This window comes from Staurois parvus, unplaced genomic scaffold (genome assembly GCF_062004578.1).
Source record: "Staurois parvus isolate SC_StPar_1 unplaced genomic scaffold, SC_StPar_1.0 ptg000199l, whole genome shotgun sequence".
Taxonomy (NCBI): domain Eukaryota; kingdom Metazoa; phylum Chordata; class Amphibia; order Anura; family Ranidae; genus Staurois; species Staurois parvus.
Genome location: NW_028317995.1, coordinates 6,433,237 through 6,577,415, shown reverse-complemented (window position 1 = coordinate 6,577,415; position 144,179 = coordinate 6,433,237). Strand labels below are relative to the sequence as shown.

At 41.4% G+C, this 144,179-nt stretch overlaps 3 protein-coding genes, 2 long non-coding RNA genes and 3 other non-coding genes across 9 annotated transcripts; 7 read left to right on the top strand and 1 right to left on the bottom strand.

The window, feature by feature from the left end:
• The first annotated feature begins 3,115 nt into the window (after positions 1 to 3,115).
• On the top strand, positions 3,116 to 3,187 carry TRNAP-UGG (transfer RNA proline (anticodon UGG)). The gene has a single exon. It is a non-coding gene; the product is annotated as a tRNA-Pro (tRNA).
• A 20,679-nt stretch (positions 3,188 to 23,866) lies between these two features.
• On the top strand, positions 23,867 to 44,249 carry LOC149461549 (mast cell protease 1A-like). The gene is made up of 5 exons (XM_089678224.1): positions 23,867 to 23,939; positions 33,547 to 33,697; positions 38,097 to 38,226; positions 40,151 to 40,411; positions 43,845 to 44,249. The coding sequence occupies exons 1-5, from the start codon at positions 23,885 to 23,887 to the stop codon at positions 43,998 to 44,000; spliced, it is 753 nt and encodes a 250-aa protein (XP_089534350.1). The 5' UTR covers positions 23,867 to 23,884; the 3' UTR covers positions 44,001 to 44,249.
• An 8,930-nt stretch (positions 44,250 to 53,179) lies between these two features.
• On the top strand, positions 53,180 to 70,175 carry CCNB1IP1 (cyclin B1 interacting protein 1). The gene is made up of 4 exons (XM_089678223.1): positions 53,180 to 53,285; positions 57,007 to 57,316; positions 63,009 to 63,330; positions 69,909 to 70,175. The coding sequence occupies exons 2-4, from the start codon at positions 57,020 to 57,022 to the stop codon at positions 70,091 to 70,093; spliced, it is 804 nt and encodes a 267-aa protein (XP_089534349.1). The 5' UTR covers positions 53,180 to 53,285; positions 57,007 to 57,019; the 3' UTR covers positions 70,094 to 70,175.
• Positions 69,812 to 76,399, bottom strand: LOC149461547 (uncharacterized). Its single transcript, XR_016312843.1, has 2 exons — positions 76,229 to 76,399; positions 69,812 to 70,028 (listed from the first exon to the last, which is right to left on the bottom strand). It is a non-coding gene; the product is annotated as an uncharacterized LOC149461547 (long non-coding RNA).
• Positions 76,400 to 79,201: 2,802 nt separating this feature from the next.
• On the top strand, positions 79,202 to 94,036 carry LOC149461544 (uncharacterized). Of its 2 annotated transcripts, XR_016312837.1 has the most exons (9): positions 79,202 to 79,323; positions 82,361 to 82,388; positions 87,636 to 87,686; positions 89,420 to 89,440; positions 89,846 to 89,871; positions 90,047 to 90,118; positions 92,017 to 92,056; positions 92,749 to 92,773; positions 93,835 to 94,036. It is a non-coding gene; the product is annotated as an uncharacterized LOC149461544 (long non-coding RNA). The 2 variants fall into 2 exon arrangements; XR_016312838.1 differs by lacking the exon at positions 90,047 to 90,118.
• Positions 84,652 to 84,798, top strand: LOC149461546 (small nucleolar RNA SNORA79). The gene has a single exon (XR_016312845.1). It is a non-coding gene; the product is annotated as a small nucleolar RNA SNORA79 (small nucleolar RNA).
• On the top strand, positions 90,936 to 91,080 carry LOC149461545 (small nucleolar RNA SNORA79). The gene has a single exon (XR_016312844.1). It is a non-coding gene; the product is annotated as a small nucleolar RNA SNORA79 (small nucleolar RNA).
• Positions 94,037 to 110,701: 16,665 nt separating the features above from the next.
• On the top strand, positions 110,702 to 140,432 carry TTC5 (tetratricopeptide repeat domain 5). Its single transcript, XM_089678218.1, has 10 exons — positions 110,702 to 110,849; positions 114,764 to 114,896; positions 114,991 to 115,202; positions 115,461 to 115,611; positions 123,640 to 123,731; positions 129,235 to 129,291; positions 131,986 to 132,132; positions 132,267 to 132,445; positions 137,892 to 138,036; positions 139,861 to 140,432. The coding sequence occupies exons 1-10, from the start codon at positions 110,796 to 110,798 to the stop codon at positions 139,978 to 139,980; spliced, it is 1,290 nt and encodes a 429-aa protein (XP_089534344.1). The 5' UTR covers positions 110,702 to 110,795; the 3' UTR covers positions 139,981 to 140,432.
• Positions 140,433 to 144,179: the final 3,747 nt, after the last annotated feature.

Genomic DNA, 144,179 nt, shown 5'->3' with positions numbered 1-144,179 from the left:
ATTTTTTCTTTAAAAATTTGTGTTTGAAAAATCGCTGCGCAAATACTGTGTAATATAAAAAATTTATACACCCACCATTTTATTCTCTAGTCCTTTTACTTTAAAGAAATATATAATGGTTGGGGGTTCAAAGTAATTTTTAGCAAAAAAAAAAGTTTTTCCATGTAAACAAAAAGTGTCAGAAAAGGCTTGGTCTTCAAGTGGTTAGAAGAGTGGGTGATGTGTGGCAGAAGCTTCTAATGTTGGCCCTGAAATGCCAGGATAATAGAAGCACCCCCCCCCCCCCTTCCCCAAATGAGCTGCTAAGGGGCATGTTAAGTATTCTGCAAATCACAAGTTTTTGGAAAATGAAGAAAGAAAGCAAAAATGTATTTTTTCTTTTCTTTTTTTCCTTTTTCAAAAACCTACGACAAAAATTATATCTACAAATTACTCACCATGCATCTTATCAAATTACTTGGTGTGTCTACTTTCCAAAAAGGGGTCATATGGGGGGGTGCTCCTACTATCCTGACATTTCAGAGCCTCCAAAGCTGTGATAGGTAGTGAGGAATTGACATAAGGAAATATGTCCTTTGAAAGCCTGAGGGTGGTGCAATTGGGAGATTCCGCCAGAGATCTGCTTCCTCGCCACTGGGGCACAGAGCCAAGGTATTATACAGTGCCTTGAAAGAGTATTCATATCCCTTGACATTTTCCACATTTTATCAGGTTACAAGCAAAAACATAAATGTATTTTATTGGGATTGTATGTGTTAGACCAACACAAAGTGGCAAATAATTGTGAAGTGGAAGGAAAATGATAAATGGTTTTTAAAATTTTTTACAAATAAATATGTGAAAAGTGTGGTGTGCATTTGTATTCAGCCCCCTTTACTCTGATACCCCTAACTAAAATCTAGTGGAACCAATTGCCTTCAGAAGTCACCTAATTAGTAAACAGAGTGTGTAATTTAACCTCAGTATAAATACAGCTGTTCTGTGAAGCAGAACATTAGTGAACAAACAGCATCATGAAGGCCAAGGATTACCCCAGACAGGTCAGGGGTAAAGTTTTGGAGTAGTTTAAAGCAGGGTTAGGTTATAAAAAAATATCCCAAGCTTTGAACATCTCATGGAGCCCTGTTCAATCCATCATCTGAAAATGGAAAGAGTATGGCACAACTGCAAACCTACCAAGACGTGGCGTCCACCTAAACTGACAGGCCGGGAATCTGTATTGTCTTTACTCAGAGAATTAATCCAAGCCTTTCTCTCAGCGTTCATCAGGTTGTTGTCCATCATAATACAATGATCTGCTCTCTCCAAGGTCCATAATCAGCGGGTAGAAGGCTAGCCCCTAATCCCCTCCAAAAGCCCCTATCCTGATTGGGTCTGTCACAGCTTGGATTTTGGAAGCCTGTATGTGGCTAGGCTGCCAAAAAAGTCTCTCACATGTGGTATCCCCATACTCTCGAAAAGTAGCAGAATGTATTTTGGGGTGTGAATCCACATATTCACATGGCTTGTGCTAGCAATATATCATTTAAGTGACAAATTCGTGTAAAAAAAAAAAAATTGTCATTTTCCAAAAATGTGTGGCAAAAAATAAAATCTTCCATGGATTTAACATGCCCTGGCATTTTAGCACCTCATGAAATGTGTCATAAAGTAAAAGCTACATAAATTCCATTATCTATACCATAGTTTGTAGACGCTATAACTTTCACACAAACCAATTAATATACACAGAATTTTTTTTTACCAAAGACATATAGCAGAATACATTTTGGCCTAAATTTATGACTAAATTTTATTAGTTATGAGTTCATTGGATATTTTCATATTAGAAAATATCGGGGTTTTTAAATTTTTATATTTTATAAAAAAAATAAAGAACCCAGTGGAAAGCTCTATTTCTTTGATAAAAATGACATAAATTCCGTTTGGGTACAGCATTGCATAATCACGCAATTACCAGCTGAAATAGCGCAGCACCAAAATAGCAAAAAATGGCCTGGTCAGAAAGGGGGGGGGGGGTTTAACCTTCTGAGGCTGAATTGGTTAATATCACTTAAAGGCTTCATGTACATGCGCAGCTCTAAACTCGAGTTTAGGAGCTTTTGGCATTTTTTTGCCAAAGCTCCTAAACTCAACTCCATTAACCACTTGCCCTCCTGAGGATTTACCCCCTTTTGCATTAGCTTGTAGCAGCATTTGGCTGCAATTAGCGGCAATTTCCTGTTTTTTTACAGTGTTTTCTAGAGGTTTTTTGACCAAAAAAAAAGGTTTTTTTTTGGTCAAAAAAAGTCCAAAAACGCCAGTTTGCGGTGTTTTACCACATTCCAAAAATGCCAGTTTGCTGTGTTTTTCAGAGTTACAGCGTTTTTACAGCTAAAAAACTCCTCTAGAAGCCCACTAGTCCTGGGTTTTTTTCCAGCCAAAAAACATTGATTACAGTCTAGGTGTGCATGGACACATAGGATAACACGCTGGGGGGTTTACTAGCTGTAGAAAAAAACATCAAAAGCCAAAAACAGCCGCTGTAAAAACATCCAGTGTGCATGACAGCTCAACCTCCCTCTCCTGAACGAGGAAGAATCATGTAGGAACGTTTTGACCTCTGGCCAATACCGCGGAAACTGCAGTGCTAAGTTTTTGCAGCGATTTGCGTTTTCTCGTGGTAGGCGGCCAGAGTAGGCTTGTGTACATGAAGCCTAATTCTTCCTATTGTTGAATATATATATATATATATATATATATATATATATATATATACACATATATACATCTGTATTTCCTATGGATCTACTTTGTATGTACCCATTGAAATTGCTCACATTGATTGGCTGTTAATAAAACCTTTGTAAAAGAACAAATATGTGAATTTGTTAAGTATATGGCCGACTAACATAGCATATATTTGTATACTTTAGTAGCTCTGCAACCGTCCCTTCATCACAGTACTTCATAATCATAAAAGTAAAAAAGCCAATCTTTCCGTTACATACACTTGCTTGCTATATGTGTGATGTCACTGATTTGATTCAAGCATTGTTTAACATTTCCAGTCTTCTCAGTTTTCTGCTGGAAGCTCTATTTGTAAATGATTGCAAATAATCCCATATATCAGCTAGGCTCGTTGGTCTAGGGGTATGATTCTCGCTTTGGGTGCGAGAGGTCCCGGGTTCAAATCCCGGACGAGCCCTGTTTTTTTTTTTTCTTGTACCCTATTTATTCTATTTTAACATTTAAAACCTGCACTGTCCGAAGCTGTATTTTGTTTACATACACTTTATAGGTGTAATACCTCAGCACTCCATCTCTATGAAAATATAGTTCTCATGTGTGGAGAGCCTGCAGTCGCATGGCTCAGAATAGCAGTGGTTTGGTTTTCTTCAGAACAGCTCAGTAGCGGGTAGTGTGTGCAGACTGATTAGTCATGGTTGAGAAGTGTGACGGTCGTAGCGCGGCCTCTTCCTGTAGTCAAGACGAGCTGTCCAGGTTTATCTTCTGCTGTGGCAGTGTGTTCATTTCCCGCCACAACGCTTCGCTTCTCTCTCTTCAGAAACCCACACAGTAAACAAAGCCCCTTCATGTGTCTCCAGTCACAGCAGACCACAATGACTGTACATAACTCACAGGAGGAAACTATCTGCTGAGAACAGAGCTGTGTGCTGCTTTCATGGCACCCCACAGAGAGGACATCAAAGTACAGCTCTAGGCCAACGCTGGAAATCGGTATTCAACACCAACCTATCTCACCACTTACTCTGCAGGAGGTTTTACCCCCTTCCTGAACAAGCACATTTTTGCTATGCTATACCGCACTGCGCTGCTTTAACTGACAATTGCACGGTCATGCAACACTGTACCCAAATGAAATTGATATAATTTTTTTTACACAAATACAGATTTCTTTTGGTGGTATTTAACCACCCCTGGGGTTTTTTTTTCTTATTATATAAATGAAAAAAGACCGAACGCTTTGAAAAACAAAAAATATTTTTTACTTTCTTCGATAAAACACATGCAATAAAACTATTTTACAAAATCAAATTTCTTTATAAATTTAGGCCAAAACGTATTCTGTGACATATTTTTGGTAAATAAATAAGTAAATAAGTGTACATCAATTGGTTTACATGAATGTTATAGCATCTACAAATGTTGGTATTTATAATTGAATTTTCTTTTTCTAATACTAGTAATGGTGGCAATCAGCAACTTATAGCGGGACTGTGACAGTACGGCGGGCAATCTGACACTAACCGACACTTTGTGGGAGCTGACTTACTAACACTGACATCACCAGCAGGGGCATATGCACCGCAAGGCAAACAAGGTGTTTGCCTAGGGCGGCATTTTTCAGGGGGGCGGTGCCTCTCCATGGAGTCTGGGGAGATCACAGCCAGGGAGGACTACAAGACTACTCTGTCTATGGAGTCACAGATCTGTAATTGTACTACACACTTATTACATCTACAGCTGTTATAAAGAGCAGATCTATACAGCCTGGAGCACTACAAGTACCAGCTGCACTGGGGATCCTATCTGATCAGCCTAGTCGTTCTCTCTTTACCTCTCTCCCTCCCTCTTTGTCTTTATCTCTCTCTCCCTCTCTCTTTATCTCTCTCTCCCTCTTTCTTTCTTTCTTTCTTTCTTTCTCTCTCTTTCTCCCTCTCTTTATTTCTCTCTATATATCTCTCTCCCTCCCTCTTTATCTCTCTTTCTCTACCTCTTTCTTTCTCTCTCTCCCTCGTTATATCTTTTTATCTCTTTCTCTTGATCTCCTTTTCTCCCTTTTTATCTATATCTCCCCCCTTCTCTCTCTCTTTATCTTTCTCTCCCTCTTTTTCTCTCTTTATATCTCTCTCCATCTCTCTCCCCCCCCCCCTCTCTCTTTCTATTTCTCTCCCTCTATATTTATATATATATATATATATATATATATATATATATATATATATATATATATATATCACTTTCTCTCCCTCCCTCTTTATCACTCACTCTTTATCTTTCTCTATCTTTCTCTCTCTGTTTATATACCTCCTTCTCTCCCTCCCTCTTTAGCTCTCTCCCTCTTTCTATATCTCTCCCTCTATCTTTTTATTTCTCTCTCTTGATCTCTTTCTCTCCCTCCCTCTTTATCACTTTATTTCTCTCCCTCTTTATCTTTCTTTCTCTCCTATCTCTCTTTTGCTCCATCCCTCATTATCTTTCTCTCTTTATCTCTCTTCTTCCCTCTTATCTTTCTCTATTTCTATCTCTCTCTTTCTTTATTCTTTATCTTTCAATCCCTCTTTATCTCTCTCCTTCTTTCTTACTCTTTATACCTCTCTCCCTCTATCTTTCTATCTCTCTCTCTCTTGATCTCTTTACCTCTCTCTCTTTCTCCCCCTCCCTCTTTCTCTCTTTATCGTTCTCTCTCTCTCTCTCTCTCTCTCTCTCTCTCTCTCTCTCTCCCCCTCCCTCCCTCTTTATCTCTTTCACTCTCTTTATATCCCCCCCTCTCTCTTTCTCTCTCTATTTCTTTCTCTTACTCTCTCTTTTTATATCTCTCTTTTCTCTATCCCTCTTTATTTTTCTCTCTTCATCTCTCTCCCTCCCTCTTTAACTTTTGCTCTCTATTTATATCTATTTTTCTCTCTATATTTATCTTTCTCTCCCTCTTTATCTCACTCTCTGTCTCTCTTTCTCTCCCTCCCTCTTTCTCTCTTCATCTCTCTCTTTATATCTCTTTCTCTCCCTCCTTCTTTATCTCTTTCCCTCTCTTTATATCTATCTCCCTCTATCTTTCTATATCTCTCTCTTGATCTCTCTTTCTCTCCCTCCCTCTTTATCACTCACTCTTTACCTCTCTCTTTATCTTTCTCTCCCTCTTTATCTTTCTTTTTCTCCCTCTCTTTTTATATCTCTCTTTTTCTCCTTCCCTCTTTATCTTTCTCACTTTATCTTTTTCCCTCCCTCTTTATCTTTTGCTCTCTTCTATTTCTATCTCTCTCTCTTTCTCTCCCTCTCCCTCTCTCTCTGTTTATCTTTCTCTCCCTATGTATCTCTCTCCATCTTTCTATCTCTCTCTCTCGATCTCTTTCTCTCCCTCTTTCTCTTTATCTCTCTCTATGGCGTCCATTTATGACACAGAGAATAGTTACGATTCAGAGGATTGCAGATATTCTCTGGTCATTCACAGTTTATGACACTCAGGAGATCAGCGGAGAACATGTTCAGCCCTTCACTGGAGATCTGTGTTCTCCCTCCAGATTCTCCAGCCCAGAGCTGGAGAATCGGAGGGACCGCAAACCAAGCAGCGATAATTTACCTCTGCTTAGTAAACTGATCTTTTACTGTAATCCCGTGAGATTATAGTATAATCAGCAATTTTCCAGCGTTTGTAGACCGTTCTCCCTTCGTTCGGAGAACTGATCTACACCGCTTCATAAAAGGCATTCACAGGGGAACTGTGTTCTCCGAGAATGCTGGAGAACTGAGCAGCGATCATTTACCGATGGTTCATAAATGGACACCTATATCTCTCTTGATCTCTCTTTATCTCCCTCCCTCTTTTTCACTCGTTCTTTCTCTCTTTATCTTTCTCTCCCTCTTCATCTTTGTTTCTCTCCCTCTCTCTTTTTATATCTCTCGTTTTCTCCCTCCCTCTTTATCATTCTCTCTTTATCTCCCTCCCTCCCTCTTTATCTTTTGCTCTCTTCTATTTCTATCTCTCTCTCTCTTTCTCTCCCTCTCTCTCTTTACCTTTCTCTCCCTCTTTATCTCTCTCCTTTTTTCTCTCTCCATCTATCTTTCTATCTCTCTCTCTTGATCTCTTTCTCTCCCTCTTTCTCTCTCTATCTCTCTTTCTGTCCCTCCCTGTACTGAGAGAGTGGGCTGGAAGAAGGGCTTGTACTGCGGGAAGGGGGTCTGTATTGAGGGGTGGATTTAGGGCTGTGTGGTTAAATTAAATTTTAGTGGTATTCTATACCCTGCATTACACACTCCTGAGCCCTGCACTTTTTGCATTACACACTCCTGAACTCTGCACTGTCTTGCGTATTTCAGGCCTGTGCTTTCTCTATGATACTCATTCCTGACCCCTGCACTCAGGCCTGTGCTTTCTCTATGATACTCACTCCTGACCCCTGCACTCAGGCCTGTGCTTTCTCTATGATACTCACTCCTGACCCCTGCACTCAGGCCTGTGCACTCTATAATGATACCTGCCACTGACTCCTGCACTCTCTGTGTTATACACTTCAGAGTCCTGTCCTGTAGACTCTGTGTTGTATATTTCATTCTCCTGACCACTGCACTCTGTACACTGGGCTTAATATGATATACTTCTGGCCGCAGCAAAAAAACATATGTAATGGAGGAGTTCCATTTTTTTTAATGGATTGTGCTGAGGTCTGTACATGTCTGTTAGACCCTTATGCAGGCCATACATGGGTTGAATTCCGAACAAATTTTCTTTAGAAAATCAGAAAGTTTGTGCGTTTTGTAATGCGATGGTGCCACCATTGATTCAATCAACTAAGCCTTCAATTTCTCCTCATGTTGCAAAAGAAAAGAATTTTTATGGTCAAGAATATTCTTTTCTTTCCAGATTACAGCTTTATATTTCTTGCATGATTCTCCCATCACTCATTCGAAATTCCTTAGTTTTTTAAAAAATTTCCAACATGCCTGATCACTCAAATTTGATGGTCACACGAAAATCGGCCATTTCTGTGACCCACTAATGGTGTGAAATTTGAATGAAAATTCTTGAATTTGCGAAAGAAAATTATTTCTGAATTCAACCCATGTATTGGTAGGCTTTACTTGTGGTATTGTATTTAAAGCGTATTTTGTGGGTAAAAGGACTGTGGCATATATGTACTGTGTATTATGTGAGTATGCTTTGTAGGTTTTTTTTAACCATGACCCTTTAAAGCGGAGCTCCAGTCTTCTGTGGAAAAATAAAAAGTCACCAGCTACAAAAACTGTAGCTGCTGACTTTCTATAAACAGCCACTCGCCTGTCCCATGATCCAGTGCAGTGCTCACCGCAGCCATTTCCACCTCTTGTCTTCTGTCCCCGACATCTTAACTGTGGGCACCAGGCAGTGATGGCTTGCGGATTCACTGGCTGCCCACTGGACATGCATGAGCCACACTGCACATTGTAAACGGTCCCGCAATCTTCTGGGACCTGTGAAGTATCCCAGAAGAGTACAGGGAGAGGGGGGGGGGGGGAAGAGAACTGTCAAAATTAGATACCCTCCCCACTTCTCCCCAAAAGTGCCATTTCACAAACAGGAGTGGGGGAGGAGGCCTTAAATTAGAACTTCCCCTTTTGGGTGGAGCTCCGCTTTAAGGCCTGTACACCTTTCAGTCTGGTGTACTATATGTGTGGGCGGGGCTTACTGCACCAAAGTAAGGACCCAGAGAGAGTGCCCCCCAAAACTGCCAGCTGAGGCTGCCGTTTAACACAAGGTTGAATGAAGTTTCATCCATTTAATTCTTTTTTTTTTAAAAGCACCCCCTTGAGAGTGGCAGCTTATGCCATGCAATTTGAGATCAACTGCACTTGTATTCCTTTGTGTTCCTTTTATAAAAACATTTCTTACTGCACCCTCATATTCTGAAAGCTTTCATCTTGAGTGTGGGCACCTGAGGCCCGCTCAGACATTCTTCCAGGAAATTCTGCAGCTGGCTGCCCAGCATGCACTTCCCAATCTTGCGAACAAAAGCAAACAAGGGCGAACTCTCATCGCGCATTACCGTGGTGCACCCCGAATTTAATTAGAGAACATATAGATGTATACTCACAAACCAAAGAGAATAAAAACAGAGCAGATAAATCCGTAATGTCAGTCCAATGGAATATTAGACCCTTATAGGGATAGGCTAACGCGTTTTGGGAGACAGACTCCCTTCTTCAGAGCTCATCTACAGTATATGTTTTCTAATTAAATTTGTGGTGCACCACGGTAATGCATGATGAGAGTGCGCCCTTATTTGTTTTTGTTCACCAGTATCAAGATTTCCCAATCTTTGAAGGGCTGCACCTCAACGTTTGACATTCAATATTTGTCACGTACCTGATAGGAGACTGAATTGACGAGGTCGGCCTCACTTGTGTCACTAGCCCTGACCCCGCTGAGGTTGGAACAGACGGAGTCTAGGGACCAGGGGGACAAGAGCACCAGTGTTGTTGCTTGCGGCTCTTGCAGATGATGGCCTGGATAGGCAGTGTATTCTCTGATTAGAATACTGTAGTAGCAGACAGAGCAGGTTCTGGGTAATGCCTGATGTGCAGCAGAGCAAGTAGGTAGCCAGGACACAGAACAGGAGCAGGGTCAAAGGAAGCCAAGGTCATCAACAGTCGGGCAGCGAGGTACAGAATCAGTAGGAGAAGCCAAGGTCAGGAGCAGAGCCGAAGTCAGGAACCAGGAGCAGGAGAGTAATTAGTGTCGGGTCAGGAACAAGCTGGGTCAGCACCAAAGGAATCGCACAGGAAACAAGCAGGACACTGGGGGAAGCTGAAGACCAGTCAGCACTGAATGAGCACCGAGATGCTCTTTAAATAGCCCGCCCAGCGCCGACAGGCTTGCCTGGGTCCTAGTGCCTGCCCGTTCCGTCATTGATAACAGGCGCGCCTGGGTCCTAGTGCCTGCCTGCCTGTATGCCTTGTCGGGATCCTGCGCATGCGCAGATTCATGCGCTGTGGCGATCTTCTTGTTCCCTGACAATATTACTCCTAGTCTGCATGAAGATTTGAGCGCTGGTTTTGTTTGTACTTTTGGTTTATTTCCCAATCTTGTGCCTGCGCAGTGTGACGAAGGCGTGGCGCTTTCCCTGTATTGATGGTTGCCATGGCAATGGCAGCGCCGCTGGAAGTTCCCGCCCCATTGCCGTGACAACATCAATCAATGCAACTTACATCCACAGTGCTGGCGGTGTCCTGAAGAGAGTATGCGCTTCCTCCCAGAACACCTGGGAGGGCCCTTTTTAGGTGTTAGCCCCAGCAGAGGGCGGTACTTCCCCCAAAAAGCCCAGGAAAACCTGAGCAGCACTGTTAACCCTTACCTCCCAGGGAGCACCACTTAAGCAGGGCAAACAAAACTAAACGGTGCAATATTCTAACACAGAAATCTAACCATAAACATCAAGTGAAAACAATAGAACCTTTTAATAAAATGTAACATGTAACATCCACCTGCTTATATGTGCACCACTTCATTACTGAACATGATTTCCTTTGTAATGGGGGGGGGGGGTAAATAATTATTGCTCTGGGTGCCAGACATGCTAAGTAAGACACTGGGTCAACAAATAAAAATAGGTCCCCTTGCTTGATTTATGAAGAGACTTACGCTGGCCATACATTATACAATTTTCTTGTAGATTTACCTACTATGAGGTGCAAGGGCCTGTCTGATTGCATACAAATGGAAAGTGTTTAGGTTTGACCTCATATTATATGGTTTTGGTGAATCTAAATGAAAATGTTATAAGAATATTGTATAATGTACAGGGGCAGACTGACCATTTGGAAACTCGGGCACTACCCGAGGGCCCGGGGTCAGTAGGGGGCCCCATGAGATGCCCCTGGTACCTTTTTCATAGGCTTTTTTGAGTTTGGGCAAGGACACAGGGGCCCCATGATCCCCTATTGCCCAGGGGCCCCATGAGTGTTCAGTCCGCTCCTGATAATGTAAAGTATGATCAGCCTAAACCTGCCAGAGCAGTGCGTGAATGACAAGCCTTGTTATGGATACAATGGAAAGTTTGTCTAAATATAATATATTTATAAATTTATATTTATTATAAATGAATAAATATATATTTTTATTCATAATATAAAAAAAAAAATCACATAAAAGATGTTCAATCGGTTTCTGCATTTTCAGAGAACTTTCCCGTTCACATGCAAATGGAACTCATTAACTACAATTATATAAGCTTATGCTAAAACAGAATTATTAGAATAAATGTATGTTACATACTTTGTTCATACTATTAAGCCTGGGTTCACACTGATCACATTTGATTCACACAGGAATCGCACCGCATTCCTATGCAAATCACATGCAAATTCTGTGTGGTGCAATTTGAATCATACATTTTGTATGGCTCAAATCACACTGCATCCACATCCCTTTTTTGGTCCGCACTAGAATCTGATTGCATGGGTATTTACACCCATGCAATCCGATTCTGCACATCACACCACGTTTTGCAAACCTATTTCGGTTTGTTAATTTAACATACACACCCACAACAGTTCGCATGAATGGGTTGCGATTGTGATGCGGTACAGAATTCACATAGAAACCAGAGCGAATTCCGCACTGCATCAGTGTGAACCCAGGCTTAAGGGTTGATTTACTAAAGCTGGAAAGTGCAAAATCTGGTGCAGCTGTGCATGGTAGCCAATCAGCTTCTAACATCAACTTGTTCAATTAAGCTCTGACAATAAAATCTTGAAGTTGAGTGGTTTCTATGCAGAGCTGCACCAGATTTTGCACTCTCCAGATTAATGCAGGCCATGGACGGGTCGAAAATCAGCCGATTTTTCGTCCGAAAAAAAAATCGGCCGATTTTCACACCATTAGTGGGTTAATTGGTCAGCAGTTTTTTGTGGTTTTGGCACATTTTTTTTATTGGTAAAGTTGGAAAAAAATCGGCCGATTTTGCCGATCGTCCGATGTTCCCGGCAATGATGGACAAATCGGCCGATCTTTTAACCAATAAAAAATCTGCACATGAGCTGTGACCTGCAAGAAGAAGAAGAAGAAAAAGAAGAAGAAGAAGAAAGAATTCCAGTCCGCTATTATATTTGACATGAAAAAGTATTGCGGTTACAACAATATATCTATTTGTATCCGAATAAAAACAGATGTATCCGAAATGGATACAAATAGATACATTGTTGCAACTGCAATACTTTTTCATGTCAAATATAATAGCAGAGCTCTCTGCAAGGGACAGAAGTAATTAAATGCCGGCCATAGACAGGACAAAATCGGCCGATTTTTTTTACTGTTGGTGGTAACGTCGTCCTATTGAACGACCGATTTTTCATTTTTTGTTTTGTTTTTTTTTAAACGGCTGGTTTTCGACCCGTCTATGGCCTGCATTAGACTCTGTTCACACCAATGAGTTTTTTAGTGCTTTTTGCAGAAACCCACTATTGTCCATTTAACTTGGTTTCCTATGGAACATGTTCACATCTATGCTTTTTTCAGCTGCTGCATTTTTGGAAAGGGTCAGGGACTTTTTTAAAAAGCAAAAAACAGCGTTTTGGCTACAATAGGGTTCAATGGAGAATCTGCTGAAATGCATGGTAGTGTGTTTTTGCCGCAGTTTTGGCTTATTTTGCGTTTTGCGTTTTTCTTCTGCTCAGCAAAAACAATTCCACTTTAAAAGAAAAAAAAAGAGCTGAAAAAAATGCAACTCACGGCAAAAACGCATGTAGAAAAACACAAAACTGCGAAAAACACTGCAAAGCAGACAAAAAGCAAACTGCATAGGTGTGAACAGAGCCTTAGTAAATTAACCCCATAGTGTGTATGTGACACTCTGGTTGTATTCAGACAGGGTGTCACATGCATGCTATATGTAAGTCACCTTCACTGTAATAATCACGGGAAGTGTTGAGGATTGAAGATTACACACAGAGAACAGTTCCTCTGTGTTTTTAGCTAAGCTCCTTTTAACAGACATATGGGGGGATTATTTACTAAAACTGGATAGTGCAAAATCTGGTGCAACACTGCATAGAAACCAATCAGCTTCCAGGTTTTATTGCCAAAGTTTAAAGTGTTACTAAACCCACAGCAGTAAAATCAGCCTATATATGCAGTAAAGCATGCTTGTTATACTCACTGTGGAACCTAAGGGGTTAATCCTTTGCATTGTGTAAAAACGTTGTTTGATCCTGATTTCTCTGATCCTCTCCCTTTTTAAAGTGACCACCACTTATCCCCAGACTGAATTGTAGGTATGCGCATGCTCAGTTTGGTGTGTATTGCTAGAGAGGTGTTTTTTCTCTTGGGAGAGTGCATGTGAACAGCACAGGGCCAATCAGCACTGTCCAGACAGAGGTCAGTGGATTTCCATCCTCCTAGAGCAGAAAGAAAACTCCTCCTACAAGCTTTTGCTAGTGCTGGGCTGGACACTGATAGAAGTCACAAGGCTGCTCTAACTGCTGATGAGAAAAGGTATTTAGCAGTTTATAGTTACTAAAATAATTGCATTTCCATTTTCTGTTTACTGTGGGAGACCAGATTTAGGTGTCCTTTTATCATGCAGTGGTAAATGACTGCTGCTCAGTTCTCCAGCATTCTCGGAGAAGACAGTTCTCTTCTGCATGTCTTTTTATGAAGCGGTGTAGATCAGTTCTCCGAATGAAGGGAGAAGCGATCTACAAATGCTTTCAACACTGGAAAATGGCTGCTTTTACTATAATCTCGTGAGATTACAGTAAGAGATCAGTCAAACACTGTTTACTAAGCAGTGGTAAATTATCGCGGCTTCGTTTGCGGTTCCCCCAATTCTTCAGCTCTGAGCTGGAGAATCTGGAGGGAGAACACAGATTGCCAGTGAAGGGCTGAGATCGCTCCTTATACTGGCCATCTATGTGCTGACATGGGTGTCCGTTTATGAACCAGCATTAATAGATCGCTGCTCAGTTCTCCGGCATTCTCGGAGAACACAGTTCTCCTGTGAATGCCGTTTATGAAGCATATGTAGATCAGTTCTCCAAACGAAGGGAGAACGGTCTACAAACGCTGGAAAACGGCTGATTTTACTATAATCTCGTGAGATTACAGTAAGAGATCAGTTTACTAAACAGAGGTAAATTATCTCTGCTTAGTTTGCGGTCCCTCCGATTCTCCAGCTCTGGGCTGGAGAATCTGGAGGGAGAACACAGATCTCCAGTGAAGGGCTGAATATGTTCTGAGTGTTATAAACTGTGAATGACCAGAGAATAGCTGCGATCCTCTGAATCACAGCTATTCTCTGTGTCATAAAAGGACATCAGCAGAGAACATGTTCTCCACTGATCTTCTGTTTCCTAAACCACTAATGATCGGAGATCAGCAACGATCCTCAGGATCGCCGCTGATCTCTGTTTCATAAAAGGACACCATAGTAGATACAGGGTCACGGGTTTAGTAAGCTAAAGTTAGAAGTTGATTGGCTATCATGCACAGCTGTACCAGATTTTACACTCTCCAGTTTCAGCAAATCAACTCATCTCCGTGTTCAGTTTATCAGGAATATAGAGCCTGTGATACAGAACAGGCAGCTGTCACACTGACAGCACAGCATTGCCCTGTATACTCTGGATGACCGGGCTGTCAATTTGACAGCACAGTGCAAAAGATAGCCCCAGCTGGTACCCCAGTACAGCCCTGAGGTTGGTGCCTCTGCCTTCTCCCTACTGAGTTTTAGGATTTTCACTTTCTCAGCACTGGAAGCGCTATGCAATAACTATTTGCCAAGCAGCCAAATACTGATGCACCACTTACAGAGAATGATGACTGATTTTTGTTGAAATTGGCAACGTAAAAAGCCAAGTCAGAGAGCATATTCTGAGTAATTTGTGGGATGTTAGAACTAAGTGACTTGGAACTACTTATGTGGCCATCTATAATGTATATGACTAAGGAGGGAGGCTCTATTTCTGTCAAGAGATATATCCAGCCTCCACAGTGGTAACATTGGAGTTTTGCTTGTAATCAAATGCACAAAAGGATCTTCTTGCAAAAAATGCTGTATACCAGTGTCCATCTGAAACTGTCTTTAGGTTGCATTGTTACCATATGGCAGCTGCACAATAATCACACAGCATACGTGAAACATCTTATTTAGACATCTGTTTTAATTTCCTTTCTAGTTTCATGTTTCTGGTAAGAGAAAGCATATATCCTGAATATATGTCAACATAATATCCCTATCCTGACCATTGTAAGCATCCTGCCCATTTAGCCCTGGTTCACACTGATGCAGTGTGGAATTCGCATCGGTTTCTGTGTGAATTCTGCACCACATCAGAATCGCACCTCGTTCCTGCGAACCGCTGCGGGTGTGTATGTTAAGTTAACAACACCCAGAAAGCAGTCTGCAAAATGCGGTGCGATGTGCAGAATCGGTTCACATAGGTGTGAATACCTATGCGATCCAATTCTAGTGGGGACCAAAAAAAGGGTCCTGCACGTTTTTGGTGCGGGTGTGGTGCGATTAGAGCCATACAAAATGTATGGCTCAAATTGCACCGCACACAAATCGCATGTGGCTTGCACAGGAATGTGGTGTGATTCACTGGCGATATACCGCACCTCATATATGTGAACCCAGGCTTAAAATTAACCACTTCCCGACCTGCCGTTGCATATAAATGGCTGGACGGTGGCAGTGCAGGGTCGGGTGGCCGTTTATAAACGGCCTCCCCGCACCCTGCTTGTGCGCGCTCCCTGGGAGCGTGCAGCACCGCGGTCCGGTGCCAGCTGTGTCCTCCGGACACAGTGAACCCCCGATCGTCGGACGGGACCTCTGTACGAGGTCCCAATCATGTGATCACTGATTGGCCAATCAGTGATCACATGCAAAGTAGTAAGCAAGATGTCACTTGTGACATCATTGCTTACTACGTGTGAAATCTGTGAATGATCACAGAGGTCACATGGTACAAGGCTATTCACAACAGCCTTGTACCATGTGACAAGCTGTGACCAATCACAGCTCACTCAGTACTTCTCAATGAGTGCAAGAATGCAGACAGAGAGAAGGAGAAATGATTTTACATCTTATATGGGTGTAAAAGCAATCAGTGTAAAAAAAAAATAAAAAATCTTCATCACCCCCCACAAGTAGTACAGTGTCATCATGGTGACACTGTACTGCTAGGGTGACAGTATGTAAAAAAAATAAAAAATAAATAAAAAATAATAGTATAAAAAATAAAAATAAAAATGTAAAAAAAAATGTTTAAAAATTATAATTTTTGGTTATAAACTAATTTGGATTTTTTTTTTTACTAAAAAGATAACAGAATAAATTTTGGCAAAGATTTATGATGAAATATTATTTATTTGCAAAATTTTATATAAAAAACACTTTTTTTTCAACATTTTTGGACATTTTCATTTACATAGCAAAAAAAATAAAAATCCCAGCGGTGAATAAATACCACCAAAATAAAGCTTTATCTGTGTAAAAAAAATGGTAAAAAATTCATTTGGGTACAGTGTTGCATGACCGCGCAATTGTCATTTAAAGTGTGATAGCGCTGAAAGCTGAAAATTGCCCTGGTCAGGAAAGAGGTAAAAGTGTCCGGTTTGGAAGTGGTTAAACAAAAAAAAAACAAGTAATAGTTAACTGCCCTATAGAAAACAATGATACCATGCCTTCCATGTGACATCATAGTTACATAGTTCGAGTGTATTGTGTTCACTAAGAAACACATCTGATACCACGGTACCACTAAAGCTGTCCATACACCAAAAGACCAGTTTAGTTTCAGGAACATTCATTTGATTTTCAAATCATTAGTGGAGTCAAATTGACGTTCATTTCTGACTGCAGTGACCAGAAAATTCAAAGGAATAGAATGGAAAGTCATTCTGAAAGGAACAAATTTCTAACAGTAAATTTGTTTTTCATGCAGGAAATTACATTAACTCCAAAATCGAACGTTTAATGCAAACAAAAGTTTAAAGTATTTTGAACAATATTATTCAAGTCATTGAATGTACTGTTGAGAATTTTCATACGAATGTTCATTCAAACATTTATTCATATATCTACTAGTGTATGGCCAGCTGAATTGTGGAAGGGAGTTTCATATCTTTGCCGCTCTAAGGCTCAGTTCACACTAGCTTTGTCAGCAGGCATCAGACAGGAGTTTAGGAAGCGTTTTTAACTCTTCTCAAACGCCTATGAAAATTCTGCACATGGCAGCACACAGTGCTGTTCACACTGAAGCGTTAGCGTCGCGTCCAGTCAAAACTGACACCTCATGTGGAGTCAGGAGGAGTTGAAGCCTCCCATTCAAGTCTATGGTGACGCTCCTGAAACGCCTGGCAGGCGTTTCCGAGGAGGTTGCAAGGCATTTACGGAGCGTTAATACTATTAAACTTCATTATAGGTGTTAGTGGTGCAGTTTTAACGCTCAGCAAATGCCTATCAAATGCCTCAAAAATGCACATAGGGCGTTTGGGGAGTGTTTGGGGAGTGTTAAAAACGCTTCCCAAACTCCTGTCTAACACCTTTCAAACTTTACAGGGGTGTTTGGCAAGAGTTAGAAATAAGTCAAGTGTGAACGAGCTGTTACAGTAAAGAACCCCTTACACTGTGTCCAGCTTCATTGTGTGCCATGTGTCTTTTAGAGACCTACGTTTAAACACCATTGAATGATTTGTATATTGTGATCATACCGCCTCTTAAAGTATAACGAAAGACAAAACTTTTTTATAAGTTTTAAATAGAGTGGAGAGGGATAAGAACACCAGTCATTTTTTATTTTTTTTGCTGCCTGTGCCCCTGCTAAGGAGATTCAACCTCTCGATTTGTCCTGTTTACCATTATCAGTGAAAGTAAAAGAAAATCCCAAATTTTGGGTTGTCCCCAGAAAAGTAATAGAGGGGAAATTTTCCAATGGGGACACTAGTTCTAATGACCTGGGGGTCCCCAAGGAATTCCCTTAATTTGCAGGGATTTCCTCTCACTTCCTGTTTGGCTATGAGACAGAAAGTGAAGGGGAATCTCTGCAATGCAACACAGATGGGAAAAAAATCTGATGGGTTATAATCCTCCCTCATTCTATTCAAAATAAAAAATGTTTTGTCTAGACTTTTACTTTAAGTGCCTCTTCTCCAGGGGAATATGCTTTTTCTCTTACCTCTAAAGGGAATTATCAGAGGTCAAACCAACCAGTTCTGCTTGAATGTCAACTTGGCAAGGTCCCTCCAGCTGAGATCACATGACCAGCGCTGCTGATTACAACTCGGGAGTATATATTAATGTGGAACTGCACTGTATTTGAGTACCAAAATACAAAAATACTATTTCATTTAATTTTCAAAGTAAACTCATCCATCCATCCATGTCTCCGTGCTTTATTTTGTTGAGACAAACACCCTCCTAGCATTTCTGGCTGTGACCATCATGAGTAAGGGCAGATGATTCATGCAGAATTTACTTCCTGGAATCCATCTGTCCTTAGACCAGGTATGCAGGCAGGAGGCTGTGCTTAGCTGAGAAAACCCATTCTCCCCTCCTAAAGACTTCTGGGATGTATGACATTATTTACCTAGGAAACCAGGAAGTTCCTGAAGATATGTAAGAAAAAAAAAGGTTAAAACAAGTAAATATAGATACATACATTTATATATTTACATATGTAGCACCTTGTAGTGTAGATTATGTAGTTATTAAATGTAGCTAAAGGGTTGCTAGAAGCCTGGGTGTGATTCGGAAGGTTTATTTCAGGTCAGGCTTGAGGGGTCTACAGGGCAGTCCCCTGGTACTTCTCCCTGCTCTAGAAGGCTGGAGGGGTCTACAGGGCAGTCCCCTAGTAGTTCTCACTGCTCTAGAAGGCTGGAGGGGTCTACAGGGTAGTCCCCTGGTTAGTCTCCCTGCTCTAGAAGCCTGGAGGGGTCTACAGGCCAGTTCCCTGGTTCTTCTCCCTGCTCTAGAAGGCTGGAGGAGTCTACAGGGCAGTCCCCTGGTATTTCTCCCTGCTCTAGAAGCTTGGAGAAGCATCTAGCTGTCAGTAGAAGGAGGTGAGGAGGAACTGACCTGCATATTTATGAGAGTCTGACCAATCCCAGGCAGGAGACCTGACAGTGTGGCAGACCGGCCCATAAATATGACAGAGCCTGGCCAGCAAGGGGAGTCTGCTGGAAGATGGAGGATGTGCTGATGGCTTCAAAACTGTATGGCATCACAAAGGTGAGGAGTACAAAGAAAAGTACATGGTGCCTACAGTGAAACATGGTGGTGGCAGTGTCCTTCTGTGGGGCTGCATGAGTGCTGCTGGTGTCAGGGAGCTGCATTTCATTGATGGTATCATGAATTCACAGATGTACTGCTCTGTATTGAAAGAGAAGATGCTACCATCACTTCGTGCCCTTGGTTGTTCTGCACTTTTCCAACATGACAATGATCCTAAACACACATCTAAGGCCACTGGTGCATTTCTAAAGAACAGGGTGAAAGTGAGTCAGTGGCCAAGTATGTCTCCTGATCTGAACCCAATTGAACACCTATGGGGAATTCTGAAGAGACAAACTGATCACTCTCCATCCAGCATCCAGGCTCTAAAGGAGGTCGTTCTTGAAGAATGGAAAAAGATAGATGTTGCAATATGTCGCCAACCTGTTCATTCCATGCCTAAAAGACTTGGTGCTATCCTTACAAATCATGGAGGTCATACAAAATACTAGATGTAGTAGTTTTTGTTGTGGGGTGTATTCCTTTTTGCATCAACTAATTTGAGTAAAACTGAAGATTTTGTATTCTAAGTTATATTTTTAACCTTTCTTGTAATGAGCTAAACAAATGTCAAAATGTTTGAAATTGTTCTTGTGTTCATTGAGATATTGATTAAAATCTTACTTTTCAATAGGGGTGTACTCATTTATGCTGAGCACTGTATATATATATATATATATATATAATATATATATATATACTGTATATATACACAATATCTCACAGAAGTGAGTACACCTCTCACATTTTTTTAAATATTTTATTCTATCTTTTCATGTGACAACACTGAAGAAATGATACTTTGCTACAATGTAAAGTAGTGAGTGTACAGCTTGTATAACAGTGTAAATTTGCTGCCCCCTTAAAATAACTCAACACACAGCCATTAATATCTAAACCGCTGGCAACAAAAGTGAGTACATCCCTAAGTGAAAATGTCCAAACTGGGCCCAAAGTGTCAATATTTTGTGTGGCCACCATTATTTTCCAGGTGGGTTATCTTAGGCATGGAGTTCACCAGAGCTTCACAGGTTGCCACTGGAGTCCTCTTCCACTCCTCCATGACGACATCACGTAGCTGGTGGATGTTAGAGACCTTGTACTCCTCCACCTTCTATTTGAGGATGCCCCACAGATGCTCAATAGGGTTTAGGTCTGGAACCATGCTTGGCCAGTCCATCACATTTACCCTCAGTTTCTTTAGCAAGGCAGTGGTCATCTTGGAGGTGTGTTTAAGGAGGTGTGACTGCGGTTCAGTCTCCAAAGGGAGGGTATCATGCTCTGCTTCAGTATGTCACAGTAAATGCTGGCATTCACGGTTCCCTCAATGAACTGTAGCTCTCCAGTGCTGGCAGCACTCATGCAGCCCCAGACCATGACACTCCCACCACCATGCTTGACTGTAGGCAAGACACACTTGTCTTTGTACTCCTCACCTGGTTGCCACCACACACGCTTGACACCATCTGAACCAAAATAAGATAAATAAATAATTATCTTGGTCTCATCAGACCACAGGACATGGTTCTAGTAATCCATGTCCTTAGTCTGCTTGTCTTCAGCAAACTCCTTTGTGGGCTTTCTTGTGCATCATCTTTAGAAGAGGCTTCCTTCTTGGACGACAGCCATGCAGATCAATTTGATGCAGTGTGCAGAGTATGGTCTTGAGCACTGACAGGCTGATCCCCCACCCCTTTAACCTCTGCAGAAATTCTGGCAGTACTCATACGTCTATTTCCCAAAGACAACCTCTGAATATGATGCTGAGCACGTGCACTCAACTTCTTTGATCGACCATGGCGAGGCCTGTTCTGAGTGCAACCTGTCCTGTTAAACTGCTGTATGGCCTTGGGCACCGTGTTGCAGCTCAGTTTCAGGGTCTTGGCAATCTTCTTATAGCCTAGGCCAGGGCTTAAAATTTCAAGTCCTGAGCTACTAGCCCGGCCTTAGAGTTACTCGCCACCAACAAACACACACAAACAGAGACACCTGTACACACACACAGACATGTACATACACACACACACACATACATACACAGAAACATGTACACACACGCATAGAGACCCATGTACACACACACACACATACAGACACATGTATACACACACAGACACATGTACAGATACACACAGACACACACAAACACACACACATGTACACATACACACGTACACACACACACGCAACACCCCCCCATTAAAAGTTGCAGTACTTCGTTGTTCACTCACAGATCCGGGTACTGCACTCTAGGGGGAGGCAGAGAGCACAGCACACACGCCTTGCTTTGCTTTCACTGCGCTCAGCTATTGAGCAATCTGACAGCTCCCAGTGCCAATGACAGATCCGGCCTGAGCTCCGAGCCTGCTCAGCAAGACGGCCCTGGGGGACACACTCGCCCCCACCATAATTTCCACTCGCCATTGGCGAGCAGGCGAGTGGAAATTTCAAGCCCTGGCCTAGGCCATCTTTATGTAGAGCAACAATTCTTTTTTTCAGATCCTCAGAGAGTTCTTTGCCATGAGGTGCCATGTTTAATTTCCAGTGACCAGTATGATAGAGTGAGAGTGATAACACCAAACGTAGCACACCTGCTCCCCATTCACACCTGAGACCTTGTAACACTAACGAGTCACATGACACCAGAGAGGGAAAATGGCTAATTGGGCCCAATTTGGACATTTTCACTAAGGGGTGTATTCACTTTTGTTGCCAGTGGTTTAGACATTAATGGCTGTGTGTTAAGTTATTTTGAAGGGACAGCAAATTTACACTGTTATACAAGTTGTACACTCACTACTTTACATTGTAGCAAAGTGTCATTTATTCAGTGTTGTCACATGAAAAGATAGAATAAAATATTTACAAAAATGTGAGGGGTGTACTCATTTCTGTGAGATACTGTATATATATATATATATATTATTTATTTATTTATTTTAATTTTGTCTGAGTATGGATCTATGTTTGTCCCAAGCATGTCTTGGAGATGGGGAGTGTGAATTTAGGTACAGTGGGGCAAAAAAGTATTTAGTCAGCCACCAATTGTGCAAGTTCTCCCACTTAAAAAGATGAGAGAGGCCTGTAATTGGCATCATAGGTAGACCTCAACTATGAGAGACAAAATGAGAAAACAAATCCAGACAATCACATTGGCTGATTTGGAAAAAATTTATTTGCAAATTATGGTGGAAAATAAGTATTTGGTCACCTACAAACAAGCAAGATTTCTGGCTCTCACAGACCTGTACCTTCTTCTTTAAGAGGCTCCTCTGTCCTGCACTCATTACCTGTATCAATGGAACCTGTTTGAACTTGTTATCAGTATAAAAGACACCTGTCCACAACCTCAAACAGTCACACTCCAAACTCCACTATGGTGAAGACCAAAGAGCTGTCGAAGGACACCAGAAACAAAATTGTAGACCTGCACCAGGCTGGGAAGACTGAATCTGCAATTGGCAAGCAGCTTGGTGTGAACAAATCAACTGTGGGAGCAATAATTAGAAAATGGAAGACATAAAAGACCACTGATAATCTCCCTCGATCTGGGGCTCCACACAAGATCTCACCCCGTGATCACAAGAACGGTGAGCAAAAATCCCAGGACCACACGGGGGGACCTAGTGAAAGACCTGCAGAGAGCTGGGACCAACGTAACAAAGGCTACCATCAGTAACACACTATGCCACCAGGGACTCAGATCCTGCAGTGCCAGACATGTCCCCCTGCTTAAGCCAGTACATTTCCGGGCCCGTCTGAAGTTTGCTAGAGAGCATTTGGATGATCCAGAAAAGGATTGGGAGAATGTCATATGGTCAGATGAAACCAAAATAGAACTGTTTGGTAGAAACACAACTCGTCGTGTTTGGAGGAGAGAGAATGCTGAGTTGCATCCAAAGAACACCATACCTACTGTGAAGCATGGGGGTGGCAACATCATGCTTTGGGGCTGTTTCTCCGCAAAGGGACCAGGACTACTGATCCATGTACAGGACAGAATGAATGGGGCCATGTATTGTGAGATTTTGAGTGCAAACCTCCTTCCATCAACAAGGGCATTGAAGATGAAACGTGGCTGGGTCTTCCAACATGACAATGATCCCAAACATACCGCCCGGGCAATGAAGGAGTGGCTTCGTAAGAAGCATTTCAAGGTCCTGGAGTGGCCTAGCCAGTCTCCAGATCTCAACCCCATAGAAAACCTTTGGATGGAGTTGAAAGTCCGTGTTGCCCAGTGACAGCCCCAGAACATCACTGCTCTAGAGGAGATCTGCATGGAGGAATGGGCCAACATACCAGCAACAGTGTGTGCCAACCTTGTGAAGACTTACAGGAAACGTTTGACCTCTGTCATTGCCAACAAAGGATATATAACAAAGTATTGAGATGAACTTTTGATATTGACCAAATACTTATTTTCCACCATAATTTGCAAATAAATTATTTCCAAATCAGCCAATGTGATTGTCTGGATTTTTTTTCTCATTTTGTCTCTCATAGTTGAGGTCTACCTATGATGCCAATTACAGGCCTCTCTCATCTTTTTAAGTGGGAGAACTTGCACAATTGGTGGCTGATTAAATACTTTTTTGCCCCACTGTATAGGTTATAAATTAAGTTCAATCAGATAAATCATGAAAAATAAATATTGAATGTACCTGTGACATTTTAAAATATAGAAACTGATCTAATCTGCCTCAAGTCAATGAGAACTTTGGAGGTACAATAGCACTAGTTCAGAATTTACTAATTTTGCTCTGGCCACAATATGCTTTCTGCTTATTAATAAGCCACAGGCCTGCCCACACCACACGCTTCTTGGAAATGTTCACATTCAGACTGTCACCCCTTCCATATGTAGTATATATAAATACAGTAGAGACCTGTGTGCATTGTCTTGTCTATTTGCTGCAATGGGTTTGCTCATTTTCTTTCTTGTGGCTTGTTTTATTCTCAGCATCTCAGCAGGTAGGTAACCTCATCTCTTATATATGCAAAATATGTAGACACAGTCCCATTGTAGTGTAGAGGATACTTTCCAAGAACTGATATTTTAATTTTTCATCATATCTAATTTTTCTTTTTTTTCACTGGAATCTTCTGCTTTTACCTATAACAATTTTACATTAATTTCATATACACTGGTGATTAGTGAGAAAGTAAAAGATCTATGTTCTTGAAGATTTACTAGTGATGTGATAAACAGAAGTCCTAATTGGTCTCCTTTATGCAATCCAGTGATATACTGTATAGTGTTCAGTTGCCACTAATTCATGGATCCAAATTGCTTCATGGATTAGATAAAACAGATGAGTTTCATGCATTTTTATAACAAACTATAAACTGCACGGTATCCTATAAATCCATTTATGGAATTGCAGCCCATTCCTATTAAAAAGGTGCATTGCAATGCTCTTTGAAAATAAAAAATATCCTGCACAAGGTAGCTTCAGCTGCCTTCAGCTGTAGTTTCCCATTGAAGTTAATTGTATGAAGACATGTACAAAGCATATCAGTGGCCATTGCAAGCATGTCATTGGTTAAATTGCACACAATACTGCATTGTTGTTATCACATCTGGAGTGAATGAGCCCTAATATGAAAATGTGTCAAGGGCATGCATAGCTGATCCTATGTGCAAGGCAGCATCTAATGTGCACTTCTGTTATTTTGTATTGATGCTTGTAAATTCTGGGAAAGCAAAAATCTTTTTGTAACAGTGATTTTGCGTAACCATGTCATGGTAACAATTCAGTGGCAGGAAAAAGAGTTCTATACAGGTGTACCTTGGTTTATGAATTTAATGCGTTCTGCGGGACTTTTCGTATTGCAAAAAATTCATAAACTGAAACGCAGTTTCCCATAGGAATGCATTGAAAACCAATTAATCCGTTCAGGAGCTCAGAAAAAAGTAAAAAAAAAAGTATTTTATCTGTTCAAAACTCTTTATAAAGTGCACTTTCAAGACATAAATACTGTACAGGGACATGATTAAAAATTAATTTGTAAATGCATTGAAAACCAATTAATCTGTTCCGGTGGTCAGAAAAAAGTAAAAAAAAGTCTTATCTGTTCAAAACTCTTATAAAGTGCACTTTAAAGGCATAGTACTGTACAGGGACATGATTAAAAAAAATCATAAATGCAGTGAAAACCAATTAATCCATTCGTATTGCGAAAAAAATGTGTAAACCGAGGCATTATTTTCAATGGATTTTCACTCGTAAACAGAAAATTACGTTAACCGAGGCGTTCGTAAACCGAGGTACGCCTGTATATAGAAATAGATAATTGGAGGTATATAGAGAAATGGATAATTGTGCACTATAGTTGAAAAAAATACATTGCAAAAAGCTGATTGTCTGATATATATTACTTCAGCTGAGGTTAGGGCATGCAATCTTAGGCAAAAATGGTCAGCACACCAAAAAGAGAATTTTAAAGCAAAATTAAACCCAAAACCAAAAATATAATATATTGCAACTTATCAATCATTATATCTGGCCAGTAACACATCTCCTGTATTAGAAGGCCCCCACTTTGGATGAATGAGCACAGGGGCACCTTTGGACACCAGCGTTGTCAGCCCGGGGGGGGGGGGGGGGGAGGTAATGTTAGATGTATTTACATATTTAGATACACTAACAAAATGAAGCTAAACTCCAGCTCACATTTTTTAAGCAGTTACAGCAGGTTGTTTTTACATAAATATATAAAAGCTGATCATATTAAGCACCCTGTCAGTTTTAAGTGGTCTGTCCCATCCCTGTAACTAATACAATCTGCTGGAGTCTTTTAAAAAAGACTTACTGGCAGGATCACCAGATGAAAACAGAAGAAAAAAAGACTAAAAAAGAAAACAAATGCAGTTGCCACATATAAGAATTAGTAAGCTGCAATATAATAAATGTTTGCTTTCGGGTTTAATACTGCTTTAAAGCTCTGGGAAAATTTAGCATTATTGCTTGCAGTTGGGCTGTGCTGGCACTGCAAGGCTTAGTAGCTTATTTTGTGTAATGAAGAGGAGAAACCCTTTACTTAACTGATTCTCCTCTCTCCTGGCAGATGGCGTTCCCCACACTCCAGTGTAGGACTGTAACCTCCAATGCAGGGTTATAGATCCTGCTTTGGTCTTGATCACATCAGGATCTTAGACAGATAGAACATGGGGGAGAAAAGGGTGAGGGGACTGGTCTGGCTGTGGGGAGGAGCAGAGGATTGGGTAAGTTCCCCTACCTAAACAAGCAGTTTAAACTTATGCCTGCACTGCAAGGGATCATTTTTAGTTGCCCTAAATTGCAGTAAAAACCATTACATGCTTTGTTATTGAGATCTCAGTGAATACTTGAAATTCTCATTTTGGTGTGCTGGCTATTTTTGCCTATAGATGTGTATCTCCCTTGGCCATGCACCATGCACCTGAGATCGGGCAGGAAAGGTGAAGGTGCGGAAGGGAAGCTATGACATAGCTGAAGGGCACTTTATCTGACATGCACATGACTTTCTTGGGCTTATTTCCAAAACAGTGGGTTTAGAAAATCTCCATACTCAGCTCACTGCACAAATTTGACAATGCCTAAACTGACGGAACTCCCCGCATGTGTGGGAGTGGCGTCACCTCTGCCCGGCCAATGACAACAGCCAATGATTGAGACCCGACCCCAACTGAAGATGTCAGCGGCCAACGATGAGCTCCAGCGATGGCGCATCACTGAATTGTCATTGAGTATACTTCTGTTATAAGAGAAAAACTACAATAGTTTTGATTTCATTTCTAATTTGATTTCATACATTATTTAACTGATATTTGTATTTTAAAGTGGAACTTTAGAAAAATGGACAAACAAGTGGGGTTTTTAATATTTAAGAGACATGCTTTGTCTCTTCTGCATTAAAGTTCCTTACCTGCCTAATTGCCCCTGTACAGTGAGCTGCACATGCCAAATCTGACTGCACTCCCACGTATGTGTGAGAGTGACATCATCCCCACCTACCCAATGAAAGTGGCCAGCAATCAAGACTCAGAAGCAGCCACCCAAAGATGTCAGCAGCTGGCAGGGAGCTCCAGGACGTTGCATTGCTAGATAAAAGGTAAGTATAGTTAAAGTGGTGCTCCACCCAAAAAGTTCATTCTCCGCTCCCCGTTACGGATTGACAGCTTCGGGGAGTGAGGGGGGGGGGTGCCTGAATTTGACAGTTACCCGTTCTCACTCCTGCTGCGATCACCTAGAACAGTGGTGGGCAACCTTTTTTTTCAACTGAGCCAAATCTCGCCAAAACCACGATTGAAATTTATTTTGAGAGCCACATTTTTAAAACTGAAAATACATAGGATGGTACACTGTTTTTAGTTTCAATAAGTTTTTATAGTAATTCATCCCCCATAGTAATTCATCCCCCATATAGTAATTCATCCCCCATATAGTAATTCATCCCCCATAGTAATTCATCCCCCATATAGTAATTCATCCCCCATATAGTAATTCATCCCCCATAGTAATTAATCCCCCATATAGTAATTCATCCCCCATAGTAATTCATCCCCCATATAGTAATTCATCCCCCATAGTAATTCATCCCCCCTATAGTAATTCATCCCCCATAGTAATTCATCCCCCATATAGTAATTCATCCCCCATAGTAATTCATCCCCCATATAGTAATTCATCCTCCATATAGTAATTCATCCCCCATAGTAATTCATCCCCCCTATAGTAATTCATCCCCCATAGTAATTCATCCCCCATAGTAATTCATCCCCCATATTAATTCATCCCTCATATAGTAGTAGTAAGTAAGTAGCAAGTAGTAAGCCAAGTCCCCCCTGTGTCAATTCACTTACCTTTGCTCCGCATGTTCCTCTCGCCGTGTTCCCGCGCCGTTCCAGTCTTCAGGGCGGACTGTGAGAGGAGCCTAGCTCCTCTCGCGTTCGTCACGCTGCCCCGCCTACACACATCCTGACAGCCAATCACTGGCTATCAGGATGTGAGTGGCAGCGAGACTGGCCAATCATTGCATTTGAGCGCGCTGCCCTGGCTGTTTTTTTTTGGATCACGCTGTAGAGTCCCTGCCGCCCGAGAGGAGGGAGGGGAGCGGGCGCCCAGCACACAAGAGCCGCATTAAAGCATGTAAAGAGCCGCATGTGGCTCGCAAGCCGCGGCTTGCCGACCACTGACCTAGAAGATCAGAAGCGGAAGTTGTCCTCCCTCCCTCCCTCCCAGAAGAAGGACCAGAAGACTACAGGACCATTTATCTAGTGCAGCACTACTCGCAAGCTGTCACAGCTGGGTGCCCACACTGAAGATGCTGGCGCAGGGGGGATAGGAAGGCCCGTGAACCCGGCTGCAGTGAGTACACTGCTGGATCGTGGGGACAGGTGAGTGGCTGTTTTTTAAAAGTCAGCAGCTACAGTTTATAAAATTTGAGTGGAGCTCTGCTTTAAAGATATATTGTTTTTGTTTTACAAATGTGCCGTTGATGCAGAATGTGCCCCTGGAACTGGATATCCAGAGCATTAAGCAATAAATACATTCTATGCAAAATCATAATACATTTTTTTCTTTTAAAAATAAATATGAACAAATCTTAGGTTAACCCTTTGAGGACCGTAAGATTTTGGAACACCAAAAGAATAAATTTTTTTGTTTTTAAAGTTCGTACACTTCAGTTGCTGTAACTAAGCCATTTCATGAAATAATTGGCAAAAAGCTAGATCCACTTGTTGTTTGTTGATAAGAACTAATATTTTGACTCAAACCAAAAAAAAAAAAAGAGTTTTAAGTTCTTAATCAGATGTTACACGCAATTAAAAACATGGGACAAATACATCCCTTGGTCCTCAAAGGGTTAATAATTTTGAATACAAGTGCACAATAATATTTATTGATCCTGCCAAAAATGTTGTTGTGTCCTTGTAATTTACACTGGACTGAATTATCAAACAATGTGATCAGCTTTCTTAGCTTTCTTGTGTGAACTACAAAACAACATTCCTCTAGGTAATGAAGATGAGAAGACAAGGAGGGGGTGGGGGTGTTTGATGACTGAGTGAATGTAATTCCCCTATGACAGGAAATGTACTACTGGCAGGATCACCAAATGAAAATAAAGGAGAAATGCCTGACAAAAACCTACTACAACCACCACATCTAAGAACTAATAAGCTGTCAAATATTTTTCAGTTTTCGGACTTCAGCTTTAAAGTGCTTGCAAACTTCCACATGCAAAATGTACAAAGCACATCTCTCTATAGTGTTTATTTGCCTCAATCCAAAGCCAAAACCGTAATTTCTCTCTGCTCTCTCATTACCCTGCTATCTGCATGACACACTCCTAACAGGTTACAGGTGAGAACTAAGACTGTCTACTACTAGCACCTATCTAGGCAGGTTCTACATGTGCAAGGCTGGAGGTAAAGCTGCACTTCAGCTATAAAGTGGTTGTAAATATCCAACATGAAAAGTTAACGAGACAAATTCCTCTATAGTGTGCACTTGCCTCAATCCAAAGCACAAACCGTCATTTCTCTCTGCTCTCTCATTACTCTAATATCTGCATGACACACTCCTAAGAGGTTAAGCCTGCAGGCAGGTGCAGTTTACCCTCCCCTATGTAGGTGGCGCTGTGTTGCTGACAGGAGGAGTGGAGGATGAGAGGAACATTGTTCCTCTGCAGCCTCTGTAGGTGTCACCAGAGGAGCAGTGCAAGTGCTGGTAGTGTGGGCAATGCTAATATACAGCAGTGCCCATTGTACTTGGCACGCATTTGCGATGTGGTACATGCGCAGGACATGTACTGCAGTGAGTAGGGACAGCATATTAGCCCTAGGGCCAGGGGTGGGAAACTGCGGCTCTCCAGCTGTTGTGAAACTACATTTCCCATGAGGCATTGCAACATTACAAAACTGACAGTTACAGCTATGACCTGCAGAGGCATGATGGAACTTGTAGTCCTGCAACAGCTGGAGAGCCGCAGTTTGCCCACCCCTGCCCTAGGGAAAGGTTCCCGGAGAGGAGGAACATACTAGGAACACCTCTGTCTTCTCTATTTCCTGGTCTCCAGTCCTGTGACTTGCACTGTTCTTGCACAGCCCCCCTCTACGCAGATACTGCTCTGGTAACATAAGCCTTACCAAAGTGACAACCTTGCTGCTGGATATCTGCCATTGTGTCACTAACATTGCTGAGAACTACTGCACCTGTGTTGCCAGTGTTATTGTGTCACTAAAACCTGAGGGAGCAAAATATTGTACAGCTGTGCACAGTAACCAATCAGCTTCTATCCTCAGCCTGTTCATTTAACCTCTTGCCGTCCGCCTGCTGTTTATAAACGGCAGGGCGGTGGCAGTCCAGGGGCGGGTTGCCGTTCCTAAACGGCACCCCCTTTTCTAGGGAGCGCGCACCACTGCGATCCGGTGCCCGATGTGTCCTCCGGACACAGTGAAACACCGATCGTCGGATGGGACCTCTGTACGAGGTCCCGATCATGTGATCACTGATTGGCCAATCAGTGATCACATGCAAAGTAGTAAGCAAGATGTCACTTGTGACATCATTGCTTACTACGTGTGAAATCTGTGAATGATCACAGAGGTCACATGGTACAAGGCTATTCACAACAGCCTTGTACCATGTGACAAGCTGTGACCAATCACAGCTCACTCAGTATTTCTCAATGACTGCAAGAATGCAGACAGAGAGAAAGAGAAATGATTGCTTTTACATCCTATATGGGTGTAAAAGCAATCAGTGTAAAAAAAAAAAAAAAAATCTTCATCACCCCTCACACTGCTAGGGTGACAGTATGGTAAAAAAAAAATAATAATAATAATATAAAAAAATAAAATAAAAATGTAAAAAAAAATGTTTAAAAATTATAATTTTTGGTTATAAACTAATTTGGATTTTTTTTTTTTACTAAAAAAATAACGGAATACATTTTGGCCAAGACTTATGATGAAATATTATTTATTTGCAAAATTTTATTTAAAAAAACACTTTTTTTCAAAATTTTTTGACTTTTTCATTTACATAGTAAAAAAAATTAAAATCCCAGCGGTGAATAAATACCACCAAAATAAAGCTTTATCTGTGTAAAAAAAATGGTAGAAAATTCATATGGGTACAGTATTGCATGACCGCACAATTGTCATTCAAAGTGTGATAGCGCTGAAAGCTGAAAATTGCCCTGGACAGGAAGGGGGTAAAAGTGTCCGGACAGGACGTGGTTAAAGTGTTACTAAACCCACAACAGTAAAATCAGTCTGTATATGCAGTAAAGCATGCTTGTTATACTCACTGTGGTACCTAAGGGGTTAATCCTCTGTATTGTGTAAAAAGGCCATTTGATCCTTTCTTCTCTGTTCCTCCCCTTTTTCAAGTGACCACTTCTTATCTCCAGACTAAACCGTAGGTATGCACATGCTCAGTTTGGTGTGTATTGCTAGAGAGGTTTTTTTTTTTTTTTTTGTTCTTGGGAGAGTGTATGTGATCAGAACAGGGCCAATCAGCACTGTCCAGACAGAGGTCAGGGGATTTGCATCCTAGAGCAGAAAGAAAACTCTTACAAGATTTAGCTAGTGCTGGGCTGGACACAGATAGAGGTCACAAGGCTGCTCTAACTTCTGATGGGAAAAGGTATTTAGTGGTTTATATTTACTACAATAATTGCATTTCCATGTTGTGTGTACTGTGGGAGACCACATATAGTGAATGCAGGGTCCGGGGTTTAGTAACCCTTTTTAGCTTTGATGATAAAACTTGGAAGCTGATTGGTTTCTATGCAGAGATTTTGCACTCTCCTGTCTTCTCTGATCCTCACCTTCTTCCAGTGTCCCCATCTTATCTCCTGATAAGACATATCGTGTGCAGACACTCTGCACATGCTCAGTTTAGTGTGTATTGCTAGAGATGGGGGTTTTTTTTCTCTCTTGGAAGAGTGCATGTGATCAGCACAGGGCCAATCAGCACTGTCCAGACAGAGGTCAGGGGTTTTGCATCCTTTTAGAGCAGAAAAAAAACTTCTCCTACAAGCTCTAACCAGTGCTCTGCTAGACACTGATAGAAGTCACAAGACTGCTCTAACTGCTGATGAGAAAAGGTATTTAGCAGTTTATATTTACTAAAATAATTGCATTTCCATGTTCTCTGTACTGTGGGAGACCAGATGTAGTGAATGCAGGGTCCTGGGTTTAGTAACACTTTAATATCACTTTAAGTCTTTGTATGCAGGCACTATTCAGTAAAGAGTTTGTATCCCTAAGGCTGAACTCCAGCCTTACTTTTAGTCTTGCACAGGCTCCTCTCCTATACTGAAATTACTTACTCTGTTTTCATTGCACACCATGAACTTTATATGAGCAAGTTGGATAGAGCCCACCTCTTTTCCTGGCTGGAGGACATCCAGCATCTTCTATGTTTTTCCTTCACAGCTTTACTGTCCCTGGCCTGCCCGGTTCATTTGTTGGATTTTAGTTCTTTCAATCATGAAGGGTCAATGTCGCATGTGGGTGTTACCTAGCACAGCCTGCATGCGAATATAACTTGCTGAGAAACTCAGACTCCTCCTGACTGACATTCACCAGTCAGAGCATTTTGATATTTGCAAATCTCCTCCCTAGTGCCACTGCTTGCATCAGGGCTGAAGGCTCTTGGGAGGCGTGGTGGCAGGAGGAGGGTGCTGTGAGGTTTTCAGAAAGCAATGTACAACACCCTGCCAACCCCTCCCATGAGTCATGATTTTCCTGTATTCCACAGAGAAGCACATAGTACATTGCTGGGAGCTGTGGGGAAGTAGGAAACAGGGAAGGTAAAATATAATACTCACATTATATGCATACTTGTTTTCCTGTGGGTCTCCAGCACAGATAAAGTTCTTCAAATTAATGTTTGGGAATGTCTCAGAACAGATTCCAAACAGAGGTCAGGAATCCTGCATCCTCCTAGAGCAGAATGGAAACTCCTCCTGCAATCTTTAACATGTGCTCTGCTGAACACTGATAGAAGTCACAAGACTGCTGATGAGAAAAAGTATTTAGCAGTTTATATTTACTAAAATAATTGCACCTCCATGTTCTGTGTACTGTGGGAGACCAGATATAGTGAATGCAGGGTCCTGGGTTTAGTAACACTTTAGCTTTGATAAAACTTGGAAGCTGATTGGTTTATATGCAGAAATTTTGCACTCTTCAGTAAATAGCCCCCTGTCTGCCATTCTTCCAACTTGGGCACCAATCACCTGGCCCTGCCAACAAAATCTGACTCCACAGCATCCCGGATGAGCCCCCCTTCAGCACACAACAGGTGACCCATACCCTCAGCTCTATGTTTCTCTATGGGCCTGTGTACAGGGTGTGTGTCTCTTCCCTCCACTCAGCTCTCTGACATGATGAGCTCCATGAAATAAAGTTTTGCTGTAAGGAGATTCTTATTTTGATTTCAGTTTTTGTAACATGTAATGGTGGTAAGTGTTGTGTAATAGTACCTGCCTTTGAGACTCTTGCTTTTTAATTCCGATGTGAATTTCTACTAGCCAATTAATCTTGATTAAATGATGTTGTTATATTTACCAAAACTAGATGAAATTATCGGTGGAGAAGATGCCAGTCCTCATTCCATGCCCTATATGACATTTCTGAAGTTTGACATAACAGGAAATACATATAAAAGATGTGGAGGGATCCTGATAAGTGAAGACGTTGTTTTGACAGCAGCTCACTGCAATGGCACGTATGTATGGCAACATTCATTTCATTAGGTGCTCATGTACAGTACATAGCTGTGTATACAGGACAAACCAAGGAACTGTACTTTATACATGGATCTAACTGTACTCTTTAACCACTTCAAGTCTGAACACTTTTACCCCCTTCCTGTCCAGGCCCATTTTCAGCTTTCAGTGCTATCACACTTTGAATGACAATTACGCGGTTATGCAACACTGTACCCATATGAATTTTTTTAGCATTTTTTGAGACAGATAAATCTTTATTTTCGTGGTATTTATTCACCACTGGGTTTTTTATTTTTTTTGCTATGTAAATGAAAAAGTCCAAAAATTTTGAAAAAAAGTGTTTATTTTGCAAATAAATAGTATTTCATCATAAATTTTGGCCAAAATGTATTTCGTTATCTTTTTAGTAAAAAAAAATAACCCAAATTAATTTATAACCAAAAATTATAATTTTTAAACTTTTTTTTACATTTATTTTTTATTTTTTTATATTATTTATGGGGGTTTTTTTACATACTGTCACCCTAGCAGTACAGTGTCACCATGGTGACACTGTACTACTTGTGGGGGGTGATGAAGATTTTTTTTTTTTTACACTGATTGCTTTTACACCCATAAAGGCTGTAAAAGCAATCATTTTTCCTTCTCTCTAGCTGCATTCTTGCAGCCAGTGAGAACTACTGTGTGAGCTGTGATTGGTCACAGCTTGTCACATGGTACAAGGCTGTTGTGAATAGCCTTGTACCATGTGACCTCTGTGATCATTCACAGATTTCACATGTAGTAAGCAATGATGTCAGAAGTGACATCTTGCTTACTACATTGCATGTGATCACTGATTAACCAATCAGTGATCACATGATTGGGACCTCGCACAGAGGTCCTGTCTGACGATCTGTGTTTCACTGTGTCCGGAGGACACAGCGGGCACCGGATTGCGGTGCTGTGCGCTCCCAGGGAGCGTACACAAGCAGGGTGCGGGGAGGTCGTTTATACATGGCCACCCGACCCTGCACTGCCACCGTCCAGCCGTTTATATACAACGGCCGGACGGGAAATGGTTAAAGAGAAAATAGATTAGTAGACATATACAAAAAAATAACCAGGAAAGGTACATTAGCATGCTTTTATATATGTCATAGCAAACAGCAAACATAGATTTTGAGACTTATCTGTGCCACAAGATTTTTTATAGTAAAGATACACTGTAGGATAGCCAATCACTAAAATTATTGTTGAAATTTTAACACTTAAAGTGTTACTAAACCCACAACAGTAAAATCAGTCTGTATATGCACTAAATGGTTAGCAATGCCGCCTGGCAGTATTAGGGTCGTTGGTTCAAATCCCTGACTGGAGTTTGCATGTTCTCCCTGTGCCTGCATAGGTTTCCTCTGGATACTCTCGTTTCCTCCTATACTCCAAAGACATGCTGGTAGGTGAATTGGATACTGTCTAAATTGGCCCTAGTATGTGTATTTATGAATGTGAGTTAGGGACCTTAAATTGTGCACCCCTTGAGGGTTAGGGACTGATGTGAAGGTATAATATATATGTAAAGCGCTGCATAAATTGACGGCACTATATAAGTACCTGAAATAAAATAATAAAATAAAATAAATAATAAAGCAAGCTTGTTATACTCACTATGGAACCTAAGGGGTTAATCCTCTGCATTGTGTAAAAACGCTGTTTAATCCTTACTTCTCTGATCCTCCACTTCTTCCAGTGTCCCCCTCTTATCTCCTGATAAGACATATCATGTGCAGACACTCTGCACATGCTCAGTTTGGTGTGTATTGCTAGAGAGGTTTTTTTTTTTCTTGGAAGAGTGCACATGATCAGCACAGGGCCAATCAGCACTGTCCAAGCAGAGGTCAGGAAGTCCTGCATCCTCCTAGAGCAGAATGGAAACTCTTCCTGCAAGCTTTAACAAGTGCTCTGCTGAACACTGATAAAAGTCACAAGACTGCTGATGAGAAAAAGTATTTAGCAGTTTATATTTACTAAAATAATTGCACCTCCATGTTCTGTGTACTGTGGGAGACCAGATATAGTGAATGCAGGGTCCTGGGTTCTGTAACACTTTAAAACAGTAAAACTTAATATATTCTTGTTGTATCTACATTTTTTTTAACTATGATTTTTTTTATTGAGATTTGCATATGTACAGAATTACAATCAGTATAAAGATACAAAAGACAAAAGGGGGGGATTTACTAAAACTGGAGCACTCATAATCTGGTGCTGCTGTACACGGTAGCCAATCAGCATCTAACTTCAGCTTGTTCAATTAAGCTTTGACAATAAAACCTGGAAACTGATAGGTTTCTATGCAGAGCTGCACAAGATTTTGTACTCTCCAGTTTTAGTAAGGGCCAATTCAGATTATGTGCAGACAGACGTTTTACAGCATGCTAGAAAATAGTATTCATGGTATTTTTTCACAGAAAATAGTGAATTAGGTCTAAATACAGTATATATGCATCAATCAGAGATACCGCTATAAAATATACAATTCAGAGCGAAGCGTCAAGTTGAGATCTGCACTATTATATCTACATTTCAACTTTTTTCAAATGTTGTTTATTTACCTGTAAAGAAAATAATACACTGTAGTTATTGATATTTCATTAATCAATAATAACAAAAAAAAATAGAAACTCTATTTAATGTTTTAATAATATTATTTTAATAATAATTTGATCTCTTAGAGCTTGTTCCTGCATGCGGCTAACATAGTGACAAGTCGTCTCCTCGACGCCTACTTTATTCTTAAAATGCTGCACCACCATGCTGCAACTGTGCGCACTGCATGCAGCTGCAGGAAGGTTTCAGCATGGCTCCATCCCTTGCTTGGGTCTCATTCAGCAGCAGTACCACCTGCTAAATGTGACATGCCATTTAGCTTCTGTCACGACATGGGTGCAGCCCTGTGTGACTGCATTGCTTTGTTTTGTGTAAACTGTACATCTGGGTCCTCTAAAACTTATGGTGGCCATTCACACTTTGATAAAGAATCAACTTCTGTTTCAGTCGATCTCTCCTAATAGCAATAATGGATCTAAAGTCGACAACCAATCAGATTTATATGACACACACGGGGATGTGGATAATTAATAATTAGAGGATAGAATCGTAAGTTATCGATCACATCTCTTTTTCCCATGCAATCCCCTAATCTGATTAAAAAATGTATTTAATGCATGAAGAAAGCATCTTAGAGCTCATTGAAGCACGATCGATAACCCTGACTGGTCCACTCAGTTTAATTGAATTCTATCTGAAGTCTAAATTAATGAAAAGAAAAATTAGACCTATTCAAGTGTTTGTTGATTCATTCATTTTGATTGACTTACACAGCAATCAGATAATACAATCAAAGCATATATGGCCACCATTAGAGGCCATACATGCCTTTATCAAAAATTTTCAACACAGAAGAACCCCTGAAATAACTTTCTGGTCTCAGGAAGCCCCTGCTAAAAAATGACTATATCTACAACTCATGATACATTAGTGAGATGGTCAGTGGAAAGGATGCTCCTTACACTTGTGGTCACTGGGAAGAATTACCCTTTTACAGATAGCTAAAAGGTCAATGATGTCAGTGGGAACTTATCTGAGAGGCAGAAATGCTAATTGTTGAAGGAGCCCATAGCAACATTTGGAGGGACCTTAGGGTCCCAGGGAATCCTCTTTAAAAAACCCTATACTAGACATTCAAGCAGGTGCTAGGACTCCTCCTGCTATCACATAGACTGAACATTATTCCTTTCAAGAACACCTAATAGATGGGAAGATTATAGACGGGCCTTCTTCATGATGCCCCCTATTTGCTCCTTCTAACTGCAATATGCACGTGCTGTTGGGCAAAGAGCACCTCCTTCATGCCCTGCCTGATATGCAGAAAGTTTTGTGCATCTCTTCTTGACTATTTACTGGTTGGAGGTGAAGGGAAGTTTACTGTTTTACAGCAGCTGGACCATTAGAATGTTCCATGGTATTCCAAAAGCTGTTCTTCATCTGCATCTGTCTGACTTGTCGGAGAACTCTTAAAAATGAGTCTTACACAAAGGCCCATTGGTGACATACAGAGGCACATAGACATACACTTATACAATTGTCACAGCTGACTTTTTACATTTCTGTGAATGAATAGTGGTAGGAAATACAAGTAGAATAAGTGGAAAGAAAGAATATTGTGACATCTTACTGGTAAAGGAAGGGGGGGGGGGGCATAGTGTTATGGACAGGTTTCCTAATTTTTCTTATTAGCTTTTCAAAGGTCAACATCCACCATGTCTGCTCTAGTCTCCCACGGGTGTAAAGATCCATCTTACATATCTCTTTTCTTTTGGTTACACAAGTATTTGTTTGTGTTTTGCTTTACAGAAATATGCAAGTAATATTGGGAGCTCATAATATTAAATCTAAAGAAAATTCCTGGCAGGTAATAAAAGTTTGTAAAAGTGTCCCACACCAACAACACAAAAAGCCTGGCAATGACATCATGTTGTTAAAGGTAAGAGAAAATGTGGCATTGTTATCCAGCTATGTTGAAATGTTTGGTTAACATGGTTTCATGGATAGTTAAAGCTGCACAGAAGCCATTTATTATCACATAGTTGTTTGGCTCCTTTTTGAATCACAATAATAACAAAACAAATCACCTAAATGCCTCTGATTAAAAGTTTATGTTTTCTGGAATGTTTGGCCTGTTACAGACACAAAAGGTGACATACACAGGTTAAAATGGCAATTAAAGGTTAATTTCCTACATCTGTGACTTTTTAAATTGCAATTAGCATTTGTGTAGAGATAGTCAATGAGTTTGTTAGCTCTCACGTGGATGCACTGAGCAGGTTAGACACAGCCATTTGAGGATGCCCCACAGATGCTCAATAGGGTTTAGATCTGGAGACATGCTTGGCCAGTCCATCAACCTTTACCCTCAGCTTCTTTAGCAAGGAAGTGGTCGTCTTGGAGGTGTGTTTGGGGTTGTTATCATGTTGGAATACTGCCCTGCGGCCCAGTCTCCAAAGGAGGGGACCATGATCTGCTTCAGTATGTCACAGTACATGTTGGCATTCATGGTTCCCTCAGAGAACTGTAGCTCCCCAGTGCCGGCAGCACTCATGCAGCCCCAGACCATGACACTCCCACCACCATGCTTGACTGTAGGCAAGACACACTTGTCTTTGTACTCCTTACCTGGTTGCCGCCACACACGCTTGACACCATCTGAACCAAAATAGGTTTATCTTGGTCTCATCAGATCACAGGACATGGTTCCAGTAATCCATGTCCTTAGTCTGCTTGTCTTCAACAAACGGTTTGCAGGCTTTCTTGTGCATCATCTTTAGAAGAGGCTTCCTTCTGGGACAACAGCCATGCAGACCAATTTGATGCAGTGTGTGGAGTATGGTCTGAGCACTGACAGGCTGCCCCCCCACCCCTTCAACCTCTGCAGCAATGCTGGCAGCACTCATACATCTATTTCCCAAAGACAACCTCTGGATATGACACTGAGCACATACACTCTACTTCTTTGGTCATCCATGGCAAGGCCTGTTCTGAGTGGAACCTGTCCTGGTAAACCGGTGTATGGTCTTGGCCACCGTACTGCAGCTCTTATAGCCTAGGCCATCTTTATGTAGAGCAACAATTCTTTTTTTTTTTTAGATCCTCAGAGAGTTCTTTGCCATGAGGTGCCATGTTGAACTTTCATTGACCAGTATGAGAGAGTGAGAGCGATAACACCAAATTTAACACACCTGCTCCCCATTCACACCTGAGACCTTGTAACACTAACGAGTCACATGACATCGGGGAGGAAAAATGGCTAATTGAGCCCAATTTGGACATTTTCACTTAGGGGTGTACTCACTTTTGTTGCCAGCATTTAGACATCAATAGCTGTGTGTTGAGTTATTTGATAGGACAGCAAATTTACACTGTTATACAAGCTGTATACTCACTACTTTATATTGTAGCAAAGTGTAATTTCTTTAGTGTTGTCACATAAAAAGATATAATAAAATATAAAAAAAAAAATGTGAGGGGTGTGAGATACTGTGCATATATATATATATATATATATATATATATATATATATATTTTGCTCAGGGCTATGTATACCTTCCTCTTCCCCCTTATGATGATAGTGCTTGAGTCTGGGAATTGCCTGCTCAGGCAGAGAAAAACACTCTGGAAGACAGGGGTGAGAGGCACCCAAACATGCACTATTAGTAGGGCTCTGTGTGCATAGGGCATCTACTAAACAGTCTTTCTATTATAATGATAAGTTTAACTTCAGTACAGTCAGAGTCACTGATAATTATAACAACCCTATTTTTAAGATTGTTTTGTTCTTGATCTGCTCGTGCTAATTAATTCATGTAATATTTAATTTGTTTATTTTCACCTTTGTATACTTGTGTTGCAGCTCAGAGAAAAAGCAGTGTTAAACCGTTATGTATTACCACTGCCCATTAACCACAGCGGAGGGAAGGTGAAACCTGGGAGTGTGTGCTCTGTAGCAGGTTGGGGCAGAATTAAAGAGTATAACAAAGATGAGTCTCCAACACTAAAAAAAGTTGATCTAAAAGTGGTTTCAGAAAAAATCTGTTCTGAGACATTCCCAAACATTAATTTGAAGAACTTTATCTGTGCTGGAGACCCACAGGAAAACAAGTATGCATATAATGTGAGTATTATATTTTACCTTCCCTGTTTCCTACTTCCCCACAGCTCCCAGCAATGTACTATGTGCTTTTCTGTGGAATACAGGAAAATCATGACTCATGGGAGGGGTTGGCAGGGTGTTGTACATTGCTTTCTGAAAACCTCACAGCACCCTCCTCCTGCCACCACGCCTCCCAAGAGCCTTCAGCCCTGATGCAAGCAGTGGGCTGGCACTAGGGAGGAGATTTGCAAATATCAAAATGCTCTGACTGGTGAATGTCAGTCAGGAGGAGTCTGAGTTTCTCAGCAAGCTATATTCGCATGCAGGCTGCGCTAGGTAACACCCACATGCGACATTGACCCTTCATGATTGAAAGAACTAAAATCCAACAAATGAACCGGGCAGGCCAGGGACAGTAAAGCTGTGAAGAAAAAACATAGAAGATGCTGGATGTCCTCCAGCCAGGAAAACAGGTGGGCTCTATCCAACTTGCTCACATAAAGTTCATGGTGTGCAATGAAAACAGAGTAAGTAATTTCAGTATAGGAGAGGAGCCTGTGCAAGACTAAAAGTAAGGCTGGAGTTCAGCCTTAGGGATACAAACTCTTTACTGAATAGTGCCTGCATACAAAGACTTAAAGTGATATTAAAGTGTTACTAAACCCAGGACCCTGCATTCACTACATCTGGTCTCCCACAGTACAGAGAACATGGAAATGCAATTATTTTAGTAAATATAAACTGCTAAATACCTTTTCTCATCAGCAGTTAGAGCAGTCTTGTGACTTCTATCAGTGTCTAGCAGAGCACTGGTTAGAGCTTGTAGGAGAAGTTTTTTTTCTGCTCTAAAAGGATGCAAAACCCCTGACCTCTGTCTGGACAGTGCTGATTGGCCCTGTGCTGATCACATGCACTCTCCCAAGAAAAAAAAAACTCTCTAGCAATACACACTAAACTGAGCATGTGCATGTGGCTATGGGTTCAGTCTGTCTTATCAGGAGATAAGAGGGGGACATTTGAACAAGAGCAGGGAAAAGTCTGTCCTAACAAAAATGTACAGTTTAGACACTCTTTGTATTGTATGTTATTGGGAGAAGACTCGGCCTGTCCTTAGGACAGGCTCACTCTGTCATTCATGAATCCTTGAAATCAGCCATGACAACTTCTGCAAAAACATCTAAAAGTTAGGAAATGTATTAATTTTTTTTTGTAGGCATGCTGTGTGAATGGGAACACATGGTAAACATATAGTGGAGTTTTCTCAAATTTGATTGTAAAAGTAGAAATACTCTTTAACCGCTTACCCGTCGCCATATAGCAGATATACTATAGATATACACACAGGCACAGGTGCGCAAAATCACGTATATATACGTGATTTTGCATCTCCGGGTAGGGGGCGCACATGAGCCACGTGCGTGCCCTACCCACACCGCCATTCGCTGCCTCGGATGTCAATCATTGGGTCATGGGCAGTGATTACTTGCTGGTGCCCAGTGATTACCGACAGTCACTGATGTGGAGGAAGACTGTTTTGTTTACAAACAGTCTTCCTCCCTGTCAGCTCGGGCACACTGCTCAGGATGGCTGTGCACAGCACAGCCATCCCAATCAATGTGCTTACAGTGAAGCACACACACCCCGCCCCCTAGTAAAACACTCCCTACACACAGTTAATCCTGTGATTGCCCCTCACATTAACCCTTTCCTGCCCAGTGTCATGAGTACAGTGTCAGTGCTGTTTTTTAGCACTGATCACTGTATTGGTGTCACTGGGGATGTCAGTGACACCAAGTTAGTTCCCCCCAGTGTCAGAATGCGCGCCACAGTCCCACTAAAATTCACTGATTATAAGTAGGAAAAAAAAATCCCAGTATCTATACTGCCATTTGTAAACGCTATAACTTTCACGTACCCAATTAATTTACACGTATTGGGATTTTTTTTTAGCAAAGACATGTAGCAGAATACATTTTGGCCTACATTTATGACGAAATTTGATTTTTTTTTTTTTTTTACTGGACATGTTTAATAGCAAAAAGTCCAGAATATTGTTATTTGTCTCAAAATTGTTGGTCTCTTTTTGCTTATAGCACAAAAAATAAAAAACACACAGGCAATCAAATACCACCGACAGAAAGCTCAATTAGTGGGAATAAAAGGCTGTAAATTTAATCTAGGCGTGGCATTGCATGACCACGCAATTGTCAGTTAAGATAACGCAGCGCCGTAAAGCAAACAATGGCCTGGTCAGGAAGGGGGGAAATTTTCTGGAGGGCAAGTGGTTAAAGATGCAAGATTTTAGGTCAACAACAGAACATTTTTGTTTCACAATTTTCAGATTAATTTCTTGTGCAGATCTTAAGGTGCAATGCTTTTAGCAAATTGTACCACAGTAATACCTTACATTACTAAATTATAATACTCTTTTTTAAATTATTGGAGGATTATGGAGCTGTGCAGCCACAAAGATATGTCATCACAGGCTGTCTCCTAGAAAAAGTGGCCTGGAAAGGCACATCATTGAACACTGATATGAATAAATACACATTAGCCAGAAAGTATATCTGCCTATTTAATGGTTCTGAGAATATTTACACAAATATTGCACACATAAGGTTATCATCTGTGTAGCCATTAGCTAGCTGCTAGACAATGAAGATGATATACTTTTAGTTCCATGCACCTGACCCCATTCCGTAAATTCCAGAACCATTATCAATAGACTTTCTGTAAATTACACTCTAATTAAATTAAAAACAATGTAGATGTTTTTTCAAGCAATTTTCTCCTTCAGGCCTGTTTCACACCTATGCATTTTTTGTGCTTTTTTGCATTTTGCAGAAACCCCATTTAACATAATTTCCAATGGGACGCGTTCACATCTATGTGTGTTTAGCCACATAGGGTCAGGGCATTTCTTTCCCACAGCAAATTGCAACATGCATAGGTGTGAACCAGGCCTAACAGCTCATGGACAATGTGCAAAATGGACAGTTTCTGCTCTGGACAAATTTTGCCAACAAAAAATAGTCATTTTACAGCCAAATCACTTTGCACCCCCCCCCCTCACCAAGAGTCGGAGTATAAATCTCACTTAAAGGGGGGGGTGATGTCACCTTTGCCTAGATGCAATAAGCAGAGATCAGGAAAAAAGTGTAACTTTTTCCCCTATAGGTGTGTTTTATATTTATTCTGCTTTTTCAAGGATTGAAGGCCCACTTAAAAAGTGGACCTTGCATTTTAGGTGCAAGTTCCACTTTAAGAAGCCAGATTTGCTGATGTGTGGCCATCTTAGTCAGGCAGGAGTCCTTAAATCAAGCTGTCTGTACCTGGTATTCAGACTGTACATGCCACCAGCTGATTACTTTACTCTCTAATAATAAATATTAGAACTCTATTCCAGTTCCTACATATTTTTTCTATGATAACCAGTAGTATTTTGTTTATACAGGGTGATTCTGGTGGTCCTTTATTCTGTGGGACGGACCTTCAAGGAATTGTACAGGGTGGAAACTATAACAAACCACCTACTGGTTTGTACACCAAAGTCTCTTCACACCTTAAATGGATGAAACAAACCATACACACAATGAGGTGCAAGAAATAGGTGTGACATACATGCATATGAAGATGTTCCAAAACTAAAGAAACAAGAACATTAATGAATTAAATCTGCAATAGGAACATGTAAATGTGAAATGATTTTGACTAGCATTAATGTAAATTGCTGGATGTAAAAGTGCACTATGGTCTTTACAAATATTCTGAGTGTAGATAAATAAATGGTAAACTATTTACTAATATACTGTATATAAAGGACTTCTGAATCTAAGTAAATGTATAAAAAATATACAAATACAGTGTCGTGTTTTTATACTTGTATAATACACATCTCTACTTAACAATAGCACACTGGATTGTATATACATACAAAGTATTTTCTGATTGGTGACATTATTCGCCACATTAAAGCAGAACTCTAGTCATTTTTGTGTTTATTAAAAATCAGCAGCGACAAAATCTGTAGCAATATGCTCACCCGGGCTGTCCCTTCTCTCCCTGGCACAGCCATCTCAACTGTGGGCACCCAGCTTTGACTGCTTGTGTCTCCACAGCCGGGTGCCCATGGCGCAGTCTTCTGGGACCTGTGATGTGTCCCAGAAGACTGCAGGGAGAGAGAGTGAGAGGAGAACTTCTGCTTGGATCGCCTAGGCAATTCAGGCGGAAGTGGGAGGGTGTAACTGTCAAAACTAGGTACCCGCTGCCCCCCCAAAAAAATTTTGTGAAAGCAGTCTGCATGCCCAGGTGCTTGATACACCTGTGGCCATGATTGGAACACCTGAATCCAATGATTTAAAGGGGTGTCCCAATAATAGTATATATATTTACAGTATATATGATGGGTATTCAAGTAAAACCGGGACATTTGAGTGTAATGAGGGGCAGATTTATTCACTCCCCACATCACTTCACAACCGCTCTGGTACCTCCTTCATGTTGTGTCTGTAATGTGATGGGGTGCAGCAGGACATCAAACAGCCTTGAAAACAGTCTTGAGTTGTACTGAACTACTAATAAATGTCAGTTTGTAATGAGGGAGCAGGGTTATGCATTCCTGCTTCCCCTCAGTGGTTACGAGCAGCTGGCAGGTGAGGAAGGTATTTTGAAGAATCCAAATCCCCAGCAAGTGGCTGGGGATTTGGATTTTATCGCCTTCTCTATCCTAGCAACCTAAGGGGGCTGTCTAAGCAGCCTTATACTGGCACCGGCCCTGATAATTATATATATAAATATATATTTAACATACTGAAACATCAAAAATCATCAGGGACAGTCATAGGCATCGGAAAACATATTTTAGATGTGGTCAGTAGAGGGTACATGGAACAATAACAAATAGAAAGAACAGTATTCTCGTGAATAAAACAATTGTAACAAAAATGTAAAAACATTCCAAAACAATGTATCTGTGTATAGCAAAATAAAAAATAAATAGAAAGGAAGACCATGGATCCTGAAGAGATGATAAACAAAAGCACCTCAATGGCACGTGTGGACTCTTCAAGAGAAAGGATGTTCAATTTATACAAGGGGCGTTCAAGTCAAACCTGGACTTTTGAGTTTATATAATTAAAGAACAAATTTCAAGCAGTGGAAACTGCATTTATTTTTTTATATACCCTGCTACATTTATACACTTATCCCAGTGTTTTACTAATGCCCGAAAAGCTTCTGCATACTGTAGAAAGATTTGCCAGTACTCCTGAACCATCCTAGGACAGCCTACTTCACTTCATCATCAGTGCTGAAATTCGTCTCTTGTGCAATTTCACAACATGCGTTGATTATCCAGAATCAGGCATTCCATGCACTGAATGTTCACAGCAATGCCTGCTGTGGGCTGGGAACCACCACACCCTGGATCGGCACTGATAGATGTACGGCCCTCTTTGAAATGTTTAGACCATTCAAATGTCTTACAGCTGCTGGGCGTCTCATCACCGTACTGTGCTTGAAGTCTTCTGTAGATATCCGCAGGTTTTACGCTTTCATTCACAAGAAACTTCACCACGCGCTTCCCCATAAATGCACTAACACTGTTGTCTGCCATCTTGATTAACAGTCTCTGGACTGACCCACGAAGTGTGCGCCGCCGCAGTTATAGGACACACTTGTCACTTAGAGCTGATTTACACATGAGCGGTGTGGATTGAATCTCAGGTCTCACAGCTAATTGATACAACAGCTGTTCACAGGTTCACTTCAGGTTTACATCAGGTTCAGGACAGGATTAGCACAGGATCTTACCCTGTTCACACATATGCAGTTTAGGAATGGATCTCATAAAAGTCATAAGCCTGTAATCTGCAGAACCGGACCGCACTGCTCAGAACTTGGACATGACTCTTTATAAGCCAAGAGATGTCATCAAATTAGGGTTACACAGAGCACCAACATGAACTACATTCCAGATCTTGGAAAAAACCCAGCCAACATATAGGCATGAAACACAAGCACAGAGCGCAGAATGATGTCAGTAATATTAAACATTTTAATTAGCCATAAAAAGTAATATCTACGTATGTCTATGATCCCAGTTGATTGGGTGGTTTTTTGGATCTAGAATTGAGCTCTGAGGGCCATTTAATAACAGCTAAGAACCACTTCAAGCAATTCTTACCCACATTTAGATAGCTGTCAGCATCCCAAGTGGAAGTCAAACATACCCAAAAGCCAGTTTGGTAGACTAAGGAAGAATTGCTTGTTGGTAGAGGATTATACTGAAGAGAGCAACACATTAATCAAAAAAATTTAGATAAAGGTTACCTTAGAGAATTGGTGAAGGATGCCCAAAGGGCGTATTCTTTACCACAAAACAACATGAGAGAATTGGAAGATAATACACACTATGGCATAAAATGTATCACACAATTCCATTATAAGTATGTATGTGTATGGAAAAAATTTTGAATAAACATTGGCCCATCCTAATGCAGGATCAAATTTGCCTATTGTAAGGCCCCTAACATTAAGAGCAAAATTGCCCCTAGTAAATTGAAAATGCTAAATAAAAATTATTGTCTTGGAGGTAGCTCTCTGTTCGGTAACATTGTAGGTACATTCCAGTACAGCATGAAGAAGTGTTTGACCTGTAAGTTCATCACACATGGACAGACTTTTTTTTTTTTTTTGCCCATTGATAATACATACCAGATCTTAGTATTCTACAACCATTTTTTTGTTGTTGTTGAAAAAAATGTACTTTATTTTTATATAAGGTTTATAAAAAACAAGATACTTTATCATGGTACATTCACCCTTTACTGCAACGTATAAATACACTACATTACAATACAGTTCCAATCACTCAATAAATACGATCACCCAGCGGTATGATGTCTGACATGTTGGGCACAGCAAAGTTCCCCAAACCATCACATCATGCATGATGCTGCTTACCCTGAAAATGATTGTGTGGCCCCCAAGGTGCCACCAAGATACCTATCGGTGCAATGTCAGATGTGCAGTGCCTGAGTGAGACCCCTGTCCTATATGTCCTACATGGCACAGCTACTAAAACAAAGCATGCAACATTTCCAAAACATTTTGAAAAACAGTTAAAAAAGCAACAGGTGTGATGGGGGGTAAGAAAGAAGACTGAGGGAGGCATAAAGAGTTCACAGGCCTGAAGCTTTATTGAAAAGACAAAGACACACAATTGAGAGCAGGGGAAGGGGAAACCTTCCTACTTGAAGTCCGTCAGGTTATAGTTTCTGAGCAGACTGTGGACCAGTCTGTGACAGTCCTCAAAGGACATCCTCTCCCACTGATGGATGAGGCACTTCCTGGCACACCATACGGCATGTAATAAAGAAAAAAAACAGAGCGCACCAACCTTGCGCATTTCCTCAATAGGCAATTAATACATTTATTGATAAGAAATATACTCACAAGAGTAGCAATATAAAAGGCATGTAACAACAGTGAAACACTGGGTTAGGAGACATGTGTAAATCCCATCAGGAAGGGAGATAATCTCTTGGTCAAGCTGATGCGTATCGAAGGGGGGGGGTCCTTCCTCAGAGCTCATAATGCATCCTTGAAGCAACACAGCATCCTCCAGGTGCCACCAATGTCCTCCTGAGCAAAAACTCCCACAGCACACCAAAGTGTGTGATGGCTGTCTGTGGTACAAAGTCCTTGAGTTCTGGTTCCAAGGTCCTCAACAGGTTCTGACCAAAGGGCAGTTTTCTCCTGGAGGAGGCAAAAACAGCAGTGCCTGTATCTGCTCAAGTTTCTCAGCATTCTACAACTGTTGCACTAAATTCATAGTATATTTTTTCTCATGCCCCACTGGATTACTAATATATATAGGGTGTACAATTAGGGCCCTTCGTAGCCACTTTGAATAGTGCCACAGAATGATAGAACAAGGCATTTGTGTCCCTAGACACTTTGGAGAAAAACATCATGATTCCACAGAGTGACTGAAAGTGTGGGTTGTAGAGGTAATCATTAGAAGTTATGCTGTAGCTGATCGTTTTAAGAAACTATGTGAAAACCAAACATTTTGGGGGGAGATTTACTAAAATTGGTGCACTTAGAATATGGTGCAGCTATGTATGGTAGCCAATCAGCTCCTAACTTCAGGTTGTTCAATTTAGCTTTGACAATATACCCTGGAAGCTGATTGGTTTCTATGCAGAGCTGCACCAGATTTTGCACTTTCAGTAAGTCAGCCCCTTTGTATCTACGAGGGGTGTTGAACTCAAACTGGAACTTTTAATTTTACAGGTATAAAAATGGATGCTGACATGGCGTTACTACATACAGTAATGAGTGGCAAGTGTGTCTTAGAACTGATAGGCCAGTGGGCCAGTCCAGAGACTGTTATTCAAAATGGGAGACAACAGTGTTAGTGTATGCATAGAACAGTGTGTGCTGATGACATTTCTTGTGAAAGAAGACATAAAACCCATGGATATCTACAGAAGACTTCAAGCACAGTATAGTAATTAGACTCCCAGCTGCAGTAGGACATTTGAATGGTGTAAACTAGGGATGCACCAATACTGATACCGGTGCTGATACCGAGTATTTTTTGAGTACTCAAAAATACTCCTGATACCTTAACCGATACTTTGCAGTGCAATTTGCGTTAATAGTTCACATAGAAGCGGTGCAGGAAACCTCCTTGCAGGCATCCCATACTGAGTGTCAGTGGTAGGATAGAAAATAAAGGAGTGGGGATTTGAAGCAGCTGACCAATCAGATGCTGTATAGCCAGAACTGTCAGCGCTGCAAGGAGAGGAAAGAAAGTGGCAGGTATTTCAAATCCCTGACACTTTCTCTCCTCTCCTACTCCTGACACTCAGCATGGGATGCCTGCAGGGAGGTTTTCCACACTGCTCCTGTGTGAACTCTGGCTATGGCACACAGGAGCAGCAGGGAAACCGCATGCAATATCTACAAGAATTGCATTCTTGTACAGATCACATGCTATTGTTTGTAGTGCAATTTGCGTCCATTAATTAGTATTGTTGACCGAAAGTAGTGTTGACCGAAAGCATCAGTACTTGTACTCACCGATACACCGATAACTGTATAAATGTAGCAGGGGAGTATCTTGAAAAATAAATGCAGTTTCCACTCCTTGAAATTAATTCTTTTATTATATAAACTCAAAAGTCCCGGTTTGACTTGTACGCCCCTCATGTAAATAGATCATCCTTTCTCCTAAAGAGCCCACTCGCGCCATTGAGGTGCTTTTATTTGTCACAGATACACAGATACATTGTTTCAGAATGTTTTTACATTTTTGTTACAATTTTTCTTCATGAGAATACTTTTCTTTCTATTTGGCATTGTTCCATGCGCCCTCTACTGACCATATCTAAAATATGTTTTCCGATATCTATGACTGTCCCTGATGATTTTTGATTGTTCAGTATTTTGCATATACACTATATTGCCAAAAGTATTGGCCTTTACACGCACATGAACTTTAATGGCATCCCAGTCTTAGTCTGTAGGGTTCAATATTGAGTTGGCCCACCCTTTGCAGCTATAACAGCTTCGACTCTTCTGGGAAGGCTGTCCACAAGGTTTAGGAGTGTGTCTATGGGAATGTTTGACCATTCTTCCAGAAGAGCATTTGTGAGATCAGGCACTGATGTTGGACGAGAAGATCTGGCTAGCAGTCTCTGCTCTAATTCATCCCAAATGTGTTCTATTGGGCTGAGGTCAGGATTCTGTGCAGGCCAGTCAAGTTCCTCCACCCCAAACTCACTCATCTATGTCTTTACGGACCTTGCTTTGTGCACTGGTGCGCAATCATGTTGGTACTCATTCACACTTGACTGTTTTACCAACGCTTGCCAAACGCCCCTATAGCGTTTGGCAAGCGTTGGTCCGGCGTTTGCGAAGCATTTTTTAACGCTCGGCAAACTCTCCACAAACGCCGCATGCGCGGTTTAGCGGCGGTTGCTAGGCATTTGCCGAGCGCTAAAAACGCCCCAGAAATGCCTATAATGAAGTTTGAATGGTGTTACCGCTCCGCAAACGCCCCGCAACCGCGTCGCAACCGCACCGCAAACGCCCGGCCGGCGTTTGCGGTGCAGTTGCGACGCGGTTGCGGGGCGTTTGCGGAGCGGCACCATAGACTAGAATAGGAGGCTTCAAAGCCTCCTGACTCGACCAGAGGCGTCTGTTTTGCCACGATGCGACGCTAACGCTCCCGTTAGAACAGCACCATGTGCTGCAATGTGCAGAATTGTCAGAGGCGTTTGGGAAGCGGTAAAAACGCTTCACAAATGCCTCTCTGCTGCCTGCACACAACGCTAGTGTGAACGTAGCCTTAGAGCTGGGAATTTTTTTTTGTTGTTGTTTGACATGCGTCGCCCTTCCATGTGCTCCTTGCTGTGAAGGCCAGTTATAGACTGGGGCAGTGACCATTTTTTGTACCCTAAATATAACTACATGCTGCTATTTCCGTAGGATTGTAAGTTCTTATGAGGTGGGCCCCCTTAACTACTGCCTACCGGACACTTTCACCTCCTTCCAGTCCAGGACAATTGTCAGCTTTCAGTGGTGTCGCACTTTGAATGACAATTGTGTGGTCATGCAACACTGTACCCAAACTAAATTTTTATAATTTTTTTGAGATGGATAGAGCTTTCATTTGGTGGTATTTAATTATCACTGGAGGTTTTATTTTTTGCTAAACAAATGAAAAAATACAGAAAATTTTGAAGAGAAAAAAAAAGATTTTCTTAGTTTCTGTTATAAAGTTTTGTAAATAAGTGATTTTTTTTCCTTCACCGATGTGCACTGATGAGGCAGCATTGATGGGAACTGATAGGCTGCACTGATGGGCATTCAGGAGTTTTGGTGCGTTTTCAGAAAGTGCACCAAACCTGCAAGATATAACAGAAGTCTATGGCTAAGCGCAGCAAACCCCCAGGAAAGATGCAGGTACACTGCACTGCACGCGCGGTGTGGGTAAATCGCAGCGCATCAGTGTGAAATCAGCCCTATACTATTATGTCTGGTGTATTGTTTCACACTGACCTGAAGATCTCTTCTTTCCTATTGCTGGCAAAATTCTGGAGACTGCTAGCCGGGATAAGAGATGGGGTGCAGCTAGTATCACTCCGCATGGAACAGGAACCAGCAATACAGAGGAGGCATCAACTTATGCAGCTCTTGTTTACTACTACAGCTCCAACATTACAAGTAGTCCCTCTGCATTGCACTCCATCTGATGCTCTGGGGTAGTGGGTCAGCAAGCCCAGACCACAATCTACCAGTCACCTGGCTGCGATCTACTGGTACATCGTGATCTACAGGTTGCTGACTCCCATCCTATAGTGTGTACTTGTCTTAATTCAGAGCACTAAGTGTAATTTATCTCTGCTGCTTCATGCCTCTGCTATCTGAATAAGTTACTTCTGCCAAGTTTTCCTGACACCAAGACAGAAAAGTGACAGGGGAATGAGCTCCAGCACACAGCCTGTGATTGACAGCCTCAGCTCTGTCCTGTGAGCTGTGTGAAGGGAAGAGTGCCCCTTCCCTCCAATCAGGAGGGAAGAACATCACCAGCACACCAAGGATCTCCAATTAGGGGTCCAAAGCTTTAATCAGCAATCTCATATTTACAGCAAGTGCAACGTTTCGGAGTCTCACAGGACCCCTTCATCAGGCATGTGACCTTCCCTCCGATCAGCTCTCAGAGCTCTCTTCACTGACCTCTGCAGAGTGTAATTTCAATTTCCAACTTTTTTTTCTGACAGTTCAGGCAATCTCTAGAAATTCTGGACTTTGAACTGATGTAGAGAAGGTAATACTCCAGATAAACAGGTACAATTTATGTAGGAGGATTTGTTTAATCTCTGTGTATCACCTGAGGCCAGTCACATCACTGGGTAAATATAAAGGTTTACAATTACTTTACCACTTACCTACTGGATTCTTTTACCCCCTTCCTGCCTAGACCAATTTTCAGCTTTCAGTTCTGTCGCACTTTGAATGACAATTCTACGGTCATGCAACACTGTATCCAAACAACATTTTTTTGAGACAGAGCTTTCTTTTGGTGGTATTTAATCACCACTGGGGTTTTTTTGCTAAACAAACTAAAAAGACTGAAAATGTTGAAAAAAACATTTTTTCTTAGTTTCTGTTATAAAATATTATTTGATGGTATTTAATCACCTCTGGGTTTTTTATTTTTTCTTAAACAAACCAAAAACCAAATGGTCAGTCCGCCCCTGCTGCAAAAGCACCGTGCGATTTCCCTGCTTTTCATAAAATGTTTCTTTGACATTCACTTGTGTCTGCTCCCCCTCTTTATAAGTTCCTTGGAATCCTATATGAACTTTAGTCAGGAATTATGGAAAGGTGCCATTGTCCTCCTTTATGATACTTTATTCCCCTTTCTTCAGTTTACAAAATGGCATCAATTAGTGTACAATGAATATCATGGACATATAACATTTCTGACACAGAAAGCTTTATTCTCGTCTTAAATGCTTGCAAACATTATGTGACGTGGGCAGCCATATAACAACCAATGACAACAAGCAGTGCTTCTCAATCTACGGCGCACGGCTATACCCCACGTTCCCACACCACCCTGTTATTGAGGGCAAGATCGTTCAGCCAATCACAAGCCCCGATTCCTCCTTGCCTAGGGAAGCGCCGTCTGCCATTGGCTGGACTCCTGAATGGAAAGTGCGTAGTTGTGGGCGGCGCGCTCTCGGTAGGCGTGCTGGTTCGGGAGTTTCTTCTCACTGGGCGGTGTCGGTGTTGTCAGGGCGGTGTGCGGTATAGGAACAGTGTGTGTGCACGCAGTGTATTGCTGACGTCAGTCTCAGTGGTTCCTGTTTTACAGGTTACAAAGAAGGAATTGGGCCGTAGGCATTGTTAATGTTACAGTGTTGCAAATGCAACTACCAGTCAAACGTTATTTCCCTGAGGTGTTACTGTGTGTGTATAGGCAGAACTTCTTTCTTTTATTTTATATGGGGTAGAAAAAGCTTATAAACCCATATAAGATTATTATTTAAATTAATTTTTGCTGCCTGTGTATCATTTAGGAAATTTCCCTGCACTTCCTGCCTCAGAGACACAACAGGAAGTTAGAGGACATCTCCCAAAGCTTGGGGAATTCCCTTCATAGGCCCTGTTCACAGTTCAGCGACTCAGAATTGTGCTAAAATCGCACCAAAACACGCAATGTTTGTTTTGGTTTCATTTATTGTTAGTACACCCAAATGCGCTAAAGAAATGGGCGTTAGGTCACTCAACAGAATGCCTTAAAAATGTGCAAAGTTGGCCCGGAAAGGATACAGGAGCTACTTTGGCACATTTTTGCAGTGGAGTCTATTCAAGTGAATGGTGTCACTCCAAAAACGCACAAAAGTGTGAAAAGCACATCTCTCAAATGTCAAAAGGACCTTAGGCTAGGTTCACACATATGCATGTGGCGATTGATGTGTTTTTCTAGTGAATTTTGCGTTCTTGAACATGTGTTTTTGATGTGTTTCACATTTTTTTGCCAATAGGAAAGTATTGAGTGTGACTTTACACTCTCTGGCATTCAAAGTTGCATCGAAGTAGTGCAGGAACCTTATCAAAGTTGCTGTGACTTTAAGTCGCATAAATGTGAAGGAGTTCTGTTGCAATCAATGGGGCTGTGACTTGTCATGCAACTTTATGGGGTTGATTTACTAAAAGCAAATAGGTTGTGCACTTGGAAGTGCAGTTGCTCTAGATCTGAGGGGAACATGCAAAGAAAATAAAAAAAAACAGCATTTCTGCTTGCACATGATTGGATAAAAGAAATCAGCAGAGCTTCCCCACATTTCAGAGCTTCCCTTCGGATATAAAGCAACTGCACTTACAGCGTACAGTATATTTACCTTTTAGTAAATCAACCTCTGTGTCCAAAGTCGCACATTAGGGTTAATTGCTAGAGTTAGGGTTAACATTAGTTGTTTGGATTAAGGGCTAGGATTAGCGTTTATTGTTAGGGTTGGCACTAAATGTTATTGTTAAGGGCTAGGATTCGGGTTAAATGTTAGGGTTAAAGGCTAGGATTAGCGTTTAATGTTAAGGTTTGCGCTAAATGTTAGGGTTAAGGGCTAGGATTAGCGTTTATTGTTAGGGTTGGTGATAAATGTTAGGGTTAAGGGGTAGGATTAGGGTTAAATGTTAGGGTTAGGGCTAGCGCTAAATATCAGGGTTGGTGTTAAATGTTAAAGTTAAGGGCTAGGATTAGCATTTAATGTTAGGGTTAAGGGTTAGGGTTAGCACTAAATGTTAAGGTTAACGTTAAATGTCAGGGTTAGTGTTAAATGTTAGGGTTAAGGGCTAACCCTTAACCCTAACATTAAATGCTAACCCTTAACCCTAACATTTAACCCTAACCCTTAACCCTAACATTTAACCCTAACCCTAAAATTTAACGCTAACCCTAATCCTTAACATTAAATGCTAACCCTTAACCCTAACATTTAACCCTAATCCTTATCTCTAACATTTAACCCTAGCCCTAATCTTTAACCCTAACATTTAACGCTAACCCTAATCCTTAACCCTAAAATGTAACGCTAACCCTAATCCTTAACCCTAAACCTTAACCCTAACATTTAACCCTAACATTTAACGCTAATCCTTAACCCTAATCTTTAACCCTAACATTTAACGCTAACCCTAATCCTTAACCCTAACATTTAACCCTAATCCTTAACCCTAACATTTAACGCTAACCCTAATCTTTAACCCTAACCCTTAACCCTAACATTTAACCCTAATCCTTAACCCTAACATTTAACCCTAATCCTTAACCCTAACATTTAACCCTAGCCCTAATCCTTAACCCTAACATTTAACCCTAACCCTAATCCTTAACCCTAATCCTTAACCCTAACATTTAACGCTAACCCTAACCCTTAACCCTAATCCTTAACCCTAACATTTAACCCTAGCCCTAATCCTTAACCCTAACATTTAACCCTAACCCTAATCCTTAACCCTAATCCTTAACCCTAATCCTTAACCCTAACATTTAACGCTAACCCTAACCCTTAACCCTAATCCTTAACCCTAACATTTAACCCTAACCCTAATCCTTAACCCTAACCCTAATCCTTAACCCTAACATTTAACCCTAACCCTAATCCTTAACCCTAACATTTAACCCTAACCCTAATCCTTAACCCTAACATTTAACCCTAACCCTATTCCTTAACCCTAACATTTAACGCTAACCCTAATCCTTAACCTTAACCCTAACATTTAACCCTAATCCTTAACCCTAACATTTAAACCTAATCCTTAACCCTAACATTTAACCCTAACCCTAATCCTTAACCCTAACATTTAACCCTAACCCTAATCCTTAACCCTAACATTTAACGCTAACCCTAATCCTTAACCTTAACATTTAACCCTAATCCTTAACCCTCACATTTAATGCTAACCCTAATCCTTAACCCTAACATTTAACCCTAATCCTTAACCCTAACATTTAACCCTAACCCTAATCCTTAACCCTAACATTTAACCCTAACCCTAATCCTTAACCCTAACATTTAATGCTAACCCTAATCCTTAACCCTAACATGCAACTTTGGACACATAGGGGTTGATTTACTAAAGGTAAATATACTGTACACTGTTCTATAGTTCTAAACCTGGACATGTTTATTTTTTCTTAAAAAAAAAAAAAGCCTTTAGAATCAATTGAAGTTCCGCTTTTATTAAAAAGATACATGGTAATATTATTGTTTCATTCTATTTATGTTGTTCCAGTTATATGCAAATCATGGGGTGATTATAACCTGAATGAAAGTCACAATACTTGCCCTCTTCAATGTTCTAGTGTCTGTGCAGGGTCCCTTGCTGGTCCTGACTTCCTCTTCCCAGCTTCTTCTGGGTGCCAGTTTCAGTTATCTTGATTGTCCAGTGTAGAATGACATAACTCCTGCACAGAGGTAATTTATCCTGGTGCACAGGGGCTGTGCCAGTGATGTAAGTGCCCATTTATGTTGTTACAGGAGAGACATTAAGGGGTTTATTTACTAAAGCTGGAGAGTCCAAAATCAGACTCCCTTCTGCATAGAAACCAATCAGCTTCTAACCTCAGCTTGTTCAATGAAGCTTTGGCAATGAAACCTGGAAGCTGATTGGTTTCTATGCAGAAGGGTGTCTGATTTTGGACTCTCCAGCTTTAGTAAATAAACCCCTAAATGTCTGTTTTGAAATAACTAGCCTGTTCATAAACTATGTAATTTTGCCTGTAGTTCTATTGTAAACTTTGTCCCTTTCACTTTACTAGTGAGTTAACTAGCAGCATTAGGAGATTGGCAGTGGCAGCCCCCATATGTTTCTCATAAAAGATTTGCTTTAAAGGAACTTTGCCACCGAACTACACATATTATTTTATAATTGTAATAGTGTTTATTTACAATATTGCTCCTCAAGATAATCTTTGTTGAAGAGATACAAGCAGGCAAAAAAGATCTGGACTCTTATGATGCAATAAGTAGTGATGCATCCAATCTTGTAAAATGTTGGTTTGAGCTAACAAGAAATATTTTGTCTTCCAGATTGACCATAGTGATGTCAGTGTGTGATGACCTTTTGCTGTGCAATTTCCCTAAATGCAGGGTAAAGTTGTCTGGTCGAGCCTGGGTCACAGCTTGTTCCCATATATTCTGTGACCAGCATGGAAGTGGAGAATTCAGCCGATCTCCTGCTGTTTGTCCAGCCTGTAATAGCACACTCTCCAGTAAGCTGGATATTGTCCGTACTGAGCTGAGCCCGTCTGAGGAACACAAGGCCATGATGCTGGCTGGCTTACGTCCTGAGATTGTCCTAGATATTTGTTCTCGTGCTTTAGCATTCTGGACCTACCAGGTAAGAAAAGGATAGCTACAGAGAAGAATACTCAATTTCACAAATTAGCACATACATTTTTTGGGGGGAAAATGTGGACAAACCATAGATCAGGGTTTTTTTATATTGAGCATTAATGTTTGTTTGTCCATACTATATTGGTCTATTTAAAAAAAAAAAAAAAAAAAAAAAATACATAGCCATAAATCTGCATATACTTTATTTCTGTGCACATTAGATAACAAAATTAGTTTTCTTAAGGCTGTTTTTCCCTTTTGATTCTGTTCTGTTTTATAGGCAGTAGTAAAATAATGCATTATTGCCACTAAATAAAGTTTAGGAGCATAGAAAATGTATACCTATTTGTAGCAAGAGCTAAAATGTAACAATTCTAGAGAACCTAACGGTAGGTTCACAATTGTGTGGGTTGTTGCCGCTGTGGGACCAAACCTGTTCCTGCACACCCAACCACCCTCAGAGAAAAATGCACTGTCACCCAGGAGATGTATGGGGGTACCATTAATCCTAATGGCATCTCCACATATTGGAAACCGCTATGCGGCCACATTTTATGTAAAGGTGCAGGGACCTCTTCCTTGCGTTTTTAGTGGATACAGCTTATTCAAAAGAATGGGCTGCTGTGCACAAGCCAATGCAGCTGCAGGGAAACCGCATATATGTGAACCAAACTTTAGAGGGAATTAAAGTGTTACTAAAGGCATTTTTTTAAATTAAAATAACAAACATGTTATATTAACCTGCTCTGTACTGTGGTATTGTACAGAGTGGCCCCAATCCTCCTCTTCTCAGATCCCTGATGGGTGATCCTGGCTCCTCCTCTTCTTTGTGTGTCCCCATAGCAAGCTGTTCGCTATGGGGACAAACACTGCATGTTCGCTCCCGACCTGTGTGTCTACAGAACTGTGCTCCATAGACACACAGTGGAACGTAGCCCCCCCCCCCCAACTTCCTCTTCACCGCAGTTGAGTGACAGCAGCAACAGCCAATGGCTCCTGCTGCTGTTCGAGTCCCTGTGTGAAGTGGAAGTGAGGGGAGAAGAGATGCAGCTGGAGGGGAGCACAGGGAAACTGAAAATATTTTTTACCTTAAAGGATAAGTTCACCTTTGGGAACATGTGACATGTTCCACCTGTTTTTAGGGTGGAACATGTAAAATGTTCCCATAGCTGCAGCCATGTGCCTACAAGTTCCGGCATCCTTAGCGCCTATCAGCTTGTAGTTTTAAGTGAAGCTTCCTGTCAGAATATCTGCTTGCTCGTACATCCCTGTATGGCAAGCAGATATTTCGACAGGTCTGCAGGAGACCTGCATGGCATCAGCGATCTACTGATCGCTGGTGCAGTGCTTTCCAAACTCCTGCAGGCAAAAATAATAAATGCATATTTTTTTACCTGCAAAAATTATTATTTTTGTCTAAAAGATGAACTTATCTTTTAATGCAAGCAATGCATTAAGGTAAGAAACATTTTTAGGTTTAGTAATGTTACCAATACACCTTCTATATATTGTGGATACACACTAGCCATTATAGCAGATATATATATATATATATATATATATATATATACACACAGGGGTGTATTTACCACAAGGCAAACAAGGCATTTGCCTAGGGTGGCATTTTTCAAGGGGGGCAGCACTGCCCCTCGGAAGAAGGGACACATGTGGAATGGAGACCTGGTGGGTTCCAAGAGAGGCTGCGGTTTTCATGACGGTGTATGCACAGCCCGACTCTTGTTCCCGGGGATGTCCGGAGCTGTGAAGGTGAGTGTCTTTCTCTCTCTTGCCATGGGGGATGGTGGCTGGTGTATGGGGGGCAGTGGTATTGGAAGCAGGGGTGTATTTACCACAAGTCAAACAAGGCATTTGCCTAGGGTGGCATTTTTTTTGGGGGGGCAACACTGCCCCTCGGAAGATGGGACACACGCGGCATGGGGACCTGGTGGGTTCTGAGAGAGGCTGCGGGTTTCATGGCGGTGTATGCACAGTCCGACTCTCGTTCCCGGGGATGTCTGGAGCTGTGAAGGTGAGTGTCTTTCTCTCTCTTGCCATGGGGGATGATTGCTGGTGTATGGGGGCAGTGGTAGTGGAAGGCTCTTTCGGGTGGGAGGCAGGGGTGTTGTTGATCAATGTCAGGCTCTCTCTGCAGCACAAAACCTAAATACACCACTGTATATATATATATATATATATATATATATATATATATATATATATATATTAACAGAAAAATATTTGGACTAAGGACCACTGTTTGTCCAAAGTTCAGCAGCTCAGAGGTAAAAAAGGTAATAGGCCTTCCAGAACACACATTAACAAGGTGTACCTGACTCTAAAATACATTCACATGGCAGGTTGTGTGTTGCCAGCACGGCCACCGTCAACAATCAGTAGATTCTTGCCTGGTGTTGTGAATTCTGCTTGCACACTCTATAGGTGGCTGTCAGATTTGTGCCCTGCAGAAATCAATTACAAGTCTCGCTGCTATTTGTATGTAACCATATATTTTAGCAACCCTGGACACAAACAGGGACAACATTTCAACATTTCTGCTGAGTTTTGGCTTCAACAATCTGGCCACTGCTAATCAGCCAGTTTTTTTGACAATTTGAGTGTTGCTGCATCCAAAGCCAGCGTTCGGCCGCCTCTGAACGTACCAATTTGTTTGTGCTGACGTAGCCGAATGCCTCTTTAGATTGTAGATTCTATGATCAGGGTCCTCCTATTCTTTCTCTATTGAACCGTGTTGTAATTGTACTGTCCCCCTTTATATTGTAAAGTGCTGTGTAAACAGTTGGTGCTATATAAATCCTGTATAATAATAATAATGCATACAATCAAAGTGAAAATTAATTTAAAAATGCTGTAATGCACCCTGTTAAGTGTAAATGGGCAGTCAAATGTACCATTTTTTATGGCAGAGATGTATTTTTTTTTCAAAGTAAGAACACACACACACTTTAACCTGCATTAGTTAGTTTTATGCAGTAAAACAGCTAAGTGTGAACAGGTCATTTACTCCATTTAATATTTACAGCCTTTCATTTATAAGGGTCTGTCTGTTCACAGTTGTGTGTTTTTCTGAAGTAAAACATTTTTCTGGTGGACTCCATGTGCTTTTACCAAAATTTTAATGTAGGTAATGGCACTCCAACTTACTTACATAAACTATGATACACATCCAAAAGCAGCACAGGTTCATTTTTTCATTGGGACCTGTTAAGGACTCTTTCAAATTGAATGCAAACCTTGAGTTACTGTCACTTGGGAGACAGATTTGCTTTAACAGTCGTTTATAATTGTGAATGCATGAGATTGCATGATCCTGCTGCTTTTTTATTGAGCAATTAACACTAGGTTCCATCTTATGGCATATTCTGGTTTGTTCACAAGAAATCCTCCACTGAAGTTTGCTGCCAAAATAACACTTTCAGTAGTGTTGATATTTTTTGGTTCCCTGCAGCTGCCTGATTCCTTTGATCGACTTCCACACTATTGCAGGAGACAGTAGTGACATTGCTTCCAGCAGGAGAAACCAGTAAATGCTGCAGGGAACCCAGGAGCTTAACACTCCTGAAGTGTTGTTTTCCCAGTGGATAATCTCATGTGAGCAGAGCTATGTTCTGATGACACGGGTAGCAGGAAAGGTAAGTATTCCCTCCCTTTTTTTTGAAGGTGTGACTGCTTACCATTTTTATTTTTCATACAAGTCTGGTTAAAATAGCTGAAGAGGAATTGAGCTAAATATCATTTAAGAGGCTCTAAATGCTTGTGTAGCCACTGGGATCAGCTGTCAGAGTATGCACATGATTGGAAGCTCCTGATCACAAATATTCATTGGGAGCTGCCCCAACAGCTTAGTTAGTGTGCTGAGAGCACACAGTGAGTGCACTTTTAGCAGAGAAAAATGTATGCGGCACCTTGGTGTTAAAGCCTGCGGGAAAAGGTTAATAGGGAGTTTTTCAGTGACTACTTTGTGTATGATTATGTATGTGAAAAAAAGGTATTTGTATTTTTTGGAGACAAGCTCAAAGTGGTGTCTGATTCCACTATTTCTTTTGTAATATATTAACTGCTCTATAAAAGAGAAGTTTTTTTTTCTCCCAATCATACTTACCTAAGTGGATACACTATGAGTCCAACACTGCATCTGTCTCCTGCCGGCTCTATGTTTGAGAACTCATCAATCACATGACTGCTGATTGCTGAGTTCTCACCGCCACTGTGAGCTGAGAGTGGTGACTGTCAGCCACTGCTGTCTGCTCTGCTCAGCTCACTGGAGCGCTGGGCTTTAGAGGGGAGGGAGCTGCTGGCTCAGGCTCTCAGTGGCTCACTGTGAGGCTGAGCCATGTGCCGCTGCAGACTCTGGGGGTGGATCCTGACTTCAAAATCAGGATCTTTCCCCAGCATGGTCCAGTTGAGTGATGTCAGCTGTCAGCAAGCTTCAACCCCCTGTCAGCTGAAAATGGGTCACAGGAGTACAGAACGAACTGCACTCCTGTGATACACAGGAGTACAGCCAAAAGAGCTTTGGCTGTACTCCTTTAAGTCTAGGGGCACAGGGATAAGGAGTAACAGTTATCTCACTCCTTGCATCATCTCTAAAGCACCTCTGGCCATGGTTGCATGCCTGCCTCCTTCATGTACAATGCAGGGTTAATAGCCCCGTATTGTATGTGATGACACCCACAGCCCCCTATCAATTTCAATGGGCTGTGCTACAGGTGGCCAAGTAGCTTACAGGACATTTTTGGCATGTTGTGGTTTGCATGTTTTTTTACAGTGCATTTTGCTGCATTTGTCACTAGTTTTTTTTCTTGTGGAAAAATGTGTGTTTGCTTATGCGTTTGGGGGACCATTAACAGTTAATCGCACCAAAAGAGTGACTAGTTCATTTTAGGTGTAAATAGGTAGCCATACACTATATAATCTGTTTGTACAATCTCTGTATGATCTCTTTTAGATTTACCAAAACTATATAATAAGAGGACACACCACCTATCCAATCACTCTGTATCCAATCAGGCAGGCCCTTGCACTACATAGATGATAGTAGATCTAAAGGAGATTGTATAGTGAACAGTGAGCTTTACAAACTTCCATGGACATATTCTCCTGTTTTTAGTACTACAGCTCTGCTCCAGATTGGCTTTGATTGCTCAGCTCCTGCACACTCTGCCAAATGGGCGATCAACACAAGGCGATGGTAAGGTGCAAAATAAGGAAAGTGCAGGGTGTATGGTAATGAGGTCAGCTGGTGAATGCCTTCCTGTGTCTTAATAGTTTTCCCGAACTAAGGGAAGATTTTTTTTTAAGTAAGGGAGGATTTGGTTATACAAAAAACTAGAGGCTGAGGTAAATCCTAGCCTAGGACATATAGAAAGCTTTTTCTTTTATGCAAAAGAGGTACATTCATGGTATACTGGTATATAGGGGACCCGGAATTTAGAAAAAAAAGGTGAACTTAGCCTTTAAGGTGCCTAGAGAGACTGGATAACATCTGAATATATTCAATCTAATATCTGTAGGCTACCTGCAGATTCTGACAAAACAAATGGGGAGGGGTTGATGGGGAAATGTGGTGCTTGGTCTTAATATATGTGTGAATTATTCTTTAGTCCTATGGAACAGATACATAACAATAAAAAATTATTTTTGCTCTTTATCACCTCTATCCTTATATCTGCATTTAGGTATACCAGGAGCGGTTATACCAGGAATATAGTTACAGCAAAGCAGAAGGACATCTGAAACAGGTGGAAAAACTGTATACTCATCAAATACAAAGCAAGGATGCAGAGATGGTTGCTATGAAAGGTGAAGTGAACTCTTTAAAGAAAATCTTGGAAGAATACAAAAGAAAATACAGCGAACTCTCAGAAAAACTGATGGAGCGCAATAGGCAGTATAATAAGCTCCAGGGAATGTACGATGGACTGAGACTCCGCAATATGACTGTAGCTAACAGAGAGGCATCTTCAACTGGAGATCGAGCTCAACCGGACCAGTTTATGGGTAACTAGGGATGCAAGCAAACAAAAGCTAAATTATGCCCATGGAACTGCTTGTAGGTCTTAAGAGAAACTTTTCTCAGAGAAATATGTGGGTTGTCATTTAAATATGTCATTTCTTTAAAGTCTAGTCACCTGATTGTAAAGTCGATCCATTAGTTTTAGCACTTTCTGAATCACTGACCTAAGTAAGCAGATGAAGTGTTTTGACTGTGTGTTCACCTAACATATTTCATTCTTGTTGCAGTTTGTCAGTAACTCAAATAGTATTGAAGCTGGAAAGAGCCATGTGACTAGACTTTATAGAAGCAGATCTTCAATGACAGCCAAATGTTTCTTAAAATGCAGGTTTCCAATAAAGTATTACTAAACCCATTACCCTGCATTCACTATATCTGGTCTCCAACAGTACTCAGAACATAGAAATGCAATTAGTTTAGTAAATAAAAAACTGCTAAATACCTTTTCTCAAAAGCAGTATATAGCAGTCTTGTGACTTCTATCAGTGTCCATCCGAGCACTGGTTACTCTTGTAGTTTTCATTCTGCTTTGCCTGTCCTATTATGGCTGCATAACCCATGACTCTCTGTCTGGACAGTGCTGATTGGCCCTGTGCCAATCACATGCACCCTCCCCAAAAAAAACCTCTCTAGCAATACACACCAAACTGAGCATGTGCAGAGTATCTCCTAGGGCTCTGTACTATAAGCAGATGGATTGGGGACTGTGGAAGAAGGGCAGGATCTGAGAAGACAGGATCAAACAGGCTTTTTTTTTACATGCGTAGGAGTAACCCCTTAGGTTCTATAGTGAGTATTAACAATCATGCTTTACTGCATATACAGACTGATTTTACTGTTGTGGGTTTAGTAACACATCAAGTTTTCTAATGTAGAACCAGTGAATCATGTACAATGGGTATAAAAAAGAATCACTCCCTTTTTAAAATAATTACATTTTGTTGCTTTGCAGCGTTAAATGAAGACAGACACAGTTTTTGGTTTTATTGAGCTGTATTTACTGCAACTTATATTATCCAAGTGAAAGAAATACCATCAATATGTCAGGGAAAAAAAAAATCAAAAACAGAATCACTGAGCTGGAAAAAGGATCACCCTCCCGTGTCAGTATTTTATTGAACCACCTTTGCTTCAATTCCAGCCTATAGTTTGTTGGGATATGTGTCTACTAACTTTACACATCTAGACTTTGCAATATTTGCCCACTCTTCTTTGCAGAACTGCTGAAGTTCAGTTAAATTTGATGGTAACCGTTTGTGGACTGCAGTCTTCAAATCATTCCACAAATTTTCTTTTCAAATCATTTTTATTGAAATTTTGTAGGCAAATACAACAATACAAGGTTCAGAATAGAATATAGATACTGTGGGAACTCACTTCAAAATGGTAGAGCTTTTAAACGCAAACAGCTACTCGCTTTATTTTTCAGGGCCTTTTTAGCCCACTTTTATTTAAATGAAAGTTCAAACAGAAGTTTCCCACACAGGGGTATCGATCATCCACAAAACAAAACTCAGCCTCCTGGCTTATACTCAGCTTGATGTCTGCCTCCTGCAGACTTCTTCAAGACACGGCTCTTGCACACCGCTGGCCTCTAGCACACAGCTAGTCTCTAGCAGCCCCTTGCTGCTTTTGGCTTCCACCTCTCCTAGGTGAAGCCCACCTGACTTCCAGGCAGTGACCTCCTGTCTTCCAAGTGGAGCCCTGCTGACTCCTATCTGCCGCGGTGGAGCCCAGAACTCTGATCCTGACTCTCTGAAAAGGCCTGCACACACCTGTGCAATCAGTCTCCTGGCCATTCCAAAAACCTGGTCCCAGGATTGGAGATTTCATCCCTCCCAGATCTCTTTGAAATCTCCAGGCTCCAGATCCCAAAACAGACCTTACAAACAAAGGAGGAAAGTGAAAAGCCACTTTCCTCCATATCAAACACTTACCCTGGAGCCCCTCAACCTGCCTTGTTGAGAATCCAGGGTGACAGATCACCACACTGTCACAATACATACATCTTTTTCTTAGCACAACTCAAATATGGTCTTAGATCTGCATTGGCAAATACAAAATGGCCCTTGGCCAATATGCATCAATTATAAAATGTTATAAATATAGGTTATGTATTCAATCCAAATAGTTAAGAGTAAGGGAAGAACAGAGCTTGCATATTAATGTTTGAAACCACCTCTCACTCAATACTATACAGTAATATTATGTAATATAATTATCTCTCTCCATCGGGACCACCTTGTTTCAAATTTCTCCATAGATTGATGATTAATTGCCAGGGCCCTCTCACAAACATAATGGGGTTTATTTACTAAAGCTGGAGAGTGCAAAATCAGACTCACTTCTGCATAGAAACCAATCAGCTTCCAGGTTTCATTGCCAAAGCTTCATTGAACAAGCTGAGGTTAGAAGCTGATTGGTTTCTATGCAGAAGGGAGTCTGATTTTGGACTGTCCAGCTTTAGTAAATAAACCCCTAAGCTTTCCAACCATGTCTTAACACCAGTACCGAGAAATCCCTTAATCTGCAGAAAAGTGTGCAAGCCTTTACTCGGGACAAGATTACCTATATCTGCAAAGGTGCTGTAACCAAGATCCCTTAGTGGTTTAGCATTCCACAGATTTTCAATGGGGTTTAAGTCTAGGCTCTGACTAGGCCATGCAAGGACATTCACCTTTTTCTCCTCCAACCAATCTGTTATCATTTGTGCTGTGTGCTTTGGGTCATTGTCATGTTGGAAGGTAAACATTCTCATTGACAACTTTCTACCAGAGGGCAGCGGATTTTCCACAAGAATGTGATGGTATTTTGCCCCATCCATATTTTGCCCCATAATAGGATATTACCACCTCTATGCTTTTCTGTAGGAATGGTGCTATTTGGATGGTCCACTGTATTGGATTTTCTCCAGACATACCATTTATTGTTGAGGCCAAATAATTCAATTTTAGTCTCATCTGGCCATAACACCCTTTTTCATGTGGACTCAGAAACTTTAAGGTGCGTTTTGGCAAACCTCCTTCGTGACTGCATGTGGCCTTTCTTGAAGAGTGGCTTTTTTTTCTTGCAAGCCTTCCATACAAGCCACATTTGTGGAGAATTTGTGATATTGTTGTCACATGCACACAATGACCACTCTTTGTCATAAATTCCTGCAATTGCTTTAGAGTTGCTGTAGGCCTCTTGGTAGCCTCTCTGTTTCCTCCTGGCTCTTTCATCCAGTTTGGAGTGATGGCCAGATCCAGGGAGGGTCTGTGTTATACCAAATACCTTCCACTTCATAATAGACCTATCTGTGCTTCTAGGCATTGATAAAACATTTGACATTTTTTTGTAGCCATCTCCTGACTTGTGACTGTCTACAACTTTATCCCAGAGATTTTTTGACAGTGCCGTGCCACCCATAGTTGATTGTTGAGTTGAGTTACTTCATTTGCACTACTAGGGACTGAAATGCTCCAGGATAGCTCTTTTCATGCTGAGCTAATCAAAATGCTCACAGTTGAAAGTCGAATGGCTTTGCATGCTATTGAAAAGGTGATTAGAAACACCTGATTGAGTTTACAAGTCACTTTTAGGAGGGGTGGGTGATCCTTTTTCCAACTCAGTGATTCTGTTTTTTAATTTAAAAAATTTGTTTTCTGACATGTTGGTGTTATATCTTTCTCTTGGATGTTATAAGTTGCACTGAGTAAATACAGCTGGATAAAGCAAAAACTGTGTCTGTCTTCATTTCAGGCTGCAAAGCAACAAAATATGATTATTTTAAGCGGGGGATTCTTTTCTATACCCACTGTATATTGTGTCTGCCTTTCTGGCCAGCTGAACCCTGTTCCATTGACTCAAGGCATCCTACTCTCCTGGATCACAGAGAGAAGCACTCTGAGATCTTGTCAGCTTTCTTCTTTTTCTAGAAATCTTAAAACAATCTGACTCTTCTAGGTCAACGGCCTCTGAAAGCAAAGGTTTTAGGAGTAAGGAAAGTCTGATTCTGAGGTTCAGTCTTGGACATTAAACATTACATGAAACATGCATAATGGGAGCAGGGTGTGTTTTCTGCTTCCTAATGGAGAATCTCACAGCTGTAACATTCCAATGTGTCCACACAATAACTATATTTTTTCCCATTTGGACCATGAGGACCACCAAAAAAACAAAGTGCTTGTTGTAGAAATTTTTTTTTCTCAAAATGCATATAGGCAAATGTCCCAAGGGGGTCTGTCCCAAGTCTGTCCTCATTAACAGACAATGCAACACCTTTAACCTTTTGTTAGGACAGACAGTGTTCAGATCTAGTTACACTTGATAATGAACACTGTACAGACAGGGATTAATTATGGCAAACACAGTTTACCAGCCTCATAAGCAAAGACAAACTATCAGGGTTTTTTCTTGCTGGAGGATCCAGAGTAGAGCATTTAAAAAAGGTAAGCTGCAATTTGTAAATATTATAACAAAATAATAATTACAGCGCTGATTCAATAATAATAAAATATTCATCAGTGTGAAAATTCATGCACAATAAATAATTCAGTAAATATCGTGATAAAATAAAGTCCTCCAAACAATACACAAAACTATTTGTACCCAAAATTAATTTCAAACAAATTAAGTTCAAATGAAGCAATCCAACAGTGTAATGACTAAAAAATTTCCATCACTAATAACATTCCTCCAAGTGTAGAAAAATGTTTGATCCAAGATGGCCACCACCACTAATACAGGAAAACATGCCTAACCACTTGCCCTCCTGATGATTTACCCCCCTTACTGACCAGGCCATTATTTGCATTACGGCGCTGCGTTACTTTAACTGACAATTGCGCGGTCATGCAATGTTGCACCCAAATGACAAATACATCATTTTTTCCCACGAATTGAGCTTTCTTTCAGTGGTATTTGATCGCCTGTGCGTTTTTTAAAATCTTGCTCTATAAAAAAAAGACCAACAATTTTGAGAATAAAACAATATTTTTGACTTTTTGCTAATAAACGTGTCCAGTAAAAAACATTTAAAAATCTAATTTCATCATAAATTTAGGCCAAGTTGTATTCTGCTATATGTCTTTACTAAAAAAAATTCCAATACGTGTAAATTAAATTGATTTACGTGAAAGTTATAGCGTTTACAAATGGCGGTATAGACACTGGAATTTTATTATTTTTTTACTAATAATGGCGGCGATCAGCAACTTATAGTGGGACTGCAGGACTGCAGTGGGAATTCTGACACTGGGGAGGAATGACTTGATGTCACTGACATCCCCAGTGACACCAATACAATGATCAGTGCTAAAAAAAAGCACTGACACTGTACTAATGGCACTGAGCAGGAAGGGGTTAACATGAGGGGCGATCAAAGGGTTACCTGTGTGCTGGGCGTGTTTTACTGGGGGGCGGTGTGTGTGGGCTTTACTGTGCACAGCCATCCAGAGCAGTGTGTCGAGCCGACAGGGAGGAGGACTGTTAGTAAACAAAGCAGCCCTTTCTCCTGTCGGAGATCCTCGGTAATCACCGGGCGCCGGTGGGTAATCATCACCCGGGACCCGGTGATTGACAACCACTTGAAGACCAAGCCATTTCTGACACTTTTTGTTTACATTTAAAAATCAGTGTTTTATGCTAGAAAATTGCGTAGTGCCGGTTCACATATCGTTTACATACACAGTGAATATAATAAGTCTACACACCCCTGTTAAAATGTCAGGTTTCTGAGATGTAAAAAAATGAGACAAAGATAAATCATTTCAGAACTTTTTCCACCTTTAATGTGACTTACAAGAAAAACATCCAAGCCTGGCTACATTTTGCAAAAACACATCTGAAATCTCCCAGAAGCATGTGGGAAAATGTGTTATGGTCTGATGAAACCAAGGTTGAACTTTTTGACCATAATTTCAAAAGATATGTTTAGTGCCAAAACAACACTGCACATCACCAAAAGAACACCATACCCACAGTGAAGCATGGTGGTGGCAGCATCATGCTTTGGGACTGTTTTTCTTCAGCTGGAACTCGGGCCTTAGTCAAGGTAGAGGGAAATATGGACAGTTCCAAATACCAGTCAATATTGGCACACAAACTTCAGGCTTCTGCCTTTATATTGTAAAGCGCTGCACAAACTGTTGGCGCTATATAAATCCTGTATAATAAGATAAGAATATACATGTGTGATAATCAATGATCTGAATCTTTGATATAGCAGATCAAGACTGCACCCTGTCATCCGTATCCTTAATGTACTATGTGGTGAGTTTCTGACATGAAACAAGCCAGTTCTAATCAGGTATCAGACACATAATAAGTACAAGCATTTCCTGGGTCAGTGATCACTAGGTAATAAAACAAAGATTAGAGCCCTGGAACATTTATTTATTTATTACAGTTTCTTATATAGTGACAACTATTTACGCAGCGCTTTACATATACATGCACTTTAAAAAGCAAGAGAGCAACAACAGCTTTCATATTTCCATCTTGTTACATTTATTTTAATGAGAGACACAGTAGATGATCTACAAATCAACGGTATTCATTTTGTGCGTTGTTTCCCCTTTAGGAAACAAATTCCCAGCTGCTAGAACACCTCCGTTAAGATCATGTGATGCTGATTTTCGATCTCAGACCTTCTTCTGTACTTCCCCTTTTGATGATTCTGGAAACACTGCCTTTGGCTCTCCTGGAAATAGAACACATCAACATAATATGGCTTCATCCAGAGCTTTCAAAGTTATGAGGATGTAAAACACTAGAATGGAACCATACTCTCTATATATTGCTAATGCGTTTAGTGGCTATGTTTTCTCATTTGTAGAGGTTTGGATGTTTAAACCGAGTACAATTAAATAAAGTACTTATAGTAAAATAATGCATTTGTAGAGGTGTGATGAATCAATAGATTTTAAAAAGGTACATTTGGTAGCAATTGTCACTCGAAATTGCATTCCACACATGCATTTTTTTTACAGCTTTCCAATGATCCAACCAATCTTAGACCTAGATTGTTACTTTAAATCTATACAGTTTTTATTGCATAGTTAAATTGGTCTAGCTTGGCCAAGGTCAGCATACATATTCCATACCTGTGGTACTGCTGTGGAAGTGGAGAAGCACTGTAGCAGTCATGACTACTACAGTGGTCGCTACAGTCTTGTGCAAAGCGGCTTTCTGCATAGTGTAGACAGGGGGTCGCTCACTTGGCATGGCCACCATATATAGAGCCCAGTGTATTTTTTTCAGTGAAAGCAAGACATTCTCTGATTGGAGGTGGTGATGTTGTGATCCAACTTGTAAGCGGGTTGCAAGTTAGCTAAGTTAAGTGCTGCCCCAGACGGGAGGGTTAAGGTTAATATGTTTTTCCCAGGTTTTTTACTTACCGGGCTCTGTGGGTCTGACCCACAGATCCTGTGGATATATAAGACACAGTGGTCCGGAGCCCGAGGTTGCACACACGTGTATGCCAAAGGATTATCTCTCCTGGTCTGACAAATCCACCATCATTTAGGGGACACTGCTGGGACCTGTGGTCCTCCCTGAAGACACCGACTGCTGGACAACGACAACCATGGACTTTACTACTGAAGGACTTCACCTTTTGAGGGTATGCTGGGGCAGCACACAAGCCTGAGTTAGGGATTAGGGACATAGGGAAAAGGACTGTCCTTGTATATGTGGACTTTGTCATGTTTTCAATTTTATCTTGCTCTCTGCCTGCACGTTACACCTGGTTTTATAGTTTTGGATCACTAGACATATTGGGGTATGAACAGGGGCGGACTGACAACTCATGGGGCCCCCGGGCAATAGGAAATCATGGGGCCCTTGTGTCATCGCCCATACTCAAACCACACCCGAAAAAGCCTATGAAAGGTACCAGGGGCATCTCATGGGGCCTCCTAATGACCGAGTGGCTAAATGGCCAGTCCGCCCCTGGGTATGAAGAGACAGCACTAACGGGTTGATTTACTCAAACCTTAGAGAGTGCAAAATATTGTGCAGCCAATCAGCTTCTAACTTCAGCTTGTTCAATTAAGCTTTGACAAAAAAAATGGAAGCTGATTGTTTTCTATGCACAGCTGCACCAGATTTTGCACTCTCCAGTTTTAGTAAATCAACTCCCAAGAGTCATCCTGGTGTGAAGCTGGTCAAGTGGTTACTAAAGGTAATGGAAGCCAACAGTCAGCTAAGAGCCTGTTGTTAGCGTGTACCTGTTACAGGTGAGACGGCCTCTAGCAGCGAGGTAGATGTGTTGGCACGCCCTATGCCAGCGGTCTGTCTCACATAGCAACGGGAGTGGATTGGCACCACCGAGGTCCCCATTCTGTACAGAGGTATGGAAGCTCAAGGTCTCAGTTAAGTGCACATACAGAGCCCGTGCTAAGTGCATGTCGGAACCCCGTTCTGCTACCGAGAGAGGTAGTGGAAAACACTGGACAGGTGGATGTGGACAAGGCTAAGAGGATGATTTCCTAAAGGCAAATAATTATGCACTGCAAGTGCACTCCAAGTGCACTTGGAAATGATCTGAGGGGAACATGCAAAGAAAATAAAGTAGCATTTTTGCTTGCACATGATTGGATGATAGAAATCAGCAGAGCTTCTCTTCATTTTAGAGCTTCACCTCAAACCTAGAGGAACTGCACTTTCAGTGCACTTGCAGTGCGCTTCCAAGTGCATTTGTGGTTTACTTGCAGTGCACAGTATATTTGCCTTTAGTAAATCAACTTCCCAGCGTGTTCTTCCTGAATGCAAATTATAGTGAAGGTGTACATACGCATGGGGACCCAAGAGTTACCTGGAGGACCATTATGGTGCACGTGTACATTCATCTCTAAGATCCTTAGGGTTGAGTATTTCCCCATGGCAGCCTCAGCCTCTGTGTAAAGCAGAGTGATCCTGTTACAGATGCCTAGCATAGCCCAGAAGAACCCACCCCAGGGTAGGCCTCCTTGGTTCATAAAGAGGAGGGGAACATGGAGGAAGTTCCACCAACCTACCCTTACAACTTCACCAAAACAGAGAACACCGTGGGGGTTATTTATCAAAACTGGAGCAGATGTGCATGCAATCAATCAGCTTCTATCTTCAGCTTGTTCATTTAAGCTTTGAAAATGAAAGATAGAAGCTGATTGGTTGGCATGCATGGCTGCTCCTGTATTCATTGATAAAAATACAAGATGTTCTGTGAATAGCATCCATGCCTAGCAAGAGACCCCATGTGTTCAGTGTGTCGAAAGTGAGCCGCTCAGCACAGGTGCTAGGTGGCTTTAAACATTTTTATAATTTGAAAGTTCTAGAAAATTATCAGACATAACATGAAGTACATACCTAAGCTGTTATTTAGGTAGGTCTCTGACAGCTTTCAACTATTATAGTGAACAGAGGTATTCCCGTACACAGCACAGATTATTACTGCAACACACTTCCATGTGCACCAATACACATCACTATGCTGTGTGGATTTGCCAAGGAGTATTTTAATGCAAACCTGCACTAAAGGAGAATAATAACCCATGTGCAATGTTGAAAAAAAGGTGTCTTGTTGCTTTCTCACACGTTACACAAAATTCATAATTCAGCTCTTGTCGGTTAACATACAGTAGATGGCCTGCACAAACATGGACTGCAGTCTCACTAACCTAAAATATCAAGCACAGGGCAGTCAACAAGGAAAGAAGAAGTGCATGCATAATAAATGGATCAAAAGGAAATTCTATCAAAATGTACTGTATGTAAATTGAAGTTATGTAAGAATAAAATGTACAACATTTGTTTAAATGAAATGCTTCAGCACATGTGAGGAGAGCATTAATTATGTGGCACAGTTCGATAGAAACCCTAACCATGAATAAACTAAAGGACTTTTAAGGCATTATGCATTGCAATTTCTTACTAAAACCATTTATTTTTAAAGTGATGTGAAAAAGTATTTGCCCCCTTCCTAATTTTTCATTTTTTTTGCATATTTGTCACACTTAAATGATTCAGATCATCAAAAAATTGTAATATTACAAAAAGATAACCCGAGTAAATACAAAATGCAGTTTTTAAATGATAATTTCATTTGTTAAGGGAAAGAAGCTATCCAAACCTGCCTGGCCCTATGTGAAAAACTAATTGCCCCTTAAACCTAATAACTGGCTGTGCCATTCTTGGTGGCAACAACAGCAATCAAGCATTTGCAATAACTGACAATGAGTCTTTCACATTGCTGTGGAGGAATTTTGGCCCACTCTTCTTTGCAGAATTGTTTTAATTCGGCCACACTGGAGGGTTTTTGAGCATGAACGTCCTGTTGAAGGTCATGCCACAGCATCTCAATCAGATTTAAATCAATACTTTGACTAGGCCATTTTAAAACCTTAATTTTATTTATTTTTTTAGCCATTCAGAGGTAGACTTTGCTGGTGTGTTTCAGATCATTGTCCTGCTGCAAAACCCAAGAGCACTTGAGCTTGAGGTCACGAGCTGATGGCTGGACATTCTCCTTCAGGATTTCCTAGAAGAGTGCAGAATTTATGGTTCCATAAATTATGGCAAGTCGTCCAGGTCCTGACGCTGCAAAGCAGCCCCAGACCAGCACGCTACCACAACCATGTTTGACTGTTGGTATGATGTTCTATTTATGAAATGCTGTGTTAGTTTTACACCAGGTGTAATGGGACACACGTCTTTCCAAAAAGTTCAACGTTTATCTCATCAGTCCACAGAATACTTCCCCAAAAGTCTTGGGGATAATCAAAAAGTTTTTTGGCAAATGTGAGATTAGTCTTTGTGTTCTTTTTGGTCAGCAGTGGCTTTCACCTTGGAACTCTCCAATGGATTACATTTTTGCCCAGACTCTTCCTTATTGTTAAATCATGAACACTGAGGCAAGTGAGCAGTTCTTTAGATATTGTTCTGGGTTCTTTTATGACCTCCTGGATGGGTCATCATTGTGGTCTTGGAATAATTTTGGTAGGCTGGCCACTCCTGGGAAGGTTCACCACTGTTCCAAGTTTTCTTCACTTGTGCATAATGGCTCTCACTGTTATTCACTGGAGTCCCAAAGCCTTATAAATAGCTTTGTAACTCTTTCCAGACTGATACATGTTAATTAGGTTGTTTCTCATCTGTTCTTGAAGTTCCTTAGATCACGACATGATGTGTTATTTTTTTAGATCTTTTAGCATGCTTTGCATTGTCCGGCAGCTTCTATTTAAGTGATTTCTTGATTCAACAGGTCTGGCAGTAATCAGGCCTGGGTGTGGCAAGTGAAATTTAACTCAGATTTCCAAAAAATGTGGTTAATCACTGTTCATTCATGATTTAGCAAGGGGGTGGGGGCATGCAAATACTTTTTAACATAGGGCCAGGCAGGTCTGGACAACTTTTTTCCCTTAATAAATTAAATCCTCATTTAAAAACTGCATTTTGTATTTACTCTGGTTATCATACTGGCAGGAAAAAAGCAGCTTAAAAAAAGCAGTATTGCACACTTGCTTAGGTGCGTGGTGCATTTGAGCGTTAATGGATTCCATAGGCGAGAATATTAATACATTCTGGCCATTGGAACGCATTAATGCAAAAGCACTATAGTTTAGACATTTTTTATGCTCTTCAACTCCTCTCCTGTATGTGCCTTTGGTGTTTTTTCTTTCAACCTTTCTTTTCCAGCTCCTCTTCTAATAGGCCTGTAAATGCCTATTGTGCATGGACCTATAAGCTAACATAGAGGTGCTTTTACAGACTAAAAAAAAACACTGAATGCCTATAAGCTTAAGTTCACACTTACACGCAGTCTGCTGGCTGGTTTTAGGTTCAGGAATCGCGGTTGTTTTCTCACCCGCAGCCAAATTGCTCTTACGAGATGCGCAGAGCTGCCATTCATTTTGAATGGCACCACCAAGCATCTCAACCTGCAGTTCGTTTCCGGTACGGGAACAGCAGGGAAATCACATGGTCAAAAAGACTATGTGGTTTCCCTGTGGCTGCATTTTTAAAAAGGTGCATGCACTTTATTTCTGTAGGAAATGCGGGCACAGCAGCCCATTCATATGAATGGGCTACCGTGCCTGACCCAACATGTGCCGCACAGCCGCAATAGTGTGAATCGAGCCTAAAAGTGCTGTTTTTTAAGCCCAGTATGCAGAATAACGAAATGTGAAGATTGCAAAACAGAATGCAGCTATCTGATTTTCAATGCATGAAATAAGCAAACTGCTGGACATGGTTTTCTCAGATCTAGTGTATCCTATCTATTATATTGTTTCCTTTCACAACTGCTGCTCTAAATAAAACTACAGGGGTTAGACAAAAAAATGGAAACACTACATGATTTGCAGGTGTGAAAGTAACAACATGTGTTGCATTGAAAGCAGAAGTGGTGTAACATTCTTTTGCTTCTGCTGTGTGATGAGACACCTAGACGACAGGTGGGAAGCCTCACTTTCATCATTCACTGCATGCACTGCTAGTAATATAGAGTCATATCAGAGCTTACTGAGCTTCAAAGAGGGCAAATTTTTTGGTGCCCGCTTAGCTGGTGCCTCTGTGACTGGTTACCAATTTATTTGCTGTGTTGTGAATAAAGTTTCCAGGAAAACGTCATGTGATAAGCTAAGCACGGTCGACATGCTCAACTGACCAAAAGAGTAATTCATTACATGCACTGCTAGTAATGTGGTGTCATGTCAGAGCTTACTGAACTAAGGTTATCAAAGGTTATGATGGCATATACAGTTCCCGGGAAAACATCTGCTGAATGATGAAAACATCATAAGTGCGGTCGACATGGTCAACTGACCGACAGAGTCATTCACTACAAGGACTGCTAGTAATATGGTGTCATGTCAGAGCTTACTGAACTTCAAAGAGGGCAAGTTGTTGGTGCCCGCTTACCTGATGCCTCTGTGACTGTTTATTGCTGTGACGCGAGCTACAGTAACAAAGGTTATGATGGCATATACAGTTTCCTGGAAAATATCTGCTGAATGATGAAAACATCATAAGCGCGATCGACTTGGTCAACTGACCAAAAGAGGCAAAAGGACATTGAGCAGGATTGTGACTCAGAATTGGAAAACAACAGCTGCAAAAGTGACAGCAGAGATCAATCTTAGTCCTGTGAAGACTGTGTCCTGTGAAGACTGAGATGAAGCTCTGCAGTCACTTTTGCAGTAGTTGTTTTATTATTCCAAGTCACAATCCTGTGCAATGCCCTTTTGTCTCTTTTGGTCAGTTGACCATGTTGACCGCACTTATGCTGATCAGCAGTGGTGTATTTAGGTTTAGTGCTGCCCTAGGCAACACAAAAAGCCCCCCCCCCTTCCGCCCACAGAGAGAGCCTGACATTGGCGAACAACACCCCTGTCCCCCCAAGAGAGGCTTCCAATACCACCTCCCCCCATACAGCAGCAAACCACCCCCACTCCGGCGCTAGAGAGAAAGACACTCACTTTTGCAACTCTGGACATCCCTGGGAACAAGAGTCAGGCTCTGCATACAAAGTCAAGCAGCCCGCAGGCTCTCTTGTATCCCACCTGCTCCCCATGCCGCATGTGTCCCTTCTTCTGGGTGGCAGTGTTCCCTCCCCTGAAGAATGCTGCCCTAGGCAAATGCCTTGTTTGCCTTGTGGTAAATACACCCCTGCTTATCAGATGTTTTCCCGGAAACTGTATATGCCGTCATAACCTTTGATACTGTACCACGTGTCACAGCAAATAAACTGGCAACTTCATTCACAGAGGCACCAGCTATGCAGACACCAACAACTTGCCCTCTGTGAAGCTTAGTAAGCTCTGACATGACTCCTCATTACTAGCAGTGCATGCAGTGAATGACGAAACCGAGGCTTCCCACCTGTTAGCTAGGTGTCTCATCACACAGCGGAAGCAAAACAATGTTATATCACTTTCAATGCGACACGTTGTCACTTTTAGGCTCCATGTACACGGGACACTTCTGAATCATGGAAACTGACTGCTGGAAAACGTAGGTTAAAAAAAGTCTGGCCGCGTTTGCATACCGTGTTTATGCGCGTTTATGAGCATTTGTATTTAGAAGCGTTTTGTAAAGATAACCTCAGGAGACCTTCCAAAATGCCCAGAATGCACTGAAAAACAGCAAAAAATTAACTATTTCAGACATTTTGAGAGAAATAGAGAGAGCAGAAGCAGAGAGATCAGTATTTATTGAGCTTAGCTGTCTTTTTTTTTTGTGGTGTTTGGATATGTTCCAACTCATTTCTGTGCAGAAATTATTGCAGCAGTATCTAACATATTTTCTGTCATGCAAAACCTCAAAGTATGGTTTACCAGGTCCATTTGAGTACTGGGAAAACGCTTTGCATGCATTTTTCATGATGAAAAAAGGCTCTGGACAGCATCTGGAAATGGAAGAGTTAAAAAAATGCATTTAAACGCGGCAAATCGCGTTTATAAGCGTTTGTATCTGAAATTTTTTTTAACTCTTCCAGTTCCCAAAACTGTCCAGAGCCACTTTTCATCATGAAAAATGCATGCAAAGTGTTTTCATTGTACTCAGATGAACAAAACACTGAACACAAGATATTCCTATGAACCTTGTCACACATTGTTATGACCAATTTATACCTCAGACCTCTCCCACCCTTGGAAACAAAAGATATGTTAATAATTATTATTATTATTCAGGATTTATATAGCGCCAACAGTTTGTGCAGCACTTTATAATATAAGGGAGACAGTACAATTACAATACATTTCAGTACAGAAGGAATAGGAGGGCCCGGCTCATGGAGCTTACAATCTAAAGGAAGGGGGACGTGAAACAAAGGTGATAGCTGCGAGGGATGATCTCGTGGAGGTGATTCAAGTACAGTTCTTAGGTGGAGGTGGGGTAGGCTTCCCTGAATAAGTGAGTTTTCAAAGTCAGACAGGGTGGGGGCTGACCAGACATGCTGTGGTAGGGAGTTCCAGAAGATGGAAGAGGCTCTGGAGTAGTCCTGGAGGCGAGTGTAGGAGGAGGTGACGAGGGAGCTAGAGAGGAAGATATCTTGGGAGGAGCAGAGTGGGCGATTTGGGCGGTATCTGTGGATTAGGTTGGTGATGTAGCTAGGAGCAGTGCTGTGGATGGCTTTGTAAGTTGTGGATGGCTTTGTTAATGACCATTCACACCTCAAATTCCTCATGAACACCCCTTGCCAGGTGACCTTAATGACTCCCTCCACCAGACACCTTCCCACCCTTGGAAACAAAAGAAATGTTAATGATCAACTCACACCTAATTATCTCAACACATACTGCTGTCTCTGCTTCTACTCTCTGTATTTCACTGAAACAGTCTGAAATATTTAATAATTGAGCACTTTTCAGTGCATTCTGGGCATTTGGGAGGTTCTCCTATGCTTATCTTTAAAAAAAGCTTCTAAACGCAAACACGCATAAACGCGGTATGTAAACGCGACTAAACAGACTTTTTTAACCTACATTTTCCAGCAGTCAGTTTCCATTGTTCAGAAGTGTCCCGTGTACATGGAGCCTAACCTGCAAAACATGTATTATTTACATATTTTTACCTAACCCCTGTATATTACTGGAACCAGGGGCGGACTGAACATTTGGAAACTCGGGCACTGCCCGAGGGCCCGGGGTCAGTAGGGGGCCCCATGAGATGCCCCTGGTACCTTTTTCATAGGCTTTTTTGAGTTTGGGCAAGGACACAGGGGCCCCATGATCCCCTATTGCCCGGGGCCCCATGAGTTGTCAGTCCGCCCCTGACTGGAACACATAAGAACGAGCTGGATCATTAATCACACCGAAAATCTTTATCCTTGTAGCAGTAACATTGTTTGCATTGATTCCGCCTGTCCGCCGGGTGGCGCTGTGAGCGGGTTCCCGCCTTCCCTTGTACAAATAATCCTTTATATAGAGTCGCGGAGAAGGAAGTGTGGGACTGCTGAGAAGATGGCTGAAGAGCGGAGTTGGAGGCCGGAGAGAGAGGAGCAGAATCTGCAGGTACAGTAGTTGTGGCGTCTGTTTATATGTGTGTTAGCAGTGTGCAGAATTGGAATGGCCGGGAGAGTCCGAGGTGTCTGAGACGTGTGCTGTCCTCCCAGTAGAGGAAGAAGCATGGCGCCCACGTGGTGGCAGTGCGCGGAGATTACACACCCTGCCCATCCTGCGACATAATCAATGTTTAATGCAATTCAAAGCTGATCACTGGGGCAGTGTAGGTTTTCCAGCCGGAACAAAATGAGAATTCCTTATGAATGGCTGGACTCGTGATTTGTGTAGTCACCCCTACCGTTCACTGTAAGCCCCCTCACTCTAGAGGCCCTTTCTGATATCCTCTAGAAGCCCCCTTTATGATGTACATAGCTTGGGCACATCAGAGGCAGTTAAACATGATTTTACATGGACAACCACATGCAAAAAAAAGTGTTGCACTAAGTCTGGTTTAAATTGTTGTGGCATTGTCAGGGGTGTGTGGGGGAAAAAACCGTTATTGAGATCTCACATGTGACTTGAGTCCCACAGAATCGCATGACAATGGAAAGCCCTTTGTTTTCAATGGTGCCAGTTAACAGCAATGCAACTTTGCACTGTACGTGTTGGAAAAAGTTCTTGTACTACATTCGCTGTGACTTCCAGCATGACTTTGTTCCCATAAAATATTATTACAGGATTTATATAGCGCCAACAGTTTGCTCAGTGCTTTTCACTATAATGGGAGACAATACAGTTCAATACAAGAGGGTTAGGAGGGCCCTGCTCCTTGGAGCTTACAATCTAAGGCTCTGTGTACACTGCAGCTGCTAAACCAGTGTTTCTCAACTCCAGTCCTCATGGACCCCCAACAGGTCATGTTTTCAGGATTTCCATTATTTTGCACAGGTGATTTGATCAGTTTCACTGCCTTAGTAATTACCACAGCTGTTTCATCTGAGGGAAATCCTGAAAACATGACCTGTTGGGGGTCCATGAGGACTGGAGTTGAGAAACACTGTGCTAAACTGACGTTCAGGAGCTGTTCATGGGTGTTTTTTTTTTTTTTGTTTTTTTTTTCTCCAGCAGCCCCTGAACTCTCCCTAATGTTTTCCTATGTGTTCATGTACACATCCTTGTTTACAGGCAGTTGAGTTTACAGTTGTTTTTTTGAATGCACCAAACTTGCGTTCAGGATTAGATTTTACTGTTTCAAATGCTTGTAACCATGGTTAGAAGCAGTTTTTTTAACTGTTCCATGTCCAGAGCCTTTTTTTATCATTGAAAATGCATGCAATGCATTTTCCATGTATTCAAATGGACCTACTACACCAGCAGTCAGTTCCAGGATTTGCGTGAAGGAAAATATGGTAGAACATGCTGCATTATGCTCATGATGGGGTCCATAGTGAATACAACCAGAAAAGACAGGTCATCTCAACACATACTGCTCTCTGCTTCTGCTCTGTTTCTCTCAAAATATCTGAAATGGCTAATTTACTATTTTTCAGTGCATTTGGGAGGGTCTTCTGAGGTTATCTTTAAAAAAAAAAAAAAAAAAAGCTTCTGAACATGCATAAACGTATGAAAATGTGGCTAAACAGATGTTGTTTTAACCTACATTTTCCAGCAGTCAGTTTCTATCGTTCAGAAGAGTTTTCCAAACGCCCCGTGTACATGAGCCCTAAAAATATACAAATCTGATCAGTTGCATCCAAGTAGTGCTACATAATCAGACTGAAAATTGGATGGCAGCAGAGTGAAAGAATAATCTGTTCACCAAGTGTACAAAATGACACATGGATGCTTCTCACAAAGCTGTTAACATCTGTGCTCTTTGTCTGACTGTTATCAGTTAAATTGCCTCCACCTAGAGACTAAAAAATCAGGTAAGGAGCAAAAGATGTTACTCTTGGGTCTAGCAAGGAAATTGTTCCTTGCGGTTTTTTTTAATCTGCACTCCAGGTAGAGCTTTTTACCACTTGGAATTGTGTTTTAAGCCAACCTTAAAAGTAGAACTAAAGGCAAAACTGTGTATGTATATAATGGAGGGGGAGTGGAACTCCTGTTAGAGATTCACCCTCTGTGTCCTGTTATTGAAAGTAGAGAGTACCACATTTTGGTCATCACCAGAAAAGTAATAGAGGGGAAATCTTCCAATGGGGATACTGGTTCTGGTGAAGGGATTGCCTTAATTTGCAAGGATTTCCTTTCACTTCCTTTTTGACTATGGGATAGGAAGTGAAGGGACATCTGTAAAATGAGACATGGATGGTGAGAAGGAGCAAAAAAAAAAAACAAAACCCTCCTTTACTCTATCCAAAATGGGGGGGGGGGTTGCCTATAGCTCCACTTTAAAGTGGTTATAAAGGTTCAAGGTTTTTTTACCTTCATCTATTCTGTATGAAGGTAAACCTTGTGTGTAGCAGCCCCCTAATACTTTGAACCCCTCTCAGTCATGCGATGTGCATCGGTTGCACTGGGTCTTTCCCTCCTCCTTTGCTTTGGCAGGAGCCATTGGCTTCCAGTACTGTCAATCACAGCCAGTGAGCCAATGAGGAGAGAGCTGGGTGTGGTGCAGAGCCTGGCTCTGTGTGAATGGTCACACGGAGCAGCAACTTGGGAGTGAGAATGCTTGGGTGCTCCCATAGCAAGCAGCTTGCTCTGGGGGCACTCTGCAGGAGGGAGGGACCAGGAGCACCTGCAATGGACCCAAAGAGGAGAGTTGGGGCTGCTCTGTGCAAAACCACTACATGGAGCAGGTAAGTATGACTGGTTTGTGTGTGGTGGTCCTAAAAACAAACATTTGATTGTAATATCACTTTAATTCTGAGTTTGGTTGCTTGTGACACTTAGGGGATCATTCGTGTATCATGTAATGCAATAAATGTTCTGTATAGTAAGGGATTGTTGTGTATATAAAAGCTTGGTATTCATGATGAGTTTGCATAGTCCGTGTTTCACCTGAGTTCTGTGATTACACTTCATGCTCTGAGTAATACCTAGCTTCTTGCTGTGTAAGACTGAGTCTGAATAACATCTAACTTGTTTAAATTTTCTTTTGCAGCTTTTATTATTGGTGAACGGATTTGCAGGTAAAGATCCCTTTTTTTTTTTTTTTTTTTTTTTTTTTTTTTTTTTTTTTTTTTTTTTTTTTTTTTTTATACTGTTTGCAGTAATGGACAACCAAAGAGGGCTTCCACTTTCAGGCAGAAAATGTAAGACCTATTCACATGTCATTAAGAGGCATCTTCCCTTTGTTAGTGAGTGGCTGCTGTAGCTGATGGTAGGGAGTGTAAACGATGGGGGGGGGGGAGGTGAAATGGAATCCAGCATGGGCCTAGTAACTTAAGGACATTGTTGAGCTGCTCACTGATAACAAGGAAGCCACAACTAGGCAAGGAGTATATATATTTGGATATCCTCCTGCGTTTATATGGGTAGACCTAACTGCTAGCTGCTAACACTCCCCTTATACCAAGAAGTGTGAATCAATATACAAAATTAGTGAAGCGCTACTAAAACTAAACAATTCTGAAATGCAATATGCTAGTAGTAATAACAATGTAAAGGTGATAAACACACTGTGCTCTGATCTCCCAAGGATCAAAGTGCAAATGTAGTGATAACCACAATGAATGTTTGTGGGAATCCTCTGTGATAAAACAGAAAATATTCCCAAAATATGTATTATATTAATGACCCCCTTTACTACCGATACACTGACAATATATGGTAGTTAACCAAAAACGTGATCCCTTACAATAAGGGAAAAGATACATGTGTAAAAAGTGCAAAAATAAAGTGCCTGAATGACACAACATATGCAAATGCCTGAGAATCCCAAAAAATAGTCCAAAAGATATATGTATATCTGTGATCTTTAAACATCAAATCAATCATGCAGGTGATTAAGTGCTCTGGTGATCTTCAAGTGTCAAAAAATCCTAAAACAGCCGCAATGCCTGATGACCTCCATACATTGACCCTATGGGCCAACACGCTTTTAGGATCACCTTAAACTGGATCCTTAAGGTTACTTCCTCCCAACCAGGGACAATCATATATTTCATATGCTCCTCTGTTCAGCAACTCGTACTCTTTGGATGGTACTGCAATATTGCTTATATTCCACCTCCACTCCGGATTATATTAGTGAAACACAATATCCTCCATAGTGCAATATGTTTTTAATAGGTAAAGTAATTAGCCAGTATTACTCACATATACTCCAACCACAGATCACTTATCACCACATCCTATGGGTGTACTGCATGGGCTGGGTGTAGCAATATGGCCTCCACTCCCGGGAGTCACCGCGTAACCGGAAATGACGTACCAACGCGTTGCGTCACGTGCCTCGTGACTTCATCAGGGTAAGCCTGAAGGCACGTGACGCAACGCGTTGGTACGTCATTTCCGGTTACGCGGTGACTCCCGGGAGTGGAGGCCATATTGCTACACCCAGCCCATGCAGTACACCCATAGGATGTGGTGATAAGTGATCTGTGGTTGGAGTATATGTGAGTAATACTGGCTAATTACTTTACCTATTAAAAACATATTGCACTATGGAGGATATTGTGTTTCACTAATATAATCCGGAGTGGAGGTGGAATATAAGCGATATTGCAGTACCATCCAAGGAGTATGAGTTGCTGAACAGAGGAGCATATGAGATCTGATTGTCCCTGGTTGGAGGAGGTAACCTTAAGGATCAGGTTTAAGGTGATCCTAAAAGCCTGTTGGCCCATAGGGTCAATGTATGGAGGTGAGCAGGCATTGCTGCTGTTAGGATTTTTTTTTTTTTTTTTTTTTTTTTTTTTGACACTTGAGTGAAGATCACCAGAGCACTTCATCACCTGCATGATTAATTTGATGTTTAAAGATCACAGATACATATCTTTTGGACTATTTTTTGGGATTAGCAGGCATTTGCATATTTTTTTTATATGTATTGTCATTCGGGGACTTTATTTTTGCACTTTTTCCACACGTGTATCTTTTCCCTTTTATTGTAAGGGATCACGTTTTTGGTTAACTACCATATATTGCTCGTGTATAGGTAGAAAAGGGGGTCATTAATATAAATTTTTTTTTTGGCTTATTTTCTGTTTTTATCACGGAGGATTCTCACAAACATTTATTGTGGTTATCACTACATTTGCACTTTGATCCTTGGAGATCAGAGCACAGTGTGTTGTTTGTCACCTTTTTATAATAATTTATTATTACTAGCATATTGCAATTGTTTTAGTAGCGCTTCACTAATTTTATATATAGGCAAGGAGTATGGCACAGGTACTCTTCGTTCCTCCTCCTCATCGTTCCTCCTCCTCATCGTCCTTTATTTCTAAGCGACATCTGTTCCTCTCTTAGCCCCAAGACATGGGCTGTGAGATTTTAGGTTGTCGTAGATCAATAATTACCTTTTTCACTCAGGAGTGTGTAATGGTGGGTTGGCTACCTCTCAGCACTTCCTGATTTTTGCGGGGTAAGACAGTTTCATACCATAAGGGGTTCCATTGGTGACAAGTTAAGAGGGAGGCACTGGTATTTTCATCTTGTTGACATAATTGGGTCTCTATAGGGCAGCCCAGGACAACTTCCTGAGTAACCAAATGAATAAGAATGGAGAGGAAAATTCTGATATGCCTGATGTACTAGGAAATGTTAGCAAGGCCAGGCTGCACGCCAGTAGCCAATAACCACTCACTGAGACAAACTGGGACTTGATTCTTCTGTTTCTCCCTCTGCTGTATAACGTGTCACTGGGGGTTTTTTTTTTTTACTAAAACTGGAGAGTGCAAAATCTGGTGCAGCTGTGCATAGTAGCCAATTGGCTTCTAACTTCAGCGTGTTCAGTCCAGCTTTGACAAAACTGGAAGATTATTGGTTTCTGTGAAGAACTGCACCAGATTTTGCACTCCAGTTTTAGTAAATGAATCCCAGTATATCAATATGAATCCTGATGCTCAGAACTCAAAGCTGATTTTTTTTTTTTTTTTTAACATTTGCACCGCATATATGTAAATAGCCTGCATTGGAAATAATGCTTTTGGAGACTACAAGTGCATCTATGCTTTTTGGATTGCATCTGATCTGCATAGAATTTGCATCAGTGTGAAATGGCACTCTAACTTTAAATGGTGTTTCTTTTGATAAGGTTTTGCAGAAGCTCTAGATAGACAGTTGTGTTCAAAATAATAGCAGTGAGTTGAAAAAAGTGAATAAAGCTCAAAATCCTTCTAATAGCTTTTATTTCCATACACACAAATGCATTGGGAACACTACACATTCTATTCCAAATCAAAACATGAAGAAAAATATATCAAATTTGTGTTGTTCCTCTAAAGAAATTGAAGAAAAGTGAATATTAGACTGTTCAAAAAAATAGCAGTGTTTGTATTCTTTACAAACTCAAACATTCACTATATAAACTGAAAAATGTTTGAAGATTTTGCTTTCCTTTGAATCACTTAATTAATATTTAGTTGTATAAGCACTGTTTCTGAGAACTGCTGTACATCTGTGTTGCATGGAGTCAACCAACTTCTGGCACCTGTGAACAGGTATTCCAGCCCAGGATGATTGAACTACATTCCACAGTTCTTCTCTATTTCTTGGTTTTGCCTCAGAAACTGCATTTTTGATGTCACCCCACAAGTTTTCTATTGGATTAAGATCCGGGGATTGGGCTGGCCACTCCATAACGTCAATCTTGTTGGTCTGGAACCAAGATGTTGCACGTTTACTGGTGTTTGGGGTCGTTGTCTTGTTGGAACACCCATTTCAAGGGCATTTCCTCTTCAGCATAAAGCAGCATGACCTCTTCAAGTATTCTGATGTATTCAAACTGATCCATGATCCCTGGTATGCGATAAATAGGCCCAACACCGTAGTATGAGAAACATCCCCATATCATGATGCTTGCACAACCATGCTTCACTGTCTTCACAGTGTACTGTGGCTTGAATTCAGTGTTTGGGGGTCGTCTGATAAACTGTCTCCGGCCACTAGACCCAAAAAGAACAATCTTACTTTCATCAGTCCACAAAATGTTGCACCATTTCTCTTTAGGCCAGTCAATGTGCTCTTTGGCAAATTGTAACCTCTTCAGCCCATGTCTTTTTTTCAACAGTGGGACTTTGCAGGGGCTTCTTGCAGATATCTTGGCTTCACATAGGCGTCTTCTAATTGTCACAGTACACAGGTAACTTTAGACCTTCTTTGATCTTCCTGGAGCTGATTGTTGGCGGAGTCCTTGCCATTTTGGCTATTCTTCTGTCCATTCAAATGGTAGTTTTTCGCTTTCTTCCACGTCTTTCAGGTTTTGGTTGCCATTTTAAAGCATTTGCGATCATTTTAGCTGAGCAGCCTATCATTTTCTGCACTTTTTTTTTATATGGTTTCCCCTCTCCAGTCAACTTTTTAATCAAGGTATGCTGGTCTTCTGAACAATGTCTGGAACGGCCTATTTTCCTCCAGAATTTCAGAGAGAAATGCATTGTACCCAGCATGTACAACATTTGCTGCCTTCCTTCCTTAAAGAAGGGCAATAATTGCCACCTGTCTTTCAAAGAATGAATGACCTCACTAATAGAACGCCACACTGCAATTATTTTGAACATGCCCCTTTCAATTAGTGATTCAATTATACAGACTCGGCAGCATGCATGTCATGACTGTTGGGTCTGTTGGATTTCTATTACTCTGCTACACCTGCTAGTAAATTATTTGCCATGTAGAAATATAATTTCTACCAAAAACAGTGATTGATCAGGTTAGTGAGGTCTGACTGCTATTATTTTGAACAACTGTTTTTTATTCTCATAAAAAAAAAAAAAATGTTCATGAGCTGGTATAATAGGCCGGTTGCTCATTGATGCCTCTTGTCGTCCACAGTGCCAAATCTGTCTCCAACTCATAACTAAGTTGGCTTCCCAGGACTACAGGGGGTTACAAGTGCACCAAAACTGCCGTATGATACTTTAATTCAGGGGCAGCCTCACTTGCAATAAATTCCTAATTTTGTTGCTACACTGTTATGTAAATATTTCAACTGCAATTTATTAATATAATCTGGATGCTACAGTTTTGGCATGTAACTCAAAAAAAAAAAAAAAGTTGGGATGCTTTTGCAAATCATTGCGTTCCATTTATGTAGATTTTACAATCCCATAAACCCATATTTTATTCACAATACGAGTGGTGACTGAATGCTTCTTGGCGTACCCATGAAGCATTTGGTCTTCACCCAATTTTATTTGTGCTACTCATACTACATATCTTTGCAAGGTTCCATACCAAATTTCTCACAAATAGCTTTTTCTTTGTTTCAGTTATTGAAGACTGAAGCGCAGAAGGTCATCATTGTCTGAAAGATGGAGAAAGTGAGCAAACGTGCTGTTATCCAATACCTGCTGAAAAAGGGAATGAGTGGACAGGACATCCACAAGGACATGATGGAAACGGGAGGATGCCCCTTCCTATTCCACCATTTAAAAAGTGGGTGGTGGAATTCAAGAGGGGGAACCCCCTCTGTTCAAGATTCCTCTCACAGAGGAAGGCCAACAACTGCCTGTACGGAGGAAAACCTCACAGCAATCCAGGATCTTGTAATGGCAGACGGGCATGGGGCAGAACGTTTCACCACAGAAAAAGTGGGCATATCCCAGGAATGTGTTAGGCACATTTTAACAGTAGTGCAGGATATGCACAAGGTGTCAAGTCAGTGGGTACTGAGAATGTTGACTGTTGAAACCGTGACACACCATGTCTGCTGCAAACTTGACCCTCCTTGAGGCACATCCTGTGAAATTTCTCAAACGTTTTGTGACATGGGTTCACCACTTTCAGCCAGAGTCCAAGGTGCAATCAAAACAGTTGAAACACCCCTCCTCCCCACCCCTAAAAAGTTAGTCAATCCTATCAACTGGCAAGGTTATGGTCTGTTTTTTTGGGATGCAAGGGGTGTAATTTTGGCTGAGTACCTCAAAAAGGGTCAAACTGTCAACAGTGCTTATGCTGCTCAACTGAAGCGTTTGCAGGAGGCCATCAAGGCGAAACGCCATGGAATGTTGAGGCGTGTCCTTTTCCACCAAGACAACTCACAAGTTCACCATTGCAATGTCAGCCATCGAGTCCTGTGGCTTCAAATTGCTTCCACACCCTCCCTACTCGCCAGATTTGGCTCCCTCGGACTTTCATTTGTTCCCTAAGCTCAAGCAACATCTAGCTGGATCCGACTTTCCATTAGATAATGCCATGGCTGTGGTGGTGTTTTGACATGCAGGATGTAACATTCTACAAGGAAGGAATAATGGGCATGCAGCATTGGTGGCAGAAGTGTGTGGCACTGAAAGGAGACTATGTTGAAAAATAGCCATGAACGATTGAACTCCCAACAACTTTTCATTGGTAGGCTGAGAACTTTTCAGTCGCCCCTTGTAGAAAATGGAAAACATATCAAATGTTTAAACCTGAGAAAATGTACCATTTTAACAAAAAAATTTTAACTTAAAATTGAGGCAGCAGAACATCTCGAAAGTTGGGATAAGGCAACACAAAGATGCAGAGAGTACAACCATAATTCCAAAAATGTTGGGATATGGTCATGTTTACCACAGTGTAGCATTCCCTCTTCTTTTAACACTCTGTAAATGTCCTGTAGACAGCCAGGGTTAAGTCTTGCTCATCAGCTGTACATCACCTACATATGCCTGGATCTCTGCCCCTATCAGTCATAATGATTGACAGATCTGAGGCCCTGAAGACTGGAAAAATCTCAGGTAAGGCACAAAGGATCCTGAGCTTAGGTCTAGCCATGAAACTATTAGGTTGGGGGTATTTTTTTTTTTTTGACATTTTTAGCCCCTGGAATTGTTTTTTAAGCCTACCTTAAGTGTGTGGCCAGGGGATGTGACATTTTTAGGACACTTTGCAGCAAATGTGCTGTATAAGAAGTTGTTTGAACCTAAAAGTTTTGATATTCATGATGAGTTTGCATAGTCCGTGTTTCACCTGAGTTCTGTGATTAAACCTCATGCTCTGAGCAATACCTAGCTTCTTGCTGTGTAGGACTGAGTCTGAATAACGTCTAACTTGTTTAAATTTTCTTTTTCAGCTTTTATTGAACGAATTACAGGTAAAGATCCCTTTTTTTTTTTTTTTTTTTTTTTTTTACTGTTTGCATTAATGGACAACCAAAGGGGGCTTCCACTTTCAGGAAGAAAATTAGACCTATTCAATTGTCGCTAAGCTGCATCTACCCTTTGTTAGTGGGTGGCTGCTGCAGCTCATGGTAGGGAGTGTAAACAATGGGGGTGGGGTGCAATGGAATCCAGCAAGGGCCTAATAATTTAAGAACGCAATTGTGCTGTATAATAAGTGGTATGAACCTAAAAGCTTGGCATTCATGATGAGTTTGCATAGTCCGTGTTTCACCTGAGTTCTGTGATTACACTTCATGCTCTGAGCAATACCTAGCTTCGTCTTGTGTATGACGAAGTGTGAAAAAAGTCTTAATTTGTTTACATTTTTTCTTTTGCAGCCTTTATTTCTGGTGACCACATAAAGGTAAATAGTTTTGGTGGTCTTGTTTTTAATTGTAGTAATGCATGAAGAGGGTTTCCACTTTCAGGCAGAAATAAGATCTATTCACATGCTCCCCCCTACCTGTTTAAATGCTTGTGGAGGAGTTTTGAGGGCTATACTAATTTTGGTTTCTCACCTGTCATTTGTATCTCCTCAGTATCTTATGTGTCAGTGGAACGGGCTGCTGAGCACCAATAACTGGTGCTCCAATGTTTGAAGCAACTCAAAAGTGAGTGTTGTGGGGGTCTTGGTACACAATCCCTGCTGTTATGCACTAATGAGCATATAAATACATGTTGCAGTACTGCTTGATAGAAGGAAATCTCTTTAAAACTGCATCAGTAACATGTTAGTCAAATAGTGGCTGTACATGATTAGATTTTTTTATTTTGAGAGAATTTGCTATGCTCGATTGTTTGACTTTCAGAACATTGGGCTCATTTTCAATTCTCAAAATGCAAAGTTTTTTATGTAACCCCAGAAGGAATACCGATCAATCCTATTACAAGGACATTATTTTGCAGGGGAAATCTTTGTTCGACAGAGCTTTATTTAACCTCTTCACGCCGGCCGAGTGGCTGCACATTTGCGTCCTATTAAAGGATATGTGTGAGAGCGTGCGTGCTCCCAGCACACATGTCCGGTACTCACGGAAAGGTCCCGATCTGTTTCGAGCGGGACCTTTTCCGATCATGTGACGCCCCTAAACTCCACCCTGCCTCCCGGATTCTGAAACTCTTAAAGGGCTGGGAGGTGCTGGCGTGAAAGGGTTAAATTGCGTTGTTTTTTTTGGGGCTTGTTCACACCAGATGTAATTGAAATCACCTGCAGTAATGTGTAATTTTTTGCTGATCTCCAGCTGACTGATGAAATTGCAGCATGTGATTAAATCACTGCAATGGTATGCTATGAGAATATAGTTAACTATGTGGTTTGCCTGAAATTGTATTTCCGTATGATGTGCTGCATATTTACATTTGGTATGAATTTTGATCCCAAGTTGCTCTAAATTTTCTAGCATGTTCTTGGTGTCATTCCTTTCTAAGCGACATCTGTTCCTCTCTTAGCCCCAAGAAATGGGCTATGAGATTTTAGGTTGTCGCAGAGTAAAAATTACCTTTTTCACTCAGGGGTGTATAATGGCAGGTTGGCTGCCTCTACACTTTCTGAATTTTGCGGGGTAAGACAGCTTTAAATGTTTGTCTGTTCTACTCTGTATGTAGAAGGAATTGAGGTATTAAATCTTTTAAATTTGCTGCCATTAAGTGTGGTTTTTGAGGCTCTCAATCCCTCTTTACCCCACTCTTATCACCACAACACTTAGATATACAACCAAAAGTTATCAAATCTTCCCTATAAACCGAATTAAGGAAATGTGCAGATGAGGGTGACACCTGCTTCCTTGGTGGCATGTTAAAGATAAAAAGATACCCATCTTCCCACTTTCTAAGTGATTGGGTTATCATAAGGCTGCTCAGATGAGTTCATGAGTAACCTAATGGGCCAAGGGACAGAAATGAAATGACATGCCTGATGTACCAGGTAATGGCACAGCCAGCTGCTTATATTCTGCTGGCTGCTCAATACCTCTTGAGTGAAAATCTGTCTCAACCTCCATAGTGCCAAATCTGTTCCAAACCTTTGCAATACTGCCTAATGTAGCTACTTAGAATTACAGTTGCATGGGTCAATGGGTTGATGGTAGTTGTGCCTGATGTGTTGCCTAGGGCAGCAGAAGTAAGTACACCACTGGCCCTCCCCCCGTGTAATTTCCATTTGCTGTGTAACACTTGGTAGTGGAAGAACATGCTTTAGGCTTGTCCTAAGCTGATGAGATTGCTGTATCCTAGGTTGGGGGTATTGCAGTAGTACTTTCTGCATTCATGTAGTTTAGTGATCTACACTGTAGACCCTGCATGTGTACGCAGATGCATGGCGTCCTAAAGGAGGGTTCTGGCTTTCAAAAGCTGGAGACATTCCATTAAGTAATTGCCAAAGATCTTTATTCCGTAAGCTGCCCGTGAAGTGAGACACTGTGGTTGTTTAATTGCTGTTTTGACCTGGGGCAAAATGTCATTAACCGTAATTTTTCTTTTTTTTTTTTTTTTTTTTTTTTTCGTTTTGCAGGAGCTGCTGATGCCATTATAAAGGCTTACCATGATAAAGGGTAAGTATTTTATCTTTTTTCTGTTAACTTGGTGAATGATGGGACAAATAGTTTGTGTGGGGTGTTTTTTTGTGTTAGACCTCCAAAATGTATTTCAGAGCAGGGTTTTGATTTAAACATGTAAATGTCCCCATACCAAGCAAAGAACAAACCTTTTCATACAGTTCTGTATGAGCTAAAATGCACAGACATACTACCTTTTTTTTTTTTTTTTTTTTTTTTTTTTTTTTTTTTTTTCCCCCCCTTCCCCCATCTTTCAGTGTCACCTATGAACTGCCAGGGATTGTTCAGACCCCTTGCCCTTACCATTTGAAATGACCTATAAATCAGCTGGATACACACAGCTGCTTACTAATTTAGTCTGAGGAGCCACCAGACCATATATTGGGTAAGGGAAGAGGATGGGGAATATGGTTAGCAGTAAACCTTTGTAACAGATTTTTCAGGCGGGCGTTTGTGTTTTGCCCCTGGAATCCTGTTTTAAATCTACGTGTGGGTTTAGTTATCGCATATTTTGGGGGGAAGCTTATGCATATTAGTGTATAGTACTATGATGAGCTTGCATTGTCCGTGTTTCACCTGAGTTCTGTGATTACACTTCATGCTCTGAGCATTACCTAGCATTTTGTTTTCTTGGTGCATAGGTCGGAGTCTGAATAAAAGTCTGACTTGTTTAAAATTTTCTTTTGCAGCCTTTATTGTTGGAATGGATTGCAGGTAAGAAGACTAATACTAATTGGAGTTGCTCAGTCTTCATTGCCACAGCCTCAGTAACCCATTGCTTGTCAGTGGATTGAGGCTGAGGCTAGAATCACTTGACCATCCTTGGAAATAGCAGTGGCTTTTCAGGGCTAGTCTGCTGAGCACCAAGGATTGCCAAGCTGCTGTTTTCGGAGTTACTAAACAGAGTGGATCAGTGGTGGTCTTGTTACTCAAAATTCCTGCAGTTCAGCCATAATGAGCATACGGATAAATTCTCATTTTAGCTTGAGATGGCGTAAAGGATAAGGTCACATTTTGACAAAGTGAATTTTATTTTTTGTTGCAGGAATCTGTAAAGCATTGCACCCTCCAACTCTCCCTTCCCAGTTCCAATTCCATTGCTGAACCCTATAGAATGTCCAGGGCAGTGTTGGCTTACCTTGCACCCCCTCACCTTTTGCAGCATGGTAGAATAAGGTCACCCACTGCTAAATATGAATCTGGCTAGTGAAAAATTTGGTGAACCAGTGACAGGATTGTCCTCAAATTCTAAGCCTTATAGCTCCATATTGCTTTGTGTAACAAGCGAATGGATGGATCTAACAGGCAGCCAGAGCTTGACCTGTATGGAAAATGGTTTACTAATCTGTCAACAACTTTGGGCTATCATGCTTTGGTTTTAAATATGTATTCTGCTGAGACCATTACTTACTGAAACTTGTAATCCCTTGGTTACATTTTCAGCTGTGACTCTTGATACCCTAAGCCTTTTTAAGCTTAAATGCTTTGTTTCCTATTCACTATAAACACTTTTTTTTTTTTTTTTACATATTCTCCATTTTTAAAATGGGTCATGGCCAACTGAACCCATTGTCGCTGTAGTAGATGTGCTGTATAGTGAAACCGTTGTATACATAAGCTTGGTATTCATGATGAGTTTGCATAGTCCGTGTTTCACCTGAATTCTGTGATTACACTTCATGCTCTGAGCAATACCTAGCATTTTTCTTCTTGCTGTGGTATGACTGATTTTGAGTTTTTTTTTTTTTTTTATAATTTTTTTTTTTCCCCTACAGACCTAATCCAAAGTACTTTCATTACAATGTGAAGATGGGTTCAGATTCTCCCACTCAGCTTTTTTTTTTTTTTTTTTTTTGTTGCCTTAACAGTATAGGACTGTAGCTTGGCAGAAAGCCGCCTTCTCTCAGAATCTCAATAAATTCAAAAATGTATTCTGGTTACAAATGTAATGACTATAATAAAAGCTCAAACTCCCAACCAAGTTGTGTGGTGGTTTTTTGTTTTTTCCTTCAGTGTGTAGTCTTACTTTTGGTAAGAGAAAAGGTATTGAACCACTTGGCCTCACTGAATCTTGAGTTTCTCCTAAAGTTAAGTTGTGCTAATACAGCATGTAGGTCCACTTTAAGATTTGGTCATAATCTACAGATATGTACCAGGGATGTTTTTTTTAATTTGATGCCTGGGACATGTAGTGCCAGGCCAGTTAAGTATAACGTTAAAAAAAAAAAGTTATAAGCTCATGGGGGCCCCCCAACCCTCACATGTGCGTATGTAAAAGCACACGCTGGGGGCACCTAAACATGAAACTATTGATTGCAATACATATAGGGAACTAAAGTTTCTCCATTTCACAAGTGCACACATTTTAACGTTTGACATGTTGGATATCTACAGTGAAGGAAATAAGTATTTGATCCCCTGTGGATTTTGAATGTTTGCCCACTCACAGAAATGATCAGTCTAAAAATCAAATGGTAGGTGTATTGTAACACAGACAGAATAGCAACAAAAAATTCAAAAGAAATGCATGTCTAACAAATTATGTACTGATTTGTATGTTCATGAGGGAAATAAGTCTTTGATCCCCTTGACAAAACATGACTTAGTACTTGGTGGCAAATCCCTTGTTGGCAATCAGAGGTCAGACGTTTCCTGTAGTTGGCAACCAGGTTTGCACACATCTCAGGAGGGATTTTGCCCCACTCCTCTTGGCAGATCCTCTCCAAGTCATTAAGTTTTGGTGGCTGACATTTGGCAACTTGAATGTTCAGCTCCCTCCACAGATTTTCAATTGGATTAAGGTCTGGAGACTGGCTAGGCCACTCCAGGACCTTTTAAATGTGCCTTTTCTTGAGCCACTCCTTTGTTACCTTGACCATGTGTTTTGGGTCATTGTCATGCTGGAACACCCATCCACGACCCGTTTTCAATGCCCTGGCTGAGGGAAGAAGGTTCTCACCCAAGATTTGATGATACATTGCCCCGGCCATTGTCACTTTTTGATGCAGTGCAGTAGTCCTGTCCCCTTAGCAGAAAAACACCCCTAAAGCAGAATGTTTCCACCACCATGTTTGACAGTTGGGATGGTGTTCTTGGGGGTCATAGGCAGCATTCCTCCTCCAAACATGGTGAGTTGAGCTGATGCCAAAGAGCTCAATTTTGGTCATCTGACCACAACACTTTCAACCAGTCCTCCTCTGCATCATTCAGATGTTCAGTGGCAAACTTCAGACAGGCCTGGACATGTGCTTTCTTGAGCAGAGGGACCTTGCGGGCACTGCAGGATTTTAATCCTTGTTGGCGTAGTGTTGCCAATTGTTTTCTTGGTGACTGGTCCCCACTGCCTAGAGATCATTGACAAGATCCTCGTGTAGTTGTGGGATGATTCCTCAGTTGTCATGATCATTGACACTCCACAAGGTGGGATCTTGCATGGTGCACCAAACCTAGGGAGACTGACAGTAGTTTTGTGTTTCTTCCATTTGCGAATGATTGCACCAACTGTTGTCACCTTATCACCAAGCTGCTTGGAGATAGTTTGGTAGCCCAGCCTTGTGTAGGTCTACAATCTTGTCCCTGACATCCTTGGACAGCTCTTTGGTCTTTACCATGGTGGAGAGTTTGGAATCTGTTTTGATTTGCACCTGTGGACAGGTAACAAAATGAGATTAAGAGCACTCCCTTTAAGAGATTGCTTCTAATCTCAGCTTTTTACCTGTATGAGACACCTGGTAGCCAGAAATCCTGCTGAATGATTAGGGGATCAAATACTACTTTCCCTCATGAACATGCAAATCAGTGCATAATTTGTTAGACATGCATTTCTTTAGAATTTTTGTTGCTATTCTGTCTGTGTTGTACACCTATCATTCAAATTTTAGACTGATCATTTCTTTGTGAGGGGGCAAACATTAAAAATTGGGATCAAATATTAATTTCCTTTATGGTATTTACCCTGTACTACCTCATTTATATTTTACCAAGAAAATAGGGTTGTGTTTTTGGGGGGTTTTGTGTAATCTTCAGGCCTAATTAAAAGTGCAAAATGGGCTCTAGCACTGAAAGGGATAAAGGATAAGCCTGACACTCCCCTTTCCTGATGAGCACCTGATCAGTGCTCATTACACTGCAAGGTCTCTCTTCTCCCTGGGTGTAGTGCTGGAGACGGGCAGGGATGGGAAGGAGGAAATAAACATTTTAATATTTTTAGAATAATGAAGTAATAAAGCGAGTGCTAAACTTGATGGAATAAGCAGCTGAACACACTAAAAGGTGAACCACAATGCCTTTAGATAACAGTAAATTTTGGTGCAGCGCTAGAATTTAAACAAAAAGCCTAGTGTATATCTTATAGACGCATGTATGAAATAAATGCGTTCTGCATATATAGTAAACCTGAATAGTAAGAGTACACTGGAGGTGAATGAATTAGTGTGTGAATGTTCATGAAAAACGCATGATCATGACATGCGTAGAAGTATAATGTCCAAATATCTTCATACAAGTTATTTGAAGATTGCACTTGATTTTGATTCCCAGAATGTTATTTCTCCTTGGGATGATGTAATATACAGTGCGCACTTACCAGATGCGCTAATTGAAAGCACGTTGTATATTGTACTCCTGGTATGCGGGGGTCCCTCAAGCATGGCTAAAGGTGCAGCCTGGAGATGGATGCTCTTCCTCAAAGTGCTGAGGTACGATGGTCCGTATAGATAGCTCAAACTCTTCAGGGTGCTGGAACATCAACTGGAAGTGCTGCTGGGGGATTTAAGGTGCTCAATACAGAGCAAACATTAGGAATATCCCATAGTGTAGTATTATGAAGGTGCTTTTTATTGGTAATGAAAGTTATATTTGAAAAATGTACAAAAAGAACTGCAGTATATATGAAGGTGCTACAATAAGTCACATGTAATGCACATGAACAACTGACCAGCTGGAAATATGAAGTGGCCGTCGGATCCCCGTGATCCAACGGCTTGACGTCAACAGCTTACAAGGGCTCCTCAACTCGTTTCGAACTCAGCGTTCATTCTCAAAAGGGGTATGCACACACAGGCATAACCCTTGTGAGAATGACTGCTGAGTTTGAAACGCGTTGAGGAGCCCTTGTAAGCCATTGACGTCAAGCCGTCGGATCACGGGGATCCGACGGCCACTTCATATTTCCAGCTGGTCAGTTGTTCATGTGTATTACATATGTGATGCTTATTGTGGCACTTTCATTAATATTTTTAACATTGCACTTTTTAAGTTACCATAAAGCTGCTTTTTGTTTTTAAAAGCCTCAGTTTATACCCTGATTTTTGTTGGGGGGGAAAAAAAAAAAAAAATCTTGATATGGGTTACTGCGCCTTATGCATTATTGTGGCCATTTGCCCTTTTTCAGAGGACTAGCCCTTCTTGCATTGTTGTGCACTAGAAGGAACCCAGGACTCACTGCTCCAGTGTAGGGTCTGACCATGGGTCCAAGGATTTCCTCCCAATACCTAATATCAGTTCAGGCAGCATATCGGTTTCCAGACCCTTTAATGTGTGTCACGTGCTCAGGGTGAACCCACTCATCTGTATAAAGCACAGGGCGCCAGTGTTGGTTCTGCAAATTCTGGTGTTCAATGGCAAATGCCAATTGAGCTCTATGCTGCCGGGCAGTGAGAACTGGGCCCACTAGAGGACATTGGGCCCTCATGAAGCATGTTTCTGATTGTATGGTCAGACATTCACATCAATGGCCTGCTGGAGGTCATTTTGCAGGGCTCTAGCAGTGCTCATCCTGTTTCGCCTTGCACAAAGGAGCAGATACTGGCCCTGCTGATGAATTAAGGGCCTTCTACAGCCCTGTCAAGCTCTCCAGTAACTGCCTGTCTCCTGGAATCCCCTCCATGTTCTTGAGACTGTGCTGGGAAACACAGGAAACCTGGCAATGGCATGTATTGATGTGCCATCCTGGAGGAGTTGGATTGCCTGGGTAACCTCTGTATGGTCCAGGTATTGCCTCATGCTACCAGTAGTAACACTGACCCTAGCCAAATGGAAAACTAGTGAAAAACAGAAAAGATGAGTAGGGAAAAAGTCAGTGGCCTCCACCTGTAAAACCATTCCTGTTTTGGAGGTGGTCTCATTGTTGCCCATCTAGTGCACCTGTTGTTCATTTCATTAACACCAAAGCAGCTGAAACTGATTAACAACCCCCTCTGCTACTTAACTGACCAGATCAATATCCCAGGAGTTTAATTGACTTGATGCTATACTCTGATTAAAAAGTGTTCCTTTAATTTTTTTGAGCAGTGTATAAATAAAAAAAATTGGTGTTTTGATGTAGGTCAGGGTAAATGCCGGCCATAGACGGGTCGAAAATCGGCTTATTTTTCATCCGGAAAAAAAAATCAGCAGATTTTCGCACTGTTAGTGGGTTAATTGGTCGCCCGTTTTTCAGGTTTTTTGCAGTTTTTTTTTTTTTTATTTTTTTTATCGGTCATGTTGGAAAATTTGCGGCCGATTTTCCTGCCAATGATGGGCAAATCGGCCGATCGTTTTACCGATTAAAAAAATCTGCGCATGAGCCGTGACCTGCAAGGTTGCCAGAATTCTTTTTACTGTAAATGCACACACATGTACGTGTGTGTGTATGTATGTATGTATATATATATATATATATGTGTATGTGTATATATATATATATATATATATGTGTGTATATATATATATATATATATATATTGTTTCTGAAAGTCCAAAATTAAATTGTATTCCTAGAAAAGGTATTGAGGTTCTAAAAAGGTTCTTTAAAAAAGAAGAAAAAGAATTGATCATAGGAATGGGAGACACCTGAATCCTTCCTACGAACTGGAAGTCCAGTCCGCTATTATATTTTATATGAAAAAGTCTTGCGGTTGCAACAAATGTATCCATTTGTATCCAAATAAAAACATAATGTATTTGTATTGCTGTCACATTGTATGGTGTGCTCCCCTGTCTCTGTCAAACTGGTTTCTTGTCCCATTCTTTCGTGAGCATTGGTGGCAGCATCGGCAATGGCGACGACCGATTTTTTTGTCGGCTGATAAATGGCCCGTCTATGGCCTGCATAAGGCTTGGGTGTCTTGGTCAGTATAGTTAAGGCTAAAGATGCAAAATGTGCAGTTGTTTCAGGGTCCTACTACAGGCACAAATAACATTCACATATGTGGTATTTCTATTTCATGAGATGTCCATTACCATTTACCACCAACAAAAAAAAAATTGGTTATTACAATTTTTCCTTCTTTCCCCTCCCCAGAGATTCCAGCTAATAAACTCTTAACTGTAAACAAAGGAACATCTCTGATGACCCCCTTACTTCCTACCTTTTTCCTATACTAAGGCCCCTTTCACACGTGCACTTTTGCTAAGCTCCTCCAGGGCAAAAAAATCCCATAAAACATATTCTCCATTAACCCTATGTAACTGTTCCCACTCCAGATATGCTGCGCTTTAAAAAGTCTGCATGCTTTAGTGCTGTTATTTCAAAAAGACACCTTCGACATTATGTCAATGGGAATGCAGCAAAAGTGCATCAGTGTAAAAGGGCCCTTAAGCTGCACAAAAGCCCATAAGTGTGAAAGGGCTGTTAAAGTAGGCTGCTGTAATACCCAACAGAAATTGAAGAATTCCAAGAGGTTAGGGAAAACACTACAGTCTCGGGAGTGAATCAACACCTGACAATTATACTTACTATGCATATGTATGTCTACTTCAAAAACCCTCTCAATTGACCCTCGCAGGCCTACAGATTTTGATGTCTCTAGAATACCCATTCTCAGTTTTGTGCTTTCCCTTTTCTCCTCCATTGTCAAACCAGAGTGTAAATGAAAATTGACAAATAATTTAAAACTGAAAGATGGCCTGGGTCAAATACAAAAGAGAATAGAGGTGAAGAAGACATCTATGCACTAAAATAGTGTACTTATAAATCTCTACACAGATGTTTTGAGGCTTAAGGTAGAACTATAGGCAAAACGTTTTCTATTTTGGATTCGCTGCCGGTCTGTTTATTTGCCATCTGTGTTCCATTGGGGAGATTTACCGTCACTCCCTGTCCCATAACCCAAACAGGAAGTGAGAGAAAATTCTTACCGGCCGCACACATATGCAGTCTTTTGGCTGCATATACAGTGCCTTGAAAACGTATTCATACCCCTTGAAATTTTTCACATTTTGTCATGTTACAACCAGAAACGTAAATGTATTTTATTGGGATTTTATGTGATAGACCAAAACAGGTGACACATAATTGTGAAGTGGAAGGAAAAATGATAAATGGTTTTAAAAGTGTTTACAAAAAATATCTGAAAAATGTGGTGTACAATTGTATTCAGCCCCCTTTACTCTTGTACCCGTAATTAAAATCTAGTCGAGCCAATTGTCTATTCACCTAATTAGTAAAGTAGGGTAGAGTCTACCTGTGTGTAATTTAATCTCAGTATAAATACAGCTGTTCTGTGAAGCCCTCAGAGGTTTGTTAGAGAACATAAGTGAACAAACAGCATCATGAAGGCCAAAGAACACATCAGACAGGTCAGGGATAAAGTCACAGAGAAGTTTAAAGCAGGGTTCGGCTATAGGAAAAATATATCCCAAGCTTTGAACATCTCATGAAGCACTGTTCAATCCATCATCCGAAATGGAAAGAGGATGGCACAACTGCAAACCTACCAAGACATGGCCGTCCACCTAAACTGTCAGGCAGGGCAAGGAGAACATTAATCAGAGAAACAGCCAAGAGGCCCATGGTTACTCTGAAGGAGCTGCAGAGATCCACAGCTCAGGTGGGAGAATCTGTCCACAGGACAACTATTTATCGTGCACTCCATAAAGCTGGCTTTTATGGAAGAGTGGCAAGAAGAAAGCCATAAGAAGTTCCGTTTGCGAGAAGCCTGGGGGACACAGCAAACGTGAAAAGGTGCTCTGGTCAAATGAGACCAAAACTAAAAATGCACAGCAACCTGAGCAAATCACCATGAACACACCATCTGCACCGTGAAACGTGGTGGCAGCATCATTATGTGTGGATGCTTTTCTTCAGCAGGGACAGGGAAGTTGGTCAGAGTTGATAGGAAGATGGATGGAGCCAAATACAGGGCAATCTTAGAAGAAAACCTGCAAAAGACTTGAGACTGACTAGTGTGGAGATTCACTTTCCAGCAGGACAGCAACTCTAAACATACAGCCAGAGCTACAATGTACAATGTTTAGATAAAATCATATTCATGTGTTAGAATGGCCCAGTCAAAGTCCAGACCTAAATCCAAATCAAAATCTGTGGCAAGACTTGAAAATTGCTGTTCACAGACACTTTGCAATCTGACACAGCTTGAGCTATTTTGCAAAGATGAAGGGGCAAAAATGTCACTCTCTAGATGTGCAAAGCTGGTAGAGACATACCCAAAAAGACTTGCAGCTGTAATTGCAGTGAAAGGTTGTTCTACAAAGTATTGCCTCCGGGGGGGCTGAATATAAATGTACACCACACTTTTCACATATTTATTTGTAAAAAATTTTGAAAACCATTTATCATTTTCCTTCCACTTCACAATTATGTGCCACTTTGTGTTGGTCTATCACATAAAATCCCAATAAAATACATTTATGTTTTATTTTGGTTGTAACATGACAAAATGTGGAAATTTTTAAGGGATATTAATACTTTTTCAAGGCACTGTATGCGTACCCAGAAAAACTGCTGTGCCGAGAGCGTGCATTTTCTGCACAGTTACCAGCAGCTAAAGGAAAGCTCCCGATCTCGACTTGCAATTGGGAGCTTTCTGATTATGTGACTGCCAATCACGGTGGTCACATGATCACAAGCCCAGCATCTAAAACCCCTTAAAGGGCTGGCGGGGTTAAGGGAATTCCTTAGGGGTCACCAGAACTAGTGTCCTTATAGGAAGATTTCCCCTCTATTACTGTTCTGCGGACATCCCAAACTTTGGGATTTCTTTTACTTTCACTTTTGATGACAAATAGGCTGAATCTCCCTAATGGGGATACAGGCAACAATAAAAATGGACAGGGGTTCTAATTCCTCTCCACACTGTGCAAAACTAACAAAAAAAAAGTTTTGCCCTTAGTTATGCTTTAAAAATGTTAGATGTAAAATCCTGTTTTTTTTCTGCACCTGAGGAGCTGCATGTAGCACATGCAACCAGTCATTGTAGTGAATAGCTGTAAGTGGCTATACTCGGGTAAACACTGATGCTCATGTGCACTGGTGTAAACATGCAAGTATGACATATTCCATGAATGTGGAAATTCTGCTTTACGATACTTTCATGTATGGCCATATACAGACATTCACTCCTATGCCCAACTGTACAAGCCACCTGGATGTGGTTAAATGCCAAGATTTTATAAGTATATTTTTTAAACGCCTCTATATTTGCATGCATGTAGCCTAATTGTCTGCATGACCAGAAGTAAGGCTAAAAGGAGTCTTTCCTATCTACAAAAGTTGAGAACTATGGAAGTACGATACTCTGTACAACCGTTTTATAGACAGCTGTACATAGAAACATTTTACAAAGCCTTTTTAAGGTGCCTACACACAACCAAGAAAGCTTGGGACTGATAGGTGACCCATAGCTGACTAATGTTTGGATTACTTTCAACTTTTTCACATACTGAATGCCAAGAATGAGAAAGAAGGCATTATACACATGTGTATATAGATATTTTATTGTCAATTTTGTTGTTCTCTGTACAGCAAGGATTTTTTGGAGTGGGTCCTAAATGTTCATAATGGTCATATTTGACCATTGGTGTGGAGGACCAAACCTGTGCAAACAAGTGGACACATTTATTTTTGGTGGTGGGCTTCTTCAGATGGCTTCGAATAAATATAATACACTTAGTATATTTTAACAGTGTAACATCCAGCTTTATATTGTGGCTTACCATGATTTAAAAAAAAAAAAAAAAACGGAAACACAGTTTTTTTGACAAACTGAAATCAATGATAAATGCATAAACTCACATACATTACGTTTGTACATCTGTACCATGGAAAATGTCTGTTCTGGATGTTTTGTTCTCACTTTCCGAAATGTGTTTAAAACATAGGGATACATATATGAACGTACATCAAAAATGTGCTTTACTGCACGCACATGGGTATGATAGGGCCTGTATAGTCAGACAAAACTGATCTGCATAAAGACTGAAGCCTGGTTCACACTGGTGCACTTTTGCTACACTAAAATGAACCTTTCAAGTGCACAAGAAATTTCCTATATAACGGTTCACATCAGTGCACTGAGAGTGTGTTGCGTTTTTAAGTCCTGCTTGCTGCTTCTTAGTGCACCAAAAATGTACCACCCATTGAAATCAGTGGGAATGTATCAAAAACACATAGCAGTGCATTTTTTGAGTCTTGTCAATTTTTTCTCTGGTGACCAGGGAAACAAAGGCATGCAAAACACATCTGAATTTCTTTAAACTGTGTGCACCAGTGTGAGGAGGCCCTGGGGGCCCATTCACAGTTCTGTGTGTGTATTCCCAGGCATTTTTAATGGACTGCCAATACACACATGCACCACAATGCAGAGAGCATTCACATCTGTGTATTGCTGAGCGCTGTAATGCAGGCGCAGTGGCGTCCCTAGGGTTGGTGTCACCCGGTGCAATAACACTTGGTGACACCCCGTCCGACGACCCCGCAGAATGGATCGGATCTGCAGATTGAGCATAATGGATCGGACTCCGATCCATTATGCTCCCCAATCCACAGATCCGATCTATCCTGCGGGGATCGGCGGCTTTCTTTACAACTTACCTTATCGTGGAGTGGGTCCGGTGTTACCCCGTGCGGTAGGTGTCACCCGGTGCAGCGTGCACCCCCCGCACCTGCCTCGGGACGGCACTGTGCAGGCGTATTGTGATTTAGGGACCATTCACACCTGGCTACTCTGTTGTGTTGTGTTAATATGCATTGTGTTAAGGCAGCCTCATCATTTTGAATGGGCTGCCAACCCACCAGAGTGGACAGAAAAACATAGCTGCTTGTTTTTCACCTCAATTGAGTGCATCTACTGCAGGTATATTGTAAGGTGTGTGCTGTGTCCCATTAAAAATAGCAGTAGTATGAATGCAGTCTCTCCCTCCCAATTCCAATAACTCCCTCTCCCCATCTTTTTTTTTTTTTTTTTACTTATCTCTCCTTTTGCCTGCTTCCTTGCTATTTGCTTGGTATGAGAAGCCTACTTTCTACTGTCCCACATGTGTTTGTACTGACAGGATTAAAGTACATCCCTTACCCTAGGTTTACACCTAAGCATTTTCTGCAGCGTTTTACAGAAATGCAGTACAGTCCATTTAACATGATTTTCTATAGGACACATTCACATCTCTGTGTTTTCAACCGGTGCGTTTTTTGGAAAGGGTTAGGAACTTTTCCGAATGCAAAAAGTTGCATTTTTGTTTCTATAGACTTCAATGGAAATTTTGCAGAAAAGTATGTAGTGTGTTTTTTATGTGTTTTTGATGCGTTCTTGATGCGCTTTGCATTTTAAATCTGCCTAGCATCAAGAAAAAAAAAAACCACTGCAAAAAAACAGGTGCAAAAACGCAATGCAGAAATGGGTCTAACGCAAACTGCATAGGTGTGAACCTAGCCTTAGGGCCGATTCACACTAAGAATGCACTGTGCATTCCCCTGTGATTCGCATACAGTTCAGTGCAGTGCAATCTGAGCCCACTCATGTTTAGGCCCCGTTCACAACAGCAAGCAGTGTGTGGGAAGCCCATGTTACGCCTGCATTCATTTAATTGCACTGCGTTCAAAACACAATGCAGTTGTGATCTGCTGTGGGTGTCAATGTTACCAACAGCCCAAACGCAGGCTGCAAATGCAGTGCATTTGCCAGCACTGGATCGCATGTTACAGAGGTACCATGTGATCCAGTTGCAGTGCGTTTCAAAAAGTAATGCATGGACTACTTTTGGTGCAGTGCAATGCAATTTGAGCCCATTCAAAATAAATGCGTTCAAATTGCACCATACTAATCTGCATGTGAATCACTCAGGGTCACGCAGCATGTTTCAGTACGATTCCTAGTGTGAACCGGCTCAAAACGCACTGCACTGCACCAAAAGTAGTGCATGCACTACTCTTGGAAACAAGCTGCAACTGGATTGCATGATACTTTGGTGTCATGTAAACTGGCGCAGTCAAATGCACCCTGTGTGGGATGTTGTTAAAGGGGCTGTAAACCTCTGATCTGAACAAGGCATATCTCTCTATAGCAGTGGTCTCTAAACTGCAGCCCAGGAGCCGAATAGGGCACTTTGCTGGCCTATATGCGGCCTTTGGAGCACTGTTCTTCCCACTGATACAAGGCACTGTTCTTCCCACTGACACCAACAATGAGTTACCATTCCTACCCCTGACACCAATGATGGAGCACCATTCCACCCACTGACACCAATGATGGAGCATTTTTCTCTTCACTGACATGAATAATCGGGCACTATTCCTTCCGCTGACACCAATGATGGGGCACTATTCCCCCTACAGACCACAGGCGTAATTGCACATGTAATCTTTTGTAATTCCAACTGACCACCAAAGCTGCAGTCTGGCCTCTGTAACGTCTGAGGGACTGTAAACTAGCCCTTTTTTTTTTAGAAAGTTTTGAGACCCCTGCTCCATAGTGTCTTAATCCAGAGCACTAGGTGTCATTTCTGTCTGCTGCCTTGTTCCTCTGCTATCAGCATGAATCATTTCTGCAAGGTTTTATTAACAAATGAGGAAAGAACAAACAGAAGGCGCACAGGCCTAGTCTATCTATCAATCCATTCAGTCGTATCCGACCCTTGGTGATTGCATCGACCGTTACTTGTAAGCGACTTTTTCTATGAATTCTCTTAGCAATTGTTTTTACAGGGTAGGTTGCCAGGTCTTTCCCCAACCCCTAGCATGCAGGAGATTCCGCATGGCAAGGGATGACAGGCCTAGTGCATTACCATAAAAAATGTTTAATAAGAAATAAAGTAGGTGTTGTACTCACAAACGACAATAAAGTCAAGGCACATCATAAAAGAACAGCTGGGTCAGCACCGCGCTGAGTAACAGTCCGCAATAGGGAGTGTAGACATCCAATAGGCTGACGCGTTTCGAGGACTTGCCCCTTCCTCAGAGCCAACTGACCAAATGTTTGCTCCCTCTTTTATATGCTCACTACTAGTTGAACCAAAGGTCACATGGGCCATCCTGGACACTCCCCTATGCAGATTTGTAATATATATATGTGTAATTGTGTACGTATTTATTTTTTATTTGCACACTTCTTATGGTTCTTATGATTTTATGATTGTCACTAAATTACAATGATTTTATTTATACATATATATTTTTATAGATCTTTTGTTTACTTATACTATGTCAATTGCCCCTATGACTCCTCCACCTGCATAGGGGACAGCCCATGTGACCTTTGGTTCAACTAGTAGTGAGCATATAAAAGAGGGAGCAGACATTTGGTCAGCTGGCTCTGAGGAAGGGGCAAGTCCTCGAAACACGTCAGCCTATTGGATGTCTACACTCCCTATTGCGGACTGTTACTCAGCGCGGTGCTGACCCAGCTGTTCTTTTGACCCAGCTGTTCTTTTATGATGTGCCTTGACTTTATTGTCGTTTGTGAGTACAACACCTACTTTATTTCTTATTAAACATTTTTTATGGTAATGCACTAGGCCTGTGCGCCCTCTGTTTGTTCTTTCCTCATTCAGTATATTTGGATTCCCCCGGTCTGTTGAGGGCAGCAAGGTGTGCATGTTCCAGGAGATTCTTAATGTGGTTGTAGCTTGCATCGAGTCCATCCCCAAGCACAGGAGCATTTGTGTTTGCAGGTTTAATTAACACCAAGAGATAAAGTGAAAAGGGAGGGAGCACCATCATACAGACTGTGATTGACAGCTTCAGCTCTGTTCCTGTGTGCTGTGTAAAGAGGGGAGGGGGGTGTCCCTTCCTTCCAATCAGCTCTCACTGAGCCCTGCAGAGAGTAACTTCAGATTGCTGCCCCCTGCTTTCTGAAAGCTCAGACAAGTTGTATAAATTCAGCACTTTGAACTGATGTAGGAGGATATGTTTAATCTCTGTGTATCACCTGAGGCCAGTCACTTCACTGGGTATATGTGAGGGTTTACAAACAATTTAAAGAGTAACTCCACTTTTGTTGAGAAAAAAAACAAACAAACATTCTCTTCTGGGTGATCTATGTACACTGCAAGGATTTTAACAAACTTTGTTCCTAGCTTTTGTTATTCTGAAGAAATAGCTGTTTTGTCCATGTACAGGGGGATTCTGTATGGGGGTGACTTCATAATTATCAATCAGCTGCTGCACCTGCAGGACTCTAATGAGGAACATGGCAGGGTCTGCATCCCTTTAGACGTGATTTCCCTTTTGCAAGCCATACATGGGTCGAATGCTGAACACATTTTCTTTAGAAAATAGACATTTCATGTGTCTTGTAATCCGATGCGCCACCACTGATTTAGAAATTTCGACCAACCAAGCCTTCAATTTCATGTTGCTATACAAAATAATTTCTGTGGCTGGGAATCTTCTTTTCTTTCCAGGTCACAGCTCATGCTCATTTCTTTTTCGTTTATATTTCTCACACGAGTCTCCCATCATTGATTAGAAATTTGTTCATTTTTTAAAAAATTTCCAACATGCCCAATTAGTCAGATTTTGATGGCCGCTTAAAAATCTGCCAATGCTGCGGCCCACTACTGGTGCAAAATGTGAATTCAAATTCTTAGTTATGATTTTAGAAAGAAACTTCTTCCAGAATTCGACCCATGTATGGTCTGCATTTGAGAGTATCTCACCAAAAATGACATTTTTGTTGCAGGGGATGACAAAAATCTGCCTTGTATCTTATGCAGGCCATCCATACGTTGAATTCCGAACAGGGGCGGACTGACAACTCATGGGGCCCCTGGCAATAGGGGATCATGGGGCCCGTGTCCTTGCCCAAACTCAAAAACGCCTATGAAAAAGGTACCAGGGGCATCTTATGGGGCCCCCTACTGACCCCGGGCCCTCGGGCAGTGCCCTAGTTTCCAAATGGTCAGTCCGCCCCTGATTCCGAATGAATTTTCTTTAGCAATTCAAAAATTCTGTGAGTTTTGTAATCTGATGGTATCACCATTGATCATGAAATTTGACCAACCAAACCTTTAATTTCACGTCATGTTGCTACAGAAAAGAATTTTCGTGGCCAAGAATTTTCTTTTCAGGTCACAGCTCATGCTCATTTCTTTTTCAATTACATTTCTCGCACGATTTTCCCATCATTGATTAGAAATTCATTCGTTTTTCAAAAAATGTTCAACATGTCTGATCACTCAAATTTGATGGTCGCTCAAAAATCAGCCGTTGCTATGGCCCACTAATGGTGCGAAATTTGAGCGAAAATTCTTAGAAAAGATTTTAGAAAGAAATTTCGACCCATGTATGGCCGGCTTTAGTGCAGATTTCTGGAAAAATCAGTGAGCCAATCACACAAGCAGGACATGCCATTTTCAAGGGGTTTTCTGTACACTGCAGGCAGCCATATTGCATTGCATTTTACAGCGCTGCAGATTGAAAAAGAAAGGTCCAAAGACATGCTGGTAGGTGAATTGGATCCTGTCTAAATTGGCCCTAGTATGTGTATGTATAAATGTGAGTTAGGAACCTTAGATTGTACACCCCTTGAGGGTTAGGGACTAATGTGAATGTACAATACAGGGGTGTGGAAATGTTTAAAAAAAACTACTTGTCCAGGGACTAAATCTACTTGTCCTGATAAAAAATTTTTTTTTAACCAAAATCGTATTTAAATAGGAGGGGATATTAGGAATGTCTGGGGCTTTTAAAAACAAAAGGGGCTTTATTGCGACTTAAACGTGTAATATTTTTACCATTGTGCTGTTCATCGCCTCTTCCCCTCCCTGCCTGTCTCCAGCACCGAACCCGGGGACTAGCAGGGAGAGGAAAGACCTTGCAGTGTAGTGAGCACCGATTGGCTGCTTATCAGTAAAGGGGGGGGGGGGAGGGGGGGTCAGGGCTTATACTTTATCCCTTTCACTGCCGGAGTCGTTTTTGCATTTTCGCTGACAGAGCCATTTTTGCATTTTTTTTTGCACATGTTTAAAAAATCATTTTAGGCCTGAAGATTACATAAAACCCCCAAACATTATATATTTTCTGAAAGCAGAGACCCTAGAAAATAAAACAGTGGTAGTTCCAATTTTTTATGTTGCATGATTTTACCACAAAATTTTAGTAAATAATACTAGTTATTTTTAGGGTACAAAAAAGCAATAAATTACTTTTTTTTCGTAAAATATAAAAAACGAGGTTACAGCAAGTAAATAGATATCCAACTTGTCAAACCTTACATGTGTGCGCGCTCGTGAAATGGCGACTAACTTCAGTACCCTATATTTTCTATAGGTTAACACTTTTAAAGCTCTTTATAGGTCACCAGTATAGTATAATATAGTATAGTATAGAACAAAGTCCCCTATGCGATTTTTGGTGACAGGTTTTCTTTGACACATCCATGTCCATGTCCAGACCCTGCATGTCTCCCCTCTGCTCTACTGAATGTAATGTAGTGCACATCGCACCATATTACATTCTTTCCCGGGGATTGTATTGAAATCTCTCATCGGGGACCCGGAAGTGACATTGTACTGTCACTTTCGGGTCAGCACAAGAAGGGGAGGGGAGCAGACTTGTCCCCTCTTCTTCCTCCCCTCTGGCCGAAGGTGAGCCAGGTGGGCAAGCGGTGCCCAGGAAACCTCACACCGGGGGCACGGAGAGGCTGGCACTGTGTGAAAGCAATCGGTGGTAGCGCTGCCGACGTTTGCTTCACCTGACAGGTGAGCCCGCTGCTTGCCCGCAGCAGGGCTGAGCAAAAAAACTACATGCCCGGCGCCCAGAACTACATGTCCCGGGCGATAGGAATCCAACTTTCCTGCAATATATATGTAAAGCGTTGTGTAAATTGACGGCACTATACAATTCCCTGTAATATATAATAAATAAAGGTGATTTTTAAAACCATTCAATTACAATATGGCTTGAGATGCAATTGTATATGCTATATATTTTGGGGTTTTTGCAATTTTTTTCTCATGAAAGTGGAGTTACCCCCCCCCCCCCCGCTGCAGATCACAACTGCAGTGCGTTTTGCGTGGGAAATATGCCTGAAATGCGGTTTTCTGTGAACAGGGCCTTACATATTTACTAAACCTGGCCTGCAGCTCCTTGACGCAAAAAGGAGCGCAAGTTTGAAGTTCGGCTAGAGATGCATACAGAGGATGCCCACTTTCAGCTGTATTTTAGACCAATCCCTATGGTTTGGCGCTCAAGCTCACCATATATCTTCACAACGCAGACAGATAAAAGAAGAGACCTAGTCACGGTGTACATTTCCCAGTCTCCATAACTAATCCCCAATGCATCCTGAAAATTCCCTTTTTTGCACAACAGCTGACGGCTCACTGCTGCTGTAGAGGAAACTGAGAGTGATGGATCACACCGAGCACCTGTCTTGGCAAGCTGGGATTTCTGGAACAGTCGCACGGTTTGCTGTAACTCCGCCTGCCCGCCGGGTGGCGCTGTGGGCGGGCTCCCGCCTCCTCCTGGACATACAATCCTTTAATAGACTCTCGGAGAGGGAAGCATAGAGCTGCTGGAATGATGGCAGAAGGGGGAGCGGAAACAGAGGCTGAAGTGAGGAATAGGCTGCAGGTACAGCACTTGTGGCAGGGAAAGGTGGCCGTAAACAAGCTGCAGGGGGCCTGTGTGCTGGGTGGGTGTAACAAGTTCCATGCTGTGTGTCTCCAATCCTCCATGGGGGGATGGGAGGAGAGGCAGACTGGCGTCATGTCTGCCCAGTGCTGGACATAGCTCTGTGTGTACGTGTGTGCAGTGCACGTGGTGGAGAGAGATCAGGGGGGTGTCCACGGCTCTGCCTGTTGCATTGCTCACAGTGAAAGTTTGCTGCACAGTTGGCTGTCACTTCTGCCTGCTGTATGTTGTCATGGCAACAGGGCTTATGGCCTGTCATATACCCTCAATTCACAGTGACACTGCACGTTGTATACACGTCCGTATACATTGCTCACTGGCACACCACCTGACATGGCTTCCTCCATGTGTTTCTCTCTGTTTTTCCTCTACATCAGTAAACTGTCACAGCTCTACACTATTGACAGGGGGAGTCCAGTGCTCTAGGGCAGCATACTCCACTGTCTAAATCCTATTCATTCCATACACTGGTCAGCCATAATATTATGACCACTGACAGATAAAGTGAATAAGATTATCTCCTTACAATGGCACCTGAAAGTTTATTGGATATAGTAGGCAAGTGATCATGTTGTCTCTGAAGTTGATGTGATGAAAACATGGCAAGCGAAAGGATCTGAGCGACTTTGACGAGCCAAATGGTCTCCTGCGGCCCAGGGGGATGGATGTGGCCCTTTGCTTGCCTTTATCTGGCCCTTGGGACATTATTACACCAATGATAGGGCACTATTCCCCCTACTGACACCATCAATGGGGCACTATTCCTTGCATTGATACCAACAATGGTGCACTATTCCTCCCCTTAAAGCAATGATGGGGCTCTATTCTCCCCATTAAATCCAATGACGTTGGAATATTTTCTACTTCTACTGGCCACAGACCAGCCCCCCTAAAGTCTAAAGGACAATAAACTGGCCCTTTGCCTATAACGTTGGAGACCCCTTGTCTAGACAACTGGGTCAGAGCAACTCCAAATCTACAGCTCTTGTGGGATGTTCCTTGTGTGCAGTGGTCAGGACCGACCAAATGTGGTCCAAGGGAGGAAAACCGACAAATCAGAGACAGGATCATGGGCGGCCAAGGCTCACTGATGTACGTAGAGAGCTAAGGCTGGCCCTGGTAGTCTGATCCAATGGAAGACATAGTGTAGCTCAATTTGCTGTTAACACAGAACTATACTCACCTCTGCTCAGTGATGCATCATCCTGCTGCTCCCCACCTGGCCACTGATTTCTTTGGGAGGTTGGCAGGTCTCGATCGCCGGCCAGGGATGACATCACTCTTGCGCATGCGCGGGAGTTAAGTCAGATTCAGCATTGCTGAATTTGTATAGTGAGCTGCATGTTCACGGCTCATTGTACAGGGGTGGACAAGCAGGTAAGTAACTTTAAAGCGGAGCTCCTCCCAAAAGGGGAAGTTCTGCTTTAAGGACTGCTCCCGCGCTGCCAATTAAGGTTTGGCACCTTTGTGGGGGGGGGGGGGGAGCGGGTACCCGAATTTGACAGGTATCCGCTCCCTTTTCCGGTCCGATTGCCTAGGCGATCTGAAACAGAAGGAATCCTCCCTCCCTGTAGTATTTTGGGACCTGTGACAGGTCCCAGAAGACTACAGGACCATTCATGAAGTGCAGCGCTACTCGCGCGTGCACAGTGGGTACCGCAAGCTGCAAACTATCACAGCTGAGTGCCCACACTGAAGATGCCGGCCTCCTGGAATCCAGGACAGCCAGTGAAACGGGCTGTGGGGGACGCACCGCGGGACCAAGGGACAGGTAAGTGGCTGTTTTTTAAAAGTCAGATACAGTTTTTGTAGCTGCTGACTTTTTTTGACAGGGTGAGTGGAACTCTGCTTTAATGCAGAAGAGACAAAGTATGTTTCTTCTGCATTAAAATCTCTGCCTGTTCACCATTCTTCTTTTTTTTAAACTTAAAGTTCCACTTTAAAGTCCCTCTAGTCTTTTTAACCATGTGAACTCCAGGCCTTTTTCTGAAACTTTACATGTAAAAACCAATATTTTTTTTCTAGAAATTAGTTAGAACCCCCCCCCCCCAAACATTATTTATTTTTATATATATATATATATATATATATATATATAAATAATTTTTTTAAAGCAGAGGCCCTAGAGAATAACATGATGGGTTTTGCAATTTTTTTTTTTTTATGTCATGCAGTATTTGCACAGCAGTTTTTCAAACACAATTTTTGGGGGAAAAATGGCCAATGGCTCCCGCTGCTTTCGCTGGGTCCAGTGAAGAGGGAGGGAGAGCGCAGCTCTGGACCGAGATCGAGCTGTGGTAAGTGTTTGGGGGTAGGGGCGGCACTAAGGGGAATCTGCACTAAAAAGATGTTTTACCTTAATGCCGAGAATGCCTTTACAACCACTTTAAAGCAGAACTTCATTCTCTCAATCAACATTGACTATTTTTAATTCTTATGCTGCTAGCATTTGTAAATAGATAGGAAAGTATATTATATTTACTCATGTTAAACATTTTTTTCTTTTACATTTCTTCAGTTACTTCCTGGTTCCCAGACCTAGGAAAATGTTGCACATCCCAGGAGTCTTCAAGAGGGGATGTGGTTTTTTTTTTAAAATTGCACACTATCCTGCCTGCATGCCTGAGCTAAGGACAGATGGATTCCAGGGAGTAAATGCTACTAGAATTATCTGCCCTTACTCAAGATGGCCATAGCCAGAAATGCTAGGGGAGTATTTTTCAAAGTTATTGCTCTGCAAATTATAGCAAAAAAAAGTCCAATCTATGGAGGTCCCACCTTGCAACTTATAGGACTAAAAGGATGTGCTTTTGACGGCTTGGTGCCACATACAATAGCATACCTTCAGAGGTTTAGTAGAGTCCATACCTTGGCAGGTTATAGTGGTGGTCAAATATTTTGGTTGATCAGAGTATATTGTATTATTGCTTATACAGTATTTATATACAGCCAACAGTTTGTGCAGCACTTTACAAACTAAAGGAAGACAGTCCAGTCCAATACAGGAGAATTAGGAGGGCCCTGCTCATGAGGGCTTACAATCTAAGATGTCATGTACATTGGGTATTTAGCCCCGTATGTCAAATCCTACCATCTTCTAGATTGTAAGCTTGAAAGAGCAGGGCCCTCGATCCCCTCATGTTTTGCATTGTATTGGTATTGTTCTGTCACATGTTCTGTCCCCCTTTGTAATGTACAGCGCTGAGTGAACTATCGGCGCTTTATAAATACTGTATAATAATAATAATAATTTTCATGCCCCTAAGAGGCACAGAGCAGGTAAGTATTACATGTTTATTTTTAAACAATAAAAAATGCACCTTTAGAATCACTTGAAATATATTAAATATTTGGCTGTTGCCAGGTGAAAACTGTAGGCACAATAATGAAAGATATATCTCTACCAAGTGGTCTGTTTATAAATCTGTTTTTAAATTAAAGTCTTGCTATATACATTTTGTAGAAATATGTATTAAAAAACTGAGTATATTTGAGCTTTTTTAGAGGCAAACTGCTCTCTAAAGAAAGTTTGCTCAAAAGCATGGGCTTACAAAAGCTCAAAAGCATGGGCTTACAGTGGTTAATGTTCCAAAGTGAACTGTGGACTGTTGGAAAGTGACCCCCATTGCTTATATGTCTGCAAACATTCTCTTTTATCCAGGTCTAGTAGTGGTTAGTCACAATCAATTGGATGTGGTCTGCGATGGTGAAGATGTTTTGCAGCTTATCCAAGCTACTTCTTCAGTTCTAACTAGTGTCAGAATCTTGTACTTCTAAAAAAAAAAAAAAAAAAATCTTAGTATGTTAATATATGCAGTGCTGCCATGGAGGTTAACACACATTTGCTCTTTCAGGAACTTGTAGACAAACTTTATCATTTTCGGGACCACTATTTTGACAGCCACAGTGTGGAAGATGCTATTCGTAAACCGTTCGATGTGAAGCAGGAAATGGAGCAGACCGTTTTTCTGATAGAGGAGATTGATGGTAATGTTAATATCAAGCATGTGGTATGCTTATTGTAAGGCACCACTTTGTTAGAAAAACAGCACTACTTTTATTTTTCCTTCTTATAATGCAGATGTTTGGAAGAACAAGGCCTCCTTCTTGATGCTGAAGGGAAAAGCTCTCAATGTAACACCCAACTATTGTTCAGAAGCTGAAGAGCTCCTGTCTAAAGCTGTTAAGCTGGACCCTGGAATGGTTGAAGCTTGGAATCAGCTAGGAGAAGTGTACTGGAAAAAAATGGATGTAACATCTGCTAAGACCTGTTTTTTGGGGGCTCTCAACCATGTAAGAATCCACCTACCACGTCCGTCTTTTTCTTGGGTTTTTTTTTTAGTATTTTACTTGCAAAATTAAACTCTTATGTATACCAATACATAAAGCAGTCTTTTGGACATTGTTTGTTTTTGTTTGGACAGTTTTTATTGTTCTTTTGCAAGTGTATATGACATAGCCTATAATTTAAAAAAAAAAATGTAAAACCGTTTGTTATAAAATGACCCAAAGCCAGTGCATGTAATTGTTTGCCTAATTTCTACTTGACAGTGTAAGAACAAGGTCTCCTTGCGTAACCTGTCAATGGTGATGAGACAACAACGATCACAAGATGCTGATGAGAATTCCGGAAACATCATGGACAGTGTGAAGCAAGCAAAGCAAGCTGTGCAGATGGATACAAGAGATGGGACATCCTGGTGTAAGTAGAAAGTATATGACAGTCAGTCAGGTTTTTAACACCACCAGCTGTACCTTTTCTGTGGACAGGGCTCTCTATGTGGTGCCATAAAATGATTATCATTCTAATAAAGTCAGTGCTATGTTTTTTAAAGTCTACATATATATATCATACGCCATAGTGAGAGCAATAGTTCTAAGTCCCTCATTTACAGTTAACTTTAAACTGATAAGCTGTAAAGGCGTTTAAACCCAATGGTTTCCCCAAACCGTTGCATTCAAAGCTTGTTATGAATGATAACTGGCACAGTTATTTGTGCTCTCAGTCAAGCCATCAAATGGCTGGTGTCATAACTGACCACATATTCAGCACTGTGGCAACTGCAGATCAAATGGAGACTAAGATGGCAGCTTCCTTGGCTGTAAAGGATATGAGGGTTTAGTTCCACTTAAAGTGGAACTTTAGTCAGAAAATTAAGTTCTGCTAGATCACTTCAGGATGGCCCCTTTTGCAGATATCGCTTTGTAAAACATTAAAAATAAGTGCCTATACTGGTTAAAATCCAGTAATATACTGTTGCACCCTGCTCTGCACATGCTCAGTTGCCAAACTTGTAGAGGCCGATCTGCTGACCACCTTAAAGCGGAATTAAACCCTCCTATCATTTCCTATCATTTTACAGCCAAGGAAGCTGCTTCTGTTTGAATTTCAACTGCCATGAGACTGCACATGTGATCAGTCATGACTCCAGCCATTTGATGGTTTGACAATTTGGTTGAGGACACAAGCAAATGTGACAGTTAGCAACTCCAGGAATGTAACTGTTTTTTTGAAACCGTTAAATTGATGGATTTAATTTCGCTTTACCGTTTACTGCTGTTCAGGGGCTCTGGGCTTCAGCAAAATGGCAGCCTCCAGCAAGATGAAACAGAATCGATGGGGGAGGCAATGTACAGTGCACACTAATTTTGGTAGCATGAATAAGTATGTGGAATGCATGTTCCTTGCTAAAGGACATTATTTTTTATCAATGTTATGGGTAAAGTTCCACTTTAAATATCATAATTTTCCCTAGTCATCTTCCAGGCATGAGACATATGCTTCTCCCAGGAAACATCCGATCCACCTTCTCTTCACATAAGTAACCTCTCTCCCTAGGGGACCCTCAGTATTAGTGTTTCTTCTGGACCAGGATAAAGAACTGCTCCAGTTTTTTTTTTTTTATGGCCTTCTGGCGGGGTACAGAGGCCTTCTGGATGGGGCTACCCCTCCTAGGTTTAGCAAGGCAGGGACCTTGCGGGGTGGCCTCTCAAGTATTCCCTGCAAAAAACCCTTCCTCCGGGAGTTGGAGGTGACAGCACCCTCCTTTTTGGTCCTGCTGGGCTCTCCAGGGGTGAGAGCCCGCTCCACTGGCTTACCGGGAGGGCCCGCTACCCTGTGAGGTAAGGAACAGCCTACCTTGCTCCTCTGCACGCCGACATCTGGGCGAGGCGGCGTGGGCGGATGATGTCACGGCCGGGATTGTCACTTCCAGTCGGCGGGACCCGTGATCGTCACTTCCGGTGCTCGAACAGGAAGAGGCTCCGCTGCCATCTTGAGTATGGGTGGAAGGCCTCGATTTTGCCCACGCCACGGCCACTTCAGCCACCACAGCCGTGAGGGGAAGCCAGCGTTCCAGGACCTGAGGGAAGGGGCGGAGCCCTGCTACCCTTGAAAGACAGCCGCGCTGAGGGCAGGAGAGCGGCAGAATGGAGGCAGATCTGTCAGAGCTGGGGGACGCCAGCTGTAAGGTTGGAGCCTGCGGGCTGCTGTCATACCCCCCCCCCTGTGTTGTTCTCTATATACCTCTTGTTCTGCCCTGGATCCTGGAGGGGGGGGGGGATATAGCCCCACCCCTCTTTCTCTCTCCAGCACCTCGAGGGTCTTTTCTTGGGATTGCAGTGGGTGCACATTAGGGGTTGTCCTTAGGGCCCTAGCATTACAGCAAGCCTACACCTTGTGTCTTCCTGTCCTTAGATGGGCCCACAGGAAGAAGAGAGGAGAGACAAGGAGGTCCTCTGTGAAGCCAAGAGGAGATGCGGTACCTGCAAGAGGAGGTTTTCTAGCACTTGGAAAAAACAGCTATGCCAAGAGTGCATTGACAAGCTGATTTAAAGAGTCGGGGTCGCTCTTTAAAGATTTTCTTAGAAAATATGACGCAGGAAATGTCTAAAACCTTGCAAAATTTCAGAGTGCAAATGCAGGAACCGGGCTTGGACGAGCCCCAACCAGGCACCTCAGGCGTTTCCCTGCCGGCTAAGAAGAGGACACAAGACCCGGGCACTGTTACGGACCAAGAGGATGAACCTTCTGGTACTTCCGACTCGGAAGAAAGCGAGACGGAAGAACAGGACCACAGGTCACAGAGATTCCTTTTTCCGGTAGAGGATACAGAAGGTCTCCTGAGGGGGTAATCTACGATACCCTGAACTTAGAAGAGGAACAACCAGATCTCTCTCTACATGACCAACTTTATGCGTGGCTACAGAAGAAAAGTGGCCGCACATTCCTGGTCCACTCCACCCTATGGTCTATCATAAAGAGGGAATGGGAAGAGCCGGAAAGGAAAGCCTTTTTTTTTTTTTTTTTTTTCCCCTAAAAATCTGAAAAGGCATTTCCCGTTTTTAAGGATGAAGATGCGTCCGTATGGGAGCCCTGCCCAAAACCAGAAGCCCCACTTTCGAAGATCTCTAAATCAGCAGATCTATCGTTTGAAGACGGAGGTTCCTTAAAGGATCCAATGGACCGCAAGGCCGACACATTTCTTAAAAGGGCACGGGAAGCATTTGCGGTAAACTTTAAACCAGCAATAGCAACTACCTGCGTTTCCAGAACCCTGGATGTATGGATGGGTCAGCTTCGCTCTCACCTGGAACAAGATATTCCGGTGGAGGAAATTCTCAAGTCATTGCCGGTCTTGGAGAAAGCAAAGGCCTTCATCGTAGACGCACCGGCTGAAACAAGTATACAGCAAGATCAACGGCACTCATAAACGCAGCCCGTAGAGCCATCTGGTTAAAATCCTGGCGGGGGATGTCGCCTCCAAATCCAGGCTCTGTGGTTTACCCTTTGAAGGAAAACTCCTTTGGGCTAGAGCTAACCTCGATCCTAGAGAGATCGGCCGATAGAAGAAAAGGGTTTCCTACCCCTAGCGGGCAAGCGGGACGGAAAGGCAACCAGGGAGGCAAAATTTCAAGGTCAGAAAAAGGGCTGGACCTCCAAAAGGGGAAGGGAGGCTTCCTCTTCAACCCCAATCAGGTCAAATCCAAGACTCCGCCCAATTGACTGGCGAAGCCAAGGACACTTCCACACACAATGGCAGAAGACTACCCAGAACGCATTCATCCTAGACACAATTCGCAATGGCTACAGGATAGAGTTTTCAAGACTCCCCCGTGGAAGTTTTTCGTGACCCCCTTACCAAGGGACAAAGAAAAGGCGGACGCGCTGGTGAACCTCCTGGAAGGGATGTTCCAACAGAATGTGTTTTTTTTTTTCTAAGAAGAAAGGCGTCCAGAAGTTACAGAATGATACTCAACCAGAAGAAGGTGAACAAATTCGTAAAACCCAAAAAATTCTGCATGGCAACAATACATAGGATGAAAGAACTCCTTCTGCCGGGTGCATTTATGGCATCAATAGACCTAAAGGATGCATACCTTCACTCCCCGATAAGCGAAGAATCGAGGACGTTTCTAAGATTCGCACTAAAAGGCAAACGAAGAACGATCTTATTGCAATTCAATGCACTCCCTTTTTGCTCTATCTTCAGCTCCAAGAATATTCACAAAGATCCTAGCGGAATCTCTGCAAGCCCTGAGGTTAGAAGGGATAAACATCATCGCCTATCTGGACAGCCTGCTCTTATTTGCGGACACGGAAAGAGGCCTGAATCCCACGTAGAGCACACAATATCCTTCCTGGAAAACATAGGGTGGTTAATAAACATGGAGAAATCAAAGCTAGTCTCTTCCAGGAGGATCACGTATTTGGGATACATTCTGGATTCCACAAATACTTGCTTATACCTGACCGCAGAAAAAGTGCTCAAACTACAACAAGAAACGAAAACCTTCCAGGGGATGGCGACCTGCACAGTCAAACGCCATGAAGCTTGTCGGGTACATGACAGCCACCATACCAGCGGTACAATGGGCACAACTACACTCCAGAACGATACAGAACCACGTCTTCTCCCACTGGGATGGCAGCCAAGCATCCCTAGATTCCAGCATCCGCCTCACGCTCAAAGTGAGAGAATCACTAGAGTGGGGGGGGGGGAACATCCACACACTAAAGCCGGGAAGGAAGTGGAAGCAGGTCAACCCAATAAGAATCACCACAGACGCAAGCATGTGGGGGTGGGGCGCGCACATGGAGGATTGCCTGACCCAGGGCAAGTGGGACCCGGAGATCTCAGGGAGGTCATCAAACTTCAGAGAATTATTGGCTATTTTCAGAGCTCTCACAGCTTTTCATAAGAAGATAGAAGAGAAAGAGGTTCAGATCTTGTCTGACAACACAATGGCGGTCGCATACTTAAACAGGTAAGGAGGCACGAGGTCCCCGAAACTGATGGAACTAGTGGAAACCCTCCTGAGCTGGGCAGAAAGGAACATAAAATCCATCACAGCGTTACACCTGAAAGGAGATCTAAATGAGCTGGCGGACCAGTTGAGCCGGGAGGATGTCAACCAGTCAGAGTGGTGCCTCAGCCATACAACGTTCGACAAAATCTGCACCAGATGGGGTGCTCCCTCCATAGACCTCTTCGCCAACAGAAAGAATGCAAAACTAGAGAAATACTTCTGCCTGCAAAAGGACCCCAGGAGTGCAGGGACAGACGCACTAGCACAACAATGGGAAGGAGAACTCCTTTATGCTTTCCCACCATTCAGATTGCTACCAAGAGTGATACAGAAGATACAATCATCCCAAGCCAGGGTCATCCTGTTTTCTCCATTCTGGCCCAAACGTTAATGGTTCTCCCACCTGAAGAAACTGAGCCTAACGGACCCGTGGATGATACCGCCCACGCACGACTTACTCGCACAGGGGGCAGTGGTACACCCAGAAAAGCTATCCCTGACAGCTTGGCTTCTGAGCGGAACAGGCTAACTGGAAAAGGTTTATCAGAAAGAGTAGTCGCCACCATCTTAGACGGGTGAAAAAAGTCAACATACACCATATATGACAAAATCTGGAGAAGCAGGAACGAATTGTCAGAGGCCCCCATCTTAAATACAGTTCTCAAATTCCTTCAAGCCGGGGCAGACAAGAACCTGGCCGCCAATACTCTTAAAGTGCAAGTAGCCGCTCTGTCTAATTTCCTGGAGCGGAGATTTACAGAAGATCCTTTTAGTAATCAGATTCCTGAGGGCCATCTCCAGATGCCGAGTCCGATCCGTGCCAAAGTACCCTATATGAGACCTAGGCACAGTTCTAAAAAGGTTTCAGCAAGAACCTTTTGAACCCTTGGAGGAATGCTCTCTCAGGCATTTGACTCTCTGGTCTCCACTCAACCATCCTCCGCACGGATCCGGCATTCCTACCAAAAGTCGCGTTGCATTTCCACAGATCACAAGAAATAGTAATACCATCCTTTGCTAGAAACCCAAGCAACGCCATAGAGGGTGATTACAACAAAATTGATGTAAGGAGATGCTTAATTGCATACATCGAACGTGCGAAAACATGGAGATGCTCATCCAGTCTCTTCCATCTTATTCCAAAGGGATACAATGTCTCCAAAGGCACCATCGCAAAATGGTTAAGAGAGGCCATCTCAGAGGGATACAAAACTGAGTCACTGGCACCTCCACCTGGCTTAAAGGCACATTCAACCAGGACCACCGCAGCTACCTGGGCAGAGAAGGCTGGGGTCTCCCCCGGACAGATCTGCAAGGCCGCAACATGGTCCAGCTTCAGCACCTTCGCCAGACACTACCGGTTGGACCTGATCGACAACAAAGACCAGGCGTTTGGCAGAAAGGTCCTGCAAGCGATAGCCCCGCCCTAATGTACGTATTCCTATTCAATCCTCTCCTGTGAAGCTGTCCTGGAAGATGACTAGGGAAAACAGTTATTTACCTGTTAACTGTATTTCCAGGAATCTTCCAGGACAGCGTAACTCCCTCCCAATTACTGTGTACTTATATGCTGGTGTTCCGTCATGCAATGAACTGGTGATATATGGTTTCTCCTGCCATCTTTATGCTTCATCCTAGGCCTTCAGTCATATTCCTGTACTGAGGGTCCCCTAGGGAGAGAGGCTGCTTATAGGAAAAGGTTGATCGGGTGTTTCCTGGGAGGAGCCTATTGCTCATGTGAAGCTGTCCTGGAAATACAGTTAACAGGTAAATAACTGCGTTTTTCACCATTTTGGGGGTGAATAGAGATTTGAGGCTTGACATATTTGCTATCTATTTACTTGGCAAAAAAATTGGGGGTTAAATTGTTTTGTATGCACTAAAATTCATGTTGGTGTATTTTTTTTCTGAAACCCCATAGCAAATATCAAGCAACATAAATTGCAACTACAATCTCTATATTCTCCATGAACTTTGATTAGAAAACATATAATGTTCTGGGGGTTTGTAAGTATTTATTTTTAGCCAAGAATGCTGATTTTTAACATGTGAAAAATTTGCATTAGAGGTGAAGCAGTTAATAATCTTCAGCCCTATTTGGATTTCTGGCCGACCGAATTTTGATCCATGTAAGGGCACCCTGGTTGTACAGGTCTGTCGACTAATTTCTATACAACCAGCCTGTTTCTCCTGATCGATCAATGCTGCCGGCTATAGCTGGTGGCACTGATCAGTGTGTTTTGACGGTGGAAGTTTCCCCGCCATCAGAGAACAATAGCACAGCGTGATAGTGATTTCCCCCCATCCACCTCGAATGTGGAAAAAAAATGATCAATACATGGCCAGCCCAAGTTATCTAGCTAAATACAGGCACCCCTATCAGACAGCTAAGTTGGGTTAATGAGCTTGCTTTTCCGCACTGCAGTTAAGTAATAAAGCGGGGTTACTCAGTAATTCACAAAAACTGTATCCACACTGGCAAGACCATTACACTGCTAACTCTGCCCCCCACTTCTGTCAGAAAGCTTTCACTGATAGACTAACAGTGTTGTGAATTGCAGTGGAGCCCAGTTAGCTCACAGTTCATCCCCGCTGTCCTCCAGGCTGAACCCTACTGGGTTCACCTTTTAAATCAATGTATAACTAGCTTCAGCTGTTTCAAATTTCCCTGTTCTGTTTTGTTTATCAGATTGTTTTTATTCTCAGAGTGTTAGATTACCTTATTTTATGCTGACACATACATTGATTGGCTTTATACCTGGAGAAATAGGCAATAAATTGTTTGACCTGTTTTTAGCGTAGGGCTCTTTTATGGATGCATTTTATAATGTTGGTTTAGGGATTCTTTGAAATGTATTCAAAGATCTGCAGTTTCTGTCCATGCAAAGCAACATCTGAACTCCCTACTGAGCCTTCTGACCTTTTAACCTCCTCTAGAATATGCTGAGTGAAAATTAGGATCATTTTCTGTGATTGTATAAAAGTACTAATGGGGGGGGGAATGGCTTTTTCTTGCTGCAAGTGTTATCATTCAACTTGTCTTACACCAGTTATAAGGAGGCAATTTGGCCTTAACGCAAAAAAAGAGTTAGTTACTGCTGTACAATAAAAAAGGGTTTAGCATTTTGCTTGATAGGGGTCTCTGACACAATCAAAGCCCCATTACCATGAATGAATTATGGAAGGGGGTACCTGGGAGAAGGAGAGCTTGGTCATATGACCTGTTAGTCATCTGATTAGCCTCTACTCCAATCACATAGAGTGCATTGCTGCATTATGCACAGAGCATTAGTGGGACACAACAGGCTCCACACTGCAAATTATATTTTATAAATTCAAATTTCATGATTGGAAAGCCAAACAATATACTGGTTTCTTTCTTCATGCTTCACACTGTCATTTTTGCAATTTGCTTTCTCAGACATCCTGGGCAATGCATATCTCTCTCTGTTCTTCTGCACTGGACAGAACCCAAAAATTTCTCAGCAGGCTCTGAATGCCTATCTGCAAGCGGTGAGATTCTTTTTTTGGATATTTCAAGTAATAAATGATCAGGTTTTCAAATTTTGTACATTTTTACAAAATAATACAATAGTAATAGATACAAGATTGTGGTCATTCTTGTATGATTTGTATCCAGACAGGGAAAAAGTCTGCTGGTACTGTGCTCTTTAAGAAATATTTCCTAGTAGTTCTTTCAATTCCCAAGCATTACTATGAATCATCAACAAAGGTATATTAGATTGGCAATCCAGACAATTAACAAATAAATGCGACCAAAAATCAGAAAATAGGAATGTCATAGTGTGGAAGGCATTATGTTTTACTGCTAGAGGAAAGGAAGGAGGGGCAGTCTGCATGCATGATAATATTCCGACACAATAGTCTCTAGACAATAACTCCAAATCATACAATGTGTTTTGTAGAGGCCCCTCTTTGTGCATAGTATACCTTTTCAAAAGCAGTCAGTTTGAGTGATTTTACTTGGATAGAAGTGCTCCTCTTCAAATCCTCTTGATATGCACTTCAGTAAGGATGCTGATTGTTCTACTTGACATACACATACAGTAGGTGCACCTTCTAATGTGTAATCATCTATATATAATAAAGAATTGTACAAGGAAACTCCTAGTCTTTTGCCTGAGGTTTTTTTTGTAGATACAAATTGTATGAAAATACAATGCGTAAGCCATCTTAACATGGCTTGAATCCCTTACTTCATTTGAGATGCTAAAGTTGCATTACACTGCTGTTTTCTGTTATGGATGGATGCTAGTTTGATGAACACCACATTGGGAAAATAACAAAAATATCCAGAAAACAAAATGAGATCTCTTGTGTAATGACAGGTACAAGTAAGCATACCTGGGAACCAAGGTGCATACAGTTGAAACTCGAAAAATTAGAATATCGTGCAAATGTTCATTTATTTCAGTAATGCGACTTAAAAGGTTAAATTAATATATGAGATAGACTCATTACATGCAAAGCAAGATAGTTCAAGCCGTGATTTGTCATAATTGTGATGATTATGGCTTACAGCTCATGAAAACCCCAAATCCACAATCTCAGAAAATTAGAATATTACATGCAATCAATAAAACAAGGATTGTACATAGAACAATATCGGACCTCTGAAAAGTATAAGCATGCATATGTACTCAGTACTTGGTTTGGGCCCCTTTTGCAGCAATTACTGCCTCAATGCAGCGTGGCATGGAAGCTATCAGCCTGTGGCACTGCTGAGGTGTTATGGAATACCAGGATGCTTCAATAGTGGCCTTCAGCTCTTCTGCATTGTTCGGTCTCATGTCTCTCATCTTTCTCTTGGCAATGCCCCATAGATTCTCTATGTGGTTCAGGTCAGGCGAGTTTGCTGGCCAATCAAGCACAGTAATCCCACAGTCATTGAACCAGGTTTTGTGCTTTTGGCAGTGTGGGCAGGTGCCAAGTCCTGCTGGAAAATGAAGTCAGCATCCCCATAAAGCTTGTCTGCGGAAGGAAGCATGAAGTGCTCCAAAATCTCCTGGTAGACGGCTGCATTGACCCTGGACTTAATGAAGCACAGTGGACCAACACCAGCAGATGACATGGCTCCCCAAATCAACACAGACTGTGGAAACTTCACACTGGACTTCAAGCATCTTGCAGTGTGTGCCTCTCCATTCTTCCTCCATACTCTGGGTCCTTGGTTTCCAAATGAGATGCAAAAGTTGCTCTCATCAGAAAAGAGGACTTTGAACCGCTGAGCAACAGACCAGTTCTGTTTTTCTTTAGCCCAGGTAAGAAGCTTATTGAGGAGTGGCTTGACAAGAGGAATACGACATTTGAAGCCCATGTCCACGATCCGTCTGTGTGTGGTGGCTTTTTATGCACTGACTCCAGCCTTAGTCCTCTCCTTGTGAAAGTCCCCAACACTTTTGAATGGCCTTTTCCTGACAATCCTCTCCAGGTTGCGGTCATCCCTGCTGCTTGTGTACCTTTTTTTTCTTCCACACTTTTCCCTTCCACATAACTTTCTATTAATGTGCTTTGATACAGCACTTTGGGAACATCCAACTTCTTTTGCAATTACCTTTTGAGGCTTTCCCTCCTTATGGAGGGTGTCAGTGATGGTTTTCTGCACAACTGTCAGGTCAGCAGTCTTTCCCATGATTGTGATTCCTACTGAACCAGACTGAGAGACCATTTAAAGGCTCAGGAACCCTTTGCAGGTGTTATGGCTTAATTAGCTGATTAGAGTGGGACACTTTGAGCCGAGAATATTGCACCTTTTCACAATATTCTAATTTTCTGGGATTGTGGATTTGGGGTTTTTATGAGCTGTAAGCCATAATCATCACAATTATGACAAATCACTGCTTGAACTATCTTGCTTTGCATGTAATGAGTCTGTCTAATATATTTCACCTTTTTAAGTTGCATTACTGAAATAAATGAACGTTTGCACGATATTCTAATTTTTTGAGTTTCACCTGTAGATCTTACCCTACTGGGTCATGCAACATGTCTATAGCAAATGTAGATGGCAGCAAGGTTTGGGTCAGTGCTAGGAAATCATTTTTGAGGCTGCTTAAGTTTGCTACATGAAAGTTACAGAAATGTGGTAAGAAATCTATTCCTGTACACCACTGTTTTGTCACAGGTTTTGATAGCGTAAGAATTGTGAGAGGGTGCTTAATCCGTGACATTATTTACAATGCCATTTCTGTGTGAGTAATGTTCATACTTCAGTAATGGTATCCTGCAGCATTTGTCTACTAGCAAATGAGAGAAACTGTCTGATGGGTGGGACCCCATTAAGATATAACTACTTAATTCCAAAGACCGCTTTCTTGACTTCAGTTTTCCATTTCTTTTTAATTTAAATTCCAACTTGCCATGACCTCCGAAAGATCAGAATGTTTTTTACTTTTTGTTCATTTGGAAACATACGGTTGCTTTCCTTAGTTAAATGTTTGGCAGGCATTACTGATGTGGAATCTCGATAACTTTTTGTAGTCTATACTGCTCTAGAACGTAAAGAAACACATAAAAAGTAAGATCCTACAGCATAAGGTTTTTTTCACATGGGCTTTTGCTTGTATAAAAACAGTTTGTATACCAAGCTTTTACAAAGCTTTTGTAGAGATTTCGGCAAACTTTGCTTTAAAGCCTTTAAATGCCATTTAGCCAATCCAGTTTGGGATTGTGAAACAGATCTTAATGGAAGTGCTGAATGTTGTGTTAAACAAGCTGCTAGTAAGATTCAACACATATTGAAGCTTTTCAAATCCTTCTGAAGCCTGCCAGTCACTCATTTTAAAACAAGGCTCGACAAATCCCAGGCGCTAGGTCGCCATGGCAACTAGGAATTATTTGTTCTGATGCCTAGGCTTTTATCGGCCATTCACTGTTGGCACCGGGCGTGTGGTGATTCTGCACTTCTGTGCGCCCTCCTACCAGGCTGCGGCTTGCTGACTCCCTTACATGCCGATCACTGGATCCCGGTCATGAATCAGACAATTGTCTGAGCGAGTGACCGGAGAGAGATCTCTGTTGTAAACCACACAACACAGATCTCTCTGACAGAGGAAATATGCCTTTTTTTTGTCTCCCTACAAAGCAGAGAGACAAAAACAGCCCTTTCCATAGTAAAACAGTACACAGTTCAGTTACGTTACACTCCCTAGGTAAACCGTTAACCCTTTGATTGCCCCAGATGTTAACCCCTTCCTACCCAGTGTCATTCGTAAAGTGACAGTGCATTTTATTAGCACTGATCTCACTGGTGATGTCAGTTAGCCAGTGCCAGAATGCCTGTCATACTATCACAGTCTCGCTATAAGTCGCTGATCACTGCTGCTGATACATAAAGTCTCCATAGTAACATGAACAAATTGCAGTAATATTACTGTGTTGCAACAAATATATGCTGGTAACTCTTCCACCACTGTGTTAAAAAATAAAAATACAATGTCCAATGTTCATAAATTTCACCAGTTGTCTTGCTGTGAATGCCAACAGCAGATGTGAAGCTACTGTATGTGTCAGGTTATCCGTCACCACTGAATTTGAAGCAAAGGCTTACCAGAATGATGGTCCTTAGAGCCTAGACTAGAGGTCAACATTTGCCCGAGAACAATCCCCATACAGGATTAGGAATGGACCTTGGCCACCTTTACAACCTCCAACACTATATCATCTTACTGGTATCCACAAAAAGAAGACGCTTCGATGGTGCAGATCAGCCAAGGTTGGCCTTATTATAAAATGTTTCCAAAAAGCAGTAACATTGTTTCAATGCTTTGGGAAAAAACCACCACCTATACTGTTTACCGCATGTGTGATGTCATCACTTTTGACATTGGAATTTACAGTAAGATAACTGGTGGAAGTTATACCTATGGGATGTTGCATTTTATTTTTTATTTAAAACAAAGTGGCTCTAGAGTTACTAGCATATATTTGTTTCTAGAGCGTTTTATTATATGCACTGCAATTTTGAGGTGCATCAATAGCTTGAGGCTTCCATTTTAATGTGGTTGTACACCTCAGATATGAAAATTTAACAATCGCATCCTTCTATATTGTGTACTAGCACCAATCCAAAGCGCCGAGTATGATTTTTCTCTGATCTCTCCTCTCGCTATCTGCACGAGTCACTGATGGCTCTTTAAGCCTACACAACATCCTATAGGGAGCAACAAATCCCATTTCCCCTCAGCAGGTGACTCATAGGTGTGTCCTTTCCCTCCATGAAACTATCAGATTGCAGGGAACTCTGTGCCCTAGCTCTGCAGCGTGTGTGACCTCAAAACCCCAACCCTGATTTCTGCTGCTAAGAAAAATCCTTTTGATCTGTGTGTTTTTTAGAAGGCTCTACAGGAGACGTGGCTACAGATAAACAGATACAGCTTATGTAGTAAGATTTGTTTTAATTGCTGTATGACCTGAGGCTAGTCACTTCACTGGCTATATATGTAAGGGTTTACAACAATTTTACTTTCTAATAGTCTGAAGTAGTGTAGCAACAATCTCTTGTTTCTAGCCACGTCAAAGGTACAGAATGGTTTCAACATTTTAGTCCACCCAAACCCACTGTTACACTATTTCTGCCTTTCTGGGCTGTATAGGCAAACTAATATTGAGGTCACATTTGAGTTCCCAGGTCTGTCCACTTTCTGCAGATGTTACAACGGGTCTTGGTCTCCCTGGTTTGGTGTTCATTTTTCTTATGTTGAAAAGTTTGCAACACAAGCATTGAGACTCTTCCTGTTTCCGCACATAGATTGAGACTCCCATGTTGAGGAGGGGGAACAGTTAGATAATCAAGGTACAAATATCTTGCTGCTGAGTACACATGTAAGAGAAGTCTGGATTATTCAGCACACAGTCATCTGCCCATAAGCAAAATGTCAGTGTTGATGAATACTTAGTGGAGAAAAAAAAGTCACTCAAGCAGAAATGTAGACCATTTCTAAAGCCCCCCCCTCTCAATCACTCATACTATTTTATTCACTATTTTCTACTGCAGGAGAGAGTTGATAAGACTGCCTCCAGTAACCCAGATCTGCACCTTAACCGAGCAACTGTAAGTGGTGTGTTTAATGAACTTAGGATGTGTTACATATCATTATAGGAATTTTCTCCACAATAGTCATTTATGTGCTTGATTGTATGGTAACACACTGGTGATATTACTGTTAATATTGTAGAAGGGCCAGAGTACCGTGTGTGTGTATGTATGTGTTTAAAAAAAAAAAAAAAAAAATATATATATATATATATATATATATATATATATATATATATATATATATTGTCACATACACACAGTATCTCACAGAGGTGAATACACCCCTAACATTTTTGTAAATATTTTATTCTATCTTTTTATGTGACAACACTGAAGAAATGACACTTTACTACAATGTAAAGTAGTGAGTGTACAGCTTGTATAACAGTGTGAAATTTGCTGTCCCCTCAAAATAACTCAGCCATTGATGTCTAAACCGCTGTCAACAAAAGTGAGTACACCCCTAAGTGAAAATGTCCAGATTGAGCCCAATTAGCCATTTTCCCTCCCTGGTGTCATGTGACTCGTTAGTGTTACAAGGTCTCAGGTGTGTTAAATTTAGTGTTATCACTTTCTCTCTCATACTGGTCACTGGAAGTTCAACATGGCACCTCATGGCAAAGAACTCGTTGAGAATCTGAAAAAAAGATTTGTTGCTATAAGACGATTGCCAAGACCCTGAAACTGAGCTGCAGTACGGTGGCCAAGACCATACAGCGGTTTAACAGGACAGGTTCCACTCAGAACAGGCCTCGCCATGGTCGACCAAAGATGTTGAGTGCACGTGCTCAGCGTCATATCCAGAGGTTGTCTTTGGGAAATAGTGCTGCCAGCATTGTTGCAGAGGTTGAAGGGGTACGGGGTCAGCCTGTCAGTGCTCAGATCATACTCTGCACACTGCATCAAATTGGTCGCATGGCTATCTTCCCAGAAGGAAGCCTCTTCTAAAAATGATACACAAGAAAGCCCGCAAACAGTTTGCGGAAGACAAGCAGACTAAGGACATGGATTACTGGAGCCATGTCCTGTGGTCTGATGAGACCAAGATAAACTTATTTGGTTCAGATGGTGTCAAGCGTGTGTGGCGGCAACCAGGTGAGGAGTACAAAGACAAGTGTGTCTTGTCTACAGTCCAGCATGGTGGTGGGAGTGTCATGGTCTGGGGCTGCATGAGTGCTGCCAGCACTGGGGAGCTACAGTTCATTGAGAGAACCATGAATGACAAAATGTACCGTGACATACTGAAGCAGAGCATGATCCCCTCCCTTCGGAGACTGGGCCGCAGGGCGATATTCCAACATAATGACCCCAAACGCACCTCCAAGACGACCACTGCCTTGCTAGAGAAGCTGAGGGTAAAGGTGATGGACTGGCCAAGCATGTCTCCAGACCTAAACCCTATTGAGCATCTGTGGGGCATCCTTAAACGGAAGGTGGAGGAGTACAAGGTCTCTAACATCCACCAGATCCGTGATGTTGTCATGGAGGAGTGGAAGAGGACTCCAGTGGAAACCTGTAAAGCTCTGGTGAACTCCATGCCCAAGAGGGTTAAGGCAGTGCTGGAAAATAATGGTGGCCACACAAAATATTGACACTTTGGGCCCAATTTGGACATTTTCACTTAGGGGTGTACTAACTTTTCTTTTCAGCGGGTTTGACATTAATGGCTGTGTGTTGAGTTATTTTGAGGGAACAGCAAATTTACACTGTTATCCAAGCTGTACACTCACTACTTTACATTGTAGCAAAGTGTCATTTCTTCAGTGTTGTCACATGAAAAGATATAATAAAATATTTACAAAAATGTGAGGGGCGTACTCACTTCTGTGAGATACTGTGTGTGTAGAGCTATAGGCAATTTTTTTTTTTTCCATCTGTGTCCCATTTTGGAGATTTCCCTTGACTTCCTGTCCCATAGCCAAACCGGAAGTGAGAGGAAATCCCTGCAAATTAAGGGAATCCTTGGGGATTCCCAGGTCACCAGAACTAATGTCCCCATTTGAAGATTTCCCCACTATTACTTTTCTGGAGACGTCCCAACATTTGAGATTTTCTTTTAGGTTCACGTTCAATGATAATGGTAAGCAGGAAAAATAGATAAGGTGAAACTCCCTAATGGGGGGTGCAGACAGCAATAAAAACCTGACAGGTGATCTAATCCCCTCTGTAATCCATCCAAAACTTTAAAAATAACAAAACAAAGTGCCTTTAGTTATACTTTAATCTGTTACTATAAGCCACTGGGCCTAGTTAAATGGCTTTGCTCCCTCAAGATATTTATATTAAAAGTGATTATAACAATTAAATTATGTTTTAGAGTTTATATGTTTTAAAGGTGGTCTCCATTCAACATGGCCTGCCTGCTTAGAGCTTCTGATTTTTCATTCACGTTATTCATGTGCACCTAGCATCTCTGCTGTCCAGTTCCCTGTAATCACCCTGTTAACTTGGTCTCCTTGGAGTCCTCATTTCTTGTCCTCCTGAATAAGCAAGTCACAGAGACCTACTTTTCCAAATCCTCCATATGAAAAGATAGCTGCACATTTATATAATCTTTTCCTGAATCCTTTACTTAAATGGCACAATAAAGAGGTTTTTGTCAGTGAGGGGTTATTTCATACTAAGCTGTTGGAAATGTTTGTTGGTAGATAAGCTCTTTGTTGTTTGAGCAGTGGAGAGTTTTTGATTGATGCAGGTCTTTCCTGCTAGTTGTGTAAATATGAGGAGAACTACCAGGGAGCTCTGGATGGTTTCTCGCGAGCCGCCGCTCTGGAGCCTTCATGGACTGAACCTGTGATGAGGGAAGAACAACTGCTTGATTATCTGGGCAGACTGTGTGGCCTGCTGAACAACAAGGTATTGTCTCTCAATCTTTACCATGTGCTTTCTTCTTACCTTAATAGTTTCTGCAGGTTTTGGCCTCTTCTACGTGGCATTGTTTTTGTATAATCTTAATTCATGTGCTGTATTCACTTTTAATATTTTAATAGGGGAAGATACGTGGAAAGCGACTACAGAATATGCTGAGTAGTTTAGGTCCTGTTCTTCTGGGTCATTATGGGGGCCTCCAGCTAAAACCACTTAGTGCTCTGCAACCAGGAAGAAACCCTGGTTGTGTGGTTCTTGGAAGAGTTGTATTCAGCCTAATGCCTGAGGAGCGAGTGCCATTGTGAGTATAACTTCTTGCACACACAGCCTAGCTGCCTTTTGAATTCTGTGCTTTGTGTTGAACTGAAGTTATTGTAACAAAAGCAAGTGATCTATTATAAAGTGATTGAATACTAATGAAATATGTGATAAATATGAAGAAGTAAAGTTCTGTTGCTGTTACACATATACTTGCTGCTTTATTTTCCACAGCATTATCCTTATTTCTTATTTGTTGCCTTTCACTTTTGTGAACACTGCATGTTGTTTCTTACATGTTTACCAGCCGAATTTCAATCCATGTATCGCCGATTCCATTCATGAGAAGTCGATCTATTGATCAACATTTCTGAAATGGGATTGTATGTATATTTTTTGCTTGATCAACACATGCAGCCGAGTGTTGATCAGTGTTTTCTGATGGTGGGGGAGTCCCACTGTCAGAATACAATCACACAGTGGGGAGGATTCCCACATCCACATTGAATGTGTGGACAGGGAAATCAGTCCAGTTGCCTGAATGAAAAAACTGAGCCATGTTTGGCGACTGCTCACAGTAAGTATACTGCGAGCGGGCGGCAGGTAGTGGCACAATCACGTATATGTACGTGACAGCCTTCTCTGGGTTTACGCACCCCTTGCCAAACCATGCTGTGATTGGACTTCAGCAAATAATTTCAACTGAAACCTGCTGATCAGCTGTGTCCAATCACACAGAGTTCGGAGTTTACAAAAACAGAACTCTGTGTACAGAGAACAGTGATGTGGCTGTTTCTTCTCCCTGAAAAGCATGGAGCAAAAACTGGCCCGATCATAAAGTAAAATCTGCACACATTACACTTTTTAGGCACACAGTTATCTCCTTGATTGCCCCTAGATGTTAACACTTTCCCAGCCAGTTATCTTTAGTACATTGTCATTGTACAGTATTCTCATTTATTTACTGTATTAGTGTCACTAGCGATATCAGTGCCAGCTAGTGACCCTCCCAGCCATTGTCTGTTAGTGACAGATTGCCTCCCACCCTATCACAGTCCCACTATAAGTTGCTGATCATCGCCATTACAGTGTAGTGTCTATATTCCAGTATATATACAATAGTTTGTAGACACTATAACTTTCGCACAAACTAATTACTATACACTCATTGGAATTTTTTTTCTACCAGGCATGTAGCAGAATTCATTTTGACCTAATATATTCTGTAGAAATGTTATTTTATATATATTTTTTCTATTGGATATGCTTTATGACAAAGTATAAAACCTATTTCTTTTTTTTTTTTTTTTTTTTCCTTTTTTAAATAATAACCCAGTGGTGATCAAATACCACCAAAAGAAAGCTCTATTTGTGTGAAAAGAAATGGTATAAGTTTAATTTGGGTACAGTGTTGCATAACAGAGCAATTGCCAGTTAAAGTAGCACAGTGCTCAATAGCAAAAAAATGCCCTGGTCATGAAGAGGGAAAAACATCCGGAGGTCAAGTGCTTAAATCCTACTTACATTATTTGCCACTAAAGCTAAACTCTGGGTAAATGTAAAAGACAGAAATTGTTTTTTTTTTTTTTCATGCAACAATGCAGTTAACAATGAAAATGGCTGCTCATTTGGCCAGTAGGACAATACAAAAATGACAGCATACAATTTCAGTATACACATTTTGTCTTGTTACAACCAAAAACATAAATGTATTTTATTGGGATTTTATGTGAAAGACCAACACAGTGGCACATAATTGTGACGTGAAAGTAAAATGATAAATGGTTTTCAAATGTTTTTACAATTAAATATCTGAAAAGTGTGGCGTGCACTTGTATTCAGCCCCCTTTTGCTCTGATACCCCAAACTAAAATCTAGTGGAACCAATTGCCTTCAGTAGTCACCTAATTAGTAAATAGAGTCCACTTGTGTGTAATTTAATCTCAGTATAAAAACAGCTCTTCTGTGAAGCCCTCAGAGGTTTCTTAGAGAACATTAGTGAACAAACAGTATCACGAAGGCCAAGGAACACACGTCGGGGATAAAGTTGCGGAGAAGTTTAAAGACGTGTTAGGTTATAAAATAAATATCCCAAGCTTTGAACATCCCGCAGAGCCCTGTTCAATCCATCATCTGAAAATGGAAAGATTATGGCACAAAAATATTCACTCCCTGTCCCATAGCCAAAACAGGAAGTGTAAGAAAATGCCCACCGGCTACATATACAGTACCCTGAAAAAGTATTCATACCCCTTGAAATTTTCCATATTTTGTAATGTTACAACCAAGAACGGAAATGTATTTTATTGGGATTTTATGTGATAGATCAACACAAAGTGGCACATAATTGGGAATTGGAAGGAAAATGATAAATGGTTTTCAAATTTTTTACAAAAAAAAAAATCTGAAAAGTGTGGTTTGCATTTGTATTCTGCCCCCTTTTACTCCCTAACTAAAATCTATTGGACCATGTGCCTTCAGAAGTCGCCTAATTAGTAAAGTAGGGTAGAGTCCACCTGTGTGGTATTTAGTCTCAGTATAAATACAGCTGTTCTGTGAAGCCCTCCAGAGGATTGTAGAGAACATTAGTGAACAAACAGCATCATGAAGGCCAAGGAACACACCCAACAGGTCAGGGATAAAGTTGTGGAGAAGTTTAAAGCGGGGTTAGGCTATAAAAAAAATATCCCAAGCTTTGAACGTCTCATGGAGCACTGTTCAATCCATCATCTGAAAGAGTATGGCACAACTGCAAACCTACCAAGACATGGCCATCCACCTAAACTGTCAGGCTTGGCAAGGAAAGCATTAATCAGAGAAGTAGCCAAGAGGCCCATGGTAACTGGAGTAACCACGGAGGAGCAGCAGAGATCCACAGCTCAGGAGGGAGAATCTGTCCATAGGACAACTATTAGTCGTCCACTCTACAAATCTGGATTTTTATGGAAGAGTGGCAAGAAGAAAGCCATTGTTGAAAGAAAGCCATAAGAAATCCTGTTTGCAGCTTGCAAAAAGCCATGTGGGGGACACAGCAAACGTGGCAGAAAGTGCTCTGGTCAGATGAGACAATAATTGAACTTTTTGGCCTAAAAGCAAAACGCTATGTGTGGTGGGAAACTAACACTGCACATCACCCTGAACACACCATTCTCACTGCGAAACATGGTGGTGGCAACATCATGTTGTGTGGATGCTTTTCTTCAGCAAGGACAGGAAAGCTGGTCGGAGTTGATGGGAAGATGGATGGTGCCAAATACAGGGCAATCTTAAAAGAAAACCTGACTTGAGACTGGGGCAGAGGTTCACCTTCCAGCAGGACAACGATCCTAAACACACAGCCAGAGCTACAATGGAATGGTTTAGATCAAAGCATATTCATGTGTTAGAATGGCCCAGTCAAAGTCCAGACCTAAATCCAATTGAGAATCTGTGGCAAGACTCAATCTCACAGAGCTTGAGCTATATTGCAGCGAAAAGTGGTTCTACAAAGTTTTGACTCAGGGGGGCTGAATACAAATGCACCCCACACTTTTCAGATATGTATTTGTAAAAAAATTTGAAAACCATTTACCATTTTCCTTCCACTTCACAATTATGTGCCACTTTGTGTTGGTCTATCACATAAAATCCCAATAAAATACATTTATGTTTTTGAATGTAACATGACAAAATGTGGAAGACTTCAAGGGGTAGGAATATTTTTTAAGGGCACTGTAGTCCAAGAACCAGGTATCAGTGCTGGGTCGAAGAGTTACGTTTTTGTTACATTCAGTGTGAATACCTGAATGTAACCTGGTTTCAGACTCGTGCAATCCCTACATACCAGAGATGTCAGAGGAGAGGGCATTAGTTCATGTGCTAATAAATAAATAATTTGCGCTAGTAAATGTGTATAAATATATATAAAGAAATCATCAAATCATAAGTCCAGAAAAAAATATATATATGCCAATACCACAAAAAAAATATATAAAAAAACTTTTAAGTGCAAAAAACTTTTGTGCAAAAAAAGTGTCTAAATATGAAAAATTTCACCAAAAAACCTTGATAATATAATGGCAGATCATCCATAAATATATCTTCAGAAACGGAAACTCTGCAACACACCGATCCTCATCGATCGAAATAACAGGATGAAAAACTTTGTAGTTAATCGAAAATCCACTTCTCCAATAGATAAAGGACCACCTTCAAACGTATCCATGGGGGGAAATGCCAAGCACTCGAGAGAAACAGAAAGACTTCATGGTGCAATATTATAAAAACCAATTCCTTTATTAGGTACTCATTGCACTTACTCAAGAGGTGTCCCAGCCGACACCAGCATCAACAGCATAACAGCAATCACATAAACGAGCCTGGCTACTCAGCACATGCGCAGTAGCTGGCAGCCAAAAACGTAATGACGTCACCTCAATCAAGCTCCGCCCTACGCATTTCGTCATCGACGTCACGGAGCGGAGGACGTCGATGACGAATCGCGTAGGGCGGAGCTTGATTGATGTGACGTCATTACGTTTTTGGCTGCCAGCTACTGCGCATGTGCTGAGTAGCCAGGCTCGTTTATGTGATTGCTGTTATGCTGTTGATGCTGGTGTCGGCTGGGACACCTCTTGAGTAAGTGCAATGAGTACCTAATAAAGGAATTGGTTTTTATAATATTTCACCATGAAGTCTTTCTGTTTCTCTCGAGTGCTTGGCATTTCCCCCCATGGATACGTTTGAAGGTGGTCCTTTATCTATTGGAGAAGTGGATTTTCGATTAACTACAAAGTTTTTCATCCTGTTATTTCGATCGATGAGGATCGGTGTGTTGCAGAGTTTCCGTTTCTGAAGATATATTTATGGATGATCTGCCATTATATTATCAAGGTTTTTTGGTGAAATTTTTCATATTTAGACACTTTTTTTGCACAAAAGTTTTTTGCACTTAAAAGTTTTTTTATATATTTTTTTTTGTGGTATTGGCATATATATATTTTTTTCTGGACTTATGATTTGATGATTTCTTTATATATATTTATATATTTATACACATTTACTAGCGCAAATTATTTATTTATTGGTACACTTTATATATGGTGATTTTTTTGCAGCTGGTACACTATTAGTAAGTTATATAATTTTGACCATAGGCACTATTATTAATTTTTCTTATTATTAGTTCATGTGCTGATTGAAAGCATGCTGATAGGAAGAGAAACATAGTGATTGGGAGATGAGCTCTTCCCTGCCCTGCTTCTCCTTTCACTGTCCAGTAATAGGGTGAGGCAGGTTCAAGACATCCTGGGCTCAGGGGAAGTAGGTTGGATGATGCAAACCATAAGACCTTGGACGCTTAGTGGCACAAAAAGTCCTGCAGGGAGAATCACTGGATCACAGGTGAATATTTCAGCAAAAGTTTTTTCATTTTTATCTTGGTTATGACTACAATTCTACTTTAAATCCAGTTATTAAAATAACATTGCTTTTTTTTCCCCTCTTTTTAGTACGTTTGGGCTTGTGGATGCTGAGGGGACATGTTATTCTATAATGGTTTACAACATGGTGGAAAGCTGGGGAGTCTTGATTGCAGATTCTGTGACCATCCCAGAGCCCCACCTTAAACACCACAATGTACAGCATAAAGGACAGGTAAGAGCTCACTCTGAGTGTGCTGTATAGTACACAGCCAGCTATACTGTGATGTAATCTGTGTCGTATCTTTGCCATGGAACACTAGAATGGAAGTATGGATGAATTCATAGCTGGCAGAGAAATGTTCTCATTTTTTCAGCATTCGATCCCTTCACCACTGTCTATGTATTTTCCTTAATCTTTTAAAGAGTAATGCCACAGCAATGAAAATTCACTGTTGGGTGCAATCTATTTAGGGGAGGACAACAGTGTTGATACCCAAACGCAGTACTGGCATCCATTTATTTTTTTTTTATTTTTTTTTTTTTTCCCCAATTTTATTTTATTTTTATTTTTATTTTTTTTTTTTTTTGGACCATGTCAGATTCCTATCAAATATTTGACTGTGAGAAAGAGAAAAAAATTCAGCCAGTGGTTTGTGACCTCTAAAGTACAGTCTGTTTGACGGTTTGCTGGCAGTGAGTATTGGGTTTGCAGCACCTTAATGACAGTCCACTGTTTTTTGTTTTTTGTTTTTTTTTTTGAAAGAACACATTCCACCAGTTACTGAATTTTCAAATGTGCAGGACTTACTGTACTTCATCAGTGACTGTCCAGTGTCAGGCCCTGTAAACAAGACTAGCGGAAGATGGCCATGGCCTTGAGTGTAGCAAGGGGCACATTAGAGGGTAGGTCTGCCATAATGTGCAAGTATTCTTGATGTATCATACTGAATGAAAAGTATTATTGCAGTCCATAGCTGAATTGGTTTATAAAGGGTAAACAGCTGCATAAAGAGAAGTGACTAGCTACAATACCTAGCAAGTAATTTGGCATTCCTAGTATATTATACTTGATGTCCCTATATATTATCATCTTTGTGTTTTTTAAAAAAATCTGCATGTAAAGCACAATCAAAATTGAAAAAAAAAAACAATAGGAACAGTACAGGGAGCACAGCCTGTTAGTACTGTCCATCAGTTTTTGTCCTGGATTTACTGTAGACCAGCCCGTCCACTTTTGTTGGTAGTTTGGCGAGCTTGACATGTACCTTGTGATATTGGAACACCCACTACAGGCTTCTTGCACTTTTATATACAGAAAGCCTAATGTTCGAAAAAGAAAAAAGTACTGTACATTTTGTAACCGTCACCATTCAGATTCAAACATGCCTTAGACGTTTGAATGTGATTAGTCATCTTAAGCCAAGAGGGAGGAAGTGACTTAGAACAGATTTGCATAGTAAATACTTTCCCCCTGACCCTGAACAGGAATGCATTTGCTGTTCATTACGAAGAACACAGAAGGGTAAACTGAACAAGCTTCATGACTTTAAAGTGATTCTACAAGGTGTTTTTTTTTTCTTTTTTTTTTCTTTTTTTCTTTTTTTTAAGAAAAAAATGTCTATACCTACCTGCTGTGTGCTCAGGTGCCCCCACAGCAAGCAGCTTGCTATGGGGACACCTGCTGCTCCATTTGTCCATTCACACACAAGGCAGCGGCTCGGCTCTGTCCCCCTCTTCTCATTGGCTCACTGGCTGTTATTGACAGCAGTGGGAGCCAATGGCTTCTGCTTCTGTCTCAGCAGTGAGGAGGGAGGGAGGCCCGGGATAGCTGAGACTCCAGTGCACATTGCTGGATCGAGAGGGGGCTTAGATGAGTATTAGGGGTGCTGGGGGAGATATTGCACACAAAAACTTTGCGCCTTTACAACCACTGTAACTTCAGTGCTTACCTGATGGTATTAGGCATTTCCTAATTGTTTTCTTATGTTGGCTGAAGTTGCTGTTTAACTTGCTTGTATGTTTTCCTGTTATTTTTAATTGTATTTTTCTTTGACAGACTTTTGTTTTCCAAAGTATACGAGTTGACTCTCCAGTTCAGTTGTTAGTGAATGGCAAGCCCCAGGGACCAAGCACTCAGGCCAGTGCAACAGTGGCTTACAGACCCCAAAGCGAGTAATTTCAGGACTGTGAGACTTCCTGCTGTAAGCTGTGAAGACTGGGACATAAGAGCAGGATGGTCCGAACTGCCAATGGCCCTTATGTTCTGTGCTGAAGTAAAAACACTCACAGGGATAGAGGAGACTTACAAAATGCACTTAATTTGGTACAATAGTTCACTTTTTCTAACGCCTTGTTGAAAGCCTATCATCAGAGTAAGAGAATTTCGCACCCCTCCTTTTTATAAGACCTCTCTACATTCCCTATTGTTTCTAGTATGTGCCATTTCAATCAACTCTTTGTTGTTTTACTGGCTGGTAGTTGTATTTATAAAGCAGATTCAGATTGTGTTTATTTATTTTTGCCAGTGCCTTTCATTGCCCTCGCGTTTAGAGGAAGATTATTAATATTATGTTTCTTTTTTGTAAAAAAACAATAAATTTTGCATTTATTTGCTAATAATTTACTTTACATTATTGTCCATATTAATGTCTTTATTCTGTGTCATCATTTTAGCTCTTCTCCGGTTCTTTCTCATTGGTCATATCTATTAGAGAGCCTTATTGTACAAAAAAAAAAAAAAAAAAACAAAACTTAGATGATCAATATTTCTGAATGGATTATAGTCTATAAATTTAACTCAGTAGGAAAAGGTATTGCTTTCTATGAAAAGCTCTTTGTTTATGGGTACTCATAACTATAACCATACTTTGCCCTTTTGGCTTGTCATTTTCGAGCAGGTCTGAATCTGGAACAAACAGCCCTGCGATCATGGGAGTGGTCTCAAACAAAGCCTGGCTCCAATTGATGACTGATCGGAAAATAAACCCGTATAATAACAAGTTTACTTAAAGGATAAGTTCACCTTTGGGAACATGTTACATGTTCCACCCATTTGCTGCAGCTGCCACCCGATTTCCCCCAAGCCCTTCCACGTGGAGCGCCATGGTAGTTCATTGATTCTTCCTGTCAGTATATCTGCTTGCCTGTACATCCCGTTTAATGTACATTTTATCATTTTTGGGCAAAGGGTGAACTTACCCTTTAAGCTGCTCATAGATGTTTGAAATTTGGGTGGTTCATCAGCAATCGGCTGAATGTCCATCCATCTATAGCTATTCCTGTTTGACAGAAGTCAGTCTAATGATCAAATTCTATTTTTTACAGGACTGTTGGAAACATTTCTCTCAGATCAGTGTATTCTGACAGTGGGGGAGTCCCTCCCTCCATCAAATTACAGTGGCACAGCGGGGAGGATTCCTCCATCCACCTTGCTTTTGTGGATGGAGGAATTCATTGTTTTATTCATTTGTTTTTTAATCAGCCCACTGGCAGATCGAAATAAAGTAATGCATCTATGGCCATCCCTAGATGGCAGGCCACTGCTGATTTTTATACTTTTTTTTTTTTTTTTTTTTTCTTTAACCCCACCTCTTTATTCTCCTGTGGGAGAAAAGACAAAAAGCCCAGTGTTAAGGTCAAAGTCAATTTGATTCAAGCCTGCATAGGATAGAGAACTGTCCAGTAATAGCACTTTGTGCCTGGCAATGGACTTTCAAGGCACTTGGTGTTGCATTGCAGGAGGAATGGGTAAGAATAATATGCTTCCCATACTCAGTTCAGAAAAGAAATAACTAAAATTTCTGAGTGATGGGGGGGGGGGGGGTCAAGGTAAATATGTTCAAGAAGAAAGAGAAGAATTCTTTTTAAGTGAACCTGTTGTTTTTTTTTTGCCCTAAATGAGCAAAGCACGGGTTTATTTTAATATTTAATGCTGCCAAACTCAAATCGATGTGACAATTCATTGATACAGTGTGGCAAAAAAGTATTTAGTCAGCCACCAATTGTGCAAGTTCTCCCACTTAAAAAGATGAGAGAGGCCTGTAATTGGCATCATAGGTAGACCTCAACTATGAGAGACAAAATGAGAAAAAAAATCCAGACAATCACATTGGCTGATTTGGAAAGAATTTATTTGCAAATTATGGTGGAAAATAAGTATTTGGTCACCTACAAACAAGCAAGATTTCTGGCTCTCACAGACCTGTACCTTCTTCTTTAAGAGGCTCCTCTGTCCTGCACTCATTACCTGTATCAATGGCACCTGTTTGAACTTGTTATCAGTATAAAAGACACCTGTCCACAACCTCAAACAGTCACACTCCAAACTCCACTATGGTGAAGACCAAAGAGCTATCGAAGGACACCAGAAACAAAATTGTAGACCTGCACCAGGCTGGGAAGACTGAATCTGCAATAGGCAAGCAGCTTGGTGTGAACAAATCAACTGTGGGAGCAATCATTAGAAAATGGAAGACATACAAGACCACTGATAATCTCCCTCGATCTGGGGCTCCACGCAAGATCTCACCCCGTGGGGTCAAAATGATCACAAGAACGGTGAGCAAAAATCCCAGGACCACACGGGGGGACCTAGTGAATGACCTGCAGAGAGCTGGGACCAACGTAACAAAGGCTACCATCAGTAACACACTACGCCGCCAGGGACTCAGATCCTGCAGTGCCAGACGTGTCCCCCTGCTTAAGCCAGTACATGTCCGGGCCCGTCTGAAGTTTGCTAGAGAGCATTTGGATGATCCAGAAGAGGACTGGGAGAATGTCATATGGTCAGATGAAACCAAAATAGAACTGTTTGGTAGAAACACAACTCGTTGTGTTTGGAGGAGAGAGAATGCGGAGTTGGATCCAAAGAACACCATACCTACTGTGAAGCATGGGGGTGGCAACATCATGCTTTGGGGCTGTTTCTCCGCAAAGGGACCAGGACGACTGATCCATGTACAGGACAGAATGAATGGGGCCATGTAATGTGAGATTTTGAGTGCAAACCTCCTTCCATCAGCAAGGGCAGTGAAGATGAAACGTGGCTGGGTGTTCCAACATGACAATGATCCCAAACATACCGCCCGGGCAACGAAGAAGCATTTCAAGGTCCTGGAGTGGCCTAGCCAGTCTCCAGATCTCAACCCCATAGAAAACCTTTGGAGGGAGTTGAAAGTCTGTGTTGCCCAGCAACAGCCCCAAAACATCACTGCTCTAGAGGAGATCTGCATGGAGGAATGGGCCAACATACCAGCAACAGTGTGTGCCAACCTTGTGAAGACTTACAGGAAACGTTTGACCTCTGTCATTGCCAACAAAGGATATATAACAAAATATTGAGATGAACTTTTGATATTGACCAAATACTTATTTTCCACCATAATTTGCAAATAAATTCTTTCCAAATCAGCCAATGTGATTGTCTGGATGATTTTTTTTCTCATTTTGTCTCTCATAGTTGAGGTCTACCTATGATGCCAATTACAGGCCTCTCTCATCTTTTTAAGTGGGAGAACTTGCACAATTGGTGGCTGACTAAATACTTTTTTGCCCCACTGTAATTCAGTGCAACTAAACTGATGAAGCGGAATACAAAAATTGCAAAGCAAAGACCATTAATTCGATCAGTTTAGTGAGCGCTCACCCATTCATTCTTGATCAGCATTGGTCGTATTATAGTCTGCTTAATCACTTGTTTGTGAGCAATTGTACCTAAATTGATCACAAATAGCCATGTGTATGGCCACATTAAGGTCTTTTGTAGACTGGCAAATGCATGTTTTCAGGTGCATTTAGTCTAAGGTTGTTTGTGTTCGGAGTTTGAGCTGCTTTGAGATAATTTGGTACTCTTATTAATTTGTATTGCAAAAAAAGCAAACAAATACAGGTGTACTCAACTTACTTTTACGCCCTCGCTTGGGATTTAGAGTTTAGGTTCTTTTTTAAATAGTTGGTATGGCATACATCATGCCAAAATATCTTTTAAATGTAACAGAAAAAAAAAACTTATCAAAATTGACTAGGTTAAATAAAAAATGCATTCACAGAATACACCAGAAGACTGCAGAGAAATTACTGTATGGGAGATAGCTATCAGACAGTCACCAGCGATAGTGTAGAGCTGGAGTCCCCAAACATTCTAAACTAAGGGCCAGTGTACTGTCCTTCAGACTTTAGTTGGGCCGGATTGTTGCCAGTGGGAGTAAACCGTGCCTCAGGCTTGGTGGTCAATAGGAACAGTGCCCCCTCATTTGTATTTGTGTTGGTACCAGTGGAAGGAATAATGCCTCATCCTTGGTGTCATTAGGTGGAATTACTGTATGTCCCTTTGTTGGTGTCAGTTGGAGGAATTCTCCCTCATCATTGGTGTCAGTA

Excerpts from the sequence above, each read along its gene's own strand:
- TTC5 (XM_089678218.1), top strand. The coding sequence starts at position 110,796 with ATGATGGCAGAAGGGGGAGCGGAAACAGAGGCTGAAGTGAGGAATAGG. Across the intron at positions 115,612-123,639 it reads AAGAGATGGGACATCCTGGT|ACATCCTGGGCAATGCATAT; the intron begins GTAAGTAGAAAG and ends TTGCTTTCTCAG. Across the intron at positions 129,292-131,985 it reads TGCACCTTAACCGAGCAACT|TTGTGTAAATATGAGGAGAA; the intron begins GTAAGTGGTGTG and ends CTTTCCTGCTAG.
- LOC149461549 (XM_089678224.1), top strand. The coding sequence starts at position 23,885 with ATGGGTTTGCTCATTTTCTTTCTTGTGGCTTGTTTTATTCTCAGCATC. Across the intron at positions 33,698-38,096 it reads GCAGCTCACTGCAATGGCAC|AAATATGCAAGTAATATTGG; the intron begins GTATGTATGGCA and ends TTTGCTTTACAG. Across the intron at positions 40,412-43,844 it reads AAAACAAGTATGCATATAAT|GGTGATTCTGGTGGTCCTTT; the intron begins GTGAGTATTATA and ends TTGTTTATACAG.
- CCNB1IP1 (XM_089678223.1), top strand. The coding sequence starts at position 57,020 with ATGTCAGTGTGTGATGACCTTTTGCTGTGCAATTTCCCTAAATGCAGG. Across the intron at positions 57,317-63,008 it reads TAGCATTCTGGACCTACCAG|GTATACCAGGAGCGGTTATA; the intron begins GTAAGAAAAGGA and ends ATCTGCATTTAG. Across the intron at positions 63,331-69,908 it reads TCAACCGGACCAGTTTATGG|GAAACAAATTCCCAGCTGCT; the intron begins GTAACTAGGGAT and ends TTTCCCCTTTAG.